At 41.5% G+C, this 144,179-nt stretch overlaps 1 protein-coding gene across 1 annotated transcript; it reads left to right on the top strand.

The window, feature by feature from the left end:
- The first annotated feature begins 31,663 nt into the window (after window positions 1–31,663).
- On the top strand, window positions 31,664–141,480 carry LOC107380224 (protocadherin-16). Its single transcript, XM_015951360.3, has 21 exons — window positions 31,664–31,887; window positions 39,519–41,339; window positions 122,849–123,037; window positions 123,763–123,994; window positions 124,092–124,328; window positions 124,422–125,450; window positions 126,804–126,991; window positions 127,073–127,169; window positions 127,273–127,430; window positions 130,080–130,926; window positions 132,638–132,877; window positions 133,500–133,625; window positions 133,836–134,045; window positions 134,130–134,996; window positions 135,076–135,189; window positions 135,275–135,486; window positions 135,818–135,969; window positions 137,145–137,275; window positions 137,556–137,842; window positions 137,960–138,101; window positions 138,704–141,480. The coding sequence occupies exons 2-21, from the start codon at window positions 39,540–39,542 to the stop codon at window positions 141,289–141,291; spliced, it is 9,846 nt and encodes a 3,281-aa protein (XP_015806846.1). The 5' UTR covers window positions 31,664–31,887; window positions 39,519–39,539; the 3' UTR covers window positions 141,292–141,480.
- The last annotated feature ends 2,699 nt before the right edge of the window (window positions 141,481–144,179 follow it).

Here is a 144,179-nt window from a genome sequence, read left to right as displayed (position 1 = left end):
ACCACGGGCCCCATACCGGAGGTCTTCCAATCCACCACTCCCAAGTGAGGTCAGCAGCACACCATCCCTCACTATAAACAGTGTTGTTAGCAAATCACTTTCTCCTCCTAAAACGCAAGGTGGTGGAGCAGAATCTCCTCAAAGCTGAAAGTTTTTCTCTTTGGCCTAACCAAACTCCAACCAGGCCCGAGTTTTGCCTCCAAGACCACCTGAGTCTGGCAGCAGTAGCTCAGGAGGTAAAGCAGATTGCAAGATTTATTCTGGCTATCAGCAGAGAATTCTGCTGTTGTGTCCTTGGGCAAGACACTTAACTCACCTTGCCTGCTTGTGGTGGTCAGAGAGACCGGCGGCGCCTGTGCTCGGCAGCCTCGCCTCTGTCAGTGCGCCCCGGGGCAGCTGTGGCTACAGTGTAGCTTATCACCGTCAGTGTGTGAATGGATGAATGATTCACTGTAGTGTAAAGCACTTTGGAGTCCTCTGACTCTGAAAGTATAGATAGAGATAGATAGATAGATAGATAGATAGATAGATAGATAGATAGATAGATAGATAGATAGATAGATAGATAGATAGATAGATAGATAGATAGATAGATAGATAGATAGATAGATAGATGATAGATAGATGATAGATAGATAGATGATAGATAGATAGATAGATAGATAGATAGATAGACAGATGATAGATAGATAGATAGATAGATAGATAGATAGATAGATAGATAGATAGATAGATAGATAGATGATAGATAGATATATAGATAGATAGATAGATAGATAGATATAGATAGATAGATAGATAGATAGATAGATAGATAGATAGATAGATAGATAGATAGATAGATAGATATATAGATAGATAGATAGATAGATAGATAGATAGATAGATAGATAGATAGATAGATATAGATAGATAGATAGATAGATAGATAGATAGATAGATAGATAGATAGATCGTCTGCGTCGTTGCAGAGACCCACAACGCTGTTATCCGTTATTGCGAGGGCTCGCCAACAGGCTGGCAAGGACAGATGGAGTCTAGCCCTCTTTACCAAACATCCGTCGAATGAGACGCAGGCTTGTGATTGGTTAACACACCTCTTCCTCATAGATTCATTAACCGCCCCACCATTACCCTCTCAAAACAAAAAGAGAGACAAAGATATCTAGCAGTAGACACAGAGCAGCTTGAAGAATACCTCACAGAGAAACGCCACCTGTGATGGGAAGAGTATCAAGATACACAACGATCGTTTTATTCATGGATGGAAATGACAGGAAACGTGGGTTTAAAGGTGGCGAGCGCATGAAGAGGTGAAGGAAAATGAGGATCAGATTTGTTCATGTTAAAAAGTATCTGAAATACAAAAAACACAATACAAAAACAATTGGACTGGCTAAATAACAGGATACCCCTGAAAGGTGCTACGCCCTCTGTTGTCCTGGCGGGGAATTGCTTTTCAACACTCCCCAGGAGATGGAGAAGTCAGAAGGCAAAACATTTCTTTCGATGCGTGTGCATCTATCCCTTGTAGAGCTGATGGGAGAAGTATAAACTAAGCTTAAAACTACCACTTTTAGGGATTTCTAACAAATCATATATAATTCCTGAAAGGGGAAAAGCTCTGGATTGCTGCAGCTAGGTTTAGTGGAACCACTTAAAATAGATTAGTCAAGTAAATTCAACATTTTATTTCTTGAGTGTAGTGAATATATGTGTCAGGGATGATTGTAGAGCAAAGGTAGGCCATGAAGGACACAAGAGGCAAACTGTAAACAAGGACATCAAAGTAAAAACCTTACAATATGAAAAAATTCCGATCCAAAAACTCCAATTAATAAAAACTAAATTCAACACTAAACTCAAACATAGCTATAAACACAGACTCTTGTTTGAGGAAAGTTGTCATCACAGATTCTTCCGAACAATTTATTATGTAAAATCCCCCAAATGATGAGTATTATACAGAGGAATTTCAAGTAGCTTTTTCCTGAGTCTAATTAATGATGCATTAGACTTCACTCTGAAAGCATAAACCTAACAAGACATAGACACAAAGACCCAGAAAGTGACATATTCATGCGGTAGACACGATGTTAATACCAGACCTAACGGAGTCTGGAGAGAGTTCTCCACTCCTGCAGACTCCCTACGGTGAATAGAAAAACACTTTGGTGGATATTACACACTGTTATTCTTTCCCTCTCCTGTCTCTGCCTTTTCTCTCTCGCTCTCTGCGCATTAAAACAACATATTTGGCCCAGGCTCACCAAGCTTGACATCGGAAACAAAGTTCAGTGATCTTCCCTTGCTGTGACCCCCTCATACCCCATTCATATGGAGAATCCGGTTCTTTTCTGTACTTCAAAGGGAAGTCTGCTGTTTTACAGGCTGTGATTCCATGTTTTACTCTTCCTCCAGCTTCCTTCTGCAGTTCAGTCAAAAGAAGAAGCTATACTAGCATCACGATGCCTGAAATTCCAATATGAATTCACAGACTGTCTTTTATTTGCTTTAATGTTTCTTAACTACAAGTTTGTTCTTCTGTCTGATGTTCTTTCAGTTTCACTTGATGAAATGTCTTTGTATTCTAGGCGATAGCTAGCTGTCAGAAAATAGCTGCCTTCATTCTCTGAGACACTTTAAGTCCAGGACAGTGGGAGCAGTTAAAGTGGTGAGTTAACAGATTTTCTTCTACAACTTCTTCTTTCTACAACACATTGTCCCGATCAATCATTTAAACCTTTATGATTTTGTGTGTTTTAAGAATTAATAATTTTAGGGAATTGATAGTAAGTAATCACTGGAATTAATTGGATATGTCTTTCAGTTTTAATTAGAATAAAAAAAGCATCACTTGGGGAAAAACACTGAATGCGACTAATGATACAATCATCAAGTTTTTATGAAAGCTTCCAAGATTCTGAGAAGATCAAAAGGAACCAGACAGTTCTCATCAAATCCTACAGTTAATTTATTTTTTGTTTCATTTGAAATCTTCTCCAACTTGTGTTGCTCATGTTCCCATCACAGCCTCACCGAGGCGATTTTTCTACATTATCTAAAAACAGCAGCGTGTGAATGAGCTTTACGTTCAGCGCTATTAAAAAACAGCCCTGGAAAAGGAAGCTATGCACTGGAAACTGGTTTTGAACCTTGAAATCCAGGTTCCATGGGATGCTTGCTGTTTTCCAACCTGATTGTCTTTCGCACTGCTGTAATCAAGCAGCTACTTTAACTGTTTCGACATCCTTACCTTTTGGTAATTATCTCTGGAAGCAAAACAAACTCCCTTTACTTCAGGAAGGTTTTCTTTTCATAACCTCAATGAATCATCAACGACTAAAAACAGGATGTAGTTATTTCATAAATATATGCCTACAAGATGATTTTTGTCATCATTAAAATAATTATGGGGTATTTTCATCTTTAATTTTTAATGCACAACCTTGACTGTGGGCACAGCTGCTGTTTTAAAAGTGCTACTGATTATAGTGTTTGCGCAAACCAAAGCACACATGGCTTCGACAGTAAAGCAGCTCTCATCTGTAACATCTGTGCATGACTAATACTGAAACACGGCATACTGATGTAGGATCTTCCCAAGGGACCTTCATGCTTTGAATTTACAGCACATCATCTTTGTACTCTGTCCCTTTTGTTGAGCGTGCCATCGATTTTCTTGGCTCTTCTATTTAGTATTGTTCCTTATGTTTCCGAAGACATTTAAGCAACAAGCTGTGTTGCATCAGTAACTGACCATGTGTCTAGAACACTTGTTTACATTTGCAGTGGTCTCTGGTAGAAATGAATGCCCTGTAAGTCGTACTCTGGGGACAAAAGTCTTGGTGCGCCTGTTTCAGGAACTAGAAGATTGCCAGATCAGAGATGAGATTTGTAAAGTGACAAGTCACAGCTACAGACATGTGAGGAATTAAAAACTCAGATGCAGTCAAATTCAAATCTGTTCAGACCAATTCAGTCTTTATATAAGAAATAATTGAGTTTGTAGAAAATGCCAGTTTGTGCATAAGATGTCTACCTGAGAAACCAAAAGACTGAATTACTTTAATTCAGTTCCTGTCAGCATGGAGCACTGTGGGCGGCAGTAAGGAGACCTCCTTTTGAACAAGGTAACTGAGGAAGGGTGACCATCTGCTTCAGAGACACGAACAGACACAAAACACACAGCCAGGAATACCTGCCATGAAAAATTAAAAGAGTAAAGAGAATTAGGGCAGAAGGCGGGTCAACTTGCAGTAAACAATTTCAATGGAAAGCTAGTTTTTTAGAACTATTATCTTCCAGGTACAGAGTTTGCCTCCTTAACCCATTACCCATGTAACGTGATGACAGAGCTATTCCACCAAAGGCTATTTACCCTCTCTCCTCAGATGCCTCTGACACAGAACTAATCTGCATGAGACTGCCTCAAGGTCATGCATTTGCTTCTAAACTGCTTCCTTTCCAGCCCAAGAGAAGAATGAAGACAAAGGACTCTTTCCTTATAATAAATCAAAGAACTCTATTTTTAATAAAGCTAATCAAACAAAGTGTTAGTCAATAATAAGATGTTGACCGATCTGTGAAATGACAATGTTATGATTAGTGTTTTAATAAGTAACATGACTTTAATCTAGCTGCACTAGACATGCTGACTACACGTAATGTAAACGCATGACACATTGCTTTGACTCATCCAATTGGAACCTTCCTTTCTGAAGCGTGGCATAGTCTCTGTGGTGTTTATAAATCTTCCAACTTTGATTTGACCATAAATCAAAACATCCAGATTAATAAAACCAGTCCCCACACCATCTTAGTTCAGTTCTCTGAGTTCTCTACAGTTCACTGCATTCTAAGAGAAGTATCGGACCGGCCACCCAGACTTCCTTTTTAAGCAAAGAACCAACAAGCTGGATAAAATCTGTTGCATTTTACCAAGCAAGCAACGGTTCCTTTCAGAATAAAAGCTGAACTCACTGATCCAAAGGGGGGTCCATCTGACGCTGTCAACCAACTGTCGCTTTTTAGCTGGAGACAATCCAATAAATAGTCTGTCGAACTGCTGACGTTGTTTCATCGGCTCTGGCAGGACCGGCCCGTCCTATAGGCATTATAGGCAAGTGCTAGGGGCGCCAGCCAGCCAGGGGGTGCCCTGGCGCCACAAAATAATCAAATAAATAAATATGGTTACGTAACGTTTGTAAAGCAAGTTGATATTAATGTGTCTTAAGATTAAAATATCAAGCCCACAACATAATACCTTCTTAGCAAAGTTTATTAAGTAGCACAGTGTGCATTTAAAAATGATTAATGATACGTGATTATGTGGCGCCGCGTGTCGCGCCCACTTTGCCCCCCTCCCCGTCTTTGCCTGCTACGAGAACGGTTGTTTTGATGAGTCAGCTAGTTCATCATGTCTAAATGGCCTAAATTATCTGGAGCCCAGGGGAGGAAAAAAAGAAAAGAAGAGGAGGAAAAACGCGACAAAGACAGAGGTAAGGTGTAAAATATTGAAATTAAATGATGATTTCATGACGTTATTAGTTAGCACTCAGGGCCAGATTAAGACTTTGTTGTACCCTGGGCAACAATATTCAAGGGCCGCATCATCACGACCCAAGGATCACCATAATGTGGTCACATACAAAATATTTTACTGTAATATGCAGTAAATATATATTCAATACTTGAATGCCTGACATCACGTAACCCACCCAGAGTAACCTTTGACCCACCTTGTGTGGACTGACCAATGAGGAGAGAGTCTTAACTTGAGGCCCTCTCTTCATCGGTCAGTCTGCACGAGACTGACTCTCAACTGACGTTCAAAGTCATATAGGCAGCGAAGCGTCTCTGTGCAGCGCAAAAGCCCAGGTGGACAGTTTGTTTAATATAGGGTGACCATATTTCCATTTCAAAACAAGAGGACAGGGGATCTGTGCCTATGACGTCACACTATGGCAACGCCACACAAACCACTTGGGACCCATTTTTTGTAAGAACTAAATTAATATCAGATTCTGCCAATAAAAGGGCTCCAAAACAATAAATATTTAGCATATTTACTGCAAAATCTAATTTTTCTGCTTTAGTGCTGCAACAAGGTTTTATTAATAATAAATTATTATACCTTTTGTTTTACTACAGCATCGGTAAGCTTCCTGTGCACAGATTATCGAGGATGCTTTTTTCAGCTGTGAGATTAGACGATAGGGTCAATGAAAAAAATAAGTTGTCACACACTCCATGCAAACTTTCAGATACTCCACAAATGGTGGCTTTCAAATGGTTTTGTTACTTTTTGCAAGTTTAGAAAAGAAGCAGATGAGACAGCATGTCTGATAATTTAGTTTTTCATCTGATAATATTAGAACATGTCAGTAATGTCTGAGGGGCTTTTATAAACACTGTATAACTAACAATACTGGAGAGGGTATGAAGTACACAGAGGCTTCTGGGGAGCCCAGCTATGGGGGTGGTGGTGGGGGGGTCATTTTGCCTTGGCCCCCAAAATGTCTTGAAACGGCCCTGGGTGTGTGACTGAGTTTTGAATGTGATCTGAATTGTATCAGATGTATAAATATTACATTTGTATAACTTATTGTTTTATACAGGTAAAATGTGTAGTGGAGATAAATCTACCTACATTTTACTTTTCAACACTTTGTTTTATTTTCTTGTTTTTATTTAACTATTTTCCTGTCCTGTCTGTCTCTCATCTTCCCGCATCTCCTCTTAATTCTCCAGAAAAACTGCTGCCTGGATTCTTACTTTTTCACCTCACTAGTTACTTTTGAGCAGATCAATGGGATCTCCTGACCGCAAAGCGGAGAGCGCGTTTCGATGCTGCGTCAGTGAGGTGAAATCACTGCAGCACACGATGAGCTCCGCAGTAGCAGAGCGCTTCAGGTGCAAATAAGACAGAAAGTAGAGAACATGAGCGGACATGAACGATCGTGTGTTAATTATAGTTTTTTGGTTGCGCCACTTTGAGAATGGACCGTGCGCTGGACGCAGCAGCCTGGAGCGCTGCGCACCGATCATCGCTCTGCCGCTCTCTGTGCTCTCTGCTCAAAAGAGTCCATAAATGATAATATAGTAATATAGGTAGAAAACTTTTTTCCGGCTCCACTGGATGTGTACGATGTACAGCTCCCCCATCCCTGCTCCTGGATGAAAAACCGAACATTTTCATCAATACAAGAACCCCCAGTCCGGACGCCCCGGACAGAGAGTGAAAAGCGGACATGTCCTGGAAAAACAGGACGTATGGTCACACTAGTTTAATATAAAGCGGGAGATTACATATACAGTATTTTGCTCATGCCCTTGCTGCCCTGTGCCCTTTAGAGTTCGTGGGCCCTGGGCAATTGCCCAGTTGCCCATATGGTTAATCCGGCCTTGTTAGCACTCCGGGGATGCTTTAGGACAAACGAAGCTATTTTCTTAACCCTTTGATGCATGAATTATGAAATCTTCAACCATGATTTTTTTAACAATTTTTTGATTCATCTTTAGGTGTGAATGAAACAAATTTCAACAAATATTTTTTGTAAAATTTTATAATTTACAAATAATTTATTACGTGTCCACCTCAGTGGACAGCGTGCATTCTGAACATGAAATATGTTGGCTTGGCTTACTGAAGTCCAAATGGAGGGGCTCAAATGCAATAAAGTCTTCAACAGCTGTGCTTAATAGCAAAAATAAATAAATAAAAATTTTGAGTACCTGTCCACTGTAGTGACCATTATGCATCAAAGGGTTAATAGTGTAACGTTTGTGCAGCACTAAAGCATGAGACACAAATATATTAGCTCTTATCAGTGGTTTATTAAAGTTGTTAAACAGCTGGTATAAGCTGCATATCTGGCTCCCAGACTGTAAACATTCAGTCAAACAAGCAATGCGTCGATAACAGAGCAGCAGCAACACATTACAGCAACCTAGCATTATTTTAGTGCTTTGGAATATTTTCTGATGTTTTGTGTTCTGAGAGTTCAGTGTTTCATAATAACGCCTAAATGTTATATGATGGTCCTTGGTAACTGTCTGATAGTTTCTTTACAATTCTGTCTGTTTTATATTTTTTATGAGTGATTTTTTAAACCTCATTGTAGAAAATTATTTGTATTATGCAAAAATTCTCATTGATGGTTTTCTTCTTTAAATTACTGCAACAGATTGTTGTTGCAAAAAAGTTATAGTATGTCAATGTCCGAGTTCAATGGAAAACCCACTGTTAAACAAATACAGATCAGCAGCACGTGAGAACATTGTCCTGCATGGTTCAAAAATGTCTTGCATGAGACTCATCTATGTCTGCTGCCAGTTTAGCTCAAATGTTTTCATGAACACTGCATTGTGCATACATTTCTGTATTATTATTATTATTTCCAGAAATTTATTTTATTCTTGAAATCATGTATTGATATTTAGCTTGTTGTCATATACTCCTCTTCTGTCTTCAGATGCGCTGCTGAAGTTTCTATTTCCCAGCCCTGCAAATCCTCCTGTCGCCTCCACCTCAGCCGAACAATTAAGCAGTGATGTAGCAGCATCATGTACTCCTCCTGTTGGCTCCACCTCAGCAGCACACCTTAGCAGTGATGCAGCAACATCAAGCACATCTTCTGCTTCTCCAATAGACCCTGCTGACTGGCCATCTCCTCTAACAGATAAGGTATGAACAGAGTTGGTTCACAGAGGTCCATTTCAAATTGAAAATAGCTTCACATTTCCTAAACAAAAAGATGGACAAAGGTGTCAACATGACATTTTTAACAGACTCTTAGTCAATGGAGAAAAAGTCAGAAGAAGCTGGCTTATGTATTCTAAAAAAGATGATAGCGTGCACTGCTTCTGCTGTAAAAAATTTTCTAAAAGAGAGTAGAAACTGACTAGGGAAGGACTAAAGGCTTTGAGAATCTCTGCCACCCGTCCTGTTACAGTGGCTGCAGCTGAAAGAAGCTTCGCTAAGCTCAAAATGATTAAAACTTATTTGAGATCCACTATGATGCAAGAACGTCCGAGTGGACTTGCCATCATAAGCATAAATGTGGTCTCAAATCAGTTGTCATTTGAGGATGTTATTGGTGACTTTGCTGCAAAAAACCCAGGAGAGTAAATCTGTAGCAGGTTATGTTAGGTTCTAGCCTGGCAAGCCAGACTAAATAAATGTATTATTTAGTCTGGCCATGCTCCATTGACGGCTCTCGGTTGTGGGGCGGGTTCTACCGTTGTCTTTCAAATGATCGCCGCATCCTACTGGACAATGAATGTGACATACTCTTGTTTCACTCTGTTGCATCATCCCACCCACCAGGCATATAGAGTGCCCTGATTCGCCCACAACGCAGATAAAGCTCTGTGATTTGTTCACTAAGCCGATAGAGCACTATGATTGGCCCACCATTATGGACCAATCACAGCTCTTTATGTGTTTGAAACCCCTCTAGAGAGCTGTGATTGGCTAGCCAGAGTCCTGGTAGGAGCAGTGGAGGTTCCAATGGAGCATGCCTAGACCATTCTTTGCAAAGCAAGAATTTGGTCTAGTTCACTAGGCTAGTTAGGTTCAGGACATGTGGTGTAATGTCATTGATAACACAGTACCAAAAAACACCACTAGAGGACATTGTTAATCATCTTTTGGGTGAATTTTTATTGAAATCCTAACTTGTTTTGTTTTGTAATTCTTTCTGGATACTGGTTTCTTTAATGCTTTATTTTGTGTTGTTCCTTATTTTTATGGTATTTATAATTTTTTACTTTTATTTTTGTAATATTGAAATCTTCCTTATTTTTATGGTATTTATAATTTTTCGCTTTTAATTTTGTAATATGTAAATCTAATGCTTTTAGTTTAGTTCATTTTATTTTATATATTCAGTTCAAAATGTTTACATTTCTACATATTCTGAATGTGCAAATGGCTTTTTTAAATATAAAGAACATCTAAGACAAAGCTATGTGGTTTCTTGTGAGTATGTACAGTCGCAGTGGAATTTACTGCAGCGTAAGGGGGCGTCACCTATAATCTTGCCTAGGGCTCCAATTTTGTTTGGGCCGGGCCTGGGCTCTGGTACCAAAGGGGGGTCCGAGGACCTGGCAGTCTGGATCTGTACGGAGGTCTCATCTTAAGGGTATGTGTGTAGCAACAACATGGCGTCTTATGTGTTTATGAAACTACGATCATAGCTTAAGAGCAAAACATCATAACATCATTCAGACTTGCTTCTCCGGATACGAGAGTTCTGATGACAAACATCACTCACACATACACCATTCATCTCACGTCTCATTCACACTAAGATCCATCCATTCACGTAGAATTTAGAGTTAGTCTTGTTTAAAATTGTTTTAGAAATAAATCTTCTTAAACATTTTAAAGGTGACTCTCTCTTCTGTTGTCTCTCAGTTAATACGAAGTGTTACATAATCCCTGCAATAAAAAGTTCCAATCTTCTGGTTAAAAGTACCCAAAAATTCGTAATTTCATATTTACTATGGAATCTCATGTCTTATGGTTCATTAAATAGATGTAAATTAACCCCGTACACCCAGAACCATTAGGACCAACTTCTTCTGTCTGATAAGGACATATTTACCTGTAAAAGCTGCCCAGCTGCACCTGCATGTCATGATTCTGTCTCACCTCTCTTACCTGTTTGGAGCCAAGCAACACAGTCTGTAAAAACAAGCCCTAGCAGTCATGAACCAAAAACCAATGAAGAGGATCCAGTGCAAAACAGGAGATGTACAGTCTCCTAAGTTTTGATAACTTTATAAAATGATCTGTTACAAAATTGACTTTCAAATGTCTGAATGGTCTTGTCCCAGAGCTGGTGAGCAGACTGATCGTAAAAGCCAGCAGCACAGGAACTACAACCAGAGGAGTAGCCAACGGAGACTGCAAACCACCGAAATACTAAACATCATTTGGTCAATCCTCCTGCATTTAGATGACCTCAGATTTGGAACAATCTACCATCAGCAATAAAGCTGTTAACACATTTTACAACTTTTAACCCCCAGGTTAAAAAAGGGCTGAAACAAAAACAAACTTCTGAACACTGATGTTTATCAGCTAAAATAATATATTTGAATTAATTGTGTGTGTGTGTGTGTGTGTGTGTGTGTGTGTGTGTGTGTGTGTATGTGTGTGAGTGTGTGTGTGTGTGTGTGTGTTGTGATGAATATTATAAATGCTGATATTTGATTGTCTCTAAAAGTCCAACCAAGAACTTGATTTGCAAATTAGCCTCTGGCTGGAAAACCTTTGTACAAAACGATGGTTGTGTTTCCCTTAAATGCACGGACATTGTTTTTGTTTGTGTGTGTGTGTGTGTGTGTGTGTGTGTGTGTGTGTGTGTGTGTGTGTGTGTGTGTGTGTGTGTGTGTGTGTGTGTGTGTTTTGATCTTTGCTCATGCCGGTTGTGTCCCCTCCACTAATAAAGTCAAAACTTTGTCCATGCTTACATGTAACATTGTCTTTTGTGCTGACCTTGTACAATAACACAAAACCAAACCTTCTCTCAAAACCACAAAACCTTTAATCTGAGAGCACACCCTGATGGACTACTTCTACATGATGTTGAGCAAGGAGATGCTTTTAAATTTAATTTCTAATTTTCTGATTAACAGCCAATAAAAAGAGGCAGAAATAATTTAAACCACTGATCTTCTGCCAATTTTAACTCGGATCCTGGCTAACAGATCTTGGTGCCAAGCACAGTACCCGCAAGTCACAGGTGGTTTAGATGAATCAGGATAAATGATAAGCTGCAATAAAGTAGTATGTGATCTTGGCCTGAACATTCAAACTTTTGGTATATTTCTGTTAGCTGAAACTGAACTTTTTACAAAACATAATTTCCTTAGGTTAAAAAGCGAAACAATATGAATTTTGTTCTCGGTCCTATAAAATAAATACAGATAACCTACCGGGGATGGGTGTAGGTTATTTCCTGTGGAACCAACTCACAACTGCCAAGAAAAATTATCACTGCAACAAACTCAGGGTAGGAAAAATGGTTTCCATTGTTTTTATTATCATTACTATTGTTTGTGTGTATCTTGTCACCCCTGATGCTTTGATGATATCGTTATAGCGAAGCTCAGTGACGCTACCATGGTGAATTGACACAGGAATTCATCTCTTGCTTTAATCTGATTCCCTTCGCTCAAGAGCCAAAGATTTTTGGAATGTGGTTCAGAGTGAAGGGAAGAATAGTCTAAGAATTCTAAATGTTCTCAATTGACAGCATTGTGAAATGTAGAGTAATGAGGATAGGAGCCTGATTTCTGAGGCTGTTCCCTTCTTCAAAGAAACATTTGCTGAGCACTTTTGTTTAGGGAATTCCAGAGCGTTGCTCTCCGTGCTGCACATTCCTTTCTTCCTCAACACAATGCATTCCTGGAGAATAAAAGTAATCTCCATCAGAATTAGTTAGACTCAACAATGTCTCAGGAATTTTATCGGGCAGGAATACGAAGTGTCACACGGCGTGATGGATAGTGTATTGATTAGAGGTCAGTCACTTAAGGAGTTGTCTTTGTTGGAAGGCAGACTACTGGAGACTGGACAGGATCCAAAGTAGGTCCTCAATTCTTTTTAGAAGCCATCTCTTTGAAAGATGAAGGAAACTTGGAATTATTAAAAATGTTGACTGCACAGTTGAGATAGCTGAAGACATTTCCAGATTACAGCTGCTGCCAACTCTTTTCTTACATGCAGAATGAATCGAGGGGAGCCAGTTGAGCTGCCAATATTTCTAAGGTTCCTTTTTTTGCATTGGTCTTAGTTGATATTCTTATATTCTGAGATACAGAATTTGGGATTTTCGTTATTTGTCAGCCTTAGGTCGCAGCTCGATGATCGACTTTGTTCATCTGATATGCGGCCACCTGTCTTGGACACTTGGGTGAAGAGAGGGGCCGAGCTGTCAACTGACCACTACCTGGTTATGAGTTGGCTTTGATGGTGGGGTAGGAGGCCAGTCAGACCTGGCAAGTCCAAACAAAATGTGAGGGTCTGCTGGAAACGTCTGGTGGAGTCTCTTGTCAGAAGAAGTTTCAAGTCCCACCTCCGACAGAACTTCCAAAATGTTCCGAGGGAGGCAGGGGACATTGAGTACAAGTGGGCCATGTTCTGTGTTTCAATTGTCAAGGCAGTCGACCAGTGCTGCAACCGCAGGGTCATCCGTGCCTGTCATGGTGGCAATCCCCAAACCCGCTGGAGGACACCGATGGTTAGGGTTGCCATCAAGCTGAAGAGAGACTCCTATCAGGTCTTTTTGGCCTGTGGGACTCCAGAGGCAGCTGATAGGTACCGTCAGTCCGAGTGGAATGTGGCTCGGGTAGTTGAGGAGGCAAAAACACGGGCGTGGGAGGAGTTCGGGAAGACCATGGAACGAGACTTCTGTATGGCTTTGAAGAGATTCTGGTCCACCATACAGCGCCTCAGGAGGGGAAACACGTTATAAGGGCCCCTTGTGACCGGTGCCAGAGTGTGGTCCGCATTGCTCCTTTCTGGTGAGAATTGCACTCTGCAAAGGCTGACCTTTGTCACCGATTCTGTTCCTAACTTTTATGGACAAGATTTCTAGGCACAGCCAAGGTGTTGAGGGGATCTGTTTTGGTGGCCTAAGGATCGGGTCTCTGCTTTTTGCAGATGACGTGGTCCCGTTGGCTTCATCAGAATGTGATCTCCAGCTCTCACTGGAGCCGTTCACAGTCGAGTGTGAAGCAGCTGGGATGAGAATCAGCACCTCTAAATCTGAGACCATGATCTTGAGTTGAAAAAGGGAAAAAAACTTTTCTCCAGGTCGAGGTCCAGGGACGAGGTCCTACCTCAAGTGTAGGAGTTTAAGTATCTTGGGGTCTTGTTCATGAGTGAGGGAAAGATGGAGTGCAAGATCAATAGGCTGATTGGTGCTACAATCTGTCGTGGTAACGAGAAAGCTGAGTTGGAAGGCAAAGCTCACCATTCCCCGGTCGATCTATGTTCCTACCCTCATCTATGGTCACCAGTTTTGGGTAGAGACCAAAAGAATGAGATTGGGGACACAAGTGGCCAAAATGAATGTGGCTGGGCTCTCCTTTGGAAATAGGATGAGAAGATCAGTCATCTGGCAGGGGCTCGGAGTAGACCCGCTGCTCCTCCACATCGAAAGGAGCCAGTTGAGGTGGCTCGGGCATCCTGTTAGGATGCCTCCTTGACGCTTCCCTGGTGAGGTTTTCCAGGCACGTTGTCCAACTGGGAGGAGACTTAAAGGAAGACCCAGGACACTTTGGAGGGACTTTGTCTCTCAGCTGGCCAGGGAGCTACTTTGGACTCCCCCAGAGGAGCTGGCCCAAGTGGCTAGGGAGAGGGAAGTCTGGGCCTCTTTGCTTAAGTTATGTGTAAACTGTATGACTTCTTCCCTTTCTTAAGCTGATTTTTCCCTCGTGTGAGAATCTATGAAATCGGGGTGAGTTTTACGCTGAGTGTCCTGTAGTTTACAGGGGTTACGAGAGGCGTGACCAGCTATCGATCAGCAATCATGAGCTTCCACGAATTTATGGTGTGTTTGATATTTTGCTTGTCTCTCGTGAGGGTATCAAACCGTTGAAGCGGCGCTTCAGAATTGCTCACGGCGCATACGCAAACATGCGTCAACACGGCACAATGGCTATTGCCCTATCAACACACGTTGTTCGTTTTATTTATAAAATTTTTTTGCACACAGTGACAAGGATTGTCAAGAAAGTGTGTTTGGTGTTTTTAAGTAAAATTAAACTGATAAAACACTGATTTACTTTCTTTCTTTCGTCTTCCTTCCACTTGTCATCCTACAGCAATCCCAAAGGAAAACAGACACCAATAACAACACAATAAAAAGTCCAAAGTGTTGTGTAAAAACTGCAATTTTTAGCATATTTTTGGTCAGACGTGTTACTACCAGATGTACAATGTGAGCAGTCAGGTGAGAACTGGGTCGTGAAATTTGTTCTGCCAGGAAGTCGTACCATTTGAGACGGAGCCGAATGCTACAAGTAAAATAGTCACACAGTGTCCGCCCGGCTTTAGGCTGCTGCCCCTGTGACCCGACCCCAGATAAGCAGCTGAAAACGGATGGACGGATAGCATTAGTTGTCAGTTATAATTATTAAAATTAAAGAAATAAACATTTCAAATATATCAGTCTGTGTGTAATGAATCAAAGTAATATACAAGTTTTGGAATTACTGAAATAAATCAACTTTGTCATGATATTCTAATTTTATGACCAGTATCTGTATAGGATGGCTCGTTTTGCATTTATAGTGCAGAATGAATTTTTGTCAGCAAATCCATTTTTTGTGTATTCATGGACTGGAATTTCACATCTTGAGTTTGATGATCACAAATAAAGCAGTTCTCATGAGAACAAATTGTCATGCAAAACCAGGATGCTGCTAAATCTATATTTCTGCAACTGGAATTAGAAGCTACACAGGAATATTTGCTCTATTATGTAGATGTTGCTGTATCCTCTTCCTTTATCTATTTAAAACACATGCACGCACGCACGCACGCACGCACGCACACACACACACACACACACACGCACACTATATTCTTTGTAATATATCTCAGGAAAAAAACGTTTTCTGGCTGGTGGTGCAGGTAGCTTTGACCCAGCCAAACCAGAGTGATAACTGAAACATATCCAAAAGCTAGAACACAGTAAATTCATTAAGGAATTAATTATTGATTAAACAAACAGATCATTTAAATGGTATTCATGTTTCTTGAATCCTTATCAACCTTACTTATTATTTCACATCATAAATAAACACGGAAGTCTAAAAACCTTTCCATATTGAAACTGGTGCAGCTTTATGTTGTACCCGACTGATTGGGCCACATTGAGTATGTTTACTTTAATTTCAGAGTTCACTCTGGCTATCAAACTGAATTTAACAGTTTTTATTAACTGAATATGGGCAACTTCATTTAAATAGAAAATCTATTTTACATCATGATTAACATTAAGACAATAAAGAAATATAAGTGCTCCCAGAACCGATTATAACCAAATAAAAAACATCTGTGCACTTAAAATCCAATTTCCTCTAGAAAGGATCACGTCGTTTAAGTGTTTAGAATGTGCCCAAAAATGTGCATGAACAGCAGAGATCGGATCTCAGGTTTCTCAGTTTGATTTATACAGAGTGTTACAAATACCTCATGAACATGTCCACAACCTGCATCTTTCAAAAGTAACATTTACCAAACCAAAGCTCAAATTTCCACAACTGCTGAGCATTGTGGAGGAAATGGTCTGGCAGCGCTTCTGGTCAGTGTTTGGTCTCCCTGCTCTGAAGGCAACCCCCAAAACATTTAAAATAAAAACCTACCCTCAAAAACAAAACCACAATTACTTTTAGACCTTTGGCATAAAAATAATATTCTTTACAAAACATTCACAAAGTATAAATATGTGTTTATTTGCGGCTTTGGTCGTAATTTAAATAGTTTAGATAATCATCATCATAGCTAAAATATATGCAAGAATAACATGTAAAAAGGGTTAAGTTTCAACATTTTTTGACATAAAGAAATGTTTTAATCCAACCTAAAATGCATGCTTTTGGCATTTGAGGGAAAATCTGAGTACCCAGAGAAAATGGGGAGAATAAAACATGTGACCTTTCTGCTGCAAACTGCACCACCATGCAGCCCAAAAGGCTGCAGACACTGGTTTAAATCAGAAGGAAGCAGAGTTAAATTGTTTAGTGGTAAATTAAACGTATGAGTGTTCAAATTATTAGACCAAATTTGTTTAATTGCATGGCTCAAACACAACATGGTCGTTTGTGGCTGCCATTGAGGAAAATGTGATTAAGATAAAAAAAAAAGAAAAGCTCTAAGTATTCAAAACAAAAAAATATAAAGCTAAGTAAATAATCTGATAACACCAATAACTGGATTTGCCATCTTTACAATATTATATGTATATATAAATCTTATTAACCCCCAAGGCATTTTGGCAAGCAGTGTCAAAGCAAGGTGAGGAACTCAAGAAAAAAACAGTTTTTAATGTTTTTTTGATTTAATGATTGAATGATGATGATTAGTTTTTCATGAAGGCTGAACATGAAAATGGCCTTCTACATCTATCTCCTGCATTAGCTTTTGAGAGAAAATAGATGGTGACAATCTAGCATTTCAAAGCCTGACAGATCATTGTCGCTGAACATTCATGGACTCACTGATCTTGACTCATGACATGGAAGGCTGTAGTTGGTTTAGCATCCAAGAAACAGCAGTCAACTAGTGGAAGCTAACCATTAGCATTAGCAACACCACCACACAGGGGCGACGGTGGCACAGTGCTCGCCCCGTAATCGGAAGGTTGCAGGTTCGAGCCCCGCTCAGTCGGTTGCCGCTCAGTCTGTTGCTGTCCTTGGGCAAGACACTTAACCCCCCCTTGCCTGCTGGTCGTCGTCGGAGGGACCGGTGGCGCCAGTGTTCGGCAGCCTCACCTCTGTCAGTGCGCCCCAGGACAGCTGTGGCTACATCGTAGCTCATCACCACCAGCGTGTGAATGTGTGTGTGCATGGGTGAATGACTGTGTTGTAAAGTGCCTTGGGGGCAGGAGCGCCTCCAGAAAAATTTGATGGGGTGGCCAGATGGGGCCAAAACATTTTTGGGGTGGCACACCAAATTGGTCCTTGTGGTAACTCTGGGAGAGTTTAGCCTGTGGCAATGTACTGCATTGAGCCTTTGTTCGTTTTGATTAAAATAACAGTACGCATCCAAAACATTTAACTTAAATTTTACAAACACAAACATTTCAGAAATATACATTTCAGTCATTTAAAATATTATCCCTAATTTAATTTAAAAAAAGGTATCTTTTTAGATTAATTCATCTGTTGTTGTGTTAAAAAAACTATGGAGATAAAAACCTTTTTAAAATGGTGAGCAGCAGAAACAAATGTATTAAAAAAAATTCTGATTATTTCTCTATTCACTAATTGTAATATTTGAATTTTGTTTTACAATTGTGTCTTGAATGAACAAGATCAATATATAGTTTGACTGAACATTAATAAGATTTGGTGGGCCAGCAATTTTCTAGAGGTGGCCATGGCCACCCCTGGCCACCCCTTGGGGGCGCCCTTGCTTGGGGGGGTTCCAGGACTCTAGAAGACATTATATCAAATACAGGCCATTTACTATTTACACAGCAGAACACCTCCAGGCTTGTGTCATTTGTGGAGATAAAAACATCAACGTTGCAAGTCAGCTATCCAGTCCAGGGCATGATGTTCAAACATCAGGGGATAAAATAAATCCTGCCACTCACTGCTGCAGCAGACTTGTCGGTGCTGATAAGCGGTTCTGCGTACAAGTATTGCTTGCAAGGCATTCATTCATACCAGGGACTTCAAATATAATCATTGAACAAGTTTACCACACCAGAGCTATCCTAGAATCCAAAACCGCATTTACCTTGTTGTTGCTGAGTATAGAGCTCCGGGAGTTGACGTCACTTCTCCCGGCATGCAACAGTTCAAATCGAAACGGCGCCATATTGGCATGCAGAAGCCGGCAGCTGGACTATTTGTTATTGTCAGAAAACTCAATCAAATGGGAAATATGGTAGATTCCTGTTGTGACCCAGGATGCAGAACAGACACGGACAACATAAGGAATGAGCCATCTACAGGATTCCCCAAGACCCGGAGCGCCGCAAACGTTGGATCATTGTAATAAAACGCGCTAGTGACCGGGCTAAAATGAAACTGTGGGATCCCGAGAGTAAAGGTTTTCGCTTATGCAGCGACCACTTCATATCAGGTACTTAAACCGACGTTTCCTCAACTGTGTATGGTATTTATTTTAAATGCTTTTATTACGATTCTTAGTGGGCTTCCTAAACTTATTTTGGCGTGGCTTTTTCTGTCTTATTACTCATAGCAGCAAGTAAACATCACGTAAAACGTTGCCTCGTGAGTTCTGCGTGCTGCCGTTTCCGTGTTTTATGATCACAGCAATTAACCGGCTAAGCTGTATTTAATTTTTAAGCAATGGTTGATCAATTGTCAGATCACACATAAAAAGCACTTTGGATTGCTATTATCTGTCTCACCTAGACTACTTACGTGTAAATCTGTTATTTGTCCGTCCATCTATCCATTTTCATCCGCGTATCCGGAGTCGGGTTGCGGGGGCAGTAGCGTGACTTCCCTCTCCCCAGCCGCTGGAGCCAGCTCCTCCGGGTAAATCCCAAGGGGTTCCCCGGTCAGGTCCGGTGTTGTGCCGGTAAGAAGTCCGCTCCGACAGCTTCTGGCGTTTTTAAAAAGTATCCCAGGGGCACGGTAAGGGTCGGAGATGTTTAGTCTATTTAATTTTTGACTATATAAGACGATTTATTCTGTTTTAAAGTGTGAAGTAAACTCCGACGAAGTAAAATCCAAGCGGATCCGGTAAATGTTCATGGTTACATCCGTGTTTGTTTACCTTTTTTGCATGCCAAAATGGCATCCACTAACTGAGAGTCACGTGGGGTCCGGAGCTCTATATGTCATGTTCTCTAGGAGAATCTGGAGCGAACACACCCGGACACAGGAGAAAGATTAACAGTTTTATTAAAAGTTCAGCAGGTTCTCGGTGTGGTGGAGGAACTCTGGACGGGTTCGCAGAGGCGGCTCTGAAGGAGAAACAGAAGGTGAGTCGAGGAGCAAGGAGGCTGTGTTCTGATAATAGAATGAAGGGGGAGAGCTTACTGGTCTGTGTGACGAGGAGTGTTTGGAGGGGAGGTGAGGTCCAGTGTGGGAGTGTGGCAGGCTGTGGTTGAGATTTCCTAGGAGTGCTGGAGGCTCGAGGGTGGACAGGCAGGTGGAGAAGAGGAGGATCCAACAGGGCATGGATGACAGAGGTTAAGCGCTGCAGCCAGGAGGAGCGCTGGGTGAAGCAGACACTGCGGTTCAGGGAAGACGCTGGGAGATCATTAGGTCTGGGAACTCAGAAGGTTGGGACGGCTGTGAGACAAAACATCACTCGTGAGAAAAACACTGGGAAGCACAAGGAAGCACAGAGCTGACCTGATTTCCAAGCTGTGTGGCTTAATCATCTGGTATCTGCTTTCCTCCTCCGGCCTGCTTTTAAGTGCTCCACCTTAATAGCCTCTGATTGATGGCACCTGGTGTGGCCTGCCTGTCACACCTGAGGAGAAGAGGTGAGGATCCACACACACACACACAGAACCTCCCCCCCTCAACGGACGCCACCCGGCGGCCGACCCCGAGAGGTCGAGGCAACAGACCGCTCAAAATCACTGATGAGGGACGGATCCAGGATAGCAGAACGAGGAACCCAGGAGCGTTCCTCAGGACCATATCCCAGCCAGTCGACCAGGTATTGGTGACCACGTCCCCGAGGGCGGACGTCCAGGATCCGGGACACAGAGAAGGCGGGATGGCCATCAATGACTCGGGCGGGCAGAGGGGGATCGGCAGGAGGGAACGGGGGGTTGAGGATACAGGCATGATCTGGGAAACATGAAAAACTGGGTGAACACGAAGGTGGCTAGGGAGTCTCAGACGGACAGCTGAAGGACTGATGATGGCGACAATAGGGAAAGGGCCTAGAAACCGGGGAGATAATTTCCTGGGAGTGCCTTTGAGCGGGAAATGCTGGGATGACAGCCAGACCTCTTGACCAATGGAGTATGTGGGGGCTGAAAGGCGACGCCGGTCAGCATATCTCTTGTTTTTGGCTGAGGTTCGCTGCAGGGCAGACCGAGTATGGTTCCAAACTTGTTTGCAGGCCATCATGTGAGAACGGACTGAGGGAGTGATGGATTTGGGGAAGGTGCCAGGAAGGAGAGGTGGTTGATACCCGAGTGAGGCTTCAAATGGGGACAGACCTGAGGCAGCAGAGACGCGAGTATTGTGAGAGTACTCAATCCAAGGAAGGTGGAGGCTCCAGGATGTAGGATTATCGGCACAGAGGCAACGGAGGGTGTCCTCGACTTCCTGGTTGAGCCTCTCACATTGGCCATTGGTCTGGGGATGAAAGCCAGAAGACAAACAGGGTTCAGCCCCAATGGAGCGACAGAAGTCCTTCCACACTTTGGCAATGAACTGGGGTCCGCGGTCTGAAATGATCTCAGATGGGATGCCATGTAGTCTGACCACATGGAGAAATAAAAGTTGGGCAGTAGTAGCAGCTGAGGGCAGTTTGGATAGTGGGACTAGGTGACATGCTTTAGAAAAACGATCCACTATAGTGAGGACGATTGACTTGCCTTTGGAAATGGGGGGACCTGTTACAAAATCCAATGCGATGTGGGACCATGGTCAGGCTGGAACTGGAAGGGGCTGCAGGAGCCTAGCAGGTCGACGGTGAGTGTTCTTGTTGCGAATGCAAGTAGTGCAGGCAGTAACATAGCTTATGACATCTTCATTCAGGCCAGGCCACCAGAAGTAACGGCGAACAAAGGCGATGGTACAACTAACCCCTGGGTGGCAGGAGAACCTGGAGCTGTGTGACCACCGGATAACCTGGGACCGGACACTAGTGGGGACGTAGAGTCGGTTAGGGGGACCCCCACCTGGGTCTGGTTCAGTCTCCTGAGCCTTGTGAATCTGCCTCTCAATGTCCCAGGTGAGGCTGCCCACCAAACATGTGGCCGGTAAGATGGGTTCTGGGGCTTCAGAGGGATCGTCGGGTGAAAACTGGCGTGAAAGAGCGTCTGGCTTGACATTTCGGGTGCCTGGCCTGTAAGTGATAACAAAATTAAAATGGGAAAAGAACAGTGACCAACAAAGCTGTCGGGGATTTAGACGCTTGGCCGATTGTAGATATGACACATTTTTATGGTCAGTCCAAACGATAACTGGTAACTCTGTACCCTCGAGCCAATGTCTCCACTCCTCAAAGGAAAGCTTAACGGCCAGAAGCTCTCGATCCCCTATGTCATACCGGCCTTCAGTGGGGGTGAAACGCTTGGAGTAGAAGGCACAAGGGTGGAGCTTCTGATCAGCAGATGATCGTTGAGACAGGACTGCCCCCACGCCAGTGTTGGAGGCATCCATCTCCAGAATGAACTGGGCCTTGCTTTCGGGGGTAACCAGAATGGGAGCCTCAACAAATCTCTGCTTAAGGGACAGAAAAGCCTGGTCTGCGTCTTTGGTCCAACGGAAAGTCTGCTTAGTGGAGGTGAGAGCGGTTAACGGGGCAGCCATAACGCTGAAATTGTGAATGAACTGCCTAAAAAAACTAACAGAGCCCAAGAATTGCTGCAGTTGTTTTCTTGACTCTGGAATGGGCCAATCCTTGACTGCCTTGATCTTTTCCGGATCAGTCTTCACCTGCCCACCCCCGAGGACATAACCAAGGAAAGTTATAGAACGTGTGTGAAACTCATATTTCTCAGCTTTAACGAAGAGGTTGTTTTCCAGGAGGCGTTGTAGGACTCGGCGGACGTGGACCTGGTGGTCTGAGAATGATTTGGAGAAGATTAAAATGTCGTCCAGGTCGACAAAAACATTCAAAAAATCCCGGAGTACATAATTTATCAGATTTTGGAATATTGCTGGGGCGTTGCAAAGGCCGAAGGGCATGATCAGATACTCAAAATGTCCAGTGTGTGTCTTAAACGCTGTTTTCCACTCATCCCCTTCCTTGATCCGGACCAAGTGGTAAGCGTTCCTGAGATCTAGCTTGGTAAAAAAAAAAGAGCTTCATGGACATTCTCGAAAGCAGAAGCAATTAAAGGAAGGGAGTACCTGTTCTTTATGGTGATGTTATTCAGGGCACAATAGTCAATGCAGGGCCTCAGGGTTCCATCTTTTTTCCCCACGAAGAAGAAGCCTGCTCCCATGGGGGAAGTGGAGTGTCGGATGATGCCTGCCTTTAATGAATCGTTAATGTATGATCCATAGTCTCACGTTCTTGTCTTGAGAGGCTAAAAAGACGACCGGAGGGAAGAGGGGCCCCTGGGAGAAGGTCTATGGAACAGTCATAGAGTCGATGAGGCGGAAGGGAGAGGGCACGCTCCTTACTAAAAACCCTGTGAAGATCATGATATTCTGTGGGGACATTAGTGAGATAAGTGGGCTCAGAAGGTTCTGGGACGGAGGAGCCCTGACTGGGAACGGCAGAATGGAGGCATTCGCGAATGCAGGTAGGGCTCCAAGACTCCACACGGGCCTGGGACCAATTGATGGAGGGGTTGTGCTGGGACAACCATGGGTAGCCTAAAACTACAGGTGTGGGAGTGTGGCAGGCTGTGGTTGAGATTTCCTAGGAGCGCTGGAGGTTCGAGGGTGGACAGGCAGGTGGAGAAGAGGAGGATCCAACAGGGCATGGATGACAGAGCTGAAGCGCTGCAGCCAGGAGGAGCGCTGGGTGAAGCAGACACCGCGGTTCAGGGAAGACGCTGGGAGATCCTTAGGTCTGGGAACTCAGAAGGTTGGAACGGCTGTGAGACAAAACATCACTCGTGAGAAAAACACTGGGAAGCACAAGGAAGCACAGAGCTGACCTGATTACCAAGCTGTGTGGCTTAATCATCTGGCATCTGCTTTCCTCCTCCAGCCTGCTTTTAAGTGCTCCACCTTAATAGCCTCTGATTGATGGCACCTGGTGTGGCCTGCCTGTCACACCTGAGGAGAAGAGGTGAGGATCCACACACACACACACAGAACCTCGCAGTATAGGTGTCCTGAGGTGTCGAATGTAGCATAAAAGTTTGTGTTGTCCCTAACCTGCTCTACTATAGTAATGCTTTCATGGTCACAGACAATCTGTTCATTCTGAGAAAAGCTGGTTTAATACATCATAAACTTAGACACACCTCCTTACAATTGCATGTCCCAACCCACTTCAGCATCAGCAATATATAAACGCTGATCACGATAATGCTAACCGCAGAACAGTGCTAGACTGAACTACTGCTAACACTATCCTGAGGTACTGCAAACGCCAGGGCGAGCTACTGCTAACGCTATCCTGAGGTACTGCTAATGCTAGGGTGAGCTACCGCTAATGCTATCCTAAGTTACTGCTAATGATAGGGTGAGCTACTGCTAATGCTGTCCTTAGGTACCGCTAATGCCAGGGTGAGCTACTGCTAACGCAATCCTGAGGGACTGCTAACGCCAGGACGAGCTGCTGCTAACGCTATCCTGAGGTATTGCTAATGCCAAGGCGAGCTACTGCCAACTCTGTTGCTGCATGAGAGAAAAACTACTAAGAAGAATGTTGGAGAACAAATTTAACGTACCGCTTCTAATGGAAACCTAGATTTATCCAAACATTTGAGAAAGTATCATTCTCATCACAGTTTGATGCTGTTTTGGTCTTCTTTTTTTTGCAAAATGCTTCTGCTTGAGAGGGTTGCCACTCACCCACCTTTCTTCTTGATTAAATTTGATCTGTTTATTATTTCATCCATGGATTCTGAAGCACAGCAACAGAAGCCAAGCTGTGAGGTTTTCTCTCATCCATGTTTAAACATCACTAAAATAAGCATCACAGAAAATTGACTACGACCACAACCTTGTCATGTGGACAGCATCTAACCTCAAAGTAGAATTGCAGATTTATGCTTCATTACCGCACCTTGATTTTTATTCAGGACCTGGTATGACTCACAGGAGCAGAGGGAAAAGTTAACGAATTGAGCTAAACCCTGAGAACGCATCACAAATTCACAGGACAGCATCTATTTTAGGTTTTGTTGTTTGTGACATGAAAAACAAATGCATCAGTTTGACATTTTAATTTCAGCACATCTTTTTATCTTTTACCATAAATCAAAGTCAAAGACAGTTCTGTCAGGTGGATATTTTGTCTGATGAAAATGCTAAGGCTGAAGGATATTTGATGTACATAATCTCGTCAACATACAAAACATTTTATGGTCAACTACGTTTGTGTTTTGAAGGATTTGTACAATAAAAGTGGATCTTGATAAGACAGTTTAGCTTTTTATTTTTAATAAAACAAATGTTTGTTTACTGATTTCAGTTATCATTTGAGCTGAACCAGCCTTATGAGTTCATATAAAAATGAAATGAGAACATAAACAAAGCCTTTGTTTCCTTCATTGCAACGCATGCATCTGTGAAACTATCAGTAAACAGAAATACTTTGAATTTTAACTCCATGTTTTTCTCATTTGACTTTTTGCACACTAGCAAAACACAGGTATTACCAACAAAAAGCATCATTTTAAGGGTTGCAATGGGAAATAAAATGGGACAGCTATTGCAGAAAGCAGTGATGATTATTATCTGTCTGGAAGTGAAGCTGGAGGCTATCTAGTCCCGTTGATTTGGTGCTTGTATGTTGGTGTGGTGTGAGTTTGCCCACTCTGCTGTCACAGTAATAATGAGAAGCTGCCACCTCTGGAACTCATCCCACTCTGTGATGGAGCAGTGCACAGAATGGGCAGCCTTGATGTAAAAAAGAGAAGAAAATCTTTATCTGCCGAAAATGTCGTATCAAGGATTTTACTGTCCATGCAGGGTATTTCTTATTGCATTGCATTTGGCTAAAACCGTGAGATCCCAAAACCAGTGATGCTATTTTGTTGAACCAGAATGTTTCTTTAGCTATGACGACGACATAAATCACTGAGCTGCATGCATTCACATAACTTATGTCAGATGTTTCACAGTGAGATGCCGATGCAGCAGGGTGCTTTTTGTTGCTCTCTCATTTATCAGCACTGAACACAAAGTGGCTCCAGCTAAATAACTTGCAGTGATTGACAAGAAAGTGTATAGGGTTATGTTTCCATCAGGGTAAAAACAAAAAGTTCCTCTTGGGAAGTGATGCAAGCTGCTCCTTTCAAGAGTCACCAGATACCGGGAAAAGTTATAGCTTTTGTTTCTTTTCTGGACTTTTAGATAAAAAATCCCACCAGGTTTTTTTTTTCACTATTATTTTCTGAGAGAAAACACGATATCTTTGAATACGGTGCTGTGAAAAAGCGTTTACTTCATACAGCTCTCCTGTTTTGGCTTTCTGTCACTTAAATATCTTTAATCTGAAAAAAGATAAAACATGCTAGCGTAGAAATCTAGACAGACCATAGCAGAAGCAACATGAATGTTCTCTGCAAGTCGGTCCATGCTCCATTAGAGCCTCAGCAGGCCAGACCAGTCTTGTGGCTTGCCAATCACAACGTTCTAACGGTGTGGTGGGCGGGATGTTACTGCAACTGAATAAAACTAAGATAGAGGCAGCTCATTAGAAACGGCTTTGACATCAGTTTTGGACTATTTAGGCTTTTCTTTGAGTCAAGAGCAGATCGAAGTACCAAAGTAATTTATTTAGAAAATGGATGCTATTCTTCTTCGACCCCTCGACTAACATTCATAGCGGTCAGTATGTCACGTTGTTCGTTGTCCAATACCATGCGGAGACAGTTTGAAAGACAAATGGTAAGTGGCCTGTATTTGTATAGCGCCTTCATAGGGTTCTACAATCCCCCAAGGCGCTAAACAACACAATCAGTCATTCACCCATTCACACACACTGGTGGGGATGAGCTACAATGTAGCCACAGCTTCCCTGGGGCGCACTGACAGAGGCGAGGCCTGCCGTACACTGGCTCCCCCGGTCCCTCTGACCACCACCAGCAGGCAAGCGGGTTAAGTGTCTTGCCCAAGGACACAACAGCAGCGTTGGTCAGAGTAAGGATCAAACCTGCAATCATCCGATTAATGGTCAAGAAGAGGAGAGGAGGAGATGAGGGTGGGGCTGTAAGGCTGGGATCAACTGACGACACCCGGTCGAACTAGCTACAAGCTAACCTGAAGCTAACCCAAAGCTAACGCGGAGGTGGGAGCTAAGCTAACGGAGGTAGCAACCTAGCTACAACCGGAATTAACTGTGCACAACACCAGAGCTTCTGAGTCGGAGATACGCCGGGCTGACCACTGGGTAAAACCGGGTGGAACACAGAGGTCTCCGAGACCTCCACAAGCTGGCAGCCACACAGCAGACAAGCGCCACTGCGATCTGAGATGCGCTAAGCTGCCGCTGGGGAGAACCGGGTGGAAGGGTTTCCATCCCAGAGCTCCACAAGCCGGCAATCCGTGCAGCAGACAGAAGCCGCGATCAGACAGAGACGTGCCGAGCTGCCGGGAGACCCAGCTGGCAGCCCGGCGCATCAAACAAAAGCTGTGATCAGACAGAAATGAGCCGAGCTGCAGGGAGAAACAGCCGGCATTCCGCGCAGCAAACAGAAGCCGCGAAGCCAGGGGAGAAACGGGTGGAAAACATCGGTCTCCCGAGAGCTCCGCAAGCCGATAGTCGGAACCCAGCTCCACCAACATGTTATATTTCAACCCATTTTCTAAAGTGCAGCAATATGTTAAATGCACTGGATTGTACCCTATTACATTTAAATTTCATGGTTAAACAGTACATGTTAAAATCTAAGCTCAGCTCGGCAGTGACCTAAAATACATAAATATAATTTTACTTACCGAAAAAAATGAAGTGGAGACTCCTTGGACGCTCTATTAGTGCAATTAATGCCACAGCAAGTCATTTTGTCCAACAATTGCACTAAAAATATCCAAAGAAGAATACACAAACACAGAGACTCAAAATGCCGGAGCAGTTTCCAAGCCAGACCGAGGCTCTACTGAGGCCTTTCCACGGAGCTAGCTCTGTGGTCACGTGGGTCGGATGCTCATTAATTATACAGAATTTTAGGCTTTTAATACACTTAAACAGAAGAGTGAGAAAAAAATTCACCCCCCTCAGAGTTGTCATGAGTGCAAACTAGACAATTTAAACAAAAAACATGTTTTGGTACCAGGCTGTAAACATGTTTATTTCTGCTGTGAAATTGGTATTTTTAACATGGGAGTCAATGAGGATTTGCTCGCTTCTGACACCAGCCCCCAGCGGATGAGGGCGGAACTGCAATTTTTGGTACTTCCGGGTTTGACTCAATTTTAGAGCCGCATTGTGGGGGCTTGGTCATCACCCACACCCATTCATCTCATCAATAAACATTTAAACACATATCATTGTGACGTGTTCTTTAAATGATAAATGGCCTGTACTTGATTTAGCACCTTCTAGAGTAATGGAACCCCTCAAGGCGCTGTACAACACAATCAGTCATTCACCCATTCATACACACATTCACACACTGGTGGGGATGAGCTACGATGTAGCCATCTGCCCTGGGGCGCACTGACAGAGGCGAGGCTGCCGAGCACTGGCACCACCAGTCCCTCCGACCACCACCAGCAGGCAACGTGGGTTAAGTGTCTTGCCCAAGGACACAGCGACAGACTGAGCGGGGCTTGAACCTGCAACCTTCCGATTACGGGGCGAGCACTTAACTCCTGTGCCACCGTCGCCCCGTTTACTAGTGAATGAGTGTGAGTCGGCACTTGACAACTGGAACCAAGTCTATGAATTTAAATAAAAATAGTCTAGTTATCATTATTTTATTATTTATCACTTAATGCAGAGGAGCTTACACTCCAATTTGACAGTATTTGTAAAAACATTTTGGATAAAATTGCACCTCTTAGGATTAGAAAGAAGAGGCCTAGGCCAGAACCATGGCTCTCTGATGATGTTCGGGCCTGCAGGCAATCCTGTAGGAGGGCAGAAAGGAAATGGAAGAAAGACAGACTCCAAGTCTCTCGTGAGATATTCAGAGAATCTTTGTTTAGCTACCAGCAAACTCTTAAGGAAGCAAGGGTGAAGTTCTTTGCTGATATCGTGGAAAAAAATTCTCATGATCCATGCACTCTTTTCTCCGTAGTAAATTCGCTACTTGAGTTCTCTGATTCTAGCGCTTTGCCTCCCACAGTTGAAACTTGTAATGACTTTCTTCACTTTTTTGTTGATAAGGTTACATCTATTCGAGCTGCCATTACAAACTCACCATCTGACTCTCTACTCCCAGAGCCGCTCCAGGCTACACTGGAAACATTTGAGACTGTTACATTATCAGACTTGGAAAAACTGGTCGCTCAGCTCAAACCTTCTGGCTCTCCTTGTGATGTGCTGCCCCCTAGAATTTATAAAGAACTCTTTCCAGTGATAGGCCCTTTGCTGTTGGCAATCATAAATGGCAGTCTTACTTCTGGTATGGTTCCGTCCTCGTTTAAGAAGGCTGTTATTCATCCCATGTTAAAAAAAACCAGGGCTGGATGTGACAACCTTAGCTAATTACAGGCCCATCTCAAAACTCCCTTTTCTTTCCAAACTGCTGGAGAAGGTTGTGTATTCACAATTGGTTGCCTTTTTGGACACAAATGATTTATGGGGAACCTTTCAGTCAGGGTTCAGGAAAGGTCACAGCACTGAATCTGCTCTTTTAATGGTTTTTAATGACACGTTTTTAGCCTGTGACATGGACAATGATGTTGTTCTGCTATTGCTTGACTTATCTGCAGCTTTTGATACAGTTGACCACGAAGTCCTTCCGGACCGACTACAGCATTGGGTGGGGATAACTGGGCAGGCCCTCCAATGGCTTCGCTCTTATCCTCAAGACAGGACATTTAGTGTTCAGATGGGTGAGGTAACGTCACCCAGCGTGAAACTTCGTTGGGGTGTGCCACAGGGCTCTGTCCTTGGTCCTCTCCTATTTGCAGTTTATTTGCTTCCTCTTGGAGTCCTCCTTCGCCAGCATAATATGAAATTTCATTTCTTTGATGATGACTGCCAGATCTATCTCCCTCTTCAACGTGGGGAGGATAGATCTGTTTCTCCTTTACTGGATTGCTTGAAGGACATAAAATGCTGGATGGCTTCTAGTTTTTTACACCTAAATGAGAGCAAAACGGAAGTTATAATACTTAGTCCTGGCAGAAGAAATGGCTCTGGTGCTGTTATTGACCTTGGCCCATTGACACCCTATGAAAAGAAAATGGTCAGTAATTTGGGGATTAAAATCGACTCAGCACTTAATCTTGACACTCATGTAAATACAGTGGTGAGGTCCTGTTTCTTTAACCTGAAAAGACTATCCAGGATCAGGCCTCTGCTGTCCAGAGCTCATCTGGAGTCTGTGTTGCATGCCTTTGTCCTGTCTCGGCTGGACTACTGCAACGCTCTGTATGCTGGTCTGGCCCAGTGCACGGTTGCACGGCTCCAGTTTGTGCAGAACTCTGTGGCTAGGTTCCTGACAGGCACTAGATGTCGAGAGCACATTACCCCAGTGCTGGCTGCTCTGCACTGGCTCCCGGTAAAATATCGAGCTCAGTTTAAAATCTTAACTCTCGTTTATAAGGCCCTCCAGGGCAGTGCCCCCTCGTATATTATTGCGCTTTTGAACAGGTATGCTCCATCTCGGGCTCTTCGCTCAGCCGAGCAAGAACTTCTGGTGGTCCCCCGGTCGAAGTTTCGATCGAGGGGTAGTCGTGCTTTTTCTATTTTGGCTCCAACTCTGTGGAACGAATTGCCACTGAGCATTACACAGGCTCCATCCCTTCAAGTTTTTAAGTCTCGTTTAAAGACTCATTTTTATCTGATTGCGTTTCAGCGCTAGGGTCACTTGAATTGCCCTAACATTATGGTTTTAACTATTCTTCTTTTTATACCGGATGCTTGATTTTATTTTGTCTGACATTTGTTTTTTTAATCGATTGGTCTTATTCCAATATCTCTTATCTGTAATGCTGTTTGCTTGCTATTTTATGATTTTATGTTTTTATCGTGCTTTTATGCCCATGTATTGAGAATGTTTTTCTTTCAATGATGTTGTTCAGCACCTTGGGCTTCGGATAATGTTGTAGAAGGTGCTATACAAATAAAATTTGATTGATTGATTGATTGAAGGTTATTTACTGGCTGTTAAGCCTGTTCAGGTTTGGTTAAAACTTTTCAGCCCTCGGTTCCTTACAACCCTGGTGGTTAACCCCCCCTTGTTTTTCAATACTAGAGACATCCCTGTTGCTTAGCCTGATTCAGGTTGTCAAATGGGTTCATTAATAAATTATTTCTTATTTCTAAAAATCTGGCAGTAATCAGACCTGTGTGTAGCTAGAAGCTTTATGAAATTCCCTATATCCTGATTAAACCCTGATGTAACAAGGGAAGGTATCTGCTGTTTCACACTGGTTGGTTTGGAATACTTTTTTCTGTTAATAGATAAAAGCATAGATTAAAGAACAGCATTTTATTAATGTTCATCATGACATTAAAATTTGTTGGACCTCTAAACAAAAATAGAGAAAACTTTATAGGGACCGATACCTTTCACTGCTACGAAGGTAAGCAGGAATTTCGCATCAAAATCATTAGAATTTTTTTTATTCTAGACAGATTTTGTATAATTTTATCCATTGAATCAAACATTGGGAAGCATAATTAGGATATAATGGTGCAGATTTTTTTCTTCTACAGTTCCCTTTTAGATAGGATGGTGGCACCAGAGATTAGCTCTAACCTCGGCTGCATCCTCGCTGTGACTCCTTGAGGTAATCACAGCAGCAGCGAACGGTAAAGAGAAGAGGAGCAGGAGTCTGCAGCCGGTCACGTGTTGAATAAATCAGATTTTGGAGACGGACGTCCACTGCTCGGCCCCCACAACGTTTGGTCTTGGAGTAGAAGCAGCAGCAGCCGTGTGTGTGCGCGCGTGTGCTGAAAATAGGTTCACTATAGGAGGAGGAACACTATAGGAGGAAACTTTCACCACAACTTTTCGGCTGATAAAACTGTACTAGAATTGCGCAAAGACTCGATTTTGCGCGCCGCAGAGGAGACTTTCTCCAAAAGAAGACACGCTTTTCCCTTCTTTTCTGAGATGGATGTAACTTTCTCTTTGTGCTTCAACTGATGAGCTTTTGGATTTCTTAAAACTCGGCTAAAATAATTGCATGGCAAAACCCAGAGAGGAGCAGATGAAGGTGAGTATCGATCATGTCAGCGCAACAGTTTCCATTCATCCAGGCGCAGTGGATGCGTTTGGTGTTTGGGTTTAAATGTTTTCTGCTGCAGACGAGAGGCTCTGTCATGCTCAGATTTCACATTCAATTTCTATTAATTTCATGCAAACTTTTATTTAAACTCTCAAAAGTTTAAAAACTCGATGCAATGTTACAGTGTAACAGGGTTTACGACACATGTTGCATTTCTGAACCAAACACCAGCACACTCCATTCCCATATTCTCATGCAACAGCCTCGTGCATTTACTTTGAGGGGTTGCCTAAATGGAAGTGGCTGTTTTGTCGCTTCTGATTAAAGCCCCCTTGAGACAGAGAAATTCCTGTGGAAGTGTCCAGCCTGCAGGTTATTGTCCTGCTGCAGCCCTTCAAGTTGAACACCTCCCAAACCGCTACAGATGAAAGCACAGGGATTGTGACGGCAGACTTATGGTCACTGACCGTGAATGGGTGTTTTTTTCCCTCAATTAATAAACCAATTAAATCTCCACTGGGTTCCATCACCTTGCACTTAAGTTGTGAGTGATGGTTGCTATGGAGGTTCCTCCTTTGGTTCTAATCTCCAGCAGCTATTGGAGAGATTCAGTCTTGCTTTACGAATAATAACCGTTGTTATGAATAAAGCATCCTAACTGCAGCCTGCACATTGGTTTATAGGGAAACGACCAGTCTGGATCTTTTTGATTAGTAATCATTTGTTTGGTGACTTTCGGAGATGGACCAATATGTTTTTTTTTCTGTCCATATGTAGAGGTCATTGTCAGCCAATGGCCAATATGTGCTGCCAACTTTTCATAGCCTATAACTCTTCCATAGTTTAAACTGTAGCGTCCAAAATGCTAAAATGTAATTTCTGAACTTATTGAACACTTAATCTAACCAACTGTCGAGTCTTAATTTTGTGCACAGCTCAGAATTAAAATAATTTCATCAAAGTTAATCCATTAAACCAATAAACTGACCAACAGGAGAATAAAAGAAATGCCAGCTGACAATGAAGTTTTGGAGCATTTATAAGCAGATATTTTTCAGGAATGTGAATATACATTCAAATAAAATTTGGCAAAAGTACCAGGCTGTTCGTGGATGTGCCTGACTTTAAACTAAAGGGATGTGTTGGTCCAATGCTAGAATATAACAACTGATATAAAGTATATCAGCCTGATATATCGGTCATAGTCAATCTGTTGCCACGATATGTCCGGCAAACTCTCTCCAGCTACATATTACAATAGCAATCTGTGTTGAATTAAAATACAAGGCAGACACAGAAATCAAACAAAAATAACACGATTTTTGGAAATAAAATCATTATTTTAACAACCAATTTTGTTCCAATCCAAGAACTATGTCGTAAATCCATTTTTGCTTTTATTAATCATGTCATTATCTCTCTTCGTGGTTTACACAGTCAATGAACTTGAGATCTATAAATGAATTTAGTCTCTCAGGGTAACAGCCCTTATTTGGAAACCTCATTTAGTTCAAAAAACAAGAACGCTCCTGATTGTGCATGAGGTGAACCTTTGTTGTAGTTGCCTCCTGATGTGCTGATGCACATGTGTTTTTTATGATGCAGCTACTAGTGTCACTAATGCAAAGTCAAACATCAAAAATATCAGGTGTGCTTTTCTTATCTAGAGTATGTTAAACGGACAGCTGAACCAACCCATGCCCTTCCTAATAACCCTACTTGTCAGACTCTAAAAATCTCTGACTGCGAGGGTTTATCATGAAGAAGTTGCCAGTGTCCTTTTTCCAGTGCAATATTTGTTATGACTCAAAAGTGCAGTTAAAATCAGAGGCCTGTAATGACTTTTGCTGGTCTTTTTAGTGCCCAAAGAGCAAAGTTTCAAAGAGCGACGCAAGGCACAGAAACACAGCACTTAGTTCGGCCACCATTCAGAGCATTTTAGTTTTGCTATTTGCTAAGCCTGTCATCCTCATGTCCAGGCAATCTGCTAGTCTGTCTGTGGTTTCCATTACGGCTCCACCGAGCCTCGCAGGCTGGCATGGGCCTGAAACCACAGACGCTTTCATTGAGTTAACTGGAATCATGACATGCTTGTTTTATAAAGTTTGTCACCAAAGTTGCTCTCTTGGTCTGTTGGTGGTAAAATGTATTTGGCTGGCTAAGTGAAATGACTTCAGCTGTGTTGCTTTTGATGATCACGTTTTTATTTAGTTTATTTAATCAGAAGAAGTTTTGCTTGAGTAAAGAAGAAATCCTCTCCAATAGAGGTGTGTGCTGTCAAGAATCTGGGGATACGATTTCTATAGCAATAAAGGAGAGACAATATGATTTATTGTGATACTAAAACCAGACAATATTTGCAAGTTTTAAGACTGAATTTAATTGTAAAACTCAGCCCAGACGCTTCAAAAACACATCCAGTGTTATCATGAGATTTAATTATTCAGTTAAAGAGAAGACGGTAGAAAATGCTGCCGCCTAGCAGTTGGAGGTTGAATCGCACCACATAAAAGACATACAGTAAATGTTTGCATGTAAATTCTCAATAAAAATAGATACAATGGTTTTAAATAATGAATTCTTTGTAAACATAGGGCCAAAACTGGCAGAAGAAATAAAGGTTGATGGAATAGAAAGGGACACTGGTGAAAATATTGAAAGGAATAGAAGCTCAATGTTTTTGAGAGCAGTGGAAGAGAAAGAGATCTATGACATAGTGAGAGGACTTGAGAACAAAACCAGCACAGATTGGAATGATATTGATACGGGAACAGTAAAAACAGTTATTGATGGTATTGTAAAACCATTAACATATATATTCAATTTGTCATTTCAAAAAGGGGTTTTTCCACAACATATGAAAGTTGCTAAAGTTATTCCCATTTACAAAACCGGTGAAAGGCATCATTTTACAAACTATAGACCAGTGTCGATACTTTCCCAGTTCTCTAAGATACTAGAAAAACTGTTCATAAAAAGATTTGACAGTTTTGTGGAAAAATATGAATTACTGACAGATAGCCAATTTGGGTTCAGAAGCAACAGATCAACAGCTTTGGCATTGATAGATTTAATGGAAAAGATAACGGACTGTATGGATAATAAGAGGTATGCACTCTGAGTTTTTTTAGGCCTAAAAAAGGCATTCGATACTGTTAATCATGAAATTCTATTAAAAAAAATGGAAAGGTACGGGTCTAGGGGAATCGTTGGGGACTGGTTAAAAAGCTATGTAGGGAATAGGAAACAATATGTACAAATAAATGAATACAAATCTGATTTGATGGATATAGCTTGTGGAGTACCTCAAAGTTCAGTACTGGCACCAAAAGTGTTATTATGTATGTAAATGATATCTGCAGAGTATCAAAAATTTTAAAATTTGTAATATTTGCAGATGACACAAATATACTGTGTTCAGGTGTGGAATTGCCACAGGTCTTGGAGTTGTTCACACAGGAATGACCAGTATTAAAAAAGTGGTTTGATATAAATAAATTATCATTAAATCTAGATAAAACCAGATTTATGTTCTTTGGTAACCAAAAGAAAAAACATCAAAATAGAAATTTGTATGGATAATGTATATTTAGAAGGAGTAAATGAAATAAAATTTCTTGGTGTGATCATTGACCATAAGCTCTGTTGGAAGCCACACATTACTTATGTTCGAGGGAAATTGGCACGGGTCGTTGCCATCCTGGGGAAAGCAAAGAAGATGTTGGATCAGAAAGCCCTGCTCGTATTATACTGTGCTTTACTACTGCCATATATGAGTTACTGTGTAGAGGGCCGGGTGAAACATACAAAAGTTACATACAGACGATAACTATAATACAGAAAAAGGCCATTAGAATAATAAATAATGTGGGGTACAGGGACCATACAAATGAACTCTTTGTCAAAATGCAATCCATTAAATTCCAAGACTTGGTGAAGCTCAAAACAGCGCACATAATGTATAAAGTAAGAAATAAATTGCTTCCTAAAGAAATCTGTTTATTGTTCAAAGAAAGAGAAGGTGGGTATAACTTAAGAGGGGAATAAAAATACAAAGTGCTAGAACAACTTTAATAACTATGTAAATTGCAATTGCAGGAGTTACATTATGGAACAGTCTAACAGAAGAGATAAAAGAAAGTAAAACCATAAAGCAGTTTAAAGTAAAATATAAAAACCTAATTTTAAATAAGTATAAGAATGAAGAAAACAGGGTTAACCCAGGGCGGTAATGCCGCTGGTAATGCTGCTGTGGTTCTTTTTCAGTGATTTTTGGTTTGATTGGTTTTTCTTTTTTTCTCCATAACTGGTGAATCTGCAAATGTACACATTCTCTATTTACGTTGTTTTGTTTATTTTTTTATATATACATTTTTTTCATATGTTGTTTGTTTAATTTAAGATTGAAAGAAAATTAAATTAATAAGAGGTAAAACTTGGGGGTAGAGACAAATAAGTAGATACTTCTGCCTACTCCTTTGAAATGTATATGAAGTAAAAATAATAAGTCAATCGTGGCATTTTTCTTCCTTTTATGAGGCGTTCAGAACTATAACAGCAAGAGGCAAACAACCACACTTCCTCTAACATACTACCATAATAAGTGTAGTAAATGTTCTCTACCGTAAACACCCCCGGGATGCTAACACCAGATATAACAATGTATTTTTCTATTTATCGACTTGCTGTGTAGACGTCTTAGACTGACATCTAGAATCTCCTGGCGCTGATCTGGAACTGGCAACAGCCATGAAACTCACGGATCAGCAGGGAAACGGTTACCTTTAGTTTATAACAATTGACTGCAGTACCCAAATTTGACCACAAGATGTCATTCTTACATATTGCACCTTTAAGCTATTAGGTCATTTCTAAATACGCCTTATCAGAGAAGACCAGCTTGATCAGTGGGACGACCAAAGTTTTAGTTCTGTTTTTAACTAAATCTAACACAACTAACATCTTAAAATACCTACAAAAGTTTTAATTATTTTTAATTTTTACGAGAGCATTTTTCAAGTAAAGTCTACATACGTTAATTGAAAGAGACAGAAGTTTGTTTATATTTTATAGTTTCTGCCAAACCAAAGGCCTGCTTGTCTTTATAGTGGTGCAAAACTGAGAAGTCAGGTACAAATAAGGAAATACATTTTCTGAATATAATAGGGCCCATTTTCCTAAACACAGTACAGACAGTGGTTCAGAGGATGAACTACATCCTTGATGTTTTCAGCAGCTGCTCAGTATAGTTCAGCTAAATAAATAACTCAGGGTCACATTTGCTGCATTCATAATTACATTAAAACAATGTTGGATTTGATCAGCTTAAAGGGTTCAGAGGAGATTGATTTAATGTCAGTTTTTTGGTACATAATCTAAATAAACCTGTAGCAATGAGGGAGTAAATTTTCTTTTTTGGGTAAATGGGATCAATCTTTTAGTTGTTACATAACTAAACTCATTTTCAGTGTTTAATAGCCTCTAATACAGTGCATAATCTATGATGCAAGAGGCAACTTTTGAATCCAAACCAGAACAAGATTAGCTGTATGAATGCAACAGCTTTCAATTATTAGAGTGTTTATTTTACAGATTATTGTCCCTTTAAAACAAAGCATAAATACAATATTCTTTATGCTGGCACTCAACCACACCAACAGTTTGAATGACACGGTTTCAGTACTTTTTATCTAAATTGCAGAAATCCTTTCCTCAGCTCCATATAGTGAATTTTTTTTTGTCATATGTTTTTAGTAACCTGGTATTGTGCAATTAGCTTGCCCAGCTGTGTCTGCTATATCCATTAAGCTGTGCTGCTCTGCAGAGGTCCTCCACTGCGGCTGAACTAGAAAGTGCATTATTTCAGTTGTGGCATTTGGTCAAAGATTTAGGTCCTAAAACGCTCCCTTTTGTGCTCTGGATGTTGAAGTTCATCCCCAGTGTTGCAGTAAAGTAAATCAATACTGAGACTTCAAAGTTGATGTGCCATCAGGACTTTCAGGCTGTCGTGGATGCTTATTGGCAGCAACAAAACTCACAAAACCACCTAGGATATGGAAGATAATGGCGTATTTCTCATGCTTGCCTTTTATGGTCTTGTCATTTGAAGTTTTTATGGTTTCTTTGAAGAAAATAAGAAGTCAAATTGCTAGACCAGAATTCCCTTTTTGTTGCCAAGCTGTGAAACAATATTAGCTCAGTAAAAGCACCAACCTTGTTGTCTTTAATGTTTCAAAACAAGAAGTGATCATAGGTTTAACCCTGCTGAACTCAAACTAATATATGACATTAAACGCAGTGTCTTCCGTGTTGTGGGCTTTGAATCATGGTAGACTGAAATTAAGGCTGGAATCTTGTGTGCATATGGCCAACTTCCAGAGGACCTCAATTATAATGCTGCAGAGCCAGAAAAAGGGAAAGAGGTAGACTGCGTGGAGCCCTCCAATTCTGCTGCAGCCTGCTCCTCTGTCACTCAAACACACACTGCTACTACCGTGGCTAAGACAGATCACCACACTGCGTTTGGAGACACATGGGAGGGATTTACGGGATCCACACACACACACACACACACACACACACACACACACACACACACACACACACACACACACACACACACACACACACACACACACACACACACACACACACACACACACACACACACACACAAATGCTTTCTCTCACAAGTGAATGTTTTTGTGTAGATGGGGGGGGGGGGGGGCTAAAGAAGTTCTCTAAAAAAACGTAATTCAGAACTTAATGTGAGCTGGATAAATTTACTCAAAATTGAAGAAAAAGTTACTTTGACAGCAAGTAAAGTAGATTTTAAATGCACAAATGTAGGCAGAGCCACACACAATCAGGAGCTAGCCTTTCTAGTTAATGCAAATGACACAACAATTGTTGTTGTGCCAGACTTAGTGGTTTTGGATTATTCAACAGATGGTGAGGGTCTTTCTGAACAATTTCCACATTGCTTCGCTGTGTCTCCCATTCTCAGTCACAGATTGTCTCTGATGGTGGAGATCTAAAGCCAAATTGTGCCTGCTGTTTATTCTAGGATTTCTCTGTTATTTTCTCCTAAATTTAACAAAATCCAATTATTTCTCAAATAATAAGTAGAAATGGTTGGTGGGAGTTAAATTTATGAACCACCCTTGGTGGAAGGATTTGAAACGCCTTGGGAACTAAATTTAGTTTTAACAATAAATGCAGCACGTAACTTTCCAGTCTTGAAAGGCTTTTATGGTGAACATGTAAAGAGTCTGGGCAAAAGTGATTTTTGCACCTTTTTAATTAGAGCTGAATAGCTACAGTCCCCGACGGCCAGTCTGAGGGGTTGTGCCGTGGCATGGGTTTTGACGTTTCTATAGAAAAGCAAAACTTTCAGAAGGAACAAGGTGTTGACTTATTGACTTGTCTAAGACATGTTGGAAAATGTAATGTGCTGGGGCTATTCTGTGTGGTTTGGAGGAGAAGAGAGCCAATAAAACACAAGAAGGTGTTACAGACATTCCTATTTTTAGTCACCATGAAAATGCTTCACTCTTCAATTGGTCCTGGAGTAGTGAAGTTTTGATGTTATGCAGATTTTCCCTTTTGTTTGTTTCCAGGTTTAAACTGAAGAAGCAGACATGAAGACAGCTGCCAAGGGTTCGGTGAAGTCTATAATGGATTCTTTGCACTGTGAGGGTCGGCGGAGCACAAGGATACTGTTAATGGTCTATGTGGCCTTGGAGCTTCTAACAGTTCATCCATCTTTTGTCCTTGGTACCCTTGAGCTACAGCTTGATGAGGAGCAACCAGCGGGCACGGTTGTGGGTGACATCAGTGCAGGACTTCCTCCTGGTGTCACTTCCTCCTTATACTTCATTTCAGACCATGAAGGCACAGGAGTGAGCAGTGATCTGGACATTGATGAGAGCACCGGCATAATTAGAACAGCCAAAGTTCTGGACAGAGAACTGAGAGATAGATATAACTTTATTGCAGTCACCATGACAGGCGTGACAGTAGAAGTGACCATTAAAGTGAACGATATAAATGACCACGCACCCAAGTTTCCTAGGAAGAGAGCCACATTTAAAATTCCAGAGCAGACAGCAATTGGCACTAAATTTCCTCTTGAGCCAGCCGTTGATAGTGATAAAGGCCAGCTTACGACACAAGGTTACCTTATCAAGGACGGAAATGTTGGCCAAGCATTCAGTTTAGAGACAAGAAGGGGAAGCAGCGAGGTTCTCTTTCTGGACTTGGTGGTCAATGCTATTCTAGATCGAGAGAAACGATCCACCTACACCTTGTCCTTAGAGGCTTTTGATGGAGGTTCACCTAAAAGAACGGATCAGATGACATTAGACATTACTGTACAAGACATTAATGACAACGCTCCTGTATTTAACCAGAGCCGCTATCATGCTATCATATCTGAGAACCTCCAACCAGGAAGCAACATTCTCCAGGTGTTTGCCACAGATGCTGATGAAGGAGACAATGGAATGGTGTTTTATCAAATCAACAGAAGACAGAGTGACCCAGATTGTTACTTTGTCGTAGATTCTCGATCTGGAATCATCACTCTGAACAAGCCTCTGGACTTTGAAAAGAGGAGAGTCCATGAGCTCGTGGTTCAGGCACAAGACAATGCAACCCACCCAGAGGTGACCAACGCCTTTGCCACCATACATGTCAGAGATTACAACGACAATCAGCCCACAATGACCATCATATTTCTGAGTGAGGATGGATCTCCCAGAATCTCTGAAGGTGCACAACCAGGCCAGTATGTGGCTCGGATCTCAGTCACTGACCCAGACTACGGAGAGTATGCCAATGTCAATGTGTCATTGGAGGGAGGGGACGGAAAGTTTGCTCTCACAACAAAAGACAGCATCATATATCTTGTCTGTGTGGACCAGATTCTGGATCGAGAGGAGAGAGACACATATGAGTTGAGGGTGATGGCGACAGACTCTGGAACACCTCCGCTCAGGGCTGAGTCCTCCTTCATCATCCAAGTGACTGACATCAATGATAACTCTCCTCTTTTTGACCAGACTGTGTACAGACAGGTCATCCCTGAAGTGGTTTTCCCAGGCAGCTTTGTGCTGCAGGTAACAGCTAGAGATAAAGACCAGGGGCCAAATGGAGACATCATCTACAGCATCCTTCAAAACCAAAGTTCTCATCACAGCTGGTTCAGTATAGACTCTATCACAGGCATCATCACCACTCTATCCCAGCTGGATTATGAAAAGACTCCTAGTCCAAGTATAACTGTAGTGGCTACAGATGGAGGGAAACCACCACTATCTTCTACTGCCGTGGTAAACATCTTACTTCAGGATGTAAACGACAATGAGCCCGTTTTTGAGAGAAACTTCTACAATGTGTCCATCAAGGAGAACATAGCTCCAGGGACCTGCATCATTGAGGTCAGTCATTTTCTCTTACATTTACCTTTTTCTTATTTCATGCTGTTATCGATTACTCTGAGAATATGTGATTCGACTCTCAACTCAAAGGTATTTGTGAAGACGACGTGAGTTTTAAAGTTGTTAGATCGATAGAAGTTGATTTTGGCTTGAAGATTGCTTCCATTCCTCATAAATGAGTAATTTTTTTTAATGGTAAAGCTGTTGAAATTGGATGGCCTTAGTGAGGATTTACCTGCAATTTTAGGCCAAGATGATCTCCACTTTGGCTGTCCTCCCCTTCACCTCTGAAAGGGGTTTCCAGGGTAACAGGCAGTGTAAAGTACTCAGAGAGCCGTGGAACAAAAGGGGTTTTCACATATATTCAGAGACAGAGACAAATTGAAGGCTTTCTGTTGGTTAATAAGTTTCACTTTGCTTCTAAAAGGCACCTTAATTACACTTGTTTATCCTAAGAAAAATGGTCACAGACAACCAGATTAATTAGGTTTTAGACAAATTACACAACAAAATTCAATTGCAGAAGATTTAATCTTTGAAAATGTTATACTCTAATTTTGTTTTTGCTTTTTTGGAAAGAAGATCAACACACAAATGTAAAAAAAATGTGTCATTAGGCATTAAAGTCACTGAAGTAATTTGCATGTTAGCAGGCTTGTGTTTCCCTTCAAAATCTCTAGACGTCTTGGGGTGGGTGCGGAGCTTTCCCCCATTCTGCACGTTCTAATATAATCGCCATTAGAATTCGAGGACCCCCCTTGAAAACAAGATGGCTCATCTTAAGGGGCTATTCCTCTTAAAACAAGCAAGTTAAAGCTTCAGTATCAAATCTGCAAAATAAGCTAGCTTTTAAACACAAACACTGTCATGGAACTCTCACGTCTTCTGTCGACTATCATCCCTAGAACACGTCCGCCTGATGCCGGAACCTGCAATGCCAGAGTAAACAAAAGAGCGCTAAACACCGATCTTTTTCCACATCCAAGTCTTTTGTTGTCAGTGACTTCCAATTGTGTAGAAGTGGCAGATGCTAGCTTTTTCTCCATCTCTGATATTATTGAGTGCGAAACTCTCACAGCTGTTGTTCTGTTGCAAAATGTGTGAGTGCGTAAGGAGTGGAGGACCCAGGGAAGTGCGGAAGTTTGTTGGTTCAGTGGGATCAACAACTGGATGAGGTTCCCCACTTCATGAATCTTTTAGTTTTTTTTATCTCCACAATATATTTATGCTAGAACATTGTTAAAAGGCATGAAAAAATGTTTTAAGATAGCCTATTTAGCAAATTTGCAACTGCACCTTTAAAGAGAAAGGGTAACGGGTAAAGAAAGGGTAGAGCCCGGTTCATACAGTAGGAATTTTTAAATTGTCGGCCGATTTCACTAACATGACTGTTACATCCCCGTTAGTAGGGGTCTTTGGTACTTGTGTTTATTTCGTTTAATTTTTATATGACATACTCAATGTGGAGCAACGGAGCAAGAAGGAAGAAAACTGCCAGAGGGTGAGAGCCAGGAAGAGCGTCTCATCTCCATGACAATGGTGTCGGGGATTCCCCCTCAATGAACTCGCTGCAGTGACGTCATCCAGGAACTCCGGTCGAAGCGCTGAGAGCGCAGCTGCAGGAGATAATGACTGATTACCTTATCTGTGCCGAGTGGATAAAGATGTCGTGGGATCCGCAGATCAAGGAGCAACTCCTACCCATGAGTTGTCTCCCTGCTCCACGCTCCTGTTGAGACTTTTGCCTGGTAGGACTATAGAGAGTGCATTTAGTCTGAGGTAGATCCTCTGCACTTGCCAAACGGTATAGCCCTGCTTGTTAGTTCTCGTTATAGTTTGACATGATTCAGATCATTGAGCTGGTGGTTTTGAGTTTGTTTTGGTTTAGACTTTAGCAAACGTTTATAGTATTAAGGGAACCTTTGGTAAGAAGAACACCAGTCTTATCATGTTAACCTTTTGAGGTTCCGGCTAAACCAGAAAGCTGTGTATTTTTGTTGGGTTTTGTTCCAGGAAGTTTTCCCGAGTTTCTTTTAGTGTCTTGTATTAACCTGTGAGATGGTTATATCCCCTCCTTTTACTTTATTAAAAAGAGATTATTATTTTACAATCCGACAACTCCTCCACCTCCTTTCCCCCAGTCTAGTGTTGTCAAAAAAATCGATACCCAGATATAAATCGATACTAAAAGTGGTATCTAAATGAGATATTCCATCCCTGTGGTATCGATATTATGGACTATTATACACAGCCTTCTTCAAGTACACCGACACGCACGGCAGCCAGATGCCGTAAAGCAGCCTCCGCCTCCCAGACAAACAGAAGACGCCGCATGGCTACATAGCAATTTCCCACGCGAGTTGTCTCCGATCCAAGTTTTGTCTGCCAAATAAATAAACAAAAACATAAACAGCGAATTTGGGAGGCGCTTCACAGCCCAACTTAATTAGCATACCAAGTCCGATACGTAGTTGTATATTCACGCTTATGTGCTTAAAGGAAACTCCCGTTTATTGCAACCCGGACTTAATTTCTAGCATGCAGTACGTTTGTTTACTCACACTGACAACTTTGGTGCTACTTGGATTCCCCGGGGTATTTACCGTAGGTCCATCGCCGAATCGCCGTCAGCGTATATCCATATAACGGGTGTGGACGGGCACCCATGGTGCAGCCTCGAAATAAGACATTATCTGCACCAAAACATCTTCATGTCGAAAGGTTTTGTTAGGAATCATTAACGTGATTCCCCTGTTCGTTTGGAGCGTGTCTGGTCTGGGATTTCTAGGCGTAAACAGACTAGCTGCGGCTAATCTAACCGGCGCTTTTAATGACGTCACTGCCGTGCGCCAGTCTGTTTTTATTAAGATTATCGGTAGATGTACCTTTGTCCTACTGTGGAGAAATTCGTTTTCTCTCTTTATTGACCAACAGATATGTTCAAAAGTACAGAACAAAACATATGGCATTACATCTTATGACAAAAATGCACCTTAAACAGAGTTTAAGCAGCAAAACATCACTCTGCAAATAGTGTATATATAGTGAGACAATTCATGATTTAAAGTGTTAACTTTCACCAGTTTTTGTATGCACGTTTTAAAAAATGCTGATACTTGAAAGGTTTAAGCACTTAATACACTTAATTCTTAACATTTAATTTTTGTAATATAAATTGAGGAATGTTATTTTTTGAATAAACTTGTTCGATAAATGGGTGTTTTTAAATAGTATCGAAATCGAGTATCGAGTTTTTTTTTCCAAGTATCTAATCGAGTTTGAAATTTTAGTATCGTGACAACCCTACCCCAGTCCTTTGTTTACCTTCTTTTATTTTACTTTGCCCGGATCCTAGGTGAAGTCATAACAATGACACACCCCACAAATGTCGATAAAAATCATGTCTATACCAGTTTTGGTCCTACAATGTGTTTGGTCTGGTGACACAGTTAAAACTATGTACTACACCAAAAACAAATTCACACAATAACATTACTCAGACAAACAGGAAGTCTCATGCGTATGCAAACATAGCGGAAGAGGAGCGTGCAGCGTTCTTCCATCACCTCACGTTCTGATTGGCTTAACGGCACATTTCAAGAGACAGCACTTGTTTGTCCTCAAAAATTGGACCAAGACAATCCAACATGTTCTAAAGCCTGGATTTATGATTGTAGTGGTGCTTCTGAGCAGGTCAGACCTCTCTTAACAAACCACACATGGCAGGAATTTCTGATAAGATTATATTTGGAGCCTTTACGGTTATTGGGAACATCCTTAAGATTGTTCAAAGGTGGATAATTGGGTCAGAAATCATCCCAATTATCCTGCCATTTGAACCAAACACAGAACAACACAGAAATGACTGCAATCCTCGGTTTAAATGAAAGTTGAGATTCTAAAGAAGGGGAGGCCACCCAGCAATAAATCACAAGAACCAAAAGAATAGGAATAAACGGGGGTTTCCTGAAACTGCTAAGGGAAGGTGGAAAACCAAACAAATCACGTTTTGGATAACTGCAAATCTCTCAGATGGATTTCATCTGCTGCCTTTTAGGGTCCAAGTGTGAAATAAATGTTAAAAGCCACTTCTCTTTGGCATTGTCACTGACCTGCTTGGAGGCTGCAGTTGTGTGTATTTGGCGAAGCATGTGAGAACAGACTGCCCTTACTCGGGGTGCCAGCGCTACATCCAAATATCACTGCAAGACATCTGATGACTGTCTTTTTGTCTCTGTAGATTAAATTCACTGTGTCACCCCTTCCATGCACAGCGCTGCCCAAAACCCACTACAATACGGGTTTGAAGTTTCTCTGTTTATTTTACTTTGTGGGTCACCAGCACAGCAGTTTGTGATTATTTCAATGAAGTCTGGCTCCACAGTTCTGTGTCTGTGATATTCTGTCACTTTCCACTATACATTAGTGTGTTTTGAGATGACTTTATAATTAAATCTACAGGGGTGGAAGAGATAACAAAAAATAACATCTATCTGTCTTGTAATTGAGTCATTTAGATCTGCTGCAAAGAAATTAGGTCATCCGAGTGGGTAAATCTAGTACGGATAAAAACAGCAACGATTTAGGAAATGTGCTGCACAGCTATAAGTGTGTCAATTGGCATTGCTAGTGTAATTCTCCTGCATCAGTTTTTGAACTTTAACATGTTTTCTGAATGATGTGGAGGTTTAAATCTAGTTGTTGCATAACATGTCCAATGCCATTAAGCAACTATACTGCTGCTGTTGGCTTTGCATGAATCAAATTACAGGATAAATTATATTTTTATACTCTGCAGATTTATACTGCAGATTGCAAGCATATACAGTATTAAGAAGACTTGACACACTGTTTGTTTTTCCAGCGTGAATTTCGGTGCAACTATGTGAAGCTTTTCCAGAATAAAATGAAAAAGAATGATTTTTATGGTAATTTGATGAGATATTTGAAACACTGAGGCCTTTTGATTACCAAATAAAGTAAAACATGGTTGTTTTGACTTTCAGAGTTTCTTATTCCTTTTATGTAATGAAGCTTCTTTTGTTGATCGAGCCAGAACCTCACACAGGAGGATAATTTACACATATTATTGTGGTTTTGGGGTAATTTGGAGGGTCTCTGCTAAGGATTGTTCCTCTGTCTGTTTTGCACGGGTTGTTCTGGCTCCAGAAAAAGGCGAGAGGGGGTCTTTTAGCAGCTGTGGTGGAAATGAACCCTGACAAGTGCTTGCAGCAGTGGCGGAGGTGACATAAGCAGGGGGGCTTCCTTTTCTATCCGTTAGCCGGGTCCTATCCAGAATCTTATCTGATCTCCCTTCGTTTTTCGTTAGCTAGCTGTGATGATAGACAACACCTACATTTTAAACTCACCAACCCCCATGTTCACAGCAGAATGGATCACTTGTAGTTCCTGCAACCAAACACCCCCGCATAGCAACTTCATACAAACACTGATTACTGCAATTAAAGAGGCAAACAATTTGTCTTTGTTGCTCTGTAACTTAAACTGAGGCCTAAACCCTGTCCTGATGAATTACTACTTTGTTAAACATAAATTATTTTGAAAACTGTTGGAATAATTGTTCGGGCCTTTGTGCTTTGATTAGGAATATTTTCATGTGCCAAAAACTGTGATCCTGCTTTGCAAAGACTCTTTTTTTTAGTGTTCATACAACTACGCGCAGACATATTCATTATTTCACACTGAATCCTTTAAAGGCAGCCTAGTTGAAAGAGGTACCTCAGTAAAGTGGGTACTCTGAATCACTTCTCCATTCCTGCCAACATAAAAGCAGCCAGTCTACAGAGAGAGAGAGAGAGAGAGAGAGAGAGAGAGCGAGAGAGAGCGAGAGAGAGAGAGAGAGAGAGAGAGAGAGAGAGAGAGAGAGAGAGAGAGAGAGAGAGAGAGAGAGAGAGAGAGAGAGAGAGACTCATAATTGTCCTGGAGAAAACGTCTAACTGATAGAAAGAATCCCCTCTTTTACTCCACTAGCCCCTCGTGGGTTCCTCAGTCTTTTTGTACAGCAATGACCACCCACTGGTAACCACCAGGCAGGTGCTAATAACTGCTCTCAGAACATAAAACCACACTTTCCTCCATCTTATGTGAGATGATGAAAATGTTTTATTTTAATTGAGAAACATGCAGATTACCTGTCACATTGTACTGAGTTTAGTTTAATTGGGGATGTAGCTTCTCTACAAACGTCATCAAACTTTCTGGATTAAAGCTTTATTTTTTTAGCAGATTTCTTTTGTGTGCATTCTTTAGATATTCTTTCATAAAACCACTTTTCCCCTCAAGGCTTCTCAGGATGATGCACATGTCCTAATATGACTTTAAAACAAACTAAGGTTTACCAGAACAGTTGTGTAAGTGCAATCACTTTGACTGAAAGCAAAACCTGACTGTTCTGAATGCAAACTTTTTTTAAATCAAGGCTTTAGCTTTCTAAAAATAACATAGACTAATTATGGGGATGGGAGATGTTGCTAGTTTCAGTCTGGTATTTTGGTGAGCACACCATGCAATCAATTTTCACCAGAGAACTTTTTAGGCATCATGTGTGTCAAATGAAATTTTCTCTTGTCTGTTTTAATGGTAGAGGGGCCGTTTCGCCGTGAGACTGGGCTAGCTTGAGGCAAGCTGACGCTGCATTTGGTCTTTCTTCTGTTTCTTTTTCCTTCTCCCAGCAACCGAGCTTCGCTGTGGCTCTGTGGTATCGCAGTATTTTGGGGGAATGTTAAAATTGCAGGAAACTGGATGTGCTACTTACTGTGTTTTAAAATGTAATACTTCCTTGAGCATTTATAGTCTTGAGCCTAGTGAGGGCAACATGAAAATGAACACTGATCCTTCTGAAAATACAGTGGGTGTTATGATCATTTCTACTCACCTACCTACCTACCTACCTACCTACCCACCCACCCACCTACCTACCTACCTACCTACCTACCAACCCATCCACTCACCCACCTATCTGCCCACCCACCTATCTACCTACCTACCTACCTACCCATCCACTCACCCACCTATCTACCCACCCACCTACCTACCTACCTACCTACCTACCCATCCACTCACCCACCTATCTACCCACCCACCTACCTACCTACCTACCTACCTACCTACCCATCCAATCACTCACCTATCTGCCCACCCACCTACCTACCTACCTACCTACCTACCTACCTACCTACCTACCCATCCACTCACCCACCTATCTACCCACCCACCTACCTACCTACCTACCTACCTACCTACCTAAAAAAAATACATTTAATATAGTGAGTAGAGATGCACCAAAAGACAAATCTCTGAAATAGTGAGTGAACGAGATCTTTAACGCAAAGAAAACTCAGGAGATTAACACTGTTTTATCATGTAGGCCAACTATTACTTTGGGCTAATCTCAGCATGTTATAATTAGCATAACTCAGCACAATCTACCTTTCCTGGCTTCTTGTATTTGCACCACATGACCAGTCTATTATACAGTCTGACAATGTTGATGTTTATTCTATTCATGCTATTCAGGTTCTGCTAGAGCTGTGATGCGCTCACATGTGGTTCTGCCATTAAACCAAAGGTTCTAAATGATACAAGTCAGCTGGAGGGATTTCCTGCTCACATCTGGCCGGGAAGGTGGATGGGTTTATGTGTATCTCTCCAAAGAGACGAAAATTTCATCAGAACAGTCTGTCTCTCAGGCTGCCTGCTGCAGGTCAAGCAGACCCCCAAGTGCTGATTCCAAGTTTCTCTAATAAGTGTCCGTATAATGAAAGGACAGAGTCTGAGGGGAAAGTGAGAAAACACTGGGGAGTTGAGTCTCTCTCTGCTGTGGCTCAGCAGCTCGATCCAGCTGTTGATCCCACTTGTAACATTTATCTTCTGACACCGATGTATCCCGTCTCATATCTTTGCTATATTTTCAGCTTGACCAGACCTCTTATCTCTTCCCACTTCCTTTCCCCAGTCTGTTGTGTCTCCACTGTGATCCTGTTACACCTCTTTGCTTCCGCTGGTTTCTCTGTGGTTTGGTGACATCTGTATGAGAGCAGGTGATACTAGCACATCTGCTGTGTGGAGAGCCCCAGTCCTCCCTGGAGGGACCGGAGCAGACTTCCTTTTGGGACTCAGTCTGATTGAGCTCAGGCTAATCGTTTCATAAAAGAAGGCATGAAGGCATGCGCGTTGAGTGCAGCAGATGCAGGTGTTTTCTCAGTCACTTTGTCTCAGTGTTGCATTCGGGCACAAGGGGGGTTTCTTTTTCTGACCTTTTAAAAGGGGCAATTATTCACTTTGCCCCCGTCTTTGAGACAAATTAATGGGGAGGGGGAAGACCTTGGATCTGGCTGTGATGACGGCTGCCAGGCCTTCTGTTCTCACCTCTCTGGTCCTCTTACACATGTGCAAGGCACTTGGCACTATAGAACAAGCTGGGCATCAGGAAGCATCATCTGCTCATGATATTCTCTCTGTTGAAAACCAAATCTGTGCTAAATCATCCATCCAAGCCCCTGCTGGCAGTCAGAAGCTACCAGACTGGACAGCAGATGCATAGTGACAACTTGCCAGGTAACTAAATCAGTAACTAGGAAACTAGATCTCAGAAGAACCGACAGCCAGTCCTTTTTTGGTGCGATGATGATTGTAATGGTACTTTCTAATTGCCAGCCTATTAAATTTAACTTTCAGGACAACACAACCTCTTCCTAAAAAACATCCGTGTATTTACACGGCCTAAAAAACCAATGCGTAACCACTGCGCAAACGTCTCCATGACTTTTACCAAGAATGCTTCACTTTAGTTTGCCAGCCCCCCCCTCCCCCCCCCTTTTTTTTTTTGGTGCAGCCTGACTGCCAGTTGAAATAATGATTTAGAAGAATGGAACTCAGCCTTACAAACCCATTCATGTAGTGGTCCATTGAGCATTTTCTTCTCTCAAACAGGCCAGTTTTCCTTCACAGCCAAGCATAATAAGGGTGAGAAGATGGCTAAACACTTGAATTATTTAGTGCACGAGTTAGCCAAGCAAGTAATAGGAGCTGTAAAGGATTGTAACAAGGCAGAGAAAAAGCAGGCAAAAACATTCAGAGTTTGAAAAACAGGTAAATGAAATGTTAGACGTGCTTCATAGTGATGATCCTTCATATTTTGTAGATCTTCGACATTAATGATAATGAAAACTCATGTACTGTTTGGAGCTAAGTCTGACCCTTACTTCACACTGTAGTATCAGCGCTGTGGAAAATGGGCGGAACGTCACTGCTTCAAGTAGAATATATTATAGTCTATGGGGGGTGGGGGGTGAGGGGGTGGTGGGCGGGGGGTGGGGGTTCAAACCAGCCGCGACGCGAAAATTTTCAGGTGCATCCCAGAAGCGGCTCGCCTCGTTGCACCGCTGAAGATAGGATCTGGTTCTATTTTTGCTGCGATCTGCTTCTAGTACACGTCAGTTTCTGCAGTTAACCTATGGCTAAACAGGAAATTACACTAAGGCCCTGTCCACACGTAGCCGGGGATCTGCCAAAACGTAGATATTTTTCTACGATTAGGCCTGTCATCCACACGAAAACGGAGTTTTTTCACACGAAAACAGATCTTTTTTAAAACTCCGGCCAAAGTGAAGATCTGCGTTTTCTCCGTTTTGGGTGTCTGCGTGTGGACAGACAAAACCGGAGTTTTAAGGTCCGCAACGTCACTTTCCATGACAAAAAAATGCTGACATCACGTGTGCGACCTGTGTTTACACTAGCCAACTGCGCTCGCTTTATCAATTGTCCAAGCGCTTTTTGCTTGTTTGTTTTTGCAAGCGGAATTACTGCTCCTTACGGAAGACCACAGACGAAGGACGAGGTTAAGAACGGGGGAAGTACTGCCGCCTACAGGTCTGTCATGTCCTTAACAACGTATTTTTCCGGGTACGTGTGGACAGAGTTTTTTTTTTAAAAACGAGGTGGTTTGGATGCAAGTTTTTGGAGGGACGGATATTCATTTTTTTTAAAAACCGGCTACGTGTGGACTAAGCCTCAGTTTTAGTGTAAAACCCTCAATAATTTTCAAAATAAGAGACTACTGCAATGATGCGGTTTCATATGTACAGTAGATTACGTCAATACAAGTGACCTAATGACTTATTTACTCCCAGAATCGTTGCAGAAGTGCAGCAGAGTGTTTTTCATGCTTTAATCCTGGCAGTGGCGAGGAACAACATCAAATATGACATGAAACAGAATATTAAAGATCATTTCTTTCTTTTTGGTTTAATGGCAAATGGCATAAATAAACTGTGATCTTTGAAGTCTCGAGGGGTTTTGTGATCTTGCGAATCCAGTGAGAAGCACGGCAGGAAAGCCGCTCCGCAAAGCTCGCAAGTAAATCTGCTTTGCTGTTGCTTCCAGTGTGAAGTAGGGGTAAAGAGTGCAACTTTATGGACATTTTTTTTAACCCAACTGGTTCCACATTTGAGGTATTTATGATCCTTAACTTATTTTTCATGAGGAGGCCTTTTGCACCTTCAAAATCAGATAGTCTGAAATACCTAGAACCCTAGGGTACTCTTGCCAGCATATTTTAGTTGTTTCTCTGCTCCATCAAATGTGAGTCAATGGTTCAAGTACGTGTTCAGATAGTCATCAAGCTCTGCAGAAGCCTGCTAATTGCCCACTGATTAAATCAGGTGTTGGAGCAGAGAAATCTATAAAATATGCAGGATGGTGGCCCTGGAGGACCGGGATTAGACACCATCGTGGTGCCCAGTGAAGACACGACTAAACGTAAAGAAAAACAGAAAATTAGCCTATAATGGTTTGGTTTCCGGCCCTGTTCCACAGTGTTGGGTTTCCAGGCTTTGTAAACCACAGCATGTTGGTGAGAAAAATGCATTTTACATGTCACCTGTTCAGCTGATATGCTTTATCACATTTCAATGACATGTGTAAAAGTACAGGGGTGTAATTTAGGATTGAAGTTGATCCCTCACCAATGGGCTTCCAAGGTTGCGATGGATGCTTGTTCCAATGCGTAAGGACACGTCAATATGATATCACCAGAAATGATTCACAAGGACATTTCTTTGTTATTTCTAAGATGAACAAATCTGTGGGATGGGGAGTAATGAAAAACCCCATTTGGAAGGAGGTCTATGGTAGGAGATGTTAACATCATACCCGTCTTTTCTCTCATGGATTTGGATAAAAATTCACCCAAGCCTGTTTTGATCAGACAACCAGGATGCATTCACAAGACAGCGCTGCATGAATAAATACACCAAATTCCTCACCAAGTCAAGCGATGCTTTTACTTTTCTGTTTTAATGCATCCAACCTGTAGATTAGTCATATTAAGAACACAACTGCTTGGCTTAATGATGATTTCCTTTGAGTGCTGGAAGTTGATTTAAAGATTTAGCAGGGGAACTAATTATCACAGGGTTGTGCACCTCATCAGTAAGGCTAATTTGCTCTGGTGTTGCAGAAGTTAAGCTGAGAGTGGTGTGCTGCTGCTTTTAAGCATCAAGTTGAAAGGCCACATCTTTGTTTAGATTGTTGTGTGTGGCCTGGTGTGTGGGGAGTACGGCAAGCTGTGGGACTCGCTGCTGTAATTAGGCAGAGCTGGTATGCAGGAATCAAGACTTGTGATTCGTGACAGACGAATGAAAACCAGGGATGGAATGTGTTTTTGTTCTTGTCAAAAATTTTAGGAAGGCAGACACTCTCTAATCAGTCCCTTTTATTCCTCTCCGTTTGTTTCATTTATTTCTGTGAGATTCGAAGTATCCTCACTTGACACTCTGAAAATATCATGGGGCTGGTACGATTTCCAAAGCCACAACCAAACTAAAACCATGGACACTGCTTTAAAACTTTGCCTTTTTTCGTTTTATCACAGGTTGAGGGTTAGATACACAATTGTGGTTGCCATTTCTGCAAAGCACCATATTTGAATGTGACTCGATATTTTTATGTTTACTCTAAGCGCTCCATGCACTCTGTACTGTGATTCTTATTGAGGCTTTTGAGGGCAGCTGCAGACTCGTACAGGATGCAAAATAGACTTTTTTGTTAAGTACCAAGAAATAAAAAAGTGTGTTCGTTGCAGTGAGTTCAAGCCTTCCCAGCAGTCAAGTTGGAGCAGACGTCGAGCCAGTCAGAAGTTGCCACCGGTCGGTAACAAGATGGCGCCTGTGCTTGGCTTAGCCGCAGTCACCGGCCATTTTTTCAAACTTTTCTCCACTAACCTCCTCTTTTCCACCTTGCTCCTGTCTGCGATCCTCTTCAGTAGTGTCCCTGCTACCATCTCCTATGATCGCCAGACTCTTTTGTCCTTCCGTTCGTTCACGATCGCCCAAGATGCACCGAGGACGTACCTCCCTGTTTGTTTATCTGAGTGGTGCACTGGCCCGGAGCCAAACGATGATCCCAGCCAGGGTGCCTCCAGCGATGTTTATCCGGTCTCGGGAAAATGTAGGAGGAAAAGAGGTAAACGAGCAGGAATCCAGGTGAGAATAAGACTTCTCTTAAAGCGTGGTTTATCTAGTAAACATCGGCGTGATCTTCTAGCTTCTTGTCCTTTTTTTGGCGACTTGAGCGCCACTTCCGCATTCCCGCTAGGCCGTGTTGGGGCGCGGTTTCTCCGTCCAAGTATTTTAAGGTCGGTTTATCCTCATTCCTCAGTGGTTTCTCCGCCTGTTCCCTACTGTAACTCTCTTTTCACGTGTCTGAGCAGAACCTCCCTGAACCGTCTACAGGTGGTTCAGAACGCCTGTGCTCGGCTTCTGACCAAGTCCTCCAAACACACCCACATCACCCCGCTTCTTCTCAAGCTTCACTGGCTGCCAGTCAACTTCAGGGTTCATTTCAAGATCCTGGTTCTGGTCTATAGGGCCTTACATGGACAAGCACCATCTTACATTGGTGATCTTCTTAGTCCCTACACCCCCAGCAGGTCCCTGAGGTCCAGTGATCAAAGCCTACTGTTTGTGCAGCGCACCAGGCTAAAGACCAAAGGTGACAGATCATTTGCTGCTGTGGCCCCCAGACTCTGGAACTCTCTCCCCCTGAGCCTGAGATCAGTGGACTCAGTGGACTCCTTTAAAAAGCAGCTGAAGACTCACTTGTTCAAGCTGGCTTTTGTATGACCTTCTTCACCACTCTCTCTTTATTCTGCTCTCCCCACCTATTCCGCCTTCCTCAGGATCCACTGATTTCCCTATTTCCGATTCACTCTCTCTCTTTCTTAACATTTTTTGAATCACAAGTGTCTATTTTTTGCTCATTTTAAATATACAAACATATATATATATATATAAATATATAAACATTTTCTAAATAATTTTTTATATTTTTACATTTTTGTGAAGCACCTCGTGATTTTTATGTTGAAGCGCTATAGAAATTATATTTTCTTCTTCTTCTTCTTCTTCTTCTTCTTCAGTAAGATATATCTAGTTTTTGAATTTTTCAGAGAGTCAATGCATCATCTCCAGGGCTGAAGGCGTAAACACATCTGGTATGAAAAGCTCTAAAACCTAAATTATACATGTTTCACCAGATCCCAAAGCAAGTACAGAAACCTCAAATCCCAGTTTGCAATTTCCACAGAAGATTTTATTATCTCCTGTTTGAGCATTTGTTGATCTGTGTCAATCTGCTCCAGCTGTCAGTCATCTCATCCCTCAGCTCAACCTCGGTAGTAGGACAACACCTCTGTAGCAGCTTTGTTGGCTATTGTTGACCAACTTGAGCAGAAACATTCAGTTTGATTCCTGGAGTTGAGAGTTGTAAATGAGCATATCCTCTAATAAACTTGGACAAATACATTGATCATTTTCTTGTTCTTTTTTTTGAAGTATTATGCAGGTTAAACTCATACCTGATGGCTCCAAAGCAGGTTTTGTTATTAATCTTCTACATTTTCATTCACGTTTTCCCTGTTGAAAATATGGTTTACTTTTGAGGACATCCTCCGGTCTCTGGAAAACGTCAGATCAAACAGCCTCAGATGTCCATAGAGGAAACAGCACCAGGTGTCATTCAAAAACTTATCAGACTTCTGTCTAAAGCCCGGTTCTGTTGGCAAGATAATCATGCAGAATTTGCTCCGCCCCTTCTGTCAAGTTGCACACGATTATCGTAATAGCTCTAAGAATGATCTTAAATAATCCCACCTTGTGTGGTGTGTTAGTAGCTCTAACTCAGAAGGACATTGAGACCACTCCGATCATAAATCTTGGGCTTTCAAACATGTTGGACTGTCTTGGTCAATTTTCGGGGACTTGAATGCTGCCTGTTGAATGCGACATGTAGTCAGTCATAAAGCGAGGTGACGTAAAGTCGCAGCAGCCTCCTCCTCCACCGAGTTTGTTTACATCAAAGTCACATTTTATCTTGTGGGATTTCCCATTTGAGCGTGGAATGCGTGAAAGCGGATTGTGTAGGATTTGTTGAGTTGCTGACATTACACACTGTAGAACCGAAACTGGTATATCCATGACTTTTTAAAACAATATAATACGTTCTATTTAAAAGCGTCTTTTTGGACACCCAAAGTCCCTTTACAGGATAAAACTGTTGAGTAAAAACATGAAATCAATCAAATCAATCATAAATTGTAGGCAGTTTTCTCCACCATGTGTGTGGTCCCACATGCTTTGAAAATTGACTGACTAATTAAAAATACGTCCATGTAAACCAGGCTTTAACGGCATCAGACACGGACTCAGGAAAACTGCATTCCATTACATTAAGATGCGGTTAGGTTGTGAAAGTTACATAACAGTGAATAATGTAAGGAGTTTAAATCTGACTTTCTGACATGTCGAATGTTGATAACGTGTTTAGACAACAATTTGGCTGTGACTTGACAATGACGCTCCTCTTTTCCTCTGTTCTTAGGTGTGCCATACTTTTTTGGACTTTTGTGGTACGTTTGTAAGAAATGTATAAAAAAAACACCTAAAAACAGAAATCTCTGCAGGATGCTTCTTTCTAAGCACTTGTATATTTGAGCTGTTTAATCAGAAGTCTGATGGGTAACCTGATGCTCTTTTTAGTTGGACACCTGATAATGTGTTCCTGAGACCTGAGGATGTCCTAAAATTCCCAGTAGGAAAGCAGCCGACACACTGAGTTACAAGAATGTTGGTAATCGGTGAAAGGGGTTTTATATCCACTTGACCACATTATGTAAATTTGGTCATTTGTAGCAGTTCACAAGAGTCCTCCACGTTCTTCTGTGGGCGACCATGTGCAGCACAGACTAAACGTTCTACCTTCTCATAAACCTAAAACCAATGATTCACCTTTTTCCACATTTGTCTAATTAAACACTCTGCGACTAAAGAGGAAAACAAACTGTGTTTAACTCCTCATAAAACAATTACTCAATCTTATTTTATTTTTTTATTTTTTACTAGACAGCAGACAAACTGCATGGGCCTGTTTACTCATCAATATGCATTAAATATGAATTTTAAGATTGCCCGTGTGCTTGAGTGCTCATTCCCGGAATAAAAAATATCCTGTTTAAAGACGAACCCGTCCTCTGTCGTCCTCCCTGTCATCACTGTTGCTGCACCACTTTTTATTTATGAGCCTTCTCCGTGTGTTTTTAACCTCAAGCAAACTCATTCTGCAGTCTTAAAGGCTTTGTGGCATCTGCTCAATTTTTATCCTGGTATCAGATTTCAAATAAGCTGCGTGAACGTCCTTTGCTCAATTAACATTTTCCTTCAGCAAAAGGCAACGTCCGTTTGAAGAAACAAATTGAGAGAAAGTGGTAGAAATCTCCCTACAACCTGCATATTTCTGAAAGAGCTTTATTTGGGAATCTCCTCTGAGTCGTCGTCGTCCCCCCCCCCCCCCCCCCCGTTCTGTAAACTACTTGTAAACAGGCTGTTTAAGTGTGAAGTCACCCAGTGCCCTGCTTCCGCTCTTTATTCATCACGCGGACGCACATACACACTCACAGACGTATGTTTTTACTGAAGGGCTGGGGGAAGGGTTCTTGTGCTGGTATGGGACTGGGCCAAGATTTGACACTGGACAGAAAGTTTTCCTCATTTTTCTTTGAAAAAGACTTGAAAAATATTTCAGCTGACAAGAATTTGTGAATTGTTTACAACATTTTAAAGAGCAGCTTCACTGAGAAACTTAAAATTACAATTATTATTATTTTTTATTGTTCCGTGTCCTGTCTGGCTGTGAAACAAACAGAATTAATGTCTGAATGCTGGTGACAAGCCTTACAGATTTACTCTCAGGTGGAGCATCAAAGCCTCTGCTTTACGCCTGATTCTTGAAACTTTATTGTTATTGTTTTTGGATGCTTTTTAATTCTGACCAGACACAGAGACAGAGGTGAAAGACAAAGGAAGAGACCAGGGTGAGGATGGGGGGGGGGGGGGTTCCACAAAAACAAACAATCAATGATGAATAAGAGTCTGCTTCTAGAACTGCAGAAAGAGAAAAATAAACAAAAAAAGGGACATGCAACAATTCAACAAGAGCAAACTATCACTGCTTCAACCTGATGAGGAAATGTAAAACCAACATTGTTTTACTGAACAATCATACGATAGTAAATCACAGTGCATTTAGTGCCAACCACAGCCTTAAGATGTGTTGAAAATGCCTAAGTCTATACTTATGAGAGCACCATGTGAGCACCCGTGTGTGTACACGCTCTTGTATATGTAAGGTTTCTCTATAGGAGCGTCCAATAGTGAGTGTAAAGGGCCACAGATCTGCCCCCAAAGATGCGTAGAAGATGGAGCGGGCTCCAAGTCCCAGAGATCCAGGAGCTGCCCCAGAGTGTAGGGACCCCAGGGAGACTGTAACCAGAAAAACCCCAGTCCCCTCTCGAAAGGCGCAGAGGATTGCCCCGGGGGGCCACATCCAGCAGCCGGCAGAGTCCTGGGAGATTTCAGCGGCAAGCCCACAGGCCCGCCCGCAGCCTCCCACCCCCAAGCAGGCCGAGCTGATCAGATATCTAAGTATCAGGAAATAAGACGCTACATCCTGCCGTCTGACGCTACTTTCCTCAAACAGGTGCACCGGAGCTTTCCCCCCCTGGAGAACAACTTTTAAGGCATATATTTCTACTAGAGACCACAACATTCTTCATTTCACCATTTATTCTTGGATGATTTTTACAAAGGGTGAACCTTTAGATGAAACAAATAAGAAAATATCACAAAAACAAGAAACAATAAAAATGTGTTTAATTGATAAGAGTGGGAAAGAGGAAGAGTGTGAAAAAACAGGTGCTGTGAGGGAAAGGGAGGCGATTTACCTCATGTGGTGTGAGTGCAAAAGCAAGCTCTAGTGGTGGTTTGTTACCATGGCAATATTGGGAAACGATGGAGGGTAGAGAAATTACCCACAAAGAAACCTCATCAATTTTCTGAGCAAACCGTCAACCTAAAGTAACAGACTGGTTCGTGACTGTAGTTGCTGTTAAGTATTTGTATATTTGGACAGTGGCTAAACAAATCAAGGAGGGGGAACTCATTAATCCTGGAAAGCTCAGCTTGTGTAAATATCCTCCATTGACTTCCTTATTTTCAAGGTAGCTGCCTGTTTAGAGTAAATCGTTCTTCTCTTGCTCCAGAGTTCACCTTCGTTTCCTTTTTTAGATGTCTCAGCTATCACATGACATTATCAACACATCCTAAAGGCTTGGAGAACGTGTAGCCAATTCCGGGATGTTTTTTTGGGGATAGAAATGTCACCGTCCGTCAGCCAGAGAGGTTACATTTATCCTGATGAATAAACACGTAGTGTAAACCGAGGGATCGGATGTATGCATGCAGTGTGTCAGCGGAGGTTTTAATTCTGATGGGATATCATGAGAATCCAATGGGCCTGAATGTGTTTATTCAACATGTTTGCCCTTCTACACCCCCGACCTTCACGTGCTGTCAGTGGCTGGGCCTCATCATTTGTCATGATGAACTTAAATGAGAAAGTTCATTTGCTGTCCTTTTGCTAAACCCCTTCTTCCCTCAGACATGCTTGTTCCAGTTTTCCGTATCACTCCTGGACTTTCGTTCACCCTGTTCTTCTCTATACTTCTGATTTCTGATAATGGACTGAGGGAACCTTAATGAAGTGCCAGCTTGATTAGATTCAATTTCCTCTGTTTTTCTTTTTGGGGGTGGAAGAACTATCAGTCTGAGAAACACTTTCCATTAGAAACACACTTATCCCACAGCAACAGAACATTCGCCTGTTGCCAAAACTGGCCAGACTCTCTTTTATCATTTGGCCTTTATCGTCCACATTTTAGCCATGTGAAAAAACAAATACAAGGTTTTATCTTGTACTGAACAAAGCCAGTGTGGACTCTTGAGAAGTTTCCTTTGGACTAGTTTGCATCTGTGAGCTAAAACTGAGGCTTTTGGGAGGTACGATAACACAAATTATTGCTGTGGCCTCTGGGATGAAAAAAATTCTTTGTGAGTTGGTTTAAGAGGAAAAAAGCTCTGGCACTCCTGATTCAGGAAATATAAGTTTGGTTGGAGGAGTTTGGGGTGTTAATCGGCAGGATTTCAGGATATTCAGACATCTCACCTCCGATTGGCTAACAGCAACGCAACTCTGCTGCCTCCCGTTTGCTCTTCTTTCTTTAGTAGAAAAAAAATGCAACTTTGATGTTTTATCTCCACAAATAACACAAGTCTGAAGGAGTTGTGCTGTGTTGAGGAGTTGTTACTGCAAACAGTTAGCTTCTGTAGGTGGAGATGTGCTCTGCTCTCTCCTGGAGGCAAAATCAACATAGCCTTCTGCAGTTACAAGCTAAGGTGGACAAGTCAATGAATACAAATTTTGCAGTGTGATGTAGATCTGTATGCCTTTTTCTGACCCGAGCATTTCTCCGTCTATTTTCTTTCAGCTGCTAATGCAAGAAATAGGGGTAGAAGACTAGTTTCATGTTGTAGCATGCATGTGTAACTCAGAGCGACTTATCGTATTTCAAAAATAACAAATAATACACTGTTTCTAAGTGAATCTCATCTTAAAGAGCAAGTTACCTCCAAATCAACTTTTTTTTTTGCTGATAAACAATATAAATGAGTGTTTAATTGTGATGTAAACATATGTAGTCAATAATTTGGCCCTTTAGTGCATCTTAGTTCTAATTTAAATATTCTGCCTAAAACTGTCAGCGTCTTCAGGTAAAAACTCTGCACTGCTTTAGAGTTAAAATCTGCCATCGCTATTGGTTAAGATGTACACTATGACGTTAGCTGGTACATTATGAAGTGACAATGTTGTGAGCCTGTGTGTGTGTGTGTGTGTGTGTGTGTTTGTTAGTGACTCCGCCCTCTCGATCTGCCAGACAACAGCTTTTATTGCATTTTTCAAACAGGAAGTGGTCGTGGAGTAAGGCTCTGGTAGGGGGTGACTTGCTCTTTAAAATCAAATAAAAATAAAAAAAATCATTAAAGCTGTTATGAATAATTGACAGAACAAGCTTTGAATGCAAACATGGGCATCACTAAGCATATTTGTCCAAACTTGTGTTCTCATTTCCTTGTGAAACGTCATCAACGATGGCCCAAGGAGTGTTCCAATCCTAACTATGCATAATTGCAAGTTCGTTTAAAGTTCCCGGATGTGTTTTTGTTCCGCCCTTTGTTTTTATTTTGACTTTTAAGCAACAAACTAGACTTTTATTTCTATGTCAGGTCGTTTTTTTAAACTGTAGCAAGAAGAAGCGCTTGTTGCCAGGACACAACGGAGTACGATTCGGTTCCAAATGCCGTCCTCGTCCTCCCGTAGAACAGACATTCTGGTGTCCTTGCCAAAAACATACTTGTCTAGTACACAAGAACGTACGGTCATGGTCATGGAACACTCACATTTCCCCTCAGGTATCTTACCCTGAGATGCTTTTGCTGGAACTGGAAACTCACAATGCTGGAGGAAACGAGATAATGCTAAACATCAGTCACTGTTTAATAGATCCAAACCACTTTTGTTGTTTGTGACTTCAAATGGAGTTTATCTTTTTGGAACTCTGGTAGTTTGTCCTATAGCTGAAGTGCTAGCAGACGACTGTTTCTTCTCTGATATTATTGAGTGGAGAACCTCTCACACCAGTGGTGTTCTGTTAAAATAAAATACGTGAGTGCGTAGTAAATGAAGGATCCAGGGAAGTGCAGAAGTGCGAAGGTTCGGCGAGAACTTTGTAGCGGTCACACTTTGTAGCGGTCACACTTTATAGCGTGACGACAGCAAATTAATTATGACCAATAAGATGTATTGATTCCATATAAATATGAAATATCAATCTGATTGATCTTTGAATGTTTAATCAGAAGATTATGGTTACTTTTACTTGTTCAGGGACCATAAATACACTTCGTAATACTTCAGACAGAGTCAGGCATATAGTTAAAAAAGAAATTTATTATTTTCTAAACTAATGATTATACATGACCAGTGTTGGGAGTAACGCCGTTTAAGTATAACGGCGTTTCTAACGGCGTTCTTTTATAGGTAACGGAATAATCTAATTAATTACTTTTCCCGCCGTTGCAACGCCGTTACCGTTACTGGGGACGGAAGGTTGTGCGTTACTATGTGCTTGTCGAACGTTGAGCAGCAGTGTGAGGCTTTCTGACCGCTACACTTCAGCTGCAGCCAGGGAGAGAGAGGTGTCGGTAACGCACTTACAAACACGATGATGATTGGCCGGGTGGGTGGAGACCCTCAGTGTTCTCACTGTCTCAGTCGCTGCTGCTGGAGACACAACAAAGCAATGACGGGAATAACTCCATTTAAAATAACCGCGTTAATAAAAATATTTCTTTCTGTAACGAGCAAACTAATTAATTACGTCTTCTTTTATCAAAACGTCGTTTCTGTTACTGATAAGAAAATGCGTGCATTAAGCAGCGCGGTGTGTTGAAGCTGTCATCAGCTGATCAGGAGCTAAAGAGGTAGATGTTTAAGAGCATCATGGCCCGTGAAGAACGAGGAAGACGTGATGAATAGTCTACGGCTGCAGACCCCCCGCAGATTTGTTGCTGCAGCAGCGAATCTGCGGGGGGTCTGCAGCCGTGCCCTTAGCGTGACAGCGGGACGTCCCGAAGGTCCGCTCACCTGTCCACCGCTCAGACGTCCTGATCTTCTACCTTCCTAGATCATCCAGCTGTAACCTGTTCCTGATCATGTCTTTAGTCCCGCTGTAACACTGATGCATCAGTCTCAGACGGCATGGAGCTCAGGTGTTATTAGAACTACCTGTGTGTGTTCACCACCCAGCTTCAGCTCTTCTGTGGTGGGGTCTGACCCATGTTAGTACATTTAAGTCCTAGGCTTGTGCCTCTTCTAGTGTCATTTTAAAGGATTTTATTTATTTATTTAACCGTTACTAGATTACCAGCAACAGAAATCCTGCTAAAAACACACAATTATGTGAAGCTGGATAAATTAAAATAATGCAAAATTACATTTATTTCTGTAATTTAACTAGACTGAGAGACCATTTAAAGGCTCGGGAACCTTTACAGGTGTTTCTATTTGCAATTTTTAATTTTAGCTGATTGGGGTCTTGTTAAATATCACACAGTGACCTTTTTAATAGTCTAGATTAGTGTAATGCTCCTATTAGTAGTTCCTCCTGTTAAGTGCTTATTTGTTTAAATTATTCAGGTTTATAAAAACATTTGGACATACATTTTATTATGTTCAGTCATTAGTCATTTATATTTTACTATTGTAGTAATTATTGCATTCTTTAATGAAAAAAGTAACTAAGTAATTACTTTAGTTGGTAATTAGTTACTTTTATGATCTTGTAACTCAGTTAGTAACTGAGTTACTTATTTGACAAAGTAATCAGTAACTATAACTAATTACTTTTTCAAAGTAACGTTCCCAACACTGTACATGACAAGATATGAATAATGAGATGGGATGGAGTGGATATGCGGTGATGGAATGTGATGTGCAAGTGGTGTGATGTAAGCTAAATGTTCATCAGAATCTTTGTATCTGAAATAAATTTTGAAAGCAGATGCGGACTGTCAGAAGTCGGGTGGACCTCACGGCACCGGGATTTCGTTGATTAAACTCCGATACAAACGTCCAGTCTTGAGATGTCTCCAGGTCACAACAGTAGCTGGAATGCTTGTTTGAGTCCAAAGTGGATGTGTCTCTTAGGGAGCCGTCTGGCTGTGTCAGCTTGCAGCGTTCAAACAGGTTTTTGACGGTATGTCAAAAGAGATGTCTCAAGGATGCTTGTTCCGAATTGGTCCGTTCGGAACTCCACTAGAAACTGAATTACTCGGGAAGTAATTCTTGTTTTATCAAACTACTTTGTTATGATTTCTGGGGTATTCTGGCAAATCAGAATGTGCCATGTCTGGAAGTCTTCACTAAAACATTCCTCAGAAAGCCATGCCTTCCTTCAGATACAAGATTCTTAACGCTGTGAATAAGAATCTGTAAACGTTATGTGAGCTGAACCGTAACCTTAATTAGTATCTTATGAAGATGTGTATTAGTGCAGATAATGATTAACTTGTTAAATCAAACACATACTGATCATAAGTTTTGCAATGGATCATTGTAAGAGCAATATTCATTTCAACTTCATTGATTTAAGCACAGATTATTCAAACATTTCATTTAACCCTTCCACTGTCTTTATGGGTGACCCCGCGAGGAAAGTTGACCATTGAGCAGGGTTGATGGTTTATCCCTTGAGGTCCACGTGGCAGGGGTGAGGTGGTGCTCACTCCTCACCCCTGCCACATGGACCCAAGGGATAAACCATCAACCCTGCTCAATGGTCAAATTTCCTCGCGGGGTCACACACATTAGGACAGTGAGAGGGTTATACATCTTGTTCATTCAACCATATGATTAATTAACTTATAAGTTGTAAAGCCTTGTAAGAATTGTGTAGATTCACTTTTGTTCTGAGTGAGGAATCCAGCAGTCTGGGGCAGAGAGAAAAGGCTTTTGCGGGAGACCTTGACAGTTTATGTATGTCTGCATTGAAGAACAATAAGTGAGCAAAAGGTTGGTCTGTGTGTCTGGATCCTCCAGCTGGTGTAACCTTGACTTAGCAGCTCTGGCATGTGTGGAAGGTTACTGTGAAAATTCTATGGTTGATTCATTTTGATTCATTACACCATCAACCAGACAATCCAATAGTTGCTTTCAGTCCAAAATGTGTTATTGGTGGAGGTTTTTAGACAAATATGACAGAAACGTTTTATTAATTATTTCATTTTTTTTCCACAATATATTCATAGTTATACTATGTTATAACATTGTTAAGATGCATGACATTTTTTTAAGCTAATTTGTTTTCCATATTTGCCATTGTAGCTTTAATTTTGGTACATAATAAAATACAAATTTTATTTTTATCAATGCTTTCTTTCTATGTAGTTCGTTGTTTTTCACAATGAAGAACAAGTTACTAGCGACTCCGCATATGTCAGGAAAGAGAGTTATCAGAAAAACATGTTTCCCCAGTAAATAGTTAAAGCATCCAAGTGTGTTTACAAATTATTCAGACTTTGAGTCGAAGTGAAAGTACAAATAATTTGGATGATGCTCTGGAAATTCTTTAATATAAACAAAACTTGTGTTTTACAAGAATGAGAGAGAAAAATTGTGTGTCAGACTGTTCTGTTCCCAGTCTGGGAAGGTGGAACAAAGCTGCGGGACTTGGCCGGGGCTTGTGCTGTAGGAAAAGGGTGCATCAAGATGAGGCCAAAGCGCACAAGCTGAAAAGATTTTTGGCCTGAAGATAGGAGAGACAAGAGCTTCAGTTACAGCAGATCCATACAGATAGGCCAGTGGGGGCTGAAAACAGTCTGCAACTTAATTAACCAAATTTCATCGGATGTGCTTATGATTAAGAGTGAATTAATAAAAGTGCCCTGAAAGAGATATTATATAACAGGATAAATAGTTCAAAATGGAAGCTTAGCAAAACAGAGAAGAGGAGGACCCTAGAAAAAAAGAGAAATGGAAACATTTGCTGGCTTTTTCTGAATTTGATTCATTGCAGGCAGGACTTTGGTTCAAAGGCTGTACAGAACCTTTTGCATGTGCAAATGCTGCTTTTCTGCAGGTACTCTGGCTTTCTTCCACATTCCAAACCCATGCATGTTAGATTAACTGGAAAATCTACAATTACCTTGGAATTGATGTATTTGTTGGCTTTGTGATAAATTACAGCAACTTGTCCAGGTTATACCCTTTTCATCACTTGGTAACTGCTGGAACAGGCTTTAGTCTTCTACGATGCCCAAAGGCACAAAGTAAACAACAACAACAAAAAAAAAATCCAAAAATGTGAATCTAACCCCGTTCATACATTCTAATGTATTTTGTTTTCAATATACACTCTGGTATTATAATGAAGTGCTACGGTCAAGGCAGTGCTTGAAGTTGAAAAAAAAGTGCTGGGACTCCCCTTCAAGTAATGTCAGGGGAAATGTCAATGCCCCTCTGACCTCTGTTAAACTGGCTGTTTACCAGAAGACTGATTCACTCTTTTCTATAAATTTGGAGCTTCGACTGATAAATGGCCAGAAATAGTACCAGTATGCACCATTTGATAGGACAAGGTAAGGTACACCGGTGCATACCGGCTCTAGGTTTTATATTAAGGGTGTGTGTTTCTGAAAATAATCTGGTGGTATGATAGATATCATAATACAGGGGAGACAATATATGTATTGCAACATATAAAGTCAGACAATATTTGAAATTTTTTAGAGTGAATTTAATTGAAAAGCTCAGGCCCGACACATCTAAGACACATCCAGTGTTATTGCGGGATCTTGTTCCGTCAGAATGAAAGCAGTAAAAATTGCGGCCACCAAGCAGTCGGACTTTTAATTGCACCCTACAAGAGAAATATGGTAAATATTTGCATGTGATTTCTCAGTAAAAAAAATCAATGCACTGCTTTAAAATGTCAATTCAGTGCAGCCTCATCACATTGTAGACGAGGGCCATTCAATTCCAGGCCTAGAGGGCCAGTACCCGGCACATTTTAGTAGTTTCTTTGGTCCAACACACTTGATCCAGGGGTTGAATCACCAGTGCAGCAGCTCATCAGGCTCTGCAGAAGTCTGTTAATTACCTACTAATTGAAATCAGGTGTGTTGAAGCAGGGTTAAAACCAAAACGTGCTGGATACCGACCCTCAAGGCCCAGAATTGAATAATCCTGTTGTAGACCTTGTTGCTGAGGCAGGATTTAAATAAACAAACAAACAAATAAATGAATTGACTTTGATTAAGTATCACCACGCAAAATATTGTGATAATTCATTGCATTGATGTTTTCTTACATCCCTAACTGTCATGTTCTGCGGGTGGAGATGGCAGACCATGTGTGGTGGTGGGTTTCAGGAGGCAGAAGATCAGGCAGACGGATGAAAAAATAAAAAGTTGTTTAATAGTTGACTGGGAGCAACAGGACGAACGAACATGCACAAACGACAATGAACCGACAAAGACAGCAACAACGAGGGAGGTATAAATACACAAGGGAATCAGGAACACATGGGCAGAGTAATCAGGGACAGGTGAGAACAATAAGGCAGGAGAGACACAGTCAGGGAGGCCGGGGCGGATCATGACAGTACCCCCCCCCCCCCCCCCCCCTTTAAGGGGCGGATACCAGACGCCCACAAGCCACAGAGCTCAGGAGACACAGGGACGACGAAGACCAGACTAGGGCACACATGACCAGGGAACACAGAAGACGAGACCAGGGAACAAACACAGTCTGGGGCTGCGGAGCAGGGGCCTCTAAGATCAGGCGGCACTCCGTCTTACAAAGGGTCTCTTGAGCTCAGACTGGGAAACTCGGACTCAAAGACTTGGCACTGGGACTCAAAGACTTGGCACTCAAAGACGTGGCACAGGGACTCGAAGACTTGGCACTCAAAGACGTGGCACAGGGACTCGAAGACGTGGCACTCAAAGACGTGGCACAGGGACACGAAGACTTGACTCGAGACACGAAGACTTGACTTGACTCACGACTTGACTCAAGACTTGACTCACGAAGACTTGACTTGACTCACGAAGACTTGACAGGACTTGAGACACGAACACTTGACTTGACACCTTGACCACGAAGACTTGAACACTTGACTTGACACCTTGACCACGAACACTTGACTCGACACCTTGACCACGAAGACTCTAACACTTGACTCGAACATTTGACACCAGGAACACTTGACTCGAACACCGGGAACCAGGAACACTTCACTTGACACCAGGAACACTTAACTTGACACCAGGAACACTGAGACAAACTGCAGCAGCAGGCGTGGGACCCAGCAGGAACTGCAGCAGCAGGCATAGGCCCCAACAGGAACTGCCGCATGGAGAACCTGCAGGCACAGACCCTGCAGGCGTGGAGCAGGAAATGGTTGAGCAGCGGGAGCGACGTGTGGAAGCCCAGCTCGGCGGCAGGTACTCGACATCCAATCAGAGCAGGTGCACATCCCGATCTGCTGGGTCCATCGGCGGAGGCTCGGGTGAAGGGAAGCCGGAGAAGAGCGGGGAGACCAGCCCTACCACACCGGAGAACAATGGCATGCGTAGGGGGTGAAACTCCCTTGAGGCTCCAGGATCCGCGGCTTCCAGGAGAAGAACGGGACGGGGCAAAAACAGCAGGAGGTGAATGACCCTGACCACCCCGAAGACAAAGTAGGATGCGCCAGGATCTCCCAGAGGACTTCGACCACCCCGAGAACAGGTAGGATGCGCCAAACACAAAACTCCAGGCCAGAAATCACCCTCTGCTGAAAGGGAAAAAATGAAAAAATAATCCTCCAGAAGCAGGTGTTAGCTCACCACAGGTCCAGGTTTGGTCGGTTCATTCTGTCATGTTCTGCGGGTGGAGATGGCAGACCATGTGTGGTGGTGGGTTTCAGGAGGCAGAAGAGCAGGCAGACGGATGAAAAAATAAAAAGATGTTTAATAGTAGACTGGGAGCAACAGGACGAACGAACATGCACAAACGACAATGAACCGACAAAGACAGCAACAACCAGGGAGGTATACACAAGGGAATCAGGAACACATGGGCAGAGTAATCAGGGACAGGTGAGAACAATAAGGCTAATCAGGGCAGGAGAGAAACAGTCTGGGAGTCCGGGGCGGATCATGACACTAACTTATTAGTCTAGAAATCTATACAGACAGTAGCAGAAGCAAAATGGAATTGCTCTGCATGTCGGTCTAATCACGTTCCACTGGACGTGTTTTACGGCTTGCTAATCTCATCACTCATTGATTTGGTGGGCCAATCACAGCACTGTTCGGTGAGCGGGATGTTTGTTTGGACTATTTAGACTTGAGCTTTTATTTGAGAAAAGAGCAGATAGTGGTACTTTATTTAGAAAAAAGATGTATTTGTGTCTTCTTTGACTAAATTTGGCAGACTGTCCCATTGACTGACATCCGTAGTGGTGAGTATGTCCCGCTTTCCTTGTCCAGAAGCATGCAAAGGCAATTTGAAAGACAACCCAAGATCCCGCCCCACGACTGATATCTTTCTATGGGTCGTGGCCAGACTATATATTCACATATATAGGATGGCTTTCTAGGCTACTATATGCTTCTTTTTTTTTTTGCTAGATATAATGATGAAGACCCAATTAATGGCTGATTAAGGCTCTATCATGTTTAAACCACTTTTTAAAAAACTCATTTGTTCCATTTGGACTCGTAAAATACATTCGGTAATGCACTGAGAAGTTCATTGTTGGTTCATTGGTATTTAATAGGTCTTTTTAGTGCCACACCAGTTCTTCTTGATTGGATGAGGTCTTAATTGTTTGGGTGGTATGGTGCTTTAGATTTATAGTGTGACGTCACAGTGCTCTGACTGGAAGGGGATACTCGATATGCTTACAAAACACTGTTCACACTGGACAGAAAGTGAGTTTCCAATCGCTGCTCAATCCTGGAAAGCCTCTGATGTGGTCAGTGAAGGAAACCAGTGAAAATGAACCTTCTGCACCTGGCGTGGTGGAGCTGTTCTGCTCAGACACCAACAAAGTCTTCTCTGAAAAGTTTCCAGACTCACCAAAAAGAGTTACTTTTTCACCTGCTTTCATTTGCTGCTTTTTTTTTCACTAGAAATACCAAAACAAAAAACAAAGAAAAGTGTGTTTTCCTCACGCTTTATGTCACAGTAGGTTGATGGATTAACCAATTCCCCAGATTCGTGCTATTGTGCAAATTAAATTATTCAAATTAATTCAACTCTGCCAGGCCAGCTGACAGAATACTTTGTGTAAAACCTCCTTTTTGAGATGCAGAGCTCATTTAGCTATGGCTGTTAGGTGAGTAATGGGTGACGCTGAGAGGAAAACAAATTCATTCTAAATAAATCAAATGATTCCTTTAACTGCTTTATTGCTTAATGTACCAAAGAATTATTAACAGGCCCCGACGTCTGGTTTGGTTTGGGGGTTCATTAGGATTCCTCTTCACCCTCAAAACGCTCTGTTCTTACTTCCACTTTCAGGGTCTTCATAACAAGTCCAAATTAAGGGATTATGCAGAAAGTATCCTTGTAATGTTTCTTTTAACCCCAAGTGCTAATGTGAAGTGAAGGTCTCTTGTGAAGGCTGGCCTAAACTCTTTTCAGTGTTTGAGTTAGCTGTTGCCAGGCTGCTCAAAAGGCCAGAGGAGTTGCCACAATGCGCGTGTATAGAATGGCTTATGGCACAAACATTGCACTGTCTGTGTCTGCAGGAACTGTTGATGGGAGGCAGCTGCTTTATGATGGTAAACTCCCTTCCTGAAAGTTGGCGACCCCCTGTTGACTCGCTGGCATAAACGTGCTGCATGTGAATCGACTCAACATGTTGGATTAGCTGGTTAAATGCAGAGATCCTTTTCCTCGGGAGCTCAGTTGTGACATTTAGTGCATTTTAATACCAACAACATGTTCTTTCATGTAAACCATGCACGTCACTACAAGTTAATGGTCAAATGCTGAATCAAAAATCAATAAAAACAGGAGAAACTGGAAAAGATTTTGTTTGTGCTGCATCTAAGCATTAAAACATGGGTATGACACGGATCTCAAACTTATGGTGAGTTTCTGCAAGGCAAACAAAAAAAAAAAAAAAAAGAAAAAACTGGGATCCAAAACCAAGCTTCGTAGATTTTGTGTTTGCCTTCATCATACACACACACTGACTCACAACTCAGCGTCACATTAGGAGAGGACGACGAGGGAGAAGCAAAAGTGGTTGCATTGGATAAAAAAAAAAGACAGCGAGAAAATGGAGTAAAAATAGTCTCTTGATGGAGCTGGTGTCTCGATGAGGCAGCCTGCTAACCTCAGAGGCGCCACAATCCCTGCCGTATCCCACCCCAGTGAAAAGGAGGGGCCACACCACAGATCTTTCTAACTGCCAAGTCTCCAGCGTCAGGCCACCTCTCTCTCTTTCAGGCTGGTCGTGGGGGGGCCAGGCATCTCAGACCGTGAAAAGACAACAAAGCACTGCTGCCATTTCTGTGTGGCAGGGTGGCCTCTCAAACCTCAGAGCAGCAACACTGGCAAAATCTCAACCAGCTGACAGTTCAGACTTTTGTTGAACCAGATTATTAAATAACAGATTGGGTGATATTTATGTTCATTTTCTAATTTGGAAACTTGGTGAATAAATGTTTAACTCTGATGTTTTGGAGGAGTGAATACAACTCAGCAGACTCAAGTTCAAGGTTTAACAAACTAACAAATTGGCGTGAAACTCTAAATCAAAGTCAACAGTTCTGAGTCATCTGCAAACAGTGCGCCGATCTGAACAGAACCAGCTCACTTTCACAAGGATATGACTATTTTAAATGAGACTTTATTTGAAAAGATTGTCTCTAATTAACTTTACACCATAAATACATCAGACTGATCATCCTTACACTTTGTAAAGACAATTAGTGATTGAGAGCATCGCAGTACAGACACTGGAATGATTTTCAGTGATTTCCTTCAGCTCATTCACTGCTGCAGTCAATTATCGTAGGAAAAACCATGGAGTGAAATCGTGTGGACAACAGTATCATCTATCTAAACACAAGCTGTCAGATTCTGCTGAACAGCTGATCCCTGTTGGTTGAGTTTCATCTAATTGGTGGAATCAGATTGTTTTTGATGAGCTGAGAACAAAAGTGAGACTCATATTAAGACGTAAGATCAAAAATAGTGAGAATAGCTGCTGAGAGAAGATCCGGCAATGTGTGAACAATTTGTTATGGAGGTCCAAACTGCAAGTTGGCCACATTGTCTAATTTAGCACAACAGCTTATTATAACACAATTGGTGTCTTCTGGAAACACATTGATGTCTTAGATAAAGTTATTATAAGGACTGAAAAAAAAACTTGTTTAAGGCCAAAAATAAATTTTTTCTTTTATTTTATACATTAAATTAAAATTCATAAAAAAATAATTTAATTACTCTAAATGTGCCTGAGCTACGAGGAGGGAAAATATTGATGCACTTAAAGCGATGGTGTGTTTTTTCCCCTGGCAATAGGGGGCAGTACATACCTTAATCTTTGTAAGCAAGCTGCATTTTTGTGTTCAAGTAAGACCTTACCAATGGATGGCCATTAGGGTCAAAAAGCCACCAATTTTTTTTAACAACTGAGCATCATTTAATTCATTTTGATGGCCATTTCCAAGAATGAATATTAAAAACTACATTGTCTCTTTAATATCTAGATATTGCGTATTATGTTACTGAAATGAAATTTAAAAGAAGTATATTGATTATTTAGAGAATATACATGCAAACATTGACTGTACCTCTTTTGTGTGGTGACAATTTAACCTCCAATGGCTAGGTGGCAGCGATTTTTACCATTGCCACTCTCACTATACAACAACCTCGTGATAATGCCGGACTCTGATTAGTTCTTTTCTCGTCTAGTCCCTCCTCTCCCAATTGCTGATTGGTTCTTTTTTCCATTTGCCTATATTTTCCACCTTCTGATTGGATTCGTTAATGCTAACTATCATTGTTCCTTTTTATTTATTGACGGAAAAAATCTGCAAAACAATAAAGCCACAGAAGATGAACCGCATTATAGCAAGGGACTACTTTATCACAAAAAATCGTACCCCCCTGCATCGTGATACATTGTGTCTCCAAATTTTTGCCAACACACACCCCTAGCTAGCTACCAGTTTCAGAATGTCTTTGTCATCAATGCACTCATTTTCCATATACACATAGTCCTGTTCAGGGTAATGATGTGTGTGTGTGTGTGTGTGTGTGTGTGTGTGTGTGTGTGTGTGTGTGTGTGTGTGTGTGTGTGTGTGTGTGTGTGTGTAGGTGGGGGGGACACATCCTGTAAATATCACCTGTTCATTACAGGGTTGACACAGAGACGCATCAATCACACAACCAACTCCCAAACACAGGCACACACTCCTACTATAACAGCATTTTTAAATTACACAATTAAGGTGGATAGAGTTGTGCTAATCACTTCTTCCTTGGCTCATTTTCCACTGCAGACAATGTCCTTACACAGATTCAGCAGATCATTTTATCTAAATAACTCACTACTGAAAAGGAGTATAGAGGTGTAACGGATGAAAGCTTCACTGAGTGAGTTTGTGACAGACTTTAGTTCAAAATTATTTGAATTAAACTGGGAATGATCAGAGTGTCGGCTGCAAAGGTCAGCTCTGATCAGAGGATTAAATGATGATCTGTAAATCCATGCTCATGGTTAGTAAACATAATCCTGTTCATTAGTCTCATCGGCAATATCCATGTGCACAAATGAAATATAAATTCTCCATATAAACTATGTGTGCGTGTGCTGCTACAGAGCATTTGTCTACTCCTGCAATGTCATTTCCTTTATGTCTGAAGGCAAGGCAAGGCAACTTTATTTGTATAACACCTTACAACGGTATCGGACCGACCAAAGTGCTTCACAGACATTAAAAACATAAAAACAATACACAACATAAAAATGCATAAAAACTAAAGCTTAAGAACTAACACTGATAAAACACTAAAAAGACTCTCGTGCTGGGTTAAAGGCCAAATCATAAAAATAGGTTTTCAAAAGAGATTTAAAATCAGACAGTGAAGAGACCGACCTAATGCTTAAAGGCAGAGCATTCCAGAGCCTAGGGGCCGCTACAGAGAAAGCCCTGTCACCTCTGAGCTTGCATCTTGTTTTTTGGGACTTCCAAGAGCATCCTATCAACCAACCTCAGACACCGTGCAGGGGAATAAAAAACCAGAAGCTCAGAGAGGTACTCTGGAGCAAGGCCATGCAGAGATTTAAAAGCCCGTAAAAGCACCTTGTACTGGATTATAAAATGAACAGTCAACCAGTGCAGTGAGGTCAGGACAGGAGTAACATGCTCCATCTTTTTCGTCCCAGTGAGCAGCTGTGCAGCAGCATTCTTCACCAACTGAATCAAATAAAAAATCTAATCAAATCGAATATACTTTATTAATCCCAGAGGGAAATTAGAGTTTCAGTACACACAATTCAGAGATCAGACATACATGGGCAAGACACATGACGTGAGAGGTGGGATTGTGAAACACCAAGGTACAAAGAATTACAATAATCAAGCCTTGATGTAATAAAAGCATGAATTACTGTTTCAAAAGCTGAACAAGGACAATTTTAACAACACACGTGGTGTATTTTTGTCATTTTACATAGCAGACCAGCTAGAGTTGTCATTTTCTAGCAAATTCACTCCTCTCTTCATCTGAATTTGATCACTTGTGTGGTTTTGTTGATTTGGAGGAAGTTACTTAGAATGGTGACAGACCCTGGAGCTGCCAAAGTGAAATGTGTGCATGCTGCAGCATAGTCCGCATCAGTTAAAGCAAGCTGGGGTTTAAAGGAACAGATGTGAACTCTGCTGGATGTCAGTGACACTGAAATCACTTTCTGTCCTGTAATAGGAATCATTCAGCATGGAAGGATGCTTAAATGATTATTTCTGATCAGGGTAACACACTGTCAGCCATCTTTGATTGGAGGCAATGGTGGACTGTCAGCTGTCATACAAATGTCATTGTTGCTTATGTGAAGTGTGCTTTAAAGGAAAATAACTGATTCTAATCAGGATGTTAGGACTGTCCTCTGGGAAACTTGACAAAGAAGAAAAGACATCCACACACTCACTCATCTGGAGGACATTTAAAATAAAAATATTTTCATAACTGTTTTACATTTTACTCGTTAGGTGGATTAGGGCAGTCAAAAACATATTTTCCTCTCAGGTTTTAAGGATGTCCGGGATGCATTAGGAACGTCTTCCATAGTTTATACTTCTTCCGATTGTCATTTTGCAGTCTTACAAAGAAAGTGTGGACATAATTACACCAAGCATGTTATTGTCATGCATGGTGTTTATAAAGAATGCATGTGGTATTGGGTGCAAAATGAGGAAAAATGTCAGTTTCTCTAAAGATGGAATTATTTCCTGCAGAAACGCAGGTTGTTTGCTTCTGCCAAAGAAACCAAGTGAAGTAAGATTTCTTATTTTTTTGTTGTCGTTAGATTTTATCTCCCATCGACCTGTTTGACAACTGCGAAAATCAAAACCAGTTGGACAAATATAACAAAAAGCAATAAAGGTTTTCCCGTCACACCACATCTGCCAAATCTTAGAAAATCCTGCAGTTGACTATTAAGAATTTCAAATTATTTAAAAATGTTGCCTCACATGTAAATCACTAACAGCTAAAGGCTCAGCACCTCTAGTGGACTGTTTTACACAGACCCACCCATCTTGGTTGTTGGTTTAGCACCCAGGAAACGTCTCGGCTAGTAGAAGTTAACTGTTAGCATTAGCAACTCCACCACACTGCAGAACTCCTTCAGGCTTGTGTTATTTGTAGAGATGAAACATCAACAGTGCAAAGCAAATGTAGTTAGTGGTAAAGTCCCATTACTGTTAGCCAATCAGAGGTGAGATGTCCTAATATCAGTAAATAAGACTTCAAATCCTGTCCTCTGAAACATCTAACTCCTCTGGCTGACTTCTCCGAGCATCTAAGCCTTTTTTTTTCCCTCAGAGAATGACTTACACAGCATTTATTCCTACTAGAGACCACTGCAAATGTATTAGAAACATGAGGAAATGTTTATAATTGTTATATTTATGTTATTTAGTTGTTTTTCTAATCATGCTCTGTGTTAAATTATCCTTTTTATCGTGTTATGTTTTCATATGTGCTTTGTTTATTGGACTACGACCGGAAGCTGCTTTTCGCTAACTCTAGCATATTTATGGTTTTATGTACGTTCATATGCTCATGAGTTATTTTCTGCAGTTTGAAGGAAACTCTTGAAAAATCAACAAGATTTTTGACATCATTAAGTAGAACCTTTTCCTTTTTCCCAAAATCCAAATATCAAACAGCAACTTACTACCTGTGTAAATGATTTATTCCCAATAACGACAAAATACAGCTTACATTGATACATTTAAATCAAACAATACATTTATTTATCTGAGACAAGGGGTGTAGGACACTCAAGAGGAGGAGGATGATGATTAAAAAGCCTTCCAAGAGAAATAAAACCATGCCAACTGGTTTCAGCCAACCTGGCTGGACAGGACGTTAGTCAGCTCACTTCCTTACACAATAGAAAGTCTATGGCCCTATCCTAATAATCACACTTCCACCCTTGTGCCCTTCAATTGCACGATACCGACCAGGGGTGCGAGTGCGTAGGGTGTCTCGATTATCAAATGCAGAAGTTGATCACGCTTTTTTGCACCCTTGATCTGCACTTCACCCAAGTGCACAGCGATGCAGACTTGGGTGAAGGGTATTACCCACAGTCCATTGCTGTAGGAGAAAAGACTCATGGACCTTTTCTGAAAATATGTATTTTCAAAATTAAATTAGTTTGATTTAGGATGATTAGTTGATTCTCTGAATGTTTTAGACAAAGCAGCAATAAAGGTAAATGTATTCCAAATAACTGTTTGATTGTTTGTTTGAAAGTTGTTAATAAAGGCTTTTAAAGAGAGATTATCACAGTGACTAGCATCCCGGCATGCGTTGCGGTCGATGACGCAAAGCTCCCTGTCTTATTCTGGCAATTATTTGCACACTTGTGTTCTACGCACTCGAAGCCTTACAGCACACTTCCTCTAGGTGTGCTTTGCTGAAGACCGCAGGGCGCAATGCGAGTATTGGGATTGGGCCAATGTCAGTTGGTCCAGGTGAGCAGGCAGGAAGTCACATGACCAACTGTTGTGTCTATCACTAGGGGCAGGATAGGATAAGAGAAGTAGGTAAGAGAGAAAACATGGATGCTCGACGCCTACATGTGACGCAGGTTGAATAAAGCTTGAAAAGGAAATCTTGCGTACTTGTGTCGACCATAACACCGATGTTTCCGAAAAATAAAATAAAATGGTCCATCCATCCATTTTCTTTACCAGCTTATTCATGCAGGGTCACGGGGAAATAAAATATATGACACATAAATATAAAACGTCAAAGACATATTCTATCGCGAGATAACAGAGCTGAAAATAAAGGAAGCACCGCATTTACAGAGAAGGAGAATTTTTTTATTTATTCTATTATACATTATTATGCAAAGCTATAAATACAAAAATAAAGCATCAATTTTGCACTCTGAGACCCTTTCATCTGGTAGCAATCTTTTTCTAAACTTTCAGCCACCAAAAGCTCAATCCATCAGCCACCGCCATTTGCCGCAGTGAAATGTGAAAGGGAGTGTAATCTCAGAGACGTGATGTACTTTTAAAATGGAAAATACCCGTTTAAACTTCATTTGTGCATAATAGCTTTTGGGAGGGCAGGGTAATAAAGACATCAGCTCAGAATTCCCCCTATTTATTTTAGGAGGAGCATTAACTCTAACACATTTTCTCTTTCATAGCCTGTTGCCTGTTCATTACTCCTAAGATAACAGTGGGATTAAAGTTAAATGTGCTTATTTCTCACATATACAGCAGACCAGTTTTAATAGGTCCCTCTTTTATGTTTGGCGAGACAGTCACCACACTGTGTTTGGGTTTGATGTGGAAAATGAGCACCAGATTGCATAAACTCTAATGCAAACAGAGAAAATGAGTCCTGTGTGCATGCAATGTAAGTGATTGTTGCCAGATTATTTGCACCATATGTATTCCTTCAAAAGACTAGACTGAATATCCTTTTTTATGAATTCCACCCAAAGTCATCACGTCGTGGAGCCGCATTTATCTACACTGGCTAACTGCTTCTATGTTTTTCAATTCAACTTTTCTTGAGCCTGTGGACAGATGATAACAGCACAGCGGGTCCTAGAAGGACAGACAGCCGTCAGCTATCTGCCACACTTAAAACAACTCATATTAGCTCAACTTTAAAGAGTAAGACCTGGGATAAGAGGCAATATTAACTGTCTGTCTGAGGAGATGAAAAGCAGCCAAAGACGTCGTTTCTTCCCTCCTGCCCGGAGCAGTGGGCATATGGTCAACGCTTGCAATGCGCCATATCCAAAAAAGTCAAAGGAGGGCTGCATTGGAAGATTTTGGGATGTCTTATGAGACTGGAAGAAGGAAATGAGGGGTGTCTAAATAAATCCAGTCAAAATGAGTTAGATTAAATATGAACAGGCATCTGCTGTATTCACTTGTGGCTTAAGGTGAGATTGGATTATTCTTAGAGGTGAATAAATGGGAGGAAACAGAGTGAAAAAGCGAGACAGTAGAAAAAAATGAATGAGACACCCAGGACTGAGGAAGGAGAGGTACACATTTAAAGGGATCCTGTGACAAACATATGAAGGGATTATTTGTGTATGATGTGGTCCTGACTGACATTGTAACATAAGAATTAGCCTAATTCACATATTAAGTGGGGATGTGCAATATTCATTATTGGGAATAAAATGTGATACCAGAAATCATGGATGTGTTTTTTACTACTTTAATGACACAACTTTTATATACCACGCACATACCATTCATCAAACTCTTCACCTACATCCTCTCACTCAAAACATGACAGATCTGAGGTTTTGTTTTTGAGATACTTTTGTTTGTCTGGCACAACTGGCCCAACTTAAATTGAAATAGTTTTCATGTTTTGCACAGATAATGTTTAAAGTTTAGGTTTTTCCTGGACTTGAATTACACAGGCTTGCAGGGTAGCCCCGTGATTGGTGGGTGGGGGGAGGGTGAGTATGTCTGATCACCTCCATTACAACTTAGTGAGGTAATATAGGTTGGAGCTGGATCATTTTTCGGGCTCCCCCTGGGTGTGTCAGAGGGAGCCCATTAGCCTTTCGGGGGAGCTAGGGGGAGCCTGGCTCCCCCTTAATTTGAACCCTGGGTTTTTCTTTTATTATGGAGTGGGGCACATAACGTCTGCTGCTCCTTCACATCAACATGACCAAGCAGAGTTGGTTTAAGCATTTTGTCAAGCATGTCTTTCTAGTAGGAGGCCTCCTGGTCATCAAGGCCATGGAGCGATTGTATCTCTAGGCAACACCTTGAGGTCCTACTGGTTGAACTGGTGAGGACAGTCTAGGCTTCTTTAAATAAATCCTGCATTTATTTAAACTGTCTTTATTTTGTTAAAGTAATAACTTTAATTTATACCAGAACTACGTCCATCTGTGTGTGCCAGAAAGCGTTTTCATGAAATTCAAATTTTGTTCAAATTAAAGTCCAAAATAAACATTAGTTCCTGAACTTTGTTGTTCAACTTCATTGTTATTGGACAACCAGAATTCAGTGAGTTATCTCCATTTGAAGTTATCGGAGTTTGCTGAGAGCTTTTCCTCCCCCTTCCTCTTGTCAGGGTTCACTCACTCAGATATAAACCTGGTCTCATGCCAGACTCAGACTTATATCGTTTCTCTCTTTTGTAAGCTGGCTCCTCCACTTCCCGCTTCCTGCACAGCAGTCCTTAGGTTGTTTGTGAAATGGAAGTAGCATAGGAACCCGGCGGGACATGAGGGGGAACACGAGGTCTGCAGCCCCTTCACCTCAGTGTTCCTGCAGAGTCCCCAGAGGTGCGGTGAACAGTAGTAGGACTGCTTTCCTGGTCTTTAGAGTTCTTGTATGTGTGTGTGTATGAGCTGGACTTAAAGGTTGAGGGTGGGACTTCTTTACTTTTATGCATAAGAAGTATATGTCACACCGAGTTTGTTCAACGGACTTCGACGATGTGGCGAGACTGGAGGAAAATATTTTTTTAAGATTGGCCTGAAGTGCCACTCTCCAAAATTCTTGAGATCTTGCCATCTAAGCTTTCTCATTTCCTCACCTTTCTGCATGATGCACTTTTAAAAATCAAGTTGAGAAAATTCCAGATTTATTGCACTTTTCATTTAATTCTTACATATTGTGCATGCACGCATGTTAGTTTTGTTTAACCCCTTTAACACGGTGAGCAAGTATGAAATGTGTGTAAAGTTATTCTTATCTGCAGGATGCACAAGGCAGAATGCTAGAACAGTCTGACTAAAGGGTGGTGCTCTTACTTCAAGTAATCTATCTCCAGCATTTAAATTCTGCAACATTTGTAATTTATTTTATTTGTGCTGTAACTCAAGAGACGGTTTTGAATATTCAACATTTCTATGTCTACCTGTAACAAAGTTTAAAGGAACAGTATGTACGAACTCTTCAGTGAAAAAAATATCACAAATCAGTCTAATGTCTCAAACATGTTGGAAGGAAGGTTACATTGAAACAGATTTCATTATCAAGCCACTGGGGTTTGTCACTTTTTCTCCATTCAAAAAAATGAAAGAGACATAGAAACTGTTTACAATTAGTGAGTCTGTGAGGTCTCCACGTCTCCGGCGAGCAAATCCTGCTGCGCCGGCATTTGTAATTTCCCACCGGCAGGCAAAAATCTCCAGAATGTTTTAAAGAACTGAAGCAAGTAAACAGGGGCATCTTTTTGCTTTATTCCAATATCAAGCAATGCAAGAGGGTAATGTTGAGCTAACAATGCTAACATGAATTAGAAGCAAATAGTCGGCCCTAAAAATATCTCAAGCTACTTTTTCAGTAACCACCAACTCAATATTTTAGTGAAATGTATGTGTGAAGGGAATAATGACTCCATCGGAGTGTTTTACTTAACTGAGTCATTTAGAACTATAACAGCAAGCTAACAGCAAGATGGCAAAAAAATCATACTTCCTGTAATGCTGCAGGCATATACTGTAATAAGTGTAGTAAGTGCACCCTACCGTTAAACACCCATAGCAGGGGTGGACAATCCTGGTCCTCGAGGGCTGCTATCCAACATGCTTTAGTAGTTTTCCTGCGCTAACACACCTGATTCCTGGATGAATCACCTGTTCAGCAGCTCAGCAGGCTCTGCAGCAGCTTGTTATTCACCAGCAGATTCAAATCTGGGGCCTCATTTATCAAGCTTGCTTACTCACAAAACGGGGTCATAAAACTGCGCAAGCAACTTTCCACGCAAACTTTGGGATTAATGAAAGAAAACTTAGCAGAAAAATGTGCGCTACTTTAAGATGACTAAGGACCTGGCTTACGCACATTTTGGACATGGAGAGCACCTGCAGCGCAGCTGCTGAGAAGGATAAAATCATGAATTCCAGCAGCATTATCACTTGTATCGCTTCGTGCACACACAGAACAAGCCACCTCGCACTCGCGCATGCACACGCGCGCGCACACACACACACACAGCCTGAAGCGCAGAATACGTAATGCTGAATATCAGCAGGGGGGCAGATTGAGACAGAATGTCATGCGTCTGTGACAGTTTCAGCATCCTGTCACCCGATTGATCATGCGCCCTGGCTGCTTGGACAAGCAAGATCTCCGTTTGGCTGACTGGTTATCACACGTGACTTTCACCTGGGAGTCTGGGGATTGAATCCTGATTGGACCATTTTTTTTATATCTGCCACAGATCTCTCTGAAGAATTCACAAACAGTGGCGGATTTAGCAACGCTGTGCCACTCCATGGATTTTCTCTTATTTGTTTTGCAAAAGCACTTCCTTTCATTTCTCCACCTCACCCACAAGTACCTCAATTTCTGTGAAATAGCGCTTCCTTGATCTGCCTTGATCTACGGTCGCCATCATCATTGGCGGAGCGCTGCAACAGCCGGCTTATGTATATGCATGAGATCCACAAGGCACTTTGCACTGACTATTTATGGCAGTAAGTGGGCGTGGTGAGGGCGGGATGTGACTAAAAAGCAGCTGAAAACCTTTCTAGATAGTTTCTGATTCATGAAGCGGAGATCGCGTGCAGCTGTGCGTACTCCATGTTTGATAGATCACAAACATGGCGTAAGTAAATTTTTTTTGCTGAGCTTAAGTACGGTTTTAGTAAGGATTCTACGCAATGTTTGATAAATGAGAACCCTGGTGTTTTTAAGCAGAGAAACAACTAAAACCTGCTGGATAGCTGCCCTTGAGGACCAGGGTTGCCCACTCCTGCTCAAAAATGTTATCACCAGATAAGACAAAGTATTTATCTTTGCATCAACTTGCTGTGTTTGACTCACCTTTGCTTGTTATCTAGAATCTTCTGGCTCTGATCCGTTACATGGAACGGCAATGAGAAAGGGATATTTTGCCGCACTTACCTAATTTGACCACAGGATTGTTTCTTCACTCTTAAATATTGCACCTTTAATTGCCCTTCAGACATTCTTTAGCCTAGCAACAGTAGACATTTATTTTGTTTATTTTATTTATAAGTGGGGTTCCTCTTTGTTTCACTCTATCCCAAATGAGAAAATCTTTTTTTGTTTTGTGAACCAGCAAAATTAAATTATTTTGTGGTCAACAAGTGTTTCCAACAACTCTCTTGGATTTTTCATTGCCCAAGTGGAAAATTCCATGAATAAGGGTCCAAACGTTGGAGTCAGGACAATGACATCTTATTCTCAAGGAAGACAACAGTCTGATGTTAGCAGATATCACGTTTTCTAAATGCTATACCCAGAGTTAAAGAGGCTTTAGTGACCAGGCATGTTGATAAAAGCGGTTCAACCGTGTCTGTGTTGTGAGCTTTAGCGCCAGGTCCATCAACACCCATGTGTTGTCTGTCAGCAGGACTAATCCGAAGCCCACAGTTGTAAAAACAGGGCTGTTAGATGGTAAATCTCACTTCATCTACTAAGTCTGTTGGAGACTTTGGGCTAAATCCTGCAGTTGTTCCCTTGATTTAAAATGAAAGCTTCCTTCGTCTTTGCTAAACTGAAATTATTCATAACAGATGGAAGAGAAGGTGTGTAGTAAATGAGGGGAGTGTAAGAATTCTGCAAAACCAGATTTAAAAAATGCCAGATTGAAAATCAGAAATGAATCAAGTTAGGTTTAAAACTCCCATCTAAATGAAAAGTCTTTTGAGTAATACTAGGCAGACAAATATTGTTTTGGATTCTGTGGCAGATCATCAGAAAAGCTACGGTCAAAGGTCAGGGGTGAGAGGATGGCCAAGAGTATGCTAAGCACCTCTCCTGAGTCAACCCTCGTAAATTAAAGACATACTTGTCTGAGCTGTGCTTCAGGATTCTCAATCAAATTAGGTTTTTCCAAATGGGAACAAGAAGAAAAACAACACCGAATGGGTCCCTCCCCAAGTTTTCTGCCTCTGCTGTTTTCCCCACTTCAACTTTTATCTTTTTGTCTGTGCTTTGCGTGATCTGTTAGATCCATTAGCCCAAGGAGGCCTGTGGCTTTTTGTCTGAGGGAATATGTCAAACTGTTAGCAGCATTTGGTGTATTGGCACAAAGCTTCATGCAGAGAATTAAAGAATGAGCTTCAAAACAGAAACTACTGAAGGACTTACAGAAACGGTGAAATGAGCCTTCAAAAGCCACAAAGCTTAAATGCCTCAGCTTTGAGTCTTCAGAAAACAGACAAAAGATAAATGGGTTTATTTCTAAACTTTAAGACAAGGAAAATCAATCTCTGTAATATGTCATTTAACTGTGTTTGATATCTGGTTTTTTCATTTTTTGCCAGTATCTGGTTTTATCTTGACTGTCATTTTCCTATATTGATATAAACCAATACCAAAATATGCAGTGTCCCCTCCTCCTAAAATTAGGAAAACTAAATAATTTTAGATAAGTAGCATGAAAAATCTTTAATTGAAATTAAGCTGGTTGATCCAAGCAAACGAAAATATCTCAAAAACGAAACCTCAGATCTACATATTTTGACATTCCGAGTGAGCACAGAAGTAGCTAAAGAGTAAGATGTTTAATACGTGCATGGTATGTAAAGTATTGTGTTGTTAAAAGAGTAACTGATAAATAATAGTGAACTTACAGCCATTTCCCTCTGTTTTCTTGTGTCTGGTTTGATGACGTCACTTTCGTGAAGCACATTTCTAGTCCTGGACTTATTTTCACGCAAAACCTAAAATAATGTTTCCCTCGTTCGAAAATAAGCGCTTTCTTGATAGGAAAATGCTTCTTTAAAATTCACGGATATCATATGTGAAATCCATGGAACATAACAAGCGGAAATAGAAAATAGTGTTTTTTAGCCCCATTGACTTACATTCATTTTTCTGTTCTTCCGGGGACCCATGGTCCGGCGTGACTTAAGCTCCCTATTTCATTAACCCAGCAAAGAGTCATTTTAGCACATATCAGCTCAAGAAAATTATTTAAAAATATGAAAAAGTTGCATAGAACCTTGTTAAACCTGAACAGCGTTGGCATTTAGCTCTTCACTAGTCAGTACAATGATTAAAAATGTCATAAAAAGCAAGGTATGCCCTTAACAACACCCATAAACCATCAAATGGTGCTAATTTCACAAAAGTGAAATTTTTTTATTTTTCTTTTCTTTCTTTCTTTTGTTTATTTTAATTGTATAGATACAAGTACAAAGACAAACAATAAAACCGCAGCCCCGTATTCGTAGCGAAATGCTTTTAGCTATAGCTAATTTGCAGCATTTGTCCCTAGATGAACTTTTACAATCATAAATTAAAGAGAAGAAAGAAAACAAATACGCCCAATAAAATCACAAAAAAGTAACAATAATCAGTTCAAGGCAAAGAAAAATTATAACAAAGGGAAAAAGCAAATAACAATAAAATAAACCAATGTGGCGTGCCCTTTAATAAATTTTGACATAGACTCCAAAACTGGGTTCCTACTGTCTCTTGTCTTGTCATTTCTGTTTCATCTGTTTTATCCCCTTGTCCTCTTTTGAGGCTTTTTTGACAACATTTCCCCTTGTCTTCCATGTCCTGTCAAGTGTTCGGTCCACCAGAATCAACCAGAAAGTGTCAAGTTGTGAGAAAAGACAAATGTGAGATAGGATGAACCTTTGTGCACCACACTGACTAATTAACGACAGTGACCCAGGAGCAGAGTGAAGCCATTGTTTACTCAGGGACAAAGGTCTCTGCCCATCCTTAACAAGATTTCACAAAGTACACCAAGCATTCTTAATTTGTTGGCTTAGATCCCCACAGGACTACCCTGCAGCTACACATTTGTTTTCCCTTTGCCATGGCGATACTCGGATTACTTGTCAAGAAAATTAGCATTAAGAGAAGAAACCCTGAAACTTTAAATCAATTTTTTGTTAAAGTTTATACTTAAGTTTTTGTCTTAGCCAAAACACTAACTTTTAAAATATTTTCCAATATATTTAGATTTTATGGCAGTATAAAACTTTAATGCCTCATGAATTTAACACAATTTCATGGATTTGTTGTCTAAATGAGTGCTTTAACAGCTGTAACTTCTTTCTTTCTGTCCTCCTTTACAACTTTTACTGCAGAGAGATGTAAATGTGGGATGGCGTTATAAAGGAGACGACCCCGCTGAAATCTTTTGAGAAATTTAGTAGGTTACTTTGCATTCCACGGCTCCGAATGGCCTCTCTGGAAGCTATTACCTAGAAATGACCTCAAATCAAAGACTTCTTCCTATTATCTCAGCAGGATCAGTCAAAACATGCTAGTCTGTAGCTGCCAGTAATGATGTTAAAATAACATGAAGTGAATTCCCTACTGGAAAACATACAAGGTGTGTATTGTATCAGTCGAACATAGATGGCTTAAAAACATTAAAAGCTTTAAAACCAAGGTTGTACCTGGTCACACAAAGTATATTATAAAGAAAGGTGTTTATGATATTTGGATTGGAAAAAATTCTTTAATTTTTTTCAACAAGTTAACTGTTTTTATTATCCCACCCTACCCACACACAATCATCTCATAAACTAATTTGGTTTTGCAGTCAAATAAATTATAGACATGTACTGGTTTGGGCAAGCTGCCCGTAAACCTTGGTCAAAGTGATATGAGGAACGTAGACAATTTGTCTTGAGCTGTTATTCACCTCCTTAAAGGGGCCCAGAGTAGCATGGGACCAAAACACCTCAACGTGAGCCCTTGAACTGCTCAGACATAATTACCGAAGGAATTCAAAAGATAGACTTTATTGCAGTCTTCATTCATGAAATATTCAAGGGTAATCAATTGAAACTAATCAGAAACCAAACTAGAAAAAGATGGAAAATGAAAATAACCAAGAGATGTTAAATCTCCTTTGTGTCAACAGCTCGGCAATTTCCATGGAGAAATTTGAAACCGTGAAATCTGGAGGGGGTTGAAGAACAACAAAAGGCAAGAATCACTGAGAAGAAGGAGGAAGCTTTAATGCCTTATTAATTTACAGATGAGGTCATAAAACATAAAAGAGTTACTTAAATAATGGGTTCAGTGTTTGGAGACCCACTAACAGTTCCTCTGAGTGGTTGACAAAGTGGAAGTGGCCATGGATGTGCTTTTCTTGCATTATTTTCTCATCTGAGTTGTCTTACATGCAGTCTTACCTATTAGAGGGAGCGCTACAGAAACTGAAAACTACTCTTATTCAACACCACTGCACAGCTTCATACCAGAGGACTCAATTGCATCATCTCTTCCCTTTCATCTGACAGTTGTTCTGTTAGTCCTTGTTGCACAAGGGTAAGTCTGTCTTAAGCAGGCTGCACACACAAGGCTCTGTTTCACACATCTTCATCATCGACTCAATGGGTGAATGAAAATTCAGCAAATATTTGGCTCCAGTTTGTAGTGGACACCAGTGACAGAGATGTACAACTGCAGAGGAAGAATGAAAGAGGTTTGTGTCTTAGCAGTATAAACGAGTTTAATCGACCTTTAAAATGGTGACAATAATGGTGTGGAGAATATGTGGTTGCCAAAATGTATTTATCTCTAAAACCTTGGATCCGACTGTTTATGTAAGGACATAAAAATCTTTTGGGGGGATTAAATAGCTCATTCCCTACACTTTACCACACTTAAAGGGCCTGCCTTTCAGAGCGATGGCAGGCACGATATATGGTAAATGGCCTGTATTTGTATAGCGCCTTCTTAGGGTTGTACAACCCCCAAGGTGCTTCACAACACAATCAGCCATCCACCCATTCACACACATTCATAGCCACAGCAGCCCTGGGACGCATTGACAGAGGCAAGGCCTGCCAGGCAGTGGTGCCACCGGTCCAAGGACCAAGGACACAACATCAGTATTCTTAATTCAATTCCATTCAAAAATACTTTATTAATCCCAGAGGGAAATTAGAGTCATAGCCAGGATCGAACCTACAACCTTCCAATTACTGGACAACCTGCGCTACCTCCTGAGCTAGTGTTGTCCCGGTTTATGATAACATAAACATAGAGATGTAATTTTTTATAACATATAAGATATTCTTGTGAGCGATTGATTCAACCTGAAACCCCACCTCCCTCTGTGTGAAATTTATTTGTACTCGCTGCCCTGACCTATCCATCATTTGGTTTGAACGTTGGAATGGTGCCGATTTGACAGAGTGCTACGTCTGAAAACCCATTCCAGTACCGGCGGTGGTTTAACAAGCAGTCTGTGAAATCACTGTTCTTTTCTGGCTCCGTTTTTGAGAGCTCCCGTAGATATAATCCAGCCATTTCTACCGATGAAACTATTCTTCAGGAACAGTGGACAGGCATCCTGTACCTCTCGCAGACAGTAATCCAGTTTTGGGTTCTAGGCATTATTTAAAGTGCAGACTAGATAAGAAAGAACTAATTTCTTCACATCGGTGGAGATTAAACTCCCTGTTAGCTACTCATAGAGACTTGGTGTTAGTGTTTACTGTCCTGGGGACTTGAGACTACCTGTATGGGGAGGAGCGGGTCATGCTTAATTTTCATTTCACACTTGATAGTTAAACACGCTCTGTAAAGTTACAGTAACAAAAAAAATTTCAGATTTACATGGACATTATTTATTTTTCCAATGTAGATGTTTTTTTTTCCCATGCAATTAATAGTATTTAAAAAAAATACAGTTTTGGAAATATACATACAAGAAATGCACTGAATTCTTTGTGAAAACTGATGCAACAGCAAAGCATAAATATGTGATGAGTTGGAAGTTGGGAGCAACAAGTTAGAACATTCCAAAAATATAAAGGACAACCAACACCTTGCTCCCATAACTTTCTCTCCTACTTTGAAAAGTTTGAAAAACCCTTAGACGCCTTGTTAATTTACCCTTTAATTAGACTGGAGGTAGTGCACCTTTTCTTTTGTGGTCTCTCCCTCCAGTTGGATTCTCTGAAAGTAAGATCCTAATCCCCAATATAAAGGGATCTGTTGTGAGTAAATTCCTTATAATGCTCACATAGTATGTAAGACCTCATTTGGACCAGGAGGTTTAAAAGTGGATTAAAGGAGAATAAGCAAGGGATAGCAGTAGCTCAGGAGATGGAGCAGGTTACCCAATAATTGGAAGGTTGCAGGTTCAATCCCAGCTCTGATCAGAGAGTGTTCGCCTGATTTGTTGCCTAGGGTTGTAGACCCCTAAGAAGGCGCTATACAAATACAGGCCATTTACCATAAGTGATTGTGTGATTTTCAAAAACGGCAAAAGTGAGTAGTAAGTTTACTTAAAGAGCAAGTATCACCCAAATTAACTTTTTTTTGCTGATAACTTGTATAGATGAGTGTCTAATGGTGCTGTACACATGTGTAATCATTAGTGTGGCAGTTAAGTACAACTTACTTTAAATTTAAAATGTCAGCCCAAAACCATAATTATATCTCCATCTTCAGGTTAAAAACTCTGCTCCACATTTATGTAGAACCAGCTGTGGTTGATGGCTAAGCTGAAAAACGTGACGTTATCAGCAAAGTACTACGTGGCTGCACTGCACTGGTCATGGGCATTGCACCCGTGGGTGATGTGGGGGTTTCAACACCCACACTTTTCTAATTGAGATTGTTCAACACCCACACTTTTCCAGCCGTTTTGCTCACTTCCACACCAGTCTGGTTTCTCTACGTCGCACTCACTCTGTTTGCCTGATCTCCTTCTTCCCCTCCCTCTCCCTTTTCTCCTTGAAATCCGACATCAGCAGAAACCTTTTAACGGTAGTTTTTGCATCTTTACTGTTCCCCTGCTTCAGCCCTCCCCCTGCACAATCTCTGCAAACTCACTGATGCACCTGCAGCCTCTAAGAGTTGCTGATCTAAACATTAAAATAATTATTTCATTTTCTGTCCCTCACTTCTGATTATCTTCAATGGTGTCTGTTTGTTGCAACCATCAAGTACAAAAAGGAACTTGTTTTTATTTGATTATTTTTCTGTCCTGTCTCTATTATCTTCCTGCATCTCGTCTCAATCCTAAAGAAAAACTGCTACCTGGCTTCATGTATTTTCACCTCATGAGTTACCTTTGAACTGCAGTTCAAAAAGATCTACTGACCGCAAATTAGGCGGAGTGCGCGCCACGCTCTGACCGCACCAGTGAGGTGAGGTCACTGGAGGACGAAACAGGTGATGCGCTCCGCAGCAGCAAAACGCATCAGGCACAAATAAAAGACAGAAAGCATGAAATGACATGAGCCGACATAAAAGATAGCGTGGTGAATTTGTTTTTGAGGTGGTGACACTTTGAGAATGTTTCTGTGGCCGTGCTCAGGACGCATCTGTCTGAAGCACATCAACGATCAGAGCTCTGCACCTCTCAGGTCAAAATAATCCCAGAGAGTCCACATAGATAATGTAATATAAGTAGAAACAGGATCGTTTCGGGCTCCCCCTGGGTGTGTTGAGGGCTTCCAGGAGCTCCCTAGCTCACCCGTAATTCGAAGCCTGCGTATAGCACAAGTTTGTCGCGTGAGTTGTCGGATCCTAGCAGACAGTTGCCGGAACGGTCGTTTCAAAATAAGATAGTTCCTGGATCTTGTTCCGGCAAGATCCGGCTCAAATTAAGCACTGATTGGTGAATATTAAGCATGTTTTTGGAAGGACTTTGTTACTGTGAATTATGCGTGGACCCATTACTGGATTGAGGTTGAGTTTCAATTTACAGCTAATGACATCCACAGACAACATCCCCACACTTTTGAAAAGCTTGCAATGCACCTAGCACTGGTCTCCAGGTGAGGCAGCCGCATCTCCACCTGGCTCAGCCACTCACCTGCCAATATGACACATTGGCACTCTAAGCCGCTCGCCTCCTTGAAAAAAATGCCCTCCTCCCCTTTTCATCTAATGATCGTGGTTAACAGGAAATCCTCCAGAATGCTGCAGAATCTGTTTGCATTTCTCCTGAGCGGTACGTCTTGTGTGAGTGCGTGCTTGTGTGCACGCGCGAGTGCGCAAGCGCTCGTTAACAGCTTAGATTGAGAAACTCCGGCAGCACATGCGGTGGTGTTGAGGGAGGTGCGATCTACTACTGCCTCAGTGCCGCTACCTTGGTCTGCCTGGAGACGCCTCTTTCAGAAGCATTTTCCTAACAGGAAGTGTGGATGAAATACGTCCCCACCCAGGCCTTGACCCTCACTTTAATATATGTATTTTTCACAAAATCTTAGTTTTTAAAGCTAATTTAAAACCACAATTACCTTGTTGTTGATGAATATTGCTTCTTGGGGTGTTGAATGCACCAAAAAGTCTGTGCTGTCTCTGAGCTGCTTTCCTTTGTAAAGTAGTGATGTTGTGATGGTCAAGGAGAAACAGCTTTTTCTGAAAGAGGAAAACATACTGCATCATCAGCATATCCCAACCCACTTCAGCATCAGCAAAATATAAATGTTGGTCGTGGTAAAACTGCATAACAGTGCTAGCCTAAGCTACTGCTTGGATCCATGTTGGAAGAGAGGAAAACAACCAATGTTGGAGCACCATTCACTTTGCAGGATGTACTGGGACTATCCCAACTATGAGTGAATGCCAGATCGATTCCCAGCCTGCGATTTATTTCCTTTTTCTAGTTTGTCTGCAAACCCCATCTCCATAACTAGCTACAGTCACTTTGTTCAACATTCGTTAATGTTTATGTCCTGGCCTAGTGGGCGGGGCAAACCAGTTTTTTTCACTGTAGGGTTTTATCATGGGGCTGTGTTTGGTCATTTATCAGGCCTCCTAGGCCATTTTGAGCCCCAGCAAAGTTTTATGTGCTATAAAGGCTAAAAGATTTGTAAAAAAATAAATAAAAAAAATAATTGCAAAAAAAATAACCTCTTTCTAGTATACCTTTAACACATATTTTAGGCTAATTTGCAGGGAAAAAAAGTTATTATTTGACTCAAGGCAAATAGCCGCTCTGGTAGGTTCTGTTGGAGCAAATGCCTTATATAAATAATTGTTTTTCTCTCTTATCTTTAATAAAAGCTTCCTCAAAGTGGAAATAATTGGTTTAACTTCATGTAATTGTAAAATGTACACAAAAGTCATCAATGTTTTTGTAGTTTGTCATTAAAATACATTTAATGTCTTTTAGGGGCTGATTTCAGTTATTTATTTATTTTTAATTCTGTAAAATTACCCATCATAGTTTAACCTCAGGCCTTATCTTGTGTGTTGTCCTCCTAACATGGTACAAAAAGGAGTTTTAGGACAAAAAGATTTCACAGGCTGTGTTCATCTCTGTCAATATGACAGTAATGATTTTGTTTTGCTTCCCTGGTGGGAATTTTAAACTCACAGATTACACTTGGGGTGGGAAAACAACACGTAGCTCTGCTTTTGTTTAAAATCTGTGTCATAAAAATGTCAGTTAAAGGAAAATCATGAATCATTTCTGCACCCAAACTCTGGAACTCCTTACTCGTCCAAGTATGTTTGGCTCCTTCCCTAAATAGGTTCAAGTCTGCTCTTAAGACACATTTTTTCAGCATCGCCTACCCTACATGATCTACCTCTATGAAAACTGCACGACTCCAGTAGGCCATGTCTTGCCTCACTGCACGTCTTAGGGCTGTTTTACTTTTCCCGCTTATGATTCATCTGCCCTTTTAATTGCACCTTGGAATATTTCTTTAGCTTTTTGGTTTTATTGGTTCTTTTTTAACACGTTTCATCCAGTTTTCCCCTTACCTGCCATAGGTTTTATGTCTTCTCTCTGTTTGTCCCTTTAATCATTTATTTTATACTCAGTTTTTTATCATCGTTGTCATCTTCCTCTGCTTATCCGGGTCCGGGTCGCGGGGGCAGCATCCCAACTAGGGAGCTCCAGACCGTCCTCTCCCCAGCCACCTCCACCAGTTCCTCCGGCAGGACACCGAGGCGTTCGCGGACCAGATTGGAGATGTAACCTCTCCAACGTGTCCTGGGTCGACCCGGGGGCCTCCTGCCGGCCGGACATGCCCGAAACACCTCCCCAGGGAGGCGTCCAGGAGGCATTCTGACCAGATGCCCAAACCACTTCAACTGACTCCTTTCGATCTGGTGGAGCAGCGGTTCTACTCTGTGTCCCTCCCGAATGTCCGAGCTCCTCACCCAATCTCTAAGGCTGAGCCCGGCCACCCTACGGAGGAAACTCATTTCGGCCACTTGTATTTGCGATCTCATTCTTTCGGTCATTACCCAAAGCTCATGACCATAGGTGAGGATTGGGACGTAGATCGATCGGTAAATCGAGAGCATGGCTTTCTGGCTCAGCTCCCTCTTCCCCACCACAGATCGGCTCAGCGTCCGCATCACTGCAGATGCTGAACCAATCCGCCTGTCGATCTCCCTGTCCCTCCTACCCGCACTCTTGAACAAGACCCCGAGATACTTAAACTCCTCCACTTGAGGTAGGGCCTCTCTCCCGACCCGGAGTTGGCAAGCCACCCTTTTCCTGTCGAGAACCATGGTCTCAGATTTGGAGGTGCTGATCCTCATCCCAGCCGCTTCACACTCGGCCACAAATCTACCCAGCAAGAGCTGAAGGTCAGAGCTGGATGAAGCTAGGAGGACCACATCATCCGCAAAAAGCAGAGACGAGATTCTCCTGCCACCAAACTTGACACACTCCACACCACGGCTGCGCCTAGAAATTCTGTCCATAAAGGTAATGAACAGAACCGGTGACAAAGGGCAGTCCTGGCGGAGTCCAACCTTCACCGGGAACAGGTCCGACTTACTACCGGCTATGCGGACCAAACTCACGCTCCTCTGGTAAAGGGACTGAATGGCCCTTAACAGAAAGCCACCCACCCCATACTCCTGGAGCATCCCCCACAGATTGCCCCTGGGGACATGGTCATAAGCCTTCTCCAAATCCACAAAACACATGTAGATTGGTTGGGCAAACTCCCATGCCCCTTCCATCACCCTTGCAAGGGTAAAGAGCTGGCCCACAGTTCCATGGCCAGGACGAAAACCACATTGCTCCTCCTCAATCTGAGATTCAACTATCGATCGGACCCTCCTCTCCAGTACCTTGGAGTAGACCTTTCCAGGGAGGCTGAGGAGTGTGATCCCCCTATAGTTGGAACTCACCCTCCAGTCACCCTTCTAAAAGATGGGGACCACCACCCAGGTCTGCCACTCCACAGGAACTGCCCCCAATGACCACGCAATGTTGCAGAGACATGTCAATTATAAATAATATGGTATGGTATGGTATTTCACTGATTTTTACCATTTATACCATTGGAAACAACTGTCTGAAACCTTTATGGGCTCAGATCCATCACAACAAAATCCTGCAAGTTTTACCTTTTTATATGAACTAGAGAGAAAAAAAAGTAACAAGAGAAGGTTTACTTGATTAGTTTTATTTCAAGAGCTCATAACAATATTTTTAAAAAGACATTTAAATTAAGAAGTCACGTGACTTAGTGAGCAAAAATGAAAAAAGCACATTAACAGATGAACCTATGAGCTCAGACTTGTGATGAACATGAAACACTTGTAACATCAGCAATAAAATGGGCAGAAAACATTACAAAGCCACAAGCAAAAAAGAATTCCAGCAAAAAATTAATGGAAATAAAACTACAACGAGCATGAATCAGAAAATATGACTTCACTGGATTTTCTGGAATGATTGTGATGTTTCCAAATTAAATATCAGCTTGACAGAAATTATAAGAGAAAGATATTAGATAGTATTATCTTCAAATTATACATTAATTTTTGAATTGAGATTCAGTGAAATTTCCAACACATCTGTCCATTAGTCAAATCTGCATATCTTTTTACAAGGTTTTTAATTAGGGGTTTTGGCTCTTGCTGTACAAGTCATCAGTCAAACGTTGGCTTGACACATACTCAGAAAGGATCATTTTATGTATTTATTTTCTATTTCTTGCTCTTGTGATCATTTGATTATCTCAAACTGAGCAAATGGCTTTGTTTCATGTTTCAACATTTACATCTTAATTTCTTTTTTATTTCATGCATTATTCTAAATTTTCTCTTCCATATTCGGAGTCTCTTTAAAGAGAAAACATCCGTTCTTTAAATATAGCTGTTGTTTCTAGTATGAATGAATGCCTTCTGAGTCCTTTTCAGTGGGACAAAAGCTCTGGTGCTTCTGTTTAGGGGTAAGAAGTTGGTGATGGTTGAGAAGACGGAATGGGATGGCAGGAATATGAGTACCACTCATTAAAGGCATACTTGGCAACTTTTTCTGTTTTTATATCAGTATTTTGAGCCAGTATGTGCTAAAATTACCATTTATATAGTTAATGAAATATCACACAGACCCCTACTGCATTCTGTGGCCAGAATACTGCACTTGCAACTTCAGAGCAGCGGACCAGTCCCTGTTAGTCTTGGTAAAGTGGGGCTGACATGACAGCATTGGAGTGTGCTTCTAGCACATTTACTGCATGTTTTAGATCATGAACTCAGCTGATTTGTTTGATTTAATGATTAATCGTTCTTGTTGAAACTTCTAAAGGCTTAAGAGACATTTCAGCAGTTTGATTAAGGTGTTAAAAAGATGAACGCACAACGAGAAGAGTTTCATTTATGCATTTACTAAAGGACACTTGGGAGTGTTAAACGCAAGCCAAAACTGCAAAGTTTAATATTAATGGTATACAAGCAGCTAGCCTCTGATTGGCTAAATGCAACACAACTTTTCTGCTGCCTTTGTTCTTGGGTAGAAAATGCAACATTGATGTTTTATCTCAATGAGAAACACAAGCCTGAACAAGTTCCACTATGTTGTGGAGTTGCTAATGCTAACAGTTAGCTTCTACTAGCCGAGAAGTGCTGTGCTCTCTCCTGGACCTTAAAACAAAAACAGCTTTTCTTGGTCACGAGCCAAGGTGGGCCAGTCCATGAATGAAAATTTAAAGTGTGACGTGTTCTTTTCTGACCCAAGCGTTTCATGTTTATTTTCTTTTAGCGGCTAACGCAGGAACTAGTGGTAAAAGACTGTTTTCATATTTAGCATACATGTGAAACTCAGAGTGACCGATCATATTTCAAAAACAACAAGGATTACACTGTTTCTCAGAACCTCCTCTTTAAGCAAAGGAGCAAGATTGCAGTTTGCACAAATGTGTAATTTTATTTCTTGGTCTTGATACTGGGGTCCTTAAATTTCTGGTCGATTTGCTCAGTAGAATTGTCAATATATTGTAAACCACGTCATGTACGCTTGGTTCCTTACTGAAGACGTTCTGTGTTCCAGATTTAGTACACACCATTTTTTGGAACTTTATATTTACTTGCACTCCAATCCAACATTACACTGTTTTTACCCAACCATATGAACTACAATTTAAAACTTTAAACTGTTTAAGGATTCCAGGTACCACTATACTGTAATTTAATTATTCATCGCTGAACTGACGGTCAAGTGACTATTAGCTATCTGTTTCCATCTAGTTCCAATAAAACATTTCTAGGCTAAACACTCACAGCCTTCCTCTTCAAAACATTTCCTCATCATGTGCATCACTGCTTGTATTGAAACCAGTGGAGAGGCCATCCAGCATGTTTTCACACCTGATGTGTGACCTCACATCAGGGCTGGGGAAGCTTATCGTCACTCCTCTAATCTTGCATTGTCCTTTAATAACAAGTGATCTAACTGGCTAAGCACTCGGAAAGCAGCTGAAAGGAAATGATTAATTTAAGTTGAATAAATAAACCTTTAGAACAAGGTTGACAATAACTTTCCTCCAATGATTTAATACTAAAATGTTCTCAAAAGCCTTTTTGACAAAATAAGACTCGTTAAAAGCTTAACGGCATGTCTGCAGGGATTCATTTAAAAAAATTAATATTAATGAGTGAAAATACTCTTCAAGAACAGTGAAATATCAAACAAAGGAAAAGTTTACAAGAAGTCAGTCTCTGGTCAGCCAAAAGTCCTTATGTCAGCTTATAATCTTAGCACTGAGGATTTCAAATAAGCCTGGTGTGTTTCCAGCATCGATGTCTTTTGAACCTTTCAGCAAAGGCCACACAGTGTGCAGAACAAAAAGGGGAATATCTCTAAAACTCAGGCTTTGATCCTTAAAGCAAGTTTTTGGCAAAGAAATGGCTATTCCCCCTGAAGACTCCCTTAATGGGACTGAAGCAAAACGCTGCAATCATGATCTAGGAGTACTTAAACAGCTTGTTGGCATGGCGACTGTGTCTGCAGTTCAAACAGATGCTGATAATCAATGTTAATTATTTATCACTGATTTTTAAGTCACAATGTGCACTCTTTCCTTTAGAGTCAGCAATTGTTTAAATAAAACAAAAGGTGGCTTAGATGTTTTAATTCATGGAAAAAGCTCAGAGATAAATACTTATTAATAAAAGTGTTGAACTCTGATTTAATCAATACATTTGCAGTGGTCTCTAGTAGGAATGCAGTTCCCCTGTGCCACGGTTGGAATTCCAGCACCACAGCTACAAAACGATACCCCCCGCTCCCGTCAACTAGCACCGGGGCTGTAGAAATTTCTGGGAGAAACACTGAGATGAATGCCTTGTAAGTTGCACTCTGAAAGAAAGAAAAAATGCCAGTTCACCTGTTTCAGGAACTAGAAGTGAGCCACATCACAGCTGTGCTTCAGACAACAGGATTTGGAATTTTATTTCCTGATATTTAGACGTCTCGCCTCGGATTGGATAACAGCAACGCGACTCTACCACTGACTTTCAACGTGGATGTTTTACCTCCACAAATAACACAAGTCTGAATGATTTCTGCTGTGTGGTGGAGTTGCTCGTGCTAAAGGTTAGCTTCAATTAGCCGAGACATTCTCTGTGGCTTCCTGGACGCTAAAACAAAAACAGCCTTCCCCGTTGCGAGTCAAGATGGGAGAGTCCATGAATGTTAAGTGACAGTGTGACGTAGATCTGTCAGACTTTTAGGATCCTAGAGTTTAACCGCCAATAGTCCATTGGAAGCTAATACAGGAGATAGGTGTAGGAGACTATTTTCATGTTCAGCCTGCATGAAAAACCGATTATAATTAGACATAGGATTTAAAAAATATTTTTCAGTTTTCCACATCTTTAAATATATATTTCTGCACATATTATCCAGTCATTACACAAGATCATATTATGCTAAAATCAGTTTTGGCAGTGAGCAGTATATCATTAAAAAAGTTTTATTCTGTCAAAGTACACCATAATTTTAACCACTCGCTGGTTGTTTGGCAATGTTTGTTGATGTCATTTCCTACTGAGTTACAACCAGTCAACATGAATTAACCTTAAGTCCCGCCCAGTGACTGTCCCTGGCCATTTCAGAGAACTTACCCCAGTTCAGGTATTGGTTGTCCCTGAAATGACTCAGAAAGCGGTCCTTTTGAGACAGCCCGGCGAAATAGAGACACATGAATTACCAGAAGATCCAAATATACATACGGGCCTATAGATTTCCCTTTTGTCTTTACTTCTCTTTTGTTTATAAAAGAACATTTTCAGTGATAATACTTTATTTTATTTATTTTTTATTCATAGTTAAAATCTGAAAGTCCATATTTTTCCTTGCAACTGGTGTTTTGCAGTTCCTCTTTTGGAGCCTTTGGCCTCAGAAATGAGATGTAATCTCACTGAGCGCTGCTTGATCAGCTTATCATATCACTCCACTCAGAACCCGTTTCCCCTCCAGAATCTGTCATGTGACATCTGAATCTTAAACCATTTAAATAAGCCTAATACTGCTGAAGCAATGTTGGGGCAATCCCATGACTTGCCAATAATCCAATGTCCCCGTAACCCACTGAATTTGTGAACTAAAACTTGTTTGCTTTGAGCCATTTTTAAAATGTCCTGCCTTTAACCAGGTTTCTTTATGTAGGCCACAACTAATCCCTTGTTACCCCACTTTTAGGCATTTATTGAAACATTTGTAGGGTTTGTATACTGGACAGGTAGACTAAGCAGCACAAAACAAAAGCTGTGCAATAGATAGTCATAAATGTAGCAAAAGCACGTTTTGAAAGCTCTTTTCTGTTACTTGTCACAATTTTGTGCACTCCCATCAAACTGATCCATGAAAGTTGCCATGCCTCAGAGCAGCCATGGTTTTGTCAGGTTCTGTAAATGTGTGCAGTTAGAAGGAAAGTTCTGCAGTTTGCTGCTGCAATCTGTTAATGGGGAAAAAAAAAAAAACAGTGTAGTTGTTGCTGAATGAGCTGTGCACAGTCCCAGCATGAGAGGAAACTGGAAACCGGGGAGGTTAAGTGGGGTTTCTTATAAAAAGATGTTTTTATTGCTTTCCTCTGAATTTAGCTTCATAGCTTTTCCTAGTTTTCTCTCTTTTTGTAAAAGGCCGGGTTTTTTCCTCATCCCTTCATTGTGCAATGCTCTCTTTTACATTTTAAAGAAGTATGGCAGATATAACTATCTGTGAAATGGTACAAACAAAAGTACTTAACAATAAAAGTAGAGCCAGTTCTGCGCTGCAGAACCCAGGGAACTGACTCATACAGTTAAATGTTTGAGTTAGTTTCAGTCAGCTTTTCTTTGCATTTGTCTTTATTCGTCTTTTTTGCAAACGACGGACCTAAAACTGACAAAATTATCAAATTTTAAATACATTTGTACGATGTGATAGATCTGACTTATTTCACAACCTCACAAGATGTCAAAACTGAAATACTACAACAAATAAATTCCCAGCGACAGCTAGATGTGCAGTGCTGAAGTACAATATCAAATGTGCTGGGCTTGCTATGAGAGCGCTTTGTCGCAGCTGTTGATTTTCTATAAAAATGTTGGGGTTCACAGACGTAATCAGTTTCTGCAGTAACTCTGGGCGAGTTTAGCCTGTAGCTGTGCATTGCTCCTTCATTCTTTTCATTTAAAAACAATTGGCTCCCCCGTCCAACACATTTACCTTAGGTTTGAGAAACATTTCAGCAAAAATGTCTTTAAAACAATTGGGATTCATACTTTTTTGAAAGTATGACATATATATTTAAATTGTGATTCGTAAAAGAAATTATTTATTAAAAAGTCATAAAACTGATATTATTTATTGGCTTGATGATTTATGGCATGATGAAAGGCGATGAATGTGATTTTTAAGGGTGGTTGGGGGGTTGTCATCCTGTGGGGGCCAGTGGGGTGGCCGTGGCGTCAGCTGGTCATCCCCTTTGGTGCACCCCTGGCATTTCACCTACCCTTACTCGGTCATGATGCTGGGTGATATTTTTATGGCATAGAAATGAACAGAGACAGAATATGAAGTTGCTGCTATAATTGCTTTTATGGCAAGTAATTGTCTCCTAAATGTCATTTGTTAAAGCCTAGAGGGGGTCATGATTTTTAAATTTCGGTCTTCATGATGAAGTGTTGTAAACAAACAACAAAAAATAAATAAATAGAAATAAACCCTAAACAATACTTTGCTAAAAAGCAAAAGGGCTTGATGGCCCTCCGTTTCGCATCACAAATGAAAAATTTTCCTCTTTACCGTCTCCCCGATTTGCATTTGGTGGTTTATCTCTCAGCACTTTTGACTGCATGGCTTAAAGCTGCTCTGCTGCTCGCACGAACCCGTCTATCACTGACCCAGCATCAGCTTTGGCAGCCCTGATGCCTTCCTCTTGGCTCCTCTCCTGTCTTATAGAACCACCAGAGATGTAAGACAGAGTTCCTTTCAGACAGTTTAACATCCTCACTACAAACCACGAGCTGCACAGAAGCTCCTGTCAGTAAACCGTTCTTTGATCTGGTAAAGGTCTGTGTCTCACCTCTCTGCTTTACTGCCGGCGTGACCTCTCCTGTATTTCTGTGCTGATATATCACTATGAGCGCTGTTATCTTTAAAATGAAACTACACCTCGGCTTCTATGCCAAGATTGAACTTGAAATATACTGACAGGTTTATATCAGGACTATACTTGGGAGAAGTACAAAGCTGCCAACTCCTTTGGCTGTTTGTCTCGGAGCAGGTGTTGAGAAATGCATTTGATCTCGGTTAGATCTCTCTGTTTTACAGTAGAGCCACATGGAAAACACATCAGGAATTGAAGTGGAAAGATTCTTAAATTTTATAAAAATGGCAACAGCAGAAACATTTCAGAGCCAAGGCACATTCTTCTATGAACCTCCACGAGCCCAAATAGAAATCTAAATTATAGCTGAACAGTCAGCTGCACACAAGTGACACTAAAAATCACCTAATTATTGCTCTATTCAAGGAAAGATGGAGTTCTACCATTTTTAAAAATAAAATCACATCAAACAATCACAGCATGCTATTTTGCAGGCTTTGCGACCAGAACAATCGTTTACTTTTGAAAGTCTTTTATATTTTTAGGTACACCGCTGTTCTTTCTTCGCTGCCCTTCTTTTTTGTGGCACTTTTAGAAAAAAAAACTTCCTGGAAGTTGACATCCTTTCCACCTTTTTCATTTCTTTGAGGCGTTGAAAGGGAAAAGAGACCACGACCTTTTGCTGTTGTTGTGTCTGCAGTTTTCACAGCATGTGACGCATTCCAGTCCTCCGACAAATCTTTTGTCAGGGTTCAAACTGATTTATTTCTGCTATTGTCACAGGGGTCTAGAGTCAAAGTGCTCAGCAGAGTCACAGAGGTTAGGACTCAAGGTCCCCCAGCAGGATGCAACACACCACCCTATTCAGCTCCTGTGTAATAGAGCTTTAATGGGATCATTGGCTTTGTGCTTATGGGCCTGTTAGAAAGACTTAATGCAGATATATAAATATTTAGTGTCAGTTGAACAACAGTGCGTGCAACACACCAGAGCTGGAGAGTATATATCTTTAACGTAAAAAAACAGTTGTAATTGGGATGTTCAAGAATGGTTTGTTACACATGAATAAAGCATGAAAGGTTTTTTATCTACAAATTTTTAAAACTACAATGGAAAATCTGCAAAAACTAGCGTAAAATGTTTTTTTCATGCCTCTTAATGTTCTAACATCGTATAGCTGTAAATATTGATTACAATAAACCAAAAAAAATCATTGAAGTGGGTTTCTCACATTTGCCTAAAAACCTCAATAACAGCTCTGATCGAAACAAACTGTTGGACCATCCGGTCATTGCCGAACCAGGCCTGGACTGGGACGAATATCCATCCCTGGCATTTCAGCCCTCAGAATGATTAAGGGGGCTGCAACTTGCAGTCAACTCTCCGTGCCGCCGGCAGTCTCAGCGGGCGCTAACCCGACCGGACCTGGCAACAACCCACTGGGAAGTGCCCGCTACACCATATGGCCAATCTGCGCCGAGCCACAGCACTTCCTCATTCACCTGGGGCCTCACATCTAATTACGTGCATCGCGCATCTCACAACGGAACACCACTGGCGTGAGAGGTTCTTCGCTCAGTAATACCAGAGAAGGAGAAATAGCCCGCTGCTACCACTTCCAATTTAGGACAAACTACCAGAGTCCCAAAAAGAAAAATGCCGTTTTAAGTAGCAGACAACAAAAGACATTTGGCCCTAGAAAACTGCACCAGGTGTTTAGTGCTCTTTCGTTTACTCTGTCAATACGGTTCTGGTATCAGGCGGATGTGACCCAGGCATGATAGCTAACAGGAGGGGGGAGGGGGTTCTGTCATTGTGTTTGTGTTACAATTGCAGCGTGTGAGTGGGTAGTTTGGTAAGATTTTGTTGTCCAATCAGAAAGTGTATAAAATACATATTTACCCAGATTTTATTGCTTTTTAAAATAAATTGAGCAGTCAAAATATCAGTGTAATCAATCAGTCGATCAGTCCACCCACCCATCCATCTATTTTCAGTAACCCTCTCTCTGTAAGGGTTGCGTGGAGTGATGAGTTTTGTCTGGAGGTTTTGTGCAATATTTGAAATGAGTTTGGCATTCATACAGAACAGAAATGCATTATTAATTTAAGATTATTCAGATAATTTATACAAAAAATGGTTTGATGTTGTGCACAAAGCAGGCAATATAAAAATTAATGTTTCTTGATGATCTGTACGTACAAAAACAAATAAGACCTAAGGAAGTCACCTTTAAATACAGGACTTAACGTTTTCTGGAGGATTGAGAATTTCTGTTCCACTTTACAAACAAAGGATTTTGACACTGATTATAACACCATGACATTGTATACCACAACCAAAAACATTCACATTGAACTTGTGTGCAAGGCATGGTGACAGATGATCCACCTGTCTCTTTGGGCAGCAGATGTACACATGGAGTTCCTCTACTGTGATTCTAAGGTCACTTAAGTGCCGAGCATGTGTGCAATCTGTTTTAATTTGTTTCTTCATTTTCATCACTCATGAAACGGCTCAAATTGATATTAAGCATAACTGCAGTAATGCCTGGAAATGAGATTTCAACGAATCCAATGAAGCATGAAATCCAGAATCTAAATGACAGACTTTTAATGCTGCCGGACCAAAGCAAAACATATTAAGGCATTCAATGGAGTGTTGCTTCTTTGCTTGAGTTTCTTGTTTAATGGATGGGTTATCGTTCGTGGCTTATTTGAACTAGATGACTGGTCTAGGATGGCCTGTAATAATATAACTCAGAGCATCAACTGAGTCTTTAATTACTAAGTTAGAACAATATTTACTTGGATCCTGGATGAGCACAGGACCTTGTGGGGAGATGCTAGGTGCCAGTTTATCTGTGATTTACATTCCCTTTCTTTTTTTGTCGCACCATGAGTCACTTGTCGGCTTCAAAGCCGTCGTCACAGAGTGGCGGTAGGCCAACAAACACATAAACGTGCACACGGGGACTACTGCAGAACCCGCAACGTTCTCTAGTTCTGATCCAATTCTGAAGAAGGCAACCAAGTGAATGGAAGAAAAAGAGATTCTGGCTTTGAGGAACATTTCATAAGAAACTGGTTGAATACACACTGAGCAAAGATGTTATGTAACATGTCACTCTTGTGTTTACATCTAAGCTCATGACTCAGAATGAGGCGAGCCAGAGAGGAGAACCGTTGGTATTTTAGACAACCCAGTGGGTCAAACTGACCCGTGATGTTTTAGCAATGTTTTAAAAACAGTTTTTATTAGAAGAACGGACTTTCCCCCCAATTACGTTCGGAGCCTTGGTGGAATTGTCTAATTTCTGTTCATGGTTAAGTGTCCTTATTCTGTCATATGCTCCAGTTTGGCTCCAGGTTCTGCAGCCACCTTGCGTAGACACCACAGGAGCAATCTGATAATCTGAGCAGGTATTTAATGGTGTCAGATTTAGTGGGATTTCTGGTTTCGTGGAATGGATTTTGTTCTTTGAACCAATGAATGTATCAATAGCTGTGTTACCACTATAGGAGTTTTAAGAAATATCTGGGAGGGGGAAGGTGACGGGGAAAATATGCTGGTTCAGTCCTCTCAGTTGTGGCTAGTTGGCCCTTTTAAGGCTTTGTGATGACGTCAGCATACCGCGACCACTGGCAGTGAGGGATGTCACTGATCATCACCAAAGGCCTCCACAGACATTAACAACATTTTGTCAGGTTCGGTGGCAGAGCTGAAGCGTGGCTGAGAGGATCTGTTGCCCAGACGTGGAGTGATGGAGATAACCAGTGTGGTTATCTCCTGTAGGTCAGGTTCGAAGGTTTGAGGGCTGGTAAGCCTGGAAGCTCGATACAAAGTCTGGTGAAAACGATGACTGAGTAATGAATGAAACGCCGGCACTTCCTTAAGTAGTGTCGGCGTGATGACGTCAGCCGCCACATTGGTGGCAGGAATGATGGGAAGTGGTGGCGAGAATGCTGGGTAATGGAGTCAGCGGGAGGAGTTCGTGACACATTTAAGTGTTATTCTGTCAAAGTATGTTTGATTTGAGCGACTGTGTGGTGTTCAATGACCTGAAGAAATGCTCTTTTTTACGGCACTCTTTAGGAGAACAAAAAACGCCTTGAATTACAGCGTTGTGGGGTGATTTATGCCATATTTCATGGCAGTGAGAATTTATAAATAATGATTTTGCCGTTTCGGGGGTCTAGTGGGATGAGTGTCTGACTGGGAGTGGGAGATTGGGGTTCAAATCTTGGTTGGGTCATACAAAAGATGTTAAAAATGGGACCCAATGCTTCCCTGCTTGACACTCAGCTGGATTGGGGGGTTGAACCACCAAATAGTTCCCGGGTGCAGCCACTGCTGCAGCTCATTGCTCCCCATGGCGACGGCTCAAATGCAGAGATGTAATTTCACCAGCGCATGAAGATGACAAAAGGGACTTTTGAAACAGTGTTAATGCTGCTTGATTTCTTATCATTCCATTCCGCTTCACCAGAAACTATTTAAATTTTACAAATGCCGGTTGCTTGGCGGCGTCTGCCGATATCGTTTCTCAGTGAGTTACAACCAGTCAGCATGAGTTTACCACAAGTCCCGCCCAGTGATTCTATAAGGCCATTTACGAGTACTTACCTCAATGCAGGTACAGAGTTGGTCCATGAATTGACCAGGGAAGTGGACCTTTTTAATCCTGTTTCAGCACACCTGATTTCAATCATCAGGTGATTAACGGGCTTCTGCTGCACAGGTGAGTCAACCAGTGTGCTGGAGCAGAGAAACCACTAAGGCCCTGTCCACACGTAGCCGGGGATCTGCCAAAACGTAGATATTTTTCTACGTTTTGGCCTGTCATCCACACGAAAACGGAGTTTTTTCACACGAAAACGGATCTTTTTAAAAACTCCGGCCAAAGTGAAGATCTGCGTTTTCTCCGTTTTGGGTGTCTGCTTGTGGACAGACAAAAGCGGAGTTTTAAGGTCCGCAACGTCACTTTCCGCGACAATAAAACGCTGACATTACGTGTGCGACCTGCGTTCACACTAGCCGACAGCATGGACGCCTCAGAGCTGCGCTCACTTTATCAATTGTCCAAGCGCTTTTTGCTTGTTTGTTTTTGCAAGCGGAATTACTGCTCCTCGCGGAAGACCACAGACGAAGGACGAGGTTAAGAACGGGGGAAGTACTGCCGCCTACAGGTCTGGCATGTCCTTAACAACGTATTTATCCGGGTACGTGTGGACAGAGTTTTTTTTTAAACGAGGTGGTGTGGATGCAAGTTTTTGGAGGGGCGGATATTCGTTTAAAAAAAACCCGGCTACGTGTGGATTAGGCCTAAAACAGGCTACCAGCCCTCCAGGATTGGACACCCCTGGTCTGTACACTCCATAGAATTTTATAGCAAAAATGTAGCTGATTCCTTTACCTTTAACACAGCTATGTGCCTAACTTTGAGTTTTGCCTGTCTTTTGCTCAGTTGTACAGTTGGATTACTTCTGTGCATAAATATTGATGTGAAAAAACAATAAGTTCAAAATGATATTTTTTTACATATTTCTCTAACTGAGGGTTAATTAGCTTGAGATTTATATATTTAAAATTGTAACTTGTGCAAATTTGGAGTTAAAATCAGTTAATGTTGCATGAAATTGCAGACGTTGAATTTCTCCACAAAGCTTCTCTGCATCAGCTACACCGAGGACGTTCTCCTGCACAGCTGGAAAAGTAATTAATACTGGATCATACCTCCAGACACTTGACGATAACAACCCCATCCGTTGAGAATCTCACTGCTTAGCAAAAACCAGGAAATGTAATCACTGAGCAGATTTTGGCTTCAGAAGAAGTGCTCCTGCAGCGTGTGAGGTGAATTTGAGAAGTGTATGAGTGTACTTTACGGATCTGGGGGGCGTCTTTGCCAGAGCTTTGCTTTGTGTAACCCAATCAGGTTTTTAAATTTCAGCTAGATGAAAAATGTTTGATTCAGACTTGTGTGTTCCTTTCTAAGAACTTGCGTGAGTGTAATCTTGTGGAAGGACATGTTTATCGTGGCAGTCCCTTCTGCCCTGAGAAACAAGTCGAGTGCTCGCTGACTGCCTTATGTATACTCAGAGGGGATTGTTTGAAATGAATCACATGAAGGAGGGGATTGGACATGTACACAAGGTAAAATATAATTATTCCATCCCCTAAATATTTTGCTGGGAAGTAAATAAATAGCTTAGAGAGGAAATGAAACCCACCTATGACTTTAGAGGCTCAAGAGAATTAATCAAAAAGGAAAGAAATCTCATAAATCAGAAGCTAAAAATACAAATATTGCACAGACACTAACTTGAACATGCCAAATAAGAACAATGCAGACATAACAAGAGGAAACATGAGTTTTTATATGGAAGTGGAAAATATGCAAAAGTAAACATGGAGAATCCAGTAACCAGTTTTTCCAACAAGAATAAAGTTAGGATGTGTAACAACGGCGAGCCACCAGTAGAACAGCTGTTTGTCGTTGGCAGGAAACCGAAAAATGACTGTGCATATTGTGTTTGTGTTTGTCTGAGCTCATCTGGAAGTCTGCACGATCCTCAGTCCATTTCAGTGCATCTGTGTTGACTTGCAATTATGCGACTTGGTAAAGCAAAATAAAAAAGATCTAAACAGACAGTCAGCTTTCTGGACTGTCTCCATTGCTACAGTTCGCTGTCTCGTGTCCAACCCCACGTCTGGACCAGGGGTGACGTTCAGCTTTGGGTTTACAGTTTAAACACAGTTTACTGGAGAAACGGCGCTCGTGCCAGAAACCCAGTGTGAGCAGTCTTTGTTTGTTTTCAGTGTTTATCAGTCGGTGACAGAATATGTTTATATTTATGGTTCCAGTAGGTCTCAGTGACCCTGTTTACCCCAGATCAGCCCACCTCCCCTTCATTTCTTGCTCCGCAGACAGCAGCATTACAGTGATACGGTTCTCCCTCATGAAGGGTCATGTCTCTGCACGAGCGCGTCTGTAAGGCTGTGTCCTTGTTAGAGCTTCATTACTTGTTTTCAATGTGATATTTAACTAACATCCTTACGTGTAATGCAACACTGTTAGAAAACTTTTTATAAAACAACTTTCTCATGGAGTTGCATTAAATTGCTGTTGTTTGTGGTCCTGAAAAAAAAGTCTCCTGCAGCAAATCTGTATCTTTTAAAGAGTAACAGACTGACCTCTTCTCTGAGACAACAATAAATCATACAACAGCACACTTCTCTGTTTGTGGAGGTGAGGAGACACACAACGCCATTATCCACTGTTTCAAGGGCTCTCCAACAGGCTTGCAAGGGCAGACGGAGTAGAGCCCAATTTTCTAACTATGTTGAAAGCGATGGAGACTGTGATTGGTCAGGATGCTGCTTCGTCAACAGCATTGCCATTTCCCCTCAAAATGTTTAGCCCTCCCACTGTCTTTAGCGGTGACCCCGCGAGGAAAGTTGACCATTGAGCAGGATTGATGGTTTATCCCTTGAGGTCCACGTGGCAGGGGTGAGGTGGTGCTCACTCCTCACCCCTGCCACATGGACCTCAAGGGATAAACCATCAACCCTGCTCAATGGTCAACTTTCCTCGTGAGGTCACACCCATTAGGACAGTGGGAGGGTTAAAACGAGACATCTAGCGGCAGCAGATTGGAGAATGTGTCTTGGAAAAATCCGACGATATAAATGCTAATATGAATGAAGGAGTATAAAAGATACACAGCAAACCTTTTATTCATGTCAGGGAATTACAGAAAAATGGGTTCGGAGGTGGTGACAGCATGAAGGGATGGAGGAGAATGTGAATGACAAGTTAATTTGTGTGTAGAGTGTCCACCCTGAGACTGGGAGAGGGGTTCAGATGAAGCGTCGGGTCATACCAAAGTCTATAAAATGGGACCCGATGTCTCCCTGCTTGACACAGCTTTAGGTTGTTGGATTCGGAGGTTAAGCCACCAAATAGTTCCTGGGTGTAACCACTGCTGCAGCTCACCGCTCCTTACGGGGACGGGTCAAATGCAGAGATGTAATTTCACCAGTGAGTGATGATGACTAATGAGACTTTGGCTTCAAAAACGCCCTGCAGTAACCCAATTTCATCACAATATGTCGCTCTTATTTCATTCTTACGCAATGCACCTTTGAAGAGACAGAGCCCTGAAACGGCTCATTCTGGAAGGTACTGAAAATGTCAAGAATAAAACTGCAGAAATTGTTTTATGTGAGAGGGATTTAGTGCAAAGAACTTAATAAACATGTTATATTTATACCTTAAAAATTCATAATATATCCCCTTTAGTGTTCACGCATCAGATTATTAACCACAGTGAGGATTAACACTTAAAATATGTTTGTCATTGTTCCAACTTCCAGTTTACTCCATAAGACGGCAGGGGCCATTTTATAATCAGGTGTGACTTATTAAAAAACAGACTGATGACTGCATTGTAGCAGCTTGAGAAGATAAAGCCCTCCAGCTCTGATTAATGTCCTGCTATCTCATCAAACAAGCTCGTGGAAGTATGGTAACCAGGTACAATCTGTCTCCATAACTACATCTGCACTTTGTTTGGGCATCCCATTCTCAGTGGGCATCCTCCCACCCACGGCAGGCAGCTGCAGCACTCGCATAACCCACATCAGATCTCCTGTAGCTGCACACTGTGTATGGTTCATATTAGCTCACCCCTCCCACCCACCCAGTCCCTGCTATTCAGCGCCTGGTTTGACTCACCAGACCAGGGCTCAGCCCTGCTGTTGGAGGCAGTAAAAGAAGATGTGCGGCTGAACCGGAGCCAAGCAAGGGTTTGACAGGACTTCCTCCGTGGGTGTCTGATATTAGGTCACCTCCCTGTAGTTTTGTAAGTGAATCTTTTCAGTAAGTTTCGTAATATCAGTGCATCTCCCTGACCAGACCTTGGATTTATAGTGACCCATTTTTCTAAAGGCTAGATCATCTCATGGTAGCTTTTTTGTTCAGACATGATATTTAATCGGTTTTTGCAACATAAGCTGGCCTCTAATGTCTGCAAAGTTTCTGATCAATATCACACTATAGAGTCAGTTAAAAAACAACAAAACTAACCAAAAAACAGCTTTTCAGTCGTTCTAGATAGGTTTGCATTTAGCAAGAACATAAAATGTCTAAAGACGTTCTTCCTCAGCACAACCAAAGATCTAGATAAAAAATGTTTAATTTTCCTTTCCACCAGCTCACCAGTGGCCATTTAGTTTGAAAAAATACTGTCATGTTTATTTATTTATTTTTTTCTGTCTGACCTTTGAAAAACAAAAAGGTTAATGTCTTAAGCAGCAACCTCTCAGAGGGAGCATCTGCCATTCCAGGTGGTCAGGGGTCAATGCCACATCAGCAGCATACTTAACACATCCAGAAGGGTTTTTGTCAGCTCAGCCTCTTCTTCAGAATTATTCTTCATATTTTCTGTCAGTAGCCGTTCATCTGTGAGGCAACACGTTTGATCTACAGGCTTTTTCTTTTAAACGTGACCTCTTTAACCTGACCTTTGCACTTCTGCTTATTTTCAGTATGAAATGAGTTGCAAAAACATTGCTTTCTTGCCATCACAAAAATAAAATGTTCAGAAAAAATCTATTCAGATATGCTTTTATTGATTGTAATTCTCTGGTCACCTTTCATCCTTTTGGATGAGAGGTGAAACACCTTCAAGCAACAAGAGAAGTCCGTTTACTCTTGCAATATTCTGGATGAACGAGAGTCGACACCAACGTTGGTTAGAAAAACATCTTAAAGTTGTTTTCATGATGTAGTCGCATTCCATTTTGATGACTTTGGGCATGTCTGTAGTCATCCAGCGCTACACACTCAGAAGGCTTTTTCAGCGCATTTCTTCTCCCTCTGCAGGAAGTATTCTCTACTTTTAAATCCGCAAAAAATGCAATTATTTTAAATGACATGTCTTCATTTAGCTGCTTTAGCTTTCCCGTTTTTTCCTTAATGTCCTCCTTCTATACTCATTTAGCCTTTTTTAGGAATCGTTTTCTCCTTAAATGGTTGGATGCCTAATAACTTCCAGACGCAAGGTCCAGATGAGAAACAGACTCTTCAGTTTCAGAAGAAAGTCTAATGAAAGTTTAAAAAAATGCAGACCACCTAACATTTAGCAACTGAAGTTTGTGATAACCCTTAAAGTGTGCCAGAACACATAAAAGTGCTGAGATCCAGACATATGTATTTTATGTTTAATAGTGCAGTATTATTTACTCGTTAGATTCTCAGATTCTTTTATAGAAGACCGACTGGTGAGAATTTAGTCATTTGACACAAATTAATTTGAATAAAAAACAAAAAGTGACCTGATCAGAAATAAATTCACTTTTTTAGAAAATAATATTAATTTATACATGAGTGGTTGTCTGTTACAGCATTAATATGTATGCTGTTATTTTCCAGCTGTTGTTTTAAGTGTGATTTTTAATTAACAATGAATAAATGGATTCAAACCTTTTAGAGAAGTGGAATCATTCCTTCAGCATAATGTTAAAGGTGTGGAGTGTTGACAATTTTTTTTTATTATTTCTGATTATAATCACTCACTCTTGAGCTTTTCGTGCAGGCTGAACATGAAAATAGTCTCCTACAGCTCCAGCATTAGCTTCAGATAGAAAATAGATGGTGAAAAGCTAGGATATGAACATCCTGACAGATCTACGTCACAACTGTCACTTAACATTTATGGACTCGCCCATCTTGACTCAGCGATGAAGGCTGTTGTTGTTTTTGACATTCAGGAAACAGCAGAGAATGTCCCGACTAGTGGAAGCTAACTGTTACCCCAAAATTCCACTATCTCCTCTCCGCCCCCGCCCTCCGCTGCCGCTCGCTTCCGAACTCAAATTATAGTGTACCCGCTCTACAATGGCTCCGCTCCGGTGCGGAGACCTGAGGTGCGCAAACAGGCATGCGTGGGATTTTCAAGATCTTGTGATACAGTCCGAGCAATAAACGCGGAAGTTAGATCCAAACACCCGTTGTGTGGGAGAAGCATCGAAAAGAACTGTTTAATCTGCCCATCATTTGTGTTGAGAGATCAGCAGTGTCTGGATCAACAAAGTGTGACTACTTTGATAGTGGAAACTGTATTTTTGGCATATTTTTGTGCATTTAAAGTTCAACCACCACTGATAGTTGTTAAAAGTTGTTAAACCTGTGCATATGAAACAAAAAAATGCTTTTTGTTTATGGATTTATTGTGAAATAACGGAAGTTGTGCTTGCTCCCTTTCCTGTTGGGCAGTTGTGATTTCTGTCCGTTGACTGCGGAGGTGCTCCGGCGTCCGGCAAAAATAGAGTCAATCCTATTTCTGCCGGATGGCGGAACGGCGGACGGCCGCAGTAGTGGAACAGCTCTGATTGACTACAACGGAACCGTTTTTGCTGTGGAGTTCGTGCCGGTGCGGAGCGGAGATAGTGGAATTTTGGGGTTAGCATTATCAACTCTACCACATGGCAGAACTCCTCCAGGCTTGTTTTATTTGTGGAGATAAAACATCCACATTTCAAGTCAGTGGTAGTCGCATTTCTGTTATCCAATCCGAGGCGAGATGTGCCCCCCCCCCCCCCCCCCCGAGTATGACAAGGCATTCATTCCTACTAGAAACCACTGCAAACGTATTTATGTTCCACACCTTTTAAGCCATTTATACACTGAAGGAACTCACAAAGGTAAACATAGAATGTAAAGATTTCATTAACACTTGACTTGAAGTTGAAATCAGAAACTTGATTACATTTCTCTGTTTTTTTTCCCAGCAGTGCTCTCCAAAGCTAGAAACCTCGTACTTTCCCACGTATGCAATCTAGTTTAAAGTGTCTTTAAATCCCTTCCTACAGCCTCCCTTCTGTTCCTCCTCCGGATTCATAAATGCAACGACACACTGACCTGCTGCCTCTAATTTACTTCTTCCACATTTATGTGTATTTCTTCTATAAAGATAAAAACGGCCATTTTTAGATACATGGGTGCTTCAGATTTCTGTGCCTCTTTGGCTCATTGTGTCAGAAACTACTTTAATCCAGCCCTAAATAACAAGGAAGCTATGAACTAGAATTACGTCCAGATACCGCTTTGTTCACCCGTATGATCACCTTATACTGCAAACTCAATTTCCATCAAGATAAGAACGTTTACTGAAAAGTGTTTAAATGTTGTCATGTTTACCCTGCAGCATGTGCCTCAGATTTTATTAGTGCTTTTTTCCTCTGGTTAAGCCATTACTGTGACAGTTGGAATCCATTTTGACTGTAAAAGACAGTTCTGGATGAAATGATGTGTCAACTGGCAGAAGTCACTATGATTAAAATAATTTTAAACTTTGACAGTTATACTGTGTTTGACTGGGATACCCTGATTCACCCAAAGGCACATCTGGAAAGACACAGCACTAGATCCGGAATGAATTATCCATGTTTAAGTCATTCAGGGAGACTGGGGGAGTTTTCTGTTGTATGTATGAAACTCTGCAGGTGCATTATGTAATATGGGACTCGTACCAGAATATGTTTAGTGAAGCTTTTACAAGACAAGCAAAAGATCAAAAGAAAGATGCAACAACTCGGGTGATGCATAAGCATGGCGGTGTGTTTTAGTTTACCTATGTTTGACCTTCAGCATGTTGTCTTGGGTCAACATTCAGCCTCTTCCAACACATGCAAATGATAAGGTGCCTTAGCGACGGCTGTCTGTCTGATGGCTCCATGAAATTCACTTAGGATATTTATGTTCCCCAGGGGTAAACCCTCATGTTTTTGATTTCTCCTGGACTTCCCGTGAACCTTTGTTTTGACAACGACTCTGCACACTTGAATCATCAGCACCCAAAGAAATGAAATTGAATACTATTAATAAAATAACCCAAAACCTAACCCTTGTCTTGATCATGCAGCATGTTAATGCAATGGTCCTTAAAAAGCACAGACTCCTTCTGCGAACAAACTTGATCCTTGATAGCTTTGGAAGACAGCAAAGCATCTCAGACGATAACATGAACATATTTCAGGTTTTATCCCCCCCATCGTCTGAAACTTTATTGCTGCTCTCAAGTTTGCACAAAGCAGCCAAACATCACAGGGCACATTTATCGTCACCATTTCACAGACCTTACTGTCGTAAAATCCACTATGAAGACTGTTGGGTTTTGCCTGATTAGTAACCACTAAAATCTTTCACGTGTTTGGTCTGAATCCAGACAATCCCATCTGTGCGTCACACGTTTGGCATTTAGATATTTTCATCAACAACGCGTGGGCTTCTTCCTTCCACCAGGCCCGTGTGGTCTCTGCCTGTGTCTTTGTGGTGGCTGACATGTAACAAAAGTTTCTGGTCCGCCCTATCTCCTACTTTAGCGAGCAGCAAAGAGGCCTCGAGGAGGCATTTGCCTCGCCTTCCTCCTGTCGGCTTTCCTCTGAAGTGATGCCAGGACAATAGAGAGAGTAGTATGCATGTCTTCACACCAGCTGTGACAGCTCAAAGCATCTCTCCGTCCAGATTTCTACATCTCACCCACACATTTAATCTCTTTGAGCCTACTCTTTCCTCTTTGTCTTTACCGGCTTTTATGATCTTTTTGTCGTTTCATCAGTCCTTCATTTTGTGTTTTTTTTATTCTGTGGTAGTACACGTTTACAAAGTTTGGATTAGGTTTAGGTGAAAAAGCCTAAGTGACTGATTAGAGTGATGTTTTAATGGCATCGCCACAGTTGAATGTCCTATCATGAAAATGGTAGCTAGAGAACACCTTTTCCATTAGTGTGTCAATGTCCTTTTACCTTTTTTTAGAATCTCATTGAAGTCCTTATTACTTAAAGATGCAATATGTAAAAATAGGGAAAGATTGACATCCTGTGGTCAAATTTGGTTACTGTAATCCATTTTTCCAACTCCTTTTTTTTTCCTTCAAAAACTCACTTTCTCACTTCCGTTCCTCGAGTTTCATGGCTGTTGTCAGTTACAGATCAGCACCAGAATTTTCTCGATGACAAGTGAAAATGAGTCATACACAGTAAGTTTATAAGTAAATAAATCATATCTGGTGTTGGCGCTCTTGGGTGTTTTATGGCAGGGAGCACTTACTACACTTATGGTGATCTTTCTTCGACATTGGAGCAAGTGTAATTGTTTGCTGTCTTGTTGTTAGCTTGCTGTTATTGTTCTGAACGACTCATTAAAGGAAGTGAAACACCAAGATTAACTCAGTTCAATTCATATCAAGTTTATTTATATAGCACCAAATCACGACAAGAGTCATCTCAACGCATTTCACATAGTAAACATTCCAATACAGGTCAGTTCATTAATTCAGTTCAATTCAAAATTCAAAAATACTTTATTAATCCCAGAGGGAAATTGATTGCTGCAGTAGCTCAGAATAATAATAATAATCAAGTCTTCAAAGAGTTATTGTATATTACAATGGCTGTTGGCAGGAAGGATCTCCAGTAGCGGTCATTGTTGCAGCGAAACTGAAGAAGCCTCTGACTGAAGACACTCTTCCGTTGTCGGACAGTCTTGTGAAGAGAATGCTCAGGGTTGTCCATAATTTTGTTGATTCTCTGGAGAATCCTTCTTTGCATTCTCTCCTCCAGTGGTTCCGAAACTGCCGAAACTCTGGCTGAGTCCTTGAAAGGGCTTGGAGTTCCTCCATCTTGTTGGCCAGTGATCTCACATTGGCCATTATGATCGATGGAAGAGATGGTTTGAATTTCCTCTTTCTCTGTCTCGTTTTGCTCCCGCTCTGCACCCACGCTTCTTGCGTTTTAGCTCATTTGGGATTTGTGGCTTCAGTTGAGGTATTATTTCAGCCTTTCCAATGTTAATCAGCTACTCCCGATTGTAAACCAGCTTGTTGCCATGGTTACACATCATAACAAATTCTCAAAAAGTGAAAAAAGCTAAAAAATAGCAGTACAAATCCTCCAAGCTTCACAGCACCAGAAACGGAAAAAGTAAAGTATCCAAAAAAAAAACTGTTTTTCTTGAGAAACTAGAAGAAAAAATGTCCAAGAAAAGGCTAAACTTACATATAGTCAACAGAGTTACTCCAACATGCAGCCGCCCAGAGCAGCGCAGTTCCGGAAAAAAGCCAATCAATAAAACGTTTTCTATATAAGGAACCCAGCAAATTGCAACGAGTCACTGACTAGTGTCAGTGACTTCACAGCAATCCTCATACTAAGCAAGAATTTAGCAACAGTGGAGAGGAAAACTTGCCTTTTAACAGGAAGAAACCTCCAGAGGATCCTGATTCAGAATAAGCAGCCATCCACCACGACTCACTGGGGATCGAGAAGACAGAGCAGACACACACACACACACACACACACACACACACACACACACACACACACACACACACACACACACACACACACACACACACACACACACACGAGTCGTGTGACACGACATGCATACCATGTAGTGTTTCTATGGTTATGTTGTGATTTCTTAGTAAATATTCTATTTGGTGAGAGATAAACTTTATTATAATTATCCTAGCGAATCTATAATGAAACGGGTAAACTAGTAGTAGTAGTAATGACTCATTATTCACTTCACACATACATTTCATTGTTGGTAATTGAGTAGCTAGAGGTATTTCTAGTACCAACTATTTGATTCTAATTCACCGTTAGCATTGTTAGCTCAGCATTAGCCTCTAGCCTGCCTCATTTGATATTAGAGTAAAACAAAAAAATGCCGTGGCTTCTTAGGGGGGGTACAAAAAATAACTTCTGGGTTGCTCCTGTTTACTGGCTTTGGCTTTTTTAACAACTCTGGAGATTCTTGCCTGCTGGTGTCGAATTACAAAGGCTGGCACTGCAGTGTTAGCTCAGTGCAGACAAGGCAACCTCACAAACTGTAAACTAGGTCCCTTATTAGTATTTTATTTTTTTGGAATGGAGACAAACTGACAACCCCCAAACCCACTGAAAATGACATCTGTTTCGATATTCAATTCAAAGATACTTTATTAATCCCAGGGGGAAATTAGAGACCTTCTTTCCAATATGAATAAGACCTTACAATGTTTTGTGATTATTTCACTGCATATTGCTTTTTTAAAGTAATCTTTCTAGCCTAACAAACCTAAATATCAGGTGCGATCAAAGCAAGCTTAGACATATATGGCAGCTTATGAGATGCAAACCATACAATACTTATTTTGAAAATGTCTGTTTGACACTGTTGCATTTTTCTTTAATTTGGGGCTACATAGCTCATATGAGCTTACACATTTTGCAAAGTGAAAACAAAAATATTTTTGTTTTAGATTCAACTTGGTTTTGCTTCAAAAGCATTGTGAGACTAAAATGTAATGTCACTCATCTACAAAGTTAGCATTTCTTTCTTTGCTCATGCATCTCAGGTGCACTCACAGGACCATGTGCACGCAGACCTTGACTGATGTGTGTGATCATTCCCCATTTGGCAAACATTTACACTTGCACTCAGTCATTTGTGGCCTGTTTGAATTGGCTGTGGCACCGTCCTGATTGGCTGGTTTCAATGAGGACTGCGTGAGACGGATTTGTTTGACTGGGCACTCTAAAATACGAGGAGCATGATTAAAAACTGCATTTCCACAATTTTACCCTTTGTTATTCTTAGTAATTTTGACTGCATCTTTTGTGTACTCGCTTGTTTTTTTTTTTCTTTTTTTTTTTTTTGTTAGTCCTCTTGACATTATGGTAACAAAATAAATGGATAATAAGCTCATTCTGCTGTTTGATTATCCACAAGAAGTTTAAAACAGTGCAGAGAAAATTCCCAGGATCTAATTCTACTTGTTTATTGTAAAAATCATAAAAATGCGAACAGCTAAACCATGGAGCTCTTGTAGACACGCCATACCTTCGGGTAGTGGTGGTCTTTTTTTTTTTTAAGTACAGTCTCAAGTCATTTAAGCTTGGGTCTGTAGCATGATGTCATCCAGGAGACTAGGAGATCTTTTAAATTTTGAACGTCTATAGCTCTCACCCCTGCTCCCCCATACCAAGCCCCAAAAATTCTGTAATAAATTTGAAGCCAACATGGAAGCGGCAAAATTTGCAGTTCCACTCTCATCCGCTAGGGCTGGCTGCAGCAAATCCTCATTGACTCCCATGTTAAAAATGCCACATTGACAGCAGAATTAAGCATGTTTACATCCTGGTTCAAAAAACCATTTTAGGTTTAATAGATCTAGTTTACATTAATGACAAATCTAATGGGGGTGAATTTTTTTGTAACTCTTCTGTTCAAGTGGAATTTAACGCTTAAAAATCTGAATAATTAATGAGTATCTACGTGACTTCGGAGCTAGCTCTGGAGAAAGGCCTCAGCCTCATGTTAATAGATGTTCAGCCATTTTGATTCTCTGAACTTTAGTTATTTCTGTGTTTGTGTTCGTGTTTGGACGTAAATCAGGGAAGTAGTTGGACAAAAGGACAAGCTGAGGTTACTAACATACCATCCAAGCAGTTTCTGCATTTTATCAGTAAATACATTTATTTTTCTGTACTTTATTTTGTTGGTTGAATGTGATTAAATGCTGTGTTATTTAACTGCTTGGTCAAACACGTTGGCTGCATAAGAACCTCGAGCGGGTGCCCAGCTTCTCCTGCTTGAGAACAGCAGACGGCTGGCTTTTCCCGTTTCCTGGGGAAGCCTGGCCGGCTCCGTAGCGAGGCTGTAGTCATGCTGGTCAATAGTGGGTCTCTGAGGGAGACCCCAGAAACACTGCAGCTCTTTTTGTTGGTGCTGCTTCACTTCTGAGTCACTCAACCGCATTTTTCTTGCTGAAAATGCCCGGAAGAACTCTGTTAGCTTCCGGTTAGTATGCAGCTAATGTCCCGCTGATCTCCGGCTCCTGGAGATGGGACCATCAACAACAGCGGACACATGAATATTTCACAGTGGTGAACCAGCGAAACTCGATATCCTCGGTCAGCTTACCTAGTTACGATTTTGTTACTAAGCAGGCCAGAGATGCCTTTACTTTGGAGTTGATTTACTGCATTTTTCTTGCTGAAAACAGCCGATAAATCACCTATTGTTCCACGCCCTCCTCTTCCACAGTTGGCTTGAAGTTTACAGACCAACAATAATTAAATGCATTTACCTATCAAGCTAGTGCCATAATAGCCTAGAATAAACTCAGCATTCAACAATGATGTGCAAATTTGTTTTTTTAATAAGATTTCAAGTGCAATACTCTAAAATACAATAAATAAAAGAGTATTTACCCATCCAAAAGAAACTTTAGCCCTTGTAGATCATGACGCTCCCTCCATCTTTTAAAAGCATCTGCAATGTAAATTTTCCTCAAGTGTCCCAAATGTCTTATGGCAAGTTTTGCAAAAGGACTTTTAAATAGTTAAAAATGTCTTTTAGAAATAGAAGTCAGTAGATGAATCAGTGACTTTGGTACTTGCTTGAGTTGCTTTGTTGCACATCTGAGTCTCTTTTATTTAGGTAAGCTGACTGGAAGGATTTTCATTGATTGGCAGCGACTTGTGGATAAGGAACTCTGTTGGGCAATGCTCTATGCTCGCAAAATGGTTAGTTCTGTGGTAGAGGCTGAGGAGTAGCCTGACAACCCATCCCATTCATGTAAACATATTGTCTGGCCACGACTTATAGACAGATCTGCATCATGGGGTGGAATCTATGGTTGTCTTTCAAACTGTCTTCTCCATGTGCTATTGGACAACAAACAAAGTGACACTTACCACTACTAATTTCAGTCAATGGGGCAGTCCACCATACACCATCAAAGAAGATGAAATTATTTTTGTAAATAAAGGACTTAGTACCTTTATCGGCTTTTGACTCAAAGAAAAGCCCAAATCTAAATAGTACAAAGTTGATGCCAAAGCCGCTTCAAATAAGCCATTGCCATCTTTATTGTTATTACAGTAAAATCCAGCAAACTACACTTTTGGAGCACTCTGATTGGCCCAGCAAATCATTAGAGCACTGTGACTGGCTAGACTGGCCGGGCCTGCTGAGACTCAAATGGAGCATGACCAAACCAACCTGCAAAGCAAAATCCCTTTGCTTCTGCTACAGTCTGTGTAGATAGTCTGGCTGGGGAAGGACTTGGGAGGGGGGGATACATTTTAAAACATTACCTACTTAGAGTGCCTTCTACAGGCCAAGGACGAGGTCCTATCTCAAGTGGAGGAGTTCAAGGATCTCGAGGTCTTGTTCACGAGTGAGGGAAAAATGGAGCAAGAGATCGATAGGCAGATTGGTGCAACATCTGCAGTGATGTGGTGTTGTACAGGTCTGTCGTGATAAAGAGAGAGCAGAGCTGGAAGTCAAAGCGATCAATTTACCAGCCAATCTATGTTCCTACCCTCACCTATGGTCATGAGCTTTGGGTAGTGACCGAAAGAACGAGAGTGTGGATACAAGTGGCCGAAATTAGTTTTCTATGTTTCAGTAAGCTGGGTCATTGACAATAAAGTTGATTCTGATTCTCAGCAGGGTGGCTGGGCTCTCCCTTAGAAATAGAGTGAGAGGCTTGGTCATCCGGGAGGGGCTCGGAGTAGACCCGCTACTCCTCTGTGTCGAGAAGAGTCAGTTGAGGTTGCTCGGGCATCTAGTTAAGATGACTTCTGGATGCCTCACCTAGAGTGAGACCCAGGACATTGTCTCTCGGCTGGCCAGGGAGTGCCTTGGGATTCACCCGGAGGAGCTGGCCCAAGTAGCTGGGGAGAGGGAAGTCTGGGCCTCTCTGCTTAGGCTGCTGTCCCAGATAAGCGGCTGAAAATGGATGGATGGGCCTACTTTACAGGGCCAGATAGGCAAATTTAAGTTTTTTAAAGTTACCTTCAAAGTTTTAAAAGACGTACCCCGGCTTTAAGGGCCAAGTCAAAGTCACTTTTTATCTCTTCATGGGCCAAGTTCAAGTCAAGTGTCAAGTCTTAAGAGGCAAGTCAAGTCTCCGGCTTTTGAAGGGAAAGCCTAACCCTGACCCTAGCCCAAATAGAGCCTCAAGTCAATCAAGTCTTGAATCTTGAAGGCAAAATCCAATCCAACTCTCAACTCTGCCAGAGTCTTTGAGGACTAGAATCCAAGTGTCAGACTTGAGTCCCTATCTTTGTGTTGAGGATAATGCTTTAGATCAGGGTTAGGCAATCTTGGTCCTCGAGTGCCACTATCCAACATGTTTTAGTTGTAACACTCCTGATTCAATGGTTGAATCACCTGTTCAGTGGGTCAGCAAGCCCTGCAGAAGCCTGTTAATCACTTGCTGATAAAAAAAATCAGGTGTGTTGGAACAGGGAAACAACTTAAACATGCTGGATGGCGGCACTCGAGTACCAGAATTGTCTACCTAATCGTGCTTTAGATGGACCAGTTTTAAACAATGTGGTATTGTTCCATTTTGACATTCAACAAGCCATGCATATTTTCATCTCTTTATAAAACACTCGGTTAAAAAAGTGTCCTCTTGTAAGCTTATAAAGTCTGGTGGTAGAACCATGAAGTACCCCAGTTATCTTTGGAGTTCCCCTGCTTGTTTTATGAAGGGCTCATCCAAACATTGTCCTTCTCCCGCTGATAAAAGCAGCTCACATCATCCCTCACTCACGGACAAGAAGTGTAGGGAAATACTCTTGGCTGGTGTGCGTGATCTAATATTACATCTGCTTGAAGACTATTTGATCCAGTGCAAACAGAGTTTGAGTAATACCCATTCACTGCCAAGGAGGTATAGTGAAAACTCTGATGAATTCACACTTATGCCTGACTGCTTTTAAAACACATTTTTGGTCATTGACCATTAGATTTGATTCATTAAGCTTATATAGACTTGGTTATAATTTTACTGGAATTTAGACATTAGTACTAACGAATACTAGTCGGTACTAATATCAATAAAAAGACAATTTTCTAAAAATGAAATACAATTATCAAGAGTCCAAGCTTCACCAGCTTTGGGTGAAATGATTTGAAATTCCGTAATATCCCCAAAAACTTTCAGTTTATCACTTTCAGGACTTGTGGGGAATGTAGTTTCATCTACTGAGATTTACACCTACTGGTGCAGAGTTTCTCTCAGCTTTTTGTAACACTTGTGCTGCAGAACGGTGTGATGCCAGAGGCCACACTTTGTTAGGTTATTTTCATTTCGCATGGTTACGCTTCGCACTTTGACTAATTGTTATGCTTAATTTTAATTAACATGGCCTCTTGTGTCATTTCATAGTTGATTCTAATCTTCCTGATGCACAAGTTCTCATCATTCCAGCAAAATGACACTTATGTGCTGCTTTTACTTTACAAATGTAATAACGTATGTTTCAGACTTTGAATAATCTAGAAATAAAACCATAGGAAATTTATGGTAATTCGTGCAAATGTGATTGTTTTATTTTCATAGAGTTTATTCCCCCAATACACCCATGCACTTACCTCATGGAAAATATTGTTTTCAGCTTTTTAAATCGCAAATGGTTCCCAAAAATAAAAACATCGTCCTTTAATGCAAACTGAGAGTTGTGACATCGAAACAGAAACCTGGTGTACTTGTTAACTTTTCCAGTTTTCGTACCGTAAATTCCAAAGGATGTCCAAATGGGATTGTCTGCTATGTGGGTTTAGTTTGAAAAACACTTTTTCTGTGTGGTTGTGGCTAAAATGAAAAGTAAAAGGGAGTCTTTTCAATTCAGTTGATGCCATGAATGGGTCATTCATACAAAAAAACGAAAAAAGTTCCTAGAGGTTTTGAAATGTAACATATCTGCAAGTTTTTTTTTCAATATAATGCTCTCTTTGGTTTTCATCATGCTTACACTAATTCTTCACCCACTTAGCCACATACAAACAATTCTTACAGTCTACAGTTTCTACACCTTGAAAAAACTGGAGTAGCTTTCTTGCAGGGCTGTTGGTTTCCCCTTCCCTCGTGTGGTTTATTATTCTTCTTTTTGGCTCGGATCTCTGCCAGCTTTACAACTCCCTCCCTCCCTCCTACACACCACTCACCCTCTGTTGGAAGTTACAGTCAAGAGTGTGGGCCATGCTCTCCGCTGAGTCCCCCGTTCACCATCTGCTCAGGAAAGACGAGGCTGACTTACTGTAGCCAAACTCATCACCTCGAATGAATGATTTCCATCCAGTCACAACCATCCCAATGCCATCTTTAAAAAAAAAAGTCGGAGTTTGATGATAAGAATGTCTCTCCTTATTTCTCTTTGCAACGTTCCCGATGACTGTGCCGTCCAATGCAAAGGAGTCTCCCTGCTGCTGAGTGTTGGAGCACTGGAGCATTCCTTTCCATTAGCGTTTTGCTACAGAAATCCATTAATAAAACACAGAAGGAAATAGGTTTCAAATCAACTTGTGAGGTTTAACCCTTCGGTGTTGTGCAATTTAGACTCAACACTTGATAACAATTACACCACCGGTACCCAGGGGCCCAATCTGATTGGTCTGTTTACTTTGTACTGTCTCGGGAGATTCTACAGCAATTAAGCTAGCTCCCTGGCTGATGGCTATTGCCATTGGTTCCATCTCTGTAGATGTGCAGCCTTAATAAAACCAAACCACATTCATGAATTTACATTAGAATGTAATACAGAACTGTACCGTGGCACTATTTCCCAACCGCCCCCATCACTGTCCTTTTCAGACAGACTCCACTCATGGAGCAGTCAGTATTTCCTGTTGGCAATTCTCCCAGAGCACGTAGAAGTCAATGAGCATCCTGCCAATCCCAATCTTTCCCCTCATAGTCTGTTTCTGCCAAAGGTCCTGTTTGGCTCATGTTTTGGCTTGAATAAACAACAAAGGCTGAATCCAAAGATTGTTTTAAAAGCACCTATACTGTGCTCTTGTTTAAGTTGTGGATGCACGATCATTCTTGTTTTCAGCTACTACAGTAAACATGTTCTTTTAATTTTGGAGTTCTGAAAATGTTAAGTTTGTTCAACTTATGAAATTGAGCATTTAACCAATAGCGTGTCTTTGTTTTTTTTTTAGGTGACTGCGACAGATGCTGATGGTGGCTCTTTTGGCTTTGTCACCTACTCACTTGGCTCTGCAAGTAGCAGCACGGTTCTCTCTCAGTTTACCATCGGCAAAGAGACCGGCCAGATCTGCACTAGTGCTGCACTAGACAGGGATCAAGGGCCGGACAGTCTTGACTTCACTGTTACTGCAGTTGACGGGGTAAGCCACCGCATTTTTGAAATCATGCTTAATATGAATCCATTGAGCCACAACCTAATCCTATAAACACAGCAGCTATGCTGTTTTACTGACAAGAGAGTAAAGACAGAACCAAATTTGGAAAAAAAAAATGAAATAAAGTTCTGGATTCATCAACCAAATAAAAAGTGAACAGCTCTCCATGGTAGGTAGTCTTATTCAACCATCCGGTTCACTGGCTGCCAGAAAATACTTAAAGAATAAAACGTTCAAAATAAAAGAAAAAGACTTTGGGTATGTTAAAGCAATCAGATGGTGAAATACCTCAACTGTCAGGCAGTAACAGTTTAACAAGCTGGACTGTGGCCTCCCTCATTTTGCCACCTGGTCCAAATAAAAAGCCTGCTCTGTATTTTCTTCAAATGAAAAGCCAATGAAACAGACTTGGGTTGCTGCAGGCCCACTCACACTACATAGTTCATGACATATTGCTCCTTCCCCAGGGGAAACTATCAATCTGTGTTAGTGTACAAATCAGTCGAGACTTTATTTTAGAGGCTACACCATACATTGAAACTTTACCTGGGTTTTCTGCTTTATTAGGTATTCATTTATTTCACTTTCACCATTAATGTAGCCTACGGGCACCAATAATGTGATCTTCATCCTTCTTTCATGTGTGTCTTCCCGCTCACGATTTTATGTGTGTAGAGGTATAACAAAAGAGCTTTTTGTTTCTTCTGCAGGGCGGACTGAGCTCGGTAGCCTACGTAAAGGTAGATCTGGTTGACATGAATGACAACAGACCCACTTTCTACCCACTCAGCTATGCCGTTAGTTTGAGCACACAGAGTGCCCCTGGGACGTCTGTTGTCAGAGTGACGGCTCATGACCCAGACTCGGGCGAGAATGGCAGAATCACATACAAAACAGTACCTGGAGGAGCATCCCCATACTTCACCCTCAACAGAGACACAGGTTGGTAAACTTATTTCCAATTTATCTACACATGCTTTTTTATATTTGAAATTATGTTAAATGAGGTAAACATGTCTTGTTTTATGTCTTTTTCTAGGTGTTATTTCTTTGTCTCGGTCTGTTTATGGGAAGGCCAACTCCGTCATCAGTATGATCATTTCTGCTCAAGATGGTGGTGGTCTGCTTGCCTTAAACAATGCTAAAGTTAACATTAGTGTTGTGGCAGGGCTGGTGGCACCACCTATATTTGAACAGACTCAATATTACTTTACTGTATCAGAAGATGCCCTGCGGGGGACAGTTGTAGGCATCGTCCAGGCCAACAGTAAGACTGGTGAGCCATTCACTAGACAATGACCATAAAACCCTAACTCAAAGCTAAAACTTTATTTTTTCTATTCCTGTACTTACTTTATTTTTATTCTAGGCATCTCCAAGGGTATCTCCTACACCATCAGCTCTGGGGACCCCAGTGGCTACTTTACTGTAGATCCTGATACGGGAGCCCTAAGGACCAGTCTGCCCCTAGACCATGAAACCCTGTCAGCTCTTGACTTGGAGGTGCAGGCCCACAGTGGCAACCCCCCAGCGTTTGGCCAAACCCGTGTTCGTGTCACTATTGCAGACATCAATGATAATCCTCCCATTTTTCTACCAACTTCCTCTGAGTCCCTGCTTCTGGCAGAAAACACAGAAATGGGCACATTGGTATATCGAATCCAAGCTGAGGACAGAGACTCGGGAGTCAATGGTCAGCTTAGCTTTGATCTCTCCACTCCTAGTGGAATCCAGAGGATCTTCAGCATTGAACGCAGCACTGGAGATATCCGATTGGTCGGGAGCCTCTGCTATGAAACGACTCCTCGTTATGACCTCCTGGTGATTGCCAAAGATAATGGAGTGCCCCAGCTTAGCGCCACCTTTATGCTTGTGGTTCACATCCAGGCAGAGCATGAACAGGGACCTGTGTTTGATACTCTCACCTACCGTGTGGAACTAAAAGAAGGAACACCAATAAACACACGCTTCCTACAAGTCAGAGCTTTGAACAGAGAGATTCCAGGCTCCAGTCAACTTCCTCCCCTGATGTACCACCTCCGATCTGATGGAGATGCTTCAGGATTTGGCATTGCTGCTGACAGTGGCTGGCTGTTTGTGAAGAGTGCCCTTGACAGGGAACTGAAGGACATGTATCTTGTGACAGTTCTGGCCAGTGCTGGTCATGGCCAGTTAAAGAAGACAGGTAGTGCTACAGTGAGGATATCAGTGACTGATGAGAATGATAACGCTCCTCGGCTCACACAGGAGAGGGTTTTTATGGCTGTGAGGGAAAATCTATCTGCAGGAACAGGTTTTGGACATGTGTTAGCTACTGACAAAGATGCTGGCTCTAATGGACGCCTCAACTATCGCTTCCTGCATCCGGATCGACACTTCCAGATAAACTCCCAAACAGGTAGGGTTGGTCCACATGCTGGTGAAGGTTCTCAGTCATCCAGGCCATGGTAATCAAAAGAGGTTTAATAAAGGTAACTGGACTTCTTTGGTTTCTTGAAGACGTTTTGCTTCTCACCTAAGGAACTTTGTCAATTCTGACTGGAATATGGGAGAGTCAAGCTTATAAACTGTAGCTGTCTATTGTTGCTTAATGAGCAGACACTACCTATGAATACCACTTCTCAGGGTCAGGATCCAGCACAATTTAGTTTGAACTCTGTTTCAACACACCTGATTTCAATCAGCAGGAAATTAACATGCTTTTGGAGAGCCTGATGAGCTGCTGCACAGGTGATTCAACCATTCAGTCAAGTGTGTTGGAGCAGAGAAACCACTAAAACATACTAGATACCGGCCCTCCAGGCCCAGAATTGAATACCCCTGTCCTAAGGAGTCGATTCCTACACAATAGAGGATGACGACTCAAACAATTTCTGAGGAGTCGATTCCAACACAAAAGAGGCTAAGGACTCCAATGACTCCTCAGGATGTAGGGAGGAGAGGTATTCATAGGTAGTTTCAGCTCATTAAGGAACAACAGACAGCAAAAGTTTATAAGCTTGACCCTCCCATATTCCAGAGTTGGCAAAGCTCCTCAGATGAGAAGCAAAATGTCTTCAAGAAACAGAAGAAGTCCAGTTGCTTTCATTCAAACCCCTTTGGGTTTTGTGCTCTAGTTTAATTGAATTAGATAAACTATTAAACATCAACAATGACTGCTAAAAATCACTTTAGTCGACATGGTTGACACCAGTAAATGAATCAGTTTTTGCATAAATATGTAATTAGGCTGTTTTCTTCATTTAAAAGCCACAAATAAATCCAAGATAGCAAGTCCAGTATTTTTTATGATTTCTTTTATTTTTATTGAATTTTTTCATGAAAATTCTGAGAGCTCATAGGAAGGCAAAGCGGCTAATCGGTTGAGTCATCTTTCAGAGATGAGAGGCTAAAGTTGCCACTCTGCTCCTTGTCATAAATAAGGCAGAACGTGGTGACAGCAGCACCCAGCCTCTCACTGAGCTTTAATTGGCCTATTGAGCCTGTTAGTCTGTGGGTAGAGACTCAGGCTTTGATTTACCATCAGCTTCTAGCTGAGCTGTGTCTGTCTACAGCCTCTGCCAATCTCCCTAAATGTCTCCTTTTTATGATTGTGAGTGTTTGTGTGCTTGTGGATGCATACATCCGTGTGTCTGTTACTTCTGAGTATCATTGATACAAGCCTGGTGGCTGCTAAGCCCCTCATCATTATTCTAGTGGTCTGGTGCTTCAACATAAACTCACTCTCATCCATCCTCCTTTTACTCGGCAGGTGAAGTCAGTACGAGGACGATGCTTGACAGAGAGCAGCAGTCTAGCCACCAGCTGGTGGTGGTGGTGCAAGATGGAGGTTCACCTCCTCGTTCTGCGACAGGCACAGTTTTTATTACTATCCTCGATGACAATGACAATGACCCTTCATTCATCTACAGTCAGTCAGGCAAAACCATCGTAATGCAGGTGATGTCATGCGATCACAAGCATGAATTGAAAAAAAGGACACTTTCATTTCTGTAATGATGGTTTTTTTTAAACCAATAGGTGACAGAAGGTCAGTCTGCTGGAGTTTTGCTTGGCACTTTGCAAGCTAAAGACCCCGATGAAGGGGAGAACGGTACAATATTCTACTCTTTGTCAGGTAAAAATGATTTTCATCTGTGTTATCCATGTCTGAATATGTGTTTTTAACTCTCTTACACATGCCATATCCAGTTAAGTTTTGATCTGTGTGTCTACCCAAGGTCCCAGAGCTGAGCGTTTCACTTTAAACGCAATCACAGGAGAGCTGCATTCATCATCCCCTCTGATTCACTCCGATCGAGCTGAATACTCTCTGACGGTGACAGCCACTGACAGAGGACTGCCCCCTCGCAGTGCCTCCTGCTCCCTCACCATTCAGGTCAGACTCCCGCTGGAGGACAGCCAGCATAAACACTCTCACTACACACCTATTTAATATCAAAGAATGGACTTAGGGTTGAGAGGATCCATGTCTCAGGGCCCCTCAGACTAGCTGCCGACATATCAGCCTCACGTCTGACAAGGTCGCCTCCCACCCTCCTCCCTTTTCTCCTCATGTGAATTTTCAAAAGGGAAATTTCTATCTGAAATGGAAAAGTAGGTCTAAATTAAATACTCCCAGCTGGCTTATGATGAGGACCAGCTGTAGAACGTACCGATCAAGGTCATACTCAATGACTTCAATAATTTTTTTTTCATACAGTAGCCCCTTTTTTAAAAGCGTAACAGGGCTGCACTTTCACTCAGCATTGAACGTAGCACCGAAGGTGATTAAAGTTAATATTTAATATAAAACAAATGTACACAATGGAGGAGTCCTGGAAGGGATGATGATTTATAGCATCCTGGGAAACAGCACTGGCATATAAACTCCTCCTGCAAACACCAGTGGAGTTTTTTTCTCCATTTTTTCCAAATAACATGGGAAGTCATAATTATTGGATAACTGGATTAAACAGCCCAGCGTTGTGCTTGTCTGATGACATGTTTCTATAATTTCCTTTTAATCATATTTCTGACATATTTTTCAAATACTTATAAAATCAGTTTATTTTGGGAACACTCGTTTTCCATATAATGTGGAACCAATTTATATCTTGTCAACAAATATAGAAAAAATTAATTTGTTTTTATTTCAATCCAAACATATTGTGGGAACTGGGCTGTACCAATCCACTCTAAGAATCCAGAACAACCCATCAGGTGGGAAAAAAACTGATATTTAAAAAGCTCACATAAGTCTCAGGCTCCTTCTTTTTTCTACTGCTTGTTGTGTTATTAGACGAGGCATCATTTGCTCATAATCTCTTTTCACACGATGCAGTGGACTTTGAAGATGTTTAAACAGCCCATCAAAACAGCTGCTAAGCTAGAAATATGTGTCCCAGAGCGAAAATGAAAACAGTTTCTTCTTTTGCTTGTTTTACTTTTATCATGTATTGATTATTTTCTGGCAGGGATGAGCATCTTTAGTTGTTTCTTTTTTTGACTGTGCTGCTTTTATATCATTTTTTTTCCTGTGAGCAATATAAGTATTAGAATTAGGGGTGGTTATTAGTAGCAGCCTTGTTATTTAAGGCAAGAAAAGCCTCTTATCAGTTTAATTGAAGCCAGCATACCACTGAGTTGTGATTATTGATTACTATTATGTGTAAATTCGCAAATTCCCATTCGGAATCTGGTTGAATTATACATTCAACTTTTTAGCAACAGTCTTTTTTTTATGCTTGGCCGGGTCACAGTAACTTAAGTTAATTTAGGGGAATGAACAAATTGTAATCATGCAATATTTTTATTTTTTTGCAAAAGCTACGTCACAAAATATCTTAAATGAAATCTCCCTTTGAAATAGGGCTGGGCAATAAATTGAAAATTGATCGTTATCGAAATGTCTGACACTTATCGGGATAATTTTTCGCATGTCAATAAATTTGATGATAAAAAATCAGAAGATGTGTGTAGGTTAGCAACATTTTTGTTGCTTTAAGAAGCTGTACCACCTTGAGTTACGTAAAAATGTGACTCAACGTAATACACGTGACAGCCCCATCTGGTGGACAACTTTTGTTTCTGTGCATACATGTACTTATTGTCCATTTATTGTTATCGAGGTGGAATCCTCAATATATCGTGATATTGATTTTAGGCTATATCGCCCAGCCATTCTTTGAAATGCATTCTTACTTTAATCTCATTTTTGTCACCAGCCTGAGTTGTATCACATTTCTTGTGTTTTTCTGAATCCCTGAAACTAAATTAAATTGTACTCCTGTGTACAAGATAAGAACAGAAAAACTATGGAATTAGAAGAGAAACACAGAAACAACATAACAAGGAGTGAATTAAGGTTTTGAGACAGGTTCTGGTCATACAATTGTTTTGAACATGTTCAAAATTCCAGTAACACAACAGCGAAAACCTGCTGGGAAATTGAGAACCCTTGTAAATCTGTCAAGAAATTTTCTTGCAGATGCCCTTCACAATTTGTCACCATTCATTCATCCATTCATGGACTCATCCATCTTGACTCATGACGGGGAAGGCTGTTGTTGTTTTGGCGTCCAGGAGCAGAGAATGTCTCGGCTAGTAGCAGCTAACTGTTAGCATTAGCAACCCTACAACATGGCAGAACTCCTTCAGGCTGGTTTTATTTGGAGAGATAAAGCATCAACGTTGCAAAACAAACTTGAGTCAGTGGTAGAGTTGCATTGCTGTTAGCCAATTAGAGGAGAGGTGTCCAAATATCAGAAAATAAGACTCAGTCCTGCCGTGTGAAGCTACATTCTCATTCAGCTGAATTTCATGTCCTCAAATAGGCACACCAGAGCATTATTTTCTCCAAAGAATGACTTCCAAGGCATTATTTCCTACTAGAGACCACTGCAAATGTGATAAAAATCAGAGTAAAGTTGACCTTTAAAATCCCATATTTTACCTCTAAGCAAAAATGAAATTTAGCATTTATAGATGCACTGTTACTCAGCTTCTCCATCCATTAACACACCTACTGTGGTATTATTCATTACAGGTCGTCAGTATTAACAGAGCTACCTCTAAGACAAATTCTCACTCCATGCATTTCAACTCTGTGGAAGAGACGAGTCCTGGTTCTGTTATTGGCTCTGTGCGCCTTCATGACAAAGGGAAGTCAGAGGAAGGCAAGGTGACCTACACAGTAGTCGGGGGTACAGATCAAGATGGGACATTTGTTGTGGAACGTCAAACTGGTGATGTGTACCTGGCTCATCCTCTTGACTATGAGCGAGAGTCCAAGTACAATTTGAAAATTGAGGTGGACGACTTTTCTCAGGTCCCTCCCAGCAGCACACTTGTCAACTTGGACATTGGGATTGAAGACAGCAATGACCACACCCCTGAGTTTGCTGAGGACCCCATCACCATTGTCATCTCTGAAAACATGGAGGTTGGCTCCTCTGTCTATACGTTCCAGGCTACAGATAAGGATGGCAGTGGTCCCAACAGTGAGCTGGTGTATTCCATCCTCCACCAGTGGCCAAACACTCCTGGCTTATTAACTCTTGACCCCATCACTGGTGTTCTCTCCTTGGGTCGCAAATTAGACCATGAGGTGACTTCCTCATTGATCCTGGTTGTAAAAGCAACTGATTCTGCCCTCAACACTAGCCAGAGGCACTGGAGTTCTGTCACAGCGAGGATGTATATTACTGATGAAAACGACAATCCACCTGTGTTCATATCACCGATTGCTGTCAGTGTCATGGAGGACCAACCGCTGGGCTTTGTGGTACTTTACGTCATGGCCAGAGACACAGATCAAGGGGAGAATGGAAGAGTGACCTATAAAATCCACTCAGGCAACACTGGAGGGACATTCAGCCTTAACCCTAACTCAGGTAAGTCCAACTCAATAATATTTTTTTCTAACTCTAGCTCTCAATATTTTGTTTACAACACACTGTAGTTTCACCTTTTCTGACCTATTTCTCTTGGTTGGAGTCTGAATAGTGCAGCCTGCCAAATATTAAACACACACACATGGGAATGTGCAAGCACACGCGCACACACACAAACACCCATCATCTGCTATTGTGGATCCATTCCCATGAAAGACCAAAGAAACTCCTTCGCAGGCTTCTGGGAACCATTAGAGTAGGGATCAGTTACGCATGTTTGTGTATAGGTACGTGTGTGTGTGTGTGTGTGTATGTTTGTGTGTGTGTGTGTGTGTGTGTGTTTGTGTGTGTGTGTGTGTGTGTGTGTGTGTGTGTGTGTGTGTGTGTGTGTGTGTGTGTGTGTGTGTGTGTGTGTGTGTGTGTGTGTGTGTGTAGGCGTGCACTAGCACATGTGTTTGTGTGCTTCCATTACACTGCCACTTAGTCAACACTGACCTTGAGCTATTTGGTCCTGTGGGCTTTATTGTGGTGTTTGAGACACGTGTCAACATTTGCTCCACCTTCTGCGATGAGCCTCCACCGGTATGCCCTCTGGAGCCCCTCAGTGATGGAAACATTCAGGATCTGTCATGCATGTCACTTCTTTGACCAAGTGTGTACTCATCTTGAAGTGTTTTCATGCACACTGGTTATTTGTTAGAATAATGTCAGAGTTAATCCACCTAGCACCTGGTTGCTCCCGTTTTGGGGTCATCGACTCGACCTGAGATCGAGCCCACACACTGTTTCCATTATTTAAAGCTCACCCTTAACCACAGTAGAAAGAACCATCAAGCCAATATTTGGAATCTGTAAAGTCATACAGCGAAAGTCATTTTCATCACTCATTGTCAGAAGTAAAGTCATTAATTTCACTTTCAAGCTGAAAGGGAAGTTCACCATTCATAAGGTGAACATTACACTATGCAGGAATGAACACGTCAAATGCTGATAAATTGTTGCGGATGAAAAGGGAAGCAATGCAACAAATACAAGCTCTTCTCAGTAACCTACTGTCTTTTCTTTTGCTCATATGTTATCAGTGACCGAGGATATGCCAGGAACAAAGCAGAATCAAATTTGGGTGAAAATACCAGCATTTAACTTTTACCAGACGAAAGCTTAGGGGCAAGTTATCACATTCCTAGAAAAACACACACAAAAAAACCCTAAAGGATTTAAAAGCAAAAAAAAAAAACCCTGCCCTCCATGTCTTTTAACAGTTGCGTCTCATTTTAAAGCATGAAATTGAAATTGAATCAACCCTCTCAGGGCGGGATAATGAAAAGGCAAGAGTGCCCTTAATTTCTACGGCGCACGGCATGCCTGGCTGTTGCGTGTCTAGAGTATGTGTTTACTGCTTCTTTCTTGATGGTTGTGGTGTTCTTCAGTGGAAAATCTCATAAATTGTGGCCAGACCATTTGGGCTTTTACAGCAGTGGTGGTGGTAGCATTCAGGTAGGCAAAGCTGTACATGTGGAGCTTTGATTTGGCTGTCACACGGCAACTTTTCACACTTACTGTTTTTAAATAACCCCAACACACACAATCCTGGAAAGTTGCCGAGTTTACTCCCTTTAAGAACATGGTACATTTATATGTGAAAAATGTAAAGTTTTACACAAATAAGAGTGTTTTGGTTATATTTGGTCCTTGGCTTGTTTTTCTACAGGCTCTCTGTCTATTTTCAAACCACTGGACCGTGAGGAGCAGGATATTTTTAACCTCACTATAATCGGAGAGGATCATGGGATACCCAAACTCTCATCCAGGCAGATGCTGTGTGTCCATGTGATAGATGTCAATGATGAGGTTCCCTGGTTTGAGGAGAGCCTGTATGAAGCTCATATCTCTGAGAATCAACCTGCAGGGACAACTGTAATAACAGTCTCGGCCTCTGATCTGGACCAAGGTGACGTATGCAAGCCCTTACCCTAACCCTAACCCTGTAAATAAAAGTATGGGGAATTACTTTTTAAAATTTATGTTTTAGATTTAATCTTGTCCCAATGATAATGGAAATGAATCATTAAACATCTAATTAGAGTGTATGTGGGTTCTTATAACCAAATATTTATTCATTTTTTAAAATTAAATCTGAAGCAATCAACAAAACGCCTACAGCTCCTTTTATTATAGAACTACACGCTGAGGGTGCATTTATTAACATTAGCAGTTGTTTTTAATTAAAATAGTCACAGGGGGGAGTGGAGGGGGCATACGTAAACAGAGAGAATGCATTACATTAGAAGCACATAAAACAGAGGGATTATAAGCGTTCTACTTTAAAGCAATTAGGGAAGTAAAAAGGTGAGGCTGCCAGACTTTTAGCACACAATCTGGCACCCAAACACCTGAGAAACACTTTTCTTTGCCAACTGCTTAGAGTAGCAAATTTTATGTAAATTAAATTAGCTTATTTAAATTAGGCATTTATATTGTGTCTTTGTTTACAAATGATAAGAAATGTCTATCTGCTTTTTATACTGTTCATTTGTTATTGTAAAGCCTTTCTACTATGTGTTTCTCTGTAGGAACCAATGGACATGTGACCTATGGCGGTGTCTCCCAGGAAGGTTTTAGCATCAACCCAGTCACAGGTGTCATAACCACCACAAAGTCCCTGGACAGGGAATCTCATGAGTTGTATGTTGTGACAGGTACTTCTAAATCTCCTTACGCTGCCAGTGATTGCTTTTGATTCAGATTATGTGGCTCCATAGGGGTTCAGATGAAGGCCACTGGACTTCTTCTTTCAAGAACCCAAAGAAGTCCAGTGGCCTTCATTGGAACCCCTTTGGATTACCATGAACTGGAAGACTGAGAACCAGATTATGTGGCATTAACATTAGCTATCTTGTGTTTGGCAGTGTATGCAAAAGACGGAGGCCTTCCACCCAACTTTGCCAAAGGAACAGTGAAGATTAAGGTTCTTGATGTTAATGACAATGCTCCTGTCTTTGGACGTCTCTACTACAGCATTGAAGTGCCTGAAAACTTGGAGGCGTTGCCTCTGTTCACCATTAAAGCCTCTGACCAAGATGCAGGAAGCAGCGGGGAGATAAACTACAGAATTATCGGTGTGATGTTATGTGAATAATTTACTTGTTTTTATTGTTTGTATGAGGTCATCATCAAAAAGTCATTCTTTTGTGTCCCTGCAGCTGGAGATCCATCTGGAGACTTCCGCCTTGACAGAAAATCAGGTGTGCTGCAAACTTCAAGGCCTCTGGATCGAGAAAAGAGACCTGGCTATACTTTAACTGTAATAGCCCAGGACCAGGGCCACCCTTCCCTGATCGGTACTGCCACTGTAGAGGTGACAGTTCTGGACGTCAATGACCACAGCCCACAGTTCCAGAGCAGCAGCTACACTGCTGACATTTCAGAAGATGTTCCCATTGGCTCATTGGTCCTAGAGGTGAAGGCCGTTGATTTGGACTATGGCCTCAACAGTCAGATTCTCTACTTCCTGAGCACGGGCTCTCACAGTACGTTCATCATCGACCAAAACACGGGACGCATTATCACAGCAGCCCCCCTGGACAGAGAAAAAACTGCCTCCTATACCTTTCAAGTTTGTGCCACTGACTCCTCCCCCACAAATCCACGGAATTCAACAGCTCAAGTTACTATCTACATTCAAGATGTGAACGACAATGCCCCTTTCTTCATTCAGGACCCACTTATTCTAAACATTTCTGTAAGTACTGTGTCCAGCCGCAGAGTACTGGCCACCATGAGGGCTGAAGACAAGGACTTTGGAGCTAACGGCTCCGTTTTTTATCGCTTTGCCAACCCCGTTAGAGGCTTTACCATCAACTCGTTGACAGGAGACATCCAGGCCACAGAGAAGCTGCAGACACTGACCCAAAGTCAAAGGACTTTGATAGTTCAGGCTATGGACCAAGGAAACCCATCTCAGTCTTCCTTGGGGGTGGTTGTCATTTACATCAGGGAACAAATTTACAGGGGTATTCGATTCTCCCGCACAGCTAGAGATGTTAGTCTGCAAGAAAACGCTGCAAAAGGTTTGAAATTATTATTTAATTATGTAGGAAAGATATTGAATTGACATTTATCAAATACTGTATAATTGTCATCCTTTAGGCACAGTGGTAACGCAAACCCAAGCTCAGTACCCTGATGGCTCTAAAGCTGGTATCAGCTACAGCATTTTCAGTGGAAATACATTGCAGTCGTTTGGAATTAGCCCAATCACGGGTGAGTGTACCATTAGACGCTGACACCGCATTGCATTCCTTTGCAGGCCCCCTTAATGATGTTTTTTTCTTTTATGCTAAATTAGGTGAAATATGGGTTGAAAGTTCTGAAGGAATTGACTATGAGGAGACCCCCAAACTCCGCCTAGTGGTGAAAGCAGAGACAGCATCCTCCAGCTCCTACATGGCTGTCAACCTCCTTCTGCAAGACTTAAATGACAACTTGCCACGCTTCCAGCTCCAGAACTATGTGGCGTACATCAGGGAGGCACAAGGCTATGATTTTCCCATTATCCAGGTGCAGTAGCCAGTACTCCCATGTTTATTATGGTTGGCTGTGTTTAGGTGTGAATTTGTAAAATTGAAAAGGAGAAATACTGAAGCTTGGGAAATCTGGATAGTTTCAAACTGTGAAGAAGTGACTATATTCAACTGCAGGCATTCTCAGTGTCCCAACTGTGTATACTCTCTATTTGACAACCATAACATATGCATTTTAAACTGTAGCAGTTTTTTATGATCTCATTTTTTCCAAGTTCAATACTGCTCACATCTTTAAGTTGCATTGAGGAATAAGCTGCAGATATGCCTTTCTTTTTATTTCTAACATGTGTTTGGCATTCCTTCAGGTTGCTGCTGATGACTTGGACCAGGGCCAAAATGGCCAGGTCACCTACTCTATCAGGTCGTCATCTATGAGTGGCTTGTTTAAGATTGACCCCCTGACGGGCAGCATCACCACTGCTGCCATCATGGACAGAGAGATCTGGACACAAACAAAGTGAGGCTTGTGTTTTAGTCCCCCCCCCCCCCCCCCCCGGTTCATTTATATTCACCTTATGAGTTACATTTGAACTGCAGTTCTAAAAGATCTACCGACCAGCAAAAACAGCGGAGTGCGCGCCGGCCACATCAGTTAGGTGCGTCACCGAGGACAAAACGGGTGATGCGCCCCGATCCACAGCAGCGAAATGCATCAGGCGCAAACAAAAGACAGAAAACATAAAAGGAAATGAGCCGACATGAACAATTGCGTGTTAAATTAGTTTTTGAGGTGGCGACACCTGATTTGATAATGTTACTGTGGCCGTGCTCAGGACGCAGATGTCTGGAGCGCGTCAACAATCAGAGCTTTGCATGCGCAAGCTGGTTAAGGTTAGGATGGGGGTGAGGGGAAGGTTAAATTGCAAGAGGGTAAACGTCACAATTTGGTTAAATGTCCGTTTTACGGCGGTGTCAGTACCGACGCTCTGGCACAGTGCGTTGCCTCCCGAAGCGCAGGAGCTTGTCACCTGCTGACAGCAGGCTGCTGTCTTTTCCGTGGACTGCATCTTACCGGTCATTATCACGTGACAGTGACTAGTCGATGACAGGCATAAATAGTCACTACAGAGCGGTGAAGTCGACTAGTGACTAGTTCATACAACCCCTGCTACTGCTCCCCAGAGTGTTCTGCAGCATAATCAGCACGTTCTCTTTGAACTTGATATCAAATTTTCGCCTCCTCTTCGTCTCCGCACGGTTAAAGTTACCCTCGCGGTCTGTCACTGGCAAATCAAAAGTGAGACGGATGACACAACCACCCCCGTACTTGCTTGTTACCACATTCCACCCGGCCACAATAAAAAACCGGCCATTATTCACCTCCGCCGACTCCAACACCGGCCAAAATATGATACCTGGCAGTTAATTAAATACAGGCTAATATTAGAGGATTTATGGTACATACATATATATATATATATATATACTTTTACATAGTTTTCACATAATCATATTCAACCTCAAAACCATTAGTCAGTTTTTGAGGTTGGGGCAAAATTGGCATTTAAAAAAAAAAGACATTTGAATGATCATTCTACAGCAAAATGAATTTTATAGGTGGTCAGAAATGAAAGATTATGATTTTTGGGTTCAACAAAAGTTCAGACACTGATATTAATTTTGTGGCAACAGGCTTGTTGTTGTGGCAACCGACCGGGGAACCCCACGGCTGGCTGGATCTGCTACCCTCACTGTGATCATTGTTGACCTCAACGACAACAGTCCCATGATTCCTCTGCCTCAAGAGATCCGGGTGCCTGAGGGTAAGCTTCACAGTGGAAGTTGGTAGAGTGATCTTATCATAAAGCCTCACATCTTTCCCCTGGCAGCTAACACAGTGGGACTTAGTGAGAAAAATCAGACCCTTTATGAAACAAGTAATTGCCAAAGTTTCTGTCTGCATTTCCTGACAGGTTGAGACTTTCCAGAAGAGGATATTTCTTAAAAAAAGATTTCACGACTAAGACTCCGTCTTATTTTCAATGCCATCTAAATGTATTCTGTCTTTCCTCCCATATCTGTTTTATATTGTCACACATGCAGATACTCTCGTTGGCTCAGTTATCACCCAGGTAACTGGAAATGATGTGGATTCAGGTCCACCCCTCTCCTACACACTTCACATGGATGGTAGCGGCCAGGGCATGTTTGGGATTCATCATTACGGAGGTGGAGTGTCTTTGACCGGCCCACTGGACTATGAGGAAAGGACGTGGTACACGCTGACAATCCGCACATCAGACTCTAAACATCAAAGCGAGGCCTACCTTACTGTGCTGGTGGATGACGTGAATGATAACGCCCCTGTTTTTACACACGATTTATACCAGGTACAACTGGAACACTGACATCATGCCTGCATGCCTCATCTGTTATTGTTCCAGAGAGAGATTGTTAAATTACTGAAGCATCCGTGGCATTAATATACTGATTGTGTTTCTGACCAGGTGACTGTATCAGAGCAACTTCCAGCAGGCAGTTCAGTCATCACAGTAACAGCTACTGACCGTGACTCTGGAGAGAACGGAAAGATTACTTACCAAGTGATGTCATCAACTAAAGGTGTTTTCTTCATTGACCCAAGCAATGGTAAGTTTTAAAGTTTGATGTATTCAGGGTCGTTCAAAACAATTTACGCTTGCAGAAAATATATTTTGGGGCATGTATACAAAAAGCAATTAAAAGATTTGAAGCTTTTTCCACTAATAAAGGTAATAGAACAGTGGGTTTTGTGAGATTTCCCTCAGACGTTTATGTCCAAACCTGTCTTGAAGTTTAATAAATGTTATCAGAATAAATTTAATTTGGAATCATTCTTGGGGCAATGGTGGCTCAGGGGTTAGGAGTTCACCCTGTAACCGGTGGGTTGCTAGTTCAAACCCAGACTACATCCGTGTGTCCTTGGGCATGACATTTCACCCTCCCTGCATGCTGGTGTTGGTCAGAGGGTGCAATAGTGGCTGTGTATGGCAGCCTTGCTTCTGTCAGTGTGCCCCAGGGCAGCTGTAGCTAAACTGTAGCCCATCAACCTTCAGTGTGTGAATGGGTGAATGACTGACTGTCGTGTAAAGCGCTTTGGAGTCAGAAAGACGCTATACAAGTGCGGATCATTTATCATTTGTAATGGCTATCAACACCAAGCTGTGAACAAGCTTTGAAAAGACATTAATCAGTTTGTTTGTTTTTCTCAGGAACTCTCTTCTTGAGGCAAAAAACAGAGTTGGACTTTGACCACCCCTCCATACTTGTGGTGATTGAGGCTCGGGACCAGGGTACCCCATCTCTTTCATCCATCACCACCGTCCAGGTCCATATATCAGATGTCAATGATAACGCGCCCATCTTCCCCCAGTCGGAGTACAGAGCTACCGTGTCTGAAGATGGACTCCCTGGAGCAACTGTTCTGACATTGGAAGCTGTGGATGGTGACCTGTTTTGGGAAAACAGTGGTTTTGATTTCACCATTGCTAGCGGCAACTCTGATAATGTCTTCCAGATCGAGAGCAGTGTGCACTTCTTGGAGGGCCGGGGCTTCCAGACAATTGGCAGTTTGATCCTAGCAGAAAAGCTGGACTTTGAAGTAGTACCAACTTATAACCTGATCGTTGTGGTATCAGATAGAGGTGTCCCTCAGCGCAGCTCCAGTGTGTCTATCCTTATTAGTGTAACAGATGTCAACGACAACCCTCCAGTATTCAGCCGAACAGATTACAGCGTTGTCCTGAGTGAGGGTACTGCAGCAGGAACCGAAGTCTTGCATTTGTCTGCCACAGATCCCGATTCGGCCCCCAATGGAGAAGTCCAGTACTCTGTAAGTTCTGGAGACGAGGCACACCTATTCCAGGTTGACCATTGGACTGGAGTTATGAAGCTGCAGAGACCTCTAGACAGCAAAACAAAGATGTCTCACGTGATTGTTATCCAGGCCACTGATGGCCAAGGACATTATGCTTTAGCCTCAGTCACTGTTGAGGTTATGGACATAAACGACAACAGGCCCTTCTTCCCCCTCAAACAAGTGACAGCAAGCATCAGGGAGAACCAGCCGCAGAATGCCTTAGTTACCATTCTGCATGCCATTGACCATGATAAAGGTGTTTTTGGACAGCTAAAGTATTACATGTTAGAAGGCCACAAAGCAGAAAGAGACAACTTCCTCATCAACCAAACATCAGGCGAAGTTCGAACTCGCTCTTCGTTTGACTTCGAGAAGATAAACTCATTCCATTTTGTGGCTTTTGCCATGGATGCTGGCAATTATTCAGCCACTGTAACATTACATGTTTATGTAACAGGGGAGGATGAATATGATCCTGTTTTCATCTCCTCAGAGTTTTCATTTGAAGTGCCTGAGGGAGCAAAGAAAGGTCAAATCCTAGGAAAAGTACAAGCCAGAGATGAAGACGAAGGCATGGATGGTGTTGTTCTCTACTCATTATCAGACCATTCACCCTATTTTGAGGTAAATAAATCAACCGGAGAGGTTTCATTAAAAATGGACAGCAACAGTAGACATGTGAGTCGATCTAAAAGAGAGGTCCGTGTCATTACTCTGGATGTGACGGCTCATAGCCCACTGGGGACCTCTCGTGCATCAGTGGCCAAAGTTACCATAGATGTGAGCCATACATCTTTTGGCCTCACCACAGACATGAGCATGTTGCTTGTCAGTGTCATTGCAGTTTCACTTGGTATCATAGTCATGCTCATAATAATTGCAATGGTGCTATGTTTTGTTAAATTAAGAAATCAGAGAGAAAAAGATACCCATAAGCGAAACACTATTTCAGGCACGCTACTGCACACGTTTGAGGAAACAAAGCTGGCAACAAATGAGATTATTTACCATCAGGCTCTTCCTGGATATGCTTCTGATCCGAGTGGCAACAGTGGAGGTCCGTACACTCGCGGGGGATCACTTGATCCATCCCACTCCAGTGGCCGTGGCTCTGCAGAAGCAGAAGCGGCAGAAGATGATGAGATCAGAATGATAAATGAATATCCTCGAGTGTCAAGTATCTCTTCTTCCATGCAAGAGCGTATTTCAGCCCGAGGTCCGGACTCTGGGATCCAACAGGATGCGGATCAACTGTCAGATGTGTCCGGTGAGCCCTCCTTAGACTGGTTCAAAGGGAAGAAGGGAAGTAGTATGAATGGTACTTTGACAGCTGGCCAAGTGCCGGCCTACAGGGACGAACGGGGTGGGTATGTGGGCGTCGGACGGGCAATCAGCATCTCCCAGTCTAAAGACTATAATTTTCCAGAGAATGGGAAGCCCCCCGTGGATGGCTCCCTTACAGCCATTGTGGCCAGCGACGAGGAACTTAGGGGCAGCTATAACTGGGATTACCTCCTGAACTGGTGTCCTCAGTTCCAACCTTTAGCTAGCGTTTTCACCGAAATAGCACGTTTAAAAGATGAAACGGCTCCTCTTCATTCCCGAAAGTCATTTCATCGCAAAGCAAAAGCAGAGTCAAGAATTGACCCGCCCCCTCTCATAACCTCTGTGGCCCATCCTGGGGCAAAAACTGTACTTCCAAAACCTGCAGTATCGAGGACATTTTCCAACCTAGCCTCATTACGAAGATCTCCTCTCAGCGCTGAGGGATCCATCTCCTTAGTCGCAATGTCTCCAAGCTTCTCCCCATCTCTTTCGCCACTGGCAGCACGTTCTCCGGCAGTCACACCTTTCAACGTCTCGCAGGGTCCCTCTGCCTCATCGATTAGCACAACTGAACACAGTTCTGAACACAGTGAGGAGGCAGATCTGAGGATTTAAGCTCTAATGGGTGGATAAAAAACTGCTGTCCCAAACCTTGTCTACTGTATGAACACAAGCTGCAACTTGAAAGTGAAAGTGCTAACTTCTTTTCTCTGTTTCCCGAGAGGACAAGTGCCCAGTGTTAGACTAAAACCAAATAGCTGAAACTTTGGTGCTTTTTAAAGACTACATCACTCACAGGCCAAAAAGGACAATGCCTTTCTGCGTGGGTTATACCTGTGTGACAGAAGCTACTTCTGTTGGTTTTCGTGTTATTTTGCACATTCAAATGGAAATGCATACATGATGTCAATATTTTGTACAAAGTCATTGTCTATATTTTTATACTTCCATCCAATTTCTGACAACAAACAAATCAAAATCATTGCATTCAAGTATCAAATGGTTACAAAAACCTCAGAATATATTTACTTATTTGTATATTTGTAGTTTGTACTGTATGTTTGTGGTATTTTGTGTAATCTTAAACTTGTGAGTCAAAAGAAAACTTTCCACCATGGTATAAGTTTGGAGTTTTTGTAAAGGATGATTGTAAATATTTATAGAGGAAGAGCTTTCCTTGCTTTAACAAATGAAACACCAGTCAGAATAGAGTATTATGTGAATATATTTTCTTGGAATCTGGTGTTTGATCTCACATCAAAAAGTAATATTGAATGTGAAATGCTGAAAAGTTCTTGAAGTCTTCATCGCACATCCCCTCAAACTGTACAAAGGCAAACAGACTCTGACATCCGCTGAGCCTTCTGTTGATAAGGTGCGTCGGCTTTAATGTCTCACTATAAGCCTTACTGTTTTGTTTTAATTATGTTGTGAAGAATATCGAGCAGCTATGTAGAAAGTGTGAAAAAAAAATTTGACATCACCCCGACCATTCCAGACAATGTAAAGTAGTTTTTTTTCTCTGTCATCATTTGATGTTGCCCTGTAAAAATACAAATAATAAAAAAGTAAACCGTTAAAGCACTATTACAATGTTAAAATTTAGAGCAGGTTTCTCTAACTTCTGTCTTGGTGTCTTGTGGGGAGAGTTGGAGGGATAAATGTGTCTTTTATTGGTTAATATTTGTTGACGTCCCACTAGAGAATGTTCCCAACGCAGTACTACTTTTAACATAGATGCCTACATTTTGAAATGTTCATGATCAAAAGTATGTTTTCTCATCTTTTATAGATTAAATCCAAGTTTTTAACAACTCATACTGCAATTTTAGATTATCATCTAAATTTCATCCAGCTTCCAAAGGAAAGACACTACAGGGATGCAAACCCCAACAAGGCAAAATACACATAAGCACTGCCACATCTTTAATCAAATAAAGACACTTTGCTTTTTTATTTAATTTTTTTTTACTGATGTTGAAAACTAACATGCCATTTGCCTTCCCATGTTAGGCAATACTGAAGATAATAAAATCATTTTCCACAAATGTTCACACATATCATTGTGAGTTTGTCCAGAAAAATGTTTAAAAAGTGCCTGATTAAATTGCATTGGTTTAAATTGCTTCTAATCACATTATTGCTTTTCTTGCATATCTGTTTTATTCATCTGTTTACTGAATAATTAACCGTTGTTATCTTTAAGAAACTGCAATGATGAGGTGCAGGGGCGGATTAACGACTAAAGAAGATCCGGGGCTTATTACACACACGCACACGCGCGCGCGCACACACACACATACACACACGCGTGCGCACACACACGTGACACGCACTAGTCAACATCATATATATTTGTCTTGTACCACATAATTCTTAATCTGAAGCTACATATTAAGCATATTCAGGGCAGACTATTGTTCCTGTTAGTGTTTAGAGTGAGATGATAGTAAATATTCCCTTTCTTTCTCCATCAGCTTTACCTGATAGTAAGCTAACTTTAGGCAAACCAGCAGCACAACAAATATTTTCAAATAAGACTCACAAACCTGAGTCAACACCAGTCTCATCAAAGCTGGGGATCTGTCGCGGTACTTTTGGTCTAAAAAACGTCCTTATGTCCATCTTCACACATGCGTTTCAGGCAGAGTGTAGAAGAAACCAGGCACTGCAGAAGAAGCCGGCTGCTGAAGGGCTTCTTCTTCAGTGGTGCAGGCTCAGGCAGGCTGTATACAAACTACTGCTAGCTTCTCCCTCTCTGGTGGACTTTGGTACTGCATATTACTTCCACGTTTGAGATCCGGGGCTTGAGCCCAAGTTGCCGGGCCTAACGCCGCCCCTGATGAGGTGTGATTCATTATTACATGTGTTTACAGCTGCAGCATTGCTGAATATGGAGAAAAAAAAATCCAAAAAGGTGAATTATTTTTTTCCAGAAACCATAGCAAGTGCATAAAATATTTTTGATGATTTTTTTTGCAAAATCATTAACATCTGAACGGTAAATAATAGGGGTTTTCAAGATCGTGTGTGGTTTCTGCAGTTCACGTGATGACGGAACGTGGCGCCAAACTGTGCCCACACAATCCGTTCAAAGATAAAGTTTAAATTCTGCCTTCCATAATCTGCATTTTACAATAATACTTAAAAAGAGATTATGCTAATTTACTGAACCAAGCCAGTGGTATTCCCATCCCTCTTCAATCCCACTCTGAGCTTGGCTGTCCTGTTCTGATCAGAACCTGCTAGCAGAGGGAAACGTGGGACGGGTGGTTGAGTCCTGTGTCTTTACAGCAAAACTACTGAGGAGAATGAAGCAGCAGAAGTCACCAGGGGTGCTGTTTTGAGAGAAAAAAAAGAAAATGAGAAAGGTGCTAAGGAGAAAGATGTGTCATTTTAATTAGATTTGTTAATTTTTTCCAGGTTCTCTGATTAGCATAACCGTGCTAGCTAGCGTTAGCCAAAGCAGTGTCATGTCATCTATTAAACATTACGTAGCAGGG

The sequence above is a fragment of the Nothobranchius furzeri genome, chromosome 13 (genome assembly GCF_043380555.1).
Source record: "Nothobranchius furzeri strain GRZ-AD chromosome 13, NfurGRZ-RIMD1, whole genome shotgun sequence".
Taxonomy (NCBI): Eukaryota; Metazoa; Chordata; class Actinopteri; order Cyprinodontiformes; family Nothobranchiidae; genus Nothobranchius; species Nothobranchius furzeri.
The sequence above is the reverse complement of the archived record's forward strand: the minus strand, read 5'-3'. Positions and strand labels throughout refer to the sequence as shown.

What these genes read in the sequence shown, in the direction of transcription:
- LOC107380224 (XM_015951360.3), top strand. Translation starts at nt 39,540, where the DNA reads ATGAAGACAGCTGCCAAGGGTTCGGTGAAGTCTATAATGGATTCTTTG. An exon ending in GATAAACTACAGAATTATCG is followed by an intron (nt 134,046 to 134,129) that starts GTGTGATGTTAT and finishes GTGTCCCTGCAG; the next exon opens with CTGGAGATCCATCTGGAGAC. An exon ending in ATGATTTTCCCATTATCCAG is followed by an intron (nt 135,487 to 135,817) that starts GTGCAGTAGCCA and finishes GCATTCCTTCAG; the next exon opens with GTTGCTGCTGATGACTTGGA.